Source organism: Nicotiana sylvestris, chromosome 10 (assembly GCF_000393655.2).
Source record: "Nicotiana sylvestris chromosome 10, ASM39365v2, whole genome shotgun sequence".
NCBI lineage: Eukaryota > Viridiplantae > Streptophyta > Magnoliopsida > Solanales > Solanaceae > Nicotiana > Nicotiana sylvestris.
The window spans coordinates 156923693-157067871 of NC_091066.1; the positions used below are offsets into that span (position 1 = coordinate 156923693).

The following is a 144179-nucleotide window of genomic DNA, read 5'->3' on the forward strand; positions in this document are numbered from 1 at the left end:
CCCAGTTTACAACCCAATATGCCAAGTGCCCTCCAATCATGAATCTTTAATTTAACGACACCATCACAAACTTCATACTTGGTTTACATCTTTAATCAATCAAGTGATCACATGCCACACTTATATAATCTTCCCGTGGGACATACTCCCACAACCTACCACAACAATATCTGGAGCATACCTCCAAACCATCGATCGCACTAACGCTGAAGAGCGATCAAGAGTCATTAACCAGGACGCAAAACCCTTTTTACAAAACACCGATCTTAGGTGACGCTGAAGACAATTCCAACTTACCGTAAACATCGAAACTTATCTCCTGCTCATCCGAGCTCATGACGTCTTGTCAAAAATTTTCCTTCACTCGTGCCATTCTCGGCCTAATTTCCACAACCAGAACTGATTCACCAGCATGCATCAAATCGGAACTAACATAGTACATAACCGTACAATCCACTAACCAATAGCAAGCTCCCCAACTTGGCTCGAAGCCATAGATCACAACACATATACTCTATTGCTGTCGTAATACCATAGTGAGATTAAACTCACTCCTTCATAAGCTTGTGGAAACACGAATCATCGGAAATTTTAACTCTTCTGCAATTTTTGCATTCACTCACACAACAGTTAAGCCCACTCTTTAGGCGACAAAATTTTTTACTAAGTCCCAAATTTTTCAAAAATTTCGGCAGAGTTTCCTTTATAATTGGGCCTATCCACCTGCCAGAGAATCACCAAAACCATCCTAACAACACGTCCACAACTTGACAAAGCATCACAATGTATATCAACAACATTAATCTCAATATTACATGTATTATATTATCAAAATTGATACATGGACATGCGTTGCACCTATTTGAATCATAACACATAGAAAATACCTTTCAATCCTCCATTATTGGGCTATTCAACCGAGTAAGAACATATTCTTTCTTTAATGTTTTCGACCCTCAAGGTGGTCTCCTTGACTCAACGATTTCGTCATAATACATTTACAGAAGCGATCTCAGCTCCCAGACTTATCTAACTAGTATGACAAATAGATTCCCCTCATAAGCCAATTACCCACTAGCTTTACCTTTAGTTAATATTTTTTGTATACCTTCCACTGCCATACACATTACACAATCACTTAATCTTCCTGAGTCTAAACTCATACTGTAACATGAAATTTACTTCACTCCAAATAGGAGACATAAAAAGATTCTTCACGCACCCATAACTTGGGACTACACATCCTATCACAATGGAAATCATACACTCAATAGTTCATCTATCATCCAGTAGACCTTCCTCGTCACTTCCAAGTCATATAGATACATCTCGCAGTACTATCATACTCCTCACGTAGCTATCCAGCCATGATTCCCACTAATAGGGACAATACCGAACATAAAGGTTCAAAACACTTGCTCGCACAATCAGCACCTCAGTGCTCAAGCCATAGGCAAGATCCGGCCTCAAGTCCTTCAGACTGGACCAACATCAATTTACAGAGATCGCATCTCGCCCCTCGATCAGGGAATTACAAGCCATCGAGGCACATCTGATACTGAGCGCTCATGCGCGTACAAAAATGCATGGAAGGAATTTCAAAAGTTTCTTTTCAAGATGAATCAAGGACGCACGATAAGAATTCAAGAATGTGAAGTTTTCCTAAAGGTTCTTCAGCCTCTCGAGGATAAATACAGACGTCTCCGTACCGATCCGCGAGACTCTACTAAACCGGCTCATGACTAGCGAGACCAATTAACCTAGGCTCTAATACTAACTTGTCACGACCCAATTCCCGAATCCGGTCGTGATGGCGCCTCTCTTGAAGACAAGGCCAGCCAGTCTAACCTAATTGATCTTTTAAAGCAGTTAATTAACACAAATATAGATAATAATGCGGAAGTCCAGCCCGACACAGCCCTAACCGGGGTGTCACAAGTCACGAGCATCTATAAGAATGAAATTTCCACTTTATAGTCTAGAATTACACTGAACAAGAATAATGAATAACATAGAAAGATAGTGGTGCTGCGAACGCTGGCAGTCACCTCGCTAAAACCTCTACAACTCTGCCTCCATGCAGCCAATACCCGCTACCGGGTGAACAAATACATACAACTGCACGCAAGGTGCAGGGAGTAAAGTGAGTACTCCAACTCAGTGAGTAATAAAGGTAAATAATAACTGAGCTGCAAGAAAACACGTAAAGCAACCAACATGCTATATAGAAGCAGTGTAAAACTCCTTGAGAAAAATCAGTGAAATTGTGAATTCTTTAGAAAATACCTCTGCTCAGTTTTAAACCTTTTTTAAAAATGATCTTTTCAACAGTTGTGAAATAATTTCAAAACAATTAGTGCCGCTATGCACAAAAATCCGCCCCTCGGGCACAAATACCACCATTAAACAAGTAAAAGACAAGTGAGTATGCAAAATGAACATATAAACCTCGCCCCTCGGGCAATCATATAGAATAGTACTAGCCCATCGGGCACAAATTAGTTCTTGGTCAGCCATTGTTACCTGACCTCACGGTGTTATTCCTGGTCAGTCATTGTTACCTGACCAAATTGCATCATACAGTGTCATTGTTACCACTGTCCTGGTCAGTCATTGTTACCACTGTCTCAAATCACGTGGGTACCCCCGCTCACTGTGGGTATGCAGACTCCGGAGGGGCTCCTACAGCCCAAGCGCAATAATAACATAAGGCCTGAAAGCCTTCTCACTTCACTCATAAGGCCTGAAAGTCTCCTCACATCACTCATAAGGCCTGAAAGCCTCCTCACATAACTCAAGCCACAGCATGGCATAAATAGTAACTCAGGCCCTCGGCCTCATATCACTCAGCATATCCTCACATATGGCCCTTGGCCTCACTCAGTCCAAAAATCATCACAAGCCTCTTGGGCATTTGTAAAACAGTAGTTCTGAGACCAAAATATCATTTAGAAATATCATTTGAGTTTCAAATCTGTATAAAAGTGGCTGAGTTTGTAAAACAATAATCATCAATAGGACTGAGTTTAAATATAAGTCAAAACAGTGAGGAAATAGTGATAAAAATTCATGAAGGATTCAAATAATTGGCACGAAGCCCAAATATGGCAAACAACCAAATCATGATGATAACAAATCAGTTTCAATCAAATATGCAGTAAAATCATCAATACGTGATGGACCAAGTCACAATCCTCATGAGTAAATGACCCCGCGCTCTTCATCCAGTGCGTGTCTCACCTCAATATAGCACTATGATGTGCAATCCGGGGTTTCAAACCCTCAGGACATCATTTACACTCATTACTCACCTCAAACCGGCTACTTCTTTAGCTCGCGACACCTTTGCCCCTCGAATTGGCCTCCACGTGCATCGAATCTATCCAAAATCAGAACGAATATGTCATAATATGATAAGGGAACAATGCCCAATCAAAACAATCGAAAAATACCAAAATTCTCGAAATTAGCAAAAACCCGAGCCCCGGGCCCACGTCTCGAAATTCAAAAACTTTTACATCAACGGGTTCCTTATCTCTTCACGAGTCTAACCATACCCAAATTATCAAATTCCCATAACATTTCGATCCTCAAATTCTCAATTCTATCCGAGAGGGTTTCTAACTTTTCCCGCTAAATTCACGGATTAAATGCCAAAACTTGTAATAGATTTGAGTAATCTAACCAAAATTGAGTTAAGAATACTTACCCCGTTGTTCTCTCTGAAAATCTACCGAAAAATCGCCTTATCCGAGCTCCAAATCGTTAAAAATGGAAAATCTCCCGAACTTAATATTCTGTCTGGTACTGTTCACGGGGTTACTGTTCACTGGGTACTATTTCTGCAATTTTTCTCCAAATTTTCCTAAGTCCGAAATCACTCCGAGACACCTCCGAAACACTCCTGAGCCCTCGGGGCTCCTAACCAAACATATGCACTAACTCAACAACATCCTACAAACTTAACCGTGCGATCAAATCGCCAAAATAACGTCATATACCATGAATTAAGCTTTAAAATCCAAGAATTCTTTCAAATTTCATAAAACATCAAATTTTCCATTTTGAGTCCGAAACACATCAAATGACGTCCGTTTTCAACCAAACTTTACAGAAAGTGCTTAAACCATATATAAGACCTGTACCGGGCACCGGAACTAAAATACAGGCCCGATATCATCACTTTTTAATCAAATTTCATTTCCATTTTCCTTAAATATTTTCAGAAAACAATTTTTCTCAAAAATTCATTTCTCAGGCCTGGGACCTCGGAATTTGATGATTCTTGTTCCTATGAGTCACAAATAATGTTACAAACATAGCCCTTTAGTTAAAACTCAATTCGGAGCTCATTTGCTCAGTTCAATACCCATTTCACTCGTTAAACAATTAACTCATGTTTCGTTTGAAAACCCCAATAGCGACTTGATGAAATTAGACCAAACTTTCCAGATCAGTCCTATAATTCATTATCAAAATTCCAGGAGTCTCGAAATCAAATTTCGATCTCTAGAACTAAAAATGGACTTTTGGATCATTACCTGCTTATGCTCAAAACGGCAAAATCTTCCAAAAACTCTTCCAAAACTTATCCGAGCCTCATGTGACCTCGACCAAACATGACAACACACCCCATAACATCATTCAAACTTTTTCCAATCAACATAACACCTCAAACAACATCAAAACCATCAATTCACATCGAATTCAAGCCTAAGTTTTCCAAAAACTTCCGAAACACGCATTTGATCAAAAACCTGACCAAATCACCTCCGAATGACATGAAATTTTGCACACACATCCCAAATCACATAATGAACCTACAACAACTCTCGGAATTTCATTCCGACCCTTGGATCAAAATCTCACCTATCAACCGGAAATCGCTAAAATACTACTTTCGCCAATTCAAGCCAAATTCCACACCGGACCTCCAAAACCAATTCTGTTCGCGCTCCTAAGTCATAAATCACCTAATGGAGCTAGAAAAATCATAAAAATTCCAATCCGTGATCATTTACACATAAGTCAACTCTTGGTCAAGCCTTTCAAATTTAAAGCTTTCAACTGAGACTATTCTTCCAAATTCATTCTGATTAACCTGAAACTCAACGCCAATGATTTACATAAGTCATAATACACCACACGAGGCAAGTAATGCCCAAGAACTGACGAGTGAAGTGCAAAAGCTCAAAACGATCGGTCGGGTCGTTACATTCAAACAATATAAGTTTATTTTTTAAGCTACCGTGATATTACTATTTTGGCTTAGTATTTCCTTTTGTTTTTTAAGATTTAATGAGATACATTAAGTTTTTATGAATCAATATTATTATGTTTTATTATTTGGATCAATTTTTGAATGAATGTAGTAGCTATTATCAATGGTGGTTAAACTATTGTCATTATAGCTTGTGACTTAGTGACAATTTAACAGAATATACTAGCTACAAAAATAGACGATAAAAGCGCAAATTATGATGTTTCCACGGGGGATATTGTAGCCATTATAATTGCTGTTAAAAATAATTTTAGCGGCAATTTGATTGAATTTACTAGCTATCAAAATGGATGCTAAAAAGGCGTACTAATTCATTTTCAAAAGGAATATTATAGCCATTTTAATTGCAACAAAACAATTACCGCTAAATCTATGGACCTATAGCGACAAATATTTTGAATTTAGTGGATATAAAAATGGACGTTAAAAGAGCATTAGTAGCTGTTTTTAGATTAGATTTAGCAGACATTATAATTGCCGCAAACAATTGTCGTTAAAGCAAATCATATTTAGCGGCAATAAGTCAGACTTTTACCAGCTTTTGTGAGAAACGCCGCTAAAGGCTTTGTCGACCCCAATATCAATGGCTAAACATCAATGACCGGTAAATGGTATAGCGGCAATTGTTATTGCCGCCAATGACCTTTTTTATTGCCGCTAAAGCCCTTTTTCGTTGTAGTGCATGCCACTCCATTGCTCACCTCATTTTCATTATCATAGAAATATAATTGTAGATTTTTTCCTTTTTCATTACTTGGTATCAAGTCATTTATGAAATGATACATTTGTCCCTGAACTCGAAATGTATAAATACCTTTATTCCTTTTCGCCAGCTCTTTGTCATAGCTTACTCCTAGGGATGTGAACGCAAATATATTATTGTATGTTCTTATGTAGGTTCGAAAACGCTTTGATTATTCAGTATTTCCTAAATACAGATTTCTTAACTCTTGTGGTACTTGATGTGAAATCAGCATAATAGTGCCTTTCTGACAACAGAACGCGGGTGGTTAGTATTCAAATTTTTTGGCTTCGCAAAATTTGCATTTGGGAATAGTTTTAAACATAACATAATCAGTTGATGGTTGAATTGGTATTGACTCTTCAGTATATTGTTCATGATTTGTGTTAGATGTAGATCCTGGGATACAACAATAACAAGTATAAGTATATAATTTTGATAGTTATAAATGCATATACGTATTTATAATTGCTTATGCCATCAAGAAATGACAGTCTAGCTCTCTAACCTGCTTCATATATTGAATGTCCCACAAAAGGAAGATATTGCTCGCTTGAAATATTAGCACTCATAGAGGATGATGCGGTAACAGAGCTATTAATTAGCGAGTAGGCAGGAAATTGTCGGCCACTTGTTTCATCCTTACTTGCTCGGGCTCGGGCTCGCGCTAGGAGAGCCTCCTTTTTATCGTCTTGCATCATCTTGTATAATTCCCGCCGCCTAGCCTTCTTGTCAGCATGTATTTTTTCGGAGCTTTCATTTTTATGATTTTTACTCGACATTTTCACTCATCTATTTCCTGAAGGAGAAATGTCAAGTGCGTATTTGCATTACTGAATATATTTTCAACATTGTCTAATATTTATATATGTTTATTGTAATTTGTTAAAAGAACTCAAGCAAAAACTTACAATACCTAAAAATAAATCACGAGATATTAGAAAATTTACCTTCCGGTTCGAGTGCCACTGAATAACAGAAGTAGAAAACAACCACAGCGGATCGCTATAACTGCAATAATAAAGAAGATAAATTGAAAATCTGCATGCCTCCACAAAATGGAACTAAAAATATGAGTATGACTATCTCCATACGAAATTTGATACAAAATATACAATCAACTGACGGATTCCCTTCTAGGACTCAAACAAATCTTTACATATATAATAATCAAAACACCAAAAGTGAAACGTAAAGTAACCAAAAAGCACCATTTTACTCGTTGCTATCAGATAAGCATAAAGCAAAAGTTTAAAAAATTCAACTAAACAGTAAGCATGAAGCATGATGAGAGTAGAAAACGTGAAAAATCTAAGGCAAAAAAGTTAAAATTTTGTGTGAAGACAATTATCATCACTCAATTTTTAGAGTTAGCCAGCTAATTCAGTTACCATTTATTTCTAATGCACTTAAAATTTTTGATTCTTCATGAATTTAATTTTTCCGCTAGTATTTCTAATGCTGTCACAACCCGGATTTCCCTCCGAAGGAGCCGTGATGGCACCTAATCTCTAAACTAGGTAAGCCTAACATTAACTAAAATAACATTGATATTTATGAACTTCAAATGAAATTTCTCTAAACAATTTACAATTCCTAAAACCGGTAGTACAAGTCATAAGCTTTTCTAAAAGTAGTTATACAAAATAAATACATCATTGTTCCGAACAAAAGGAACATATGGAAATAAGTACAATTGAAGGTGACTCCGAGGACCGCGAACGCTGCAGAAGGTTTACCTTGAGTCTCCACCGCAACGAACATCTACTATCGATCTAATACCTGGATCTGTATAAGAAAATGTACACAAGTGTAGTATCAGCACAACCGACCCTATGTGTTGGTAAGTGCCTAGCCTAACCTCGACGAAGTAGTGACAAGGCTAGGATTAGACTACCAAATAAACCTGTGCAATATAGCGTACAAAAATAATAGGAGGCAGATAACAATGATGGCAACACTGATCAACCAGTGATATAAAAAAAAAGCTGGCAACAAGAACACCATAAATGTTTCTCAACAAATAATAAACACAAGTGCAATAAATTAATCAAGTCCTTCAAATATAAATCTTTCGCCTATAAATCCTTCAAGTAATAATCTCTAAGACAATATGTTTTTCAATAAATATATTTCAAATATATTTCCTTCAAATAAATATTTTTCAAATAAGCATCTTTCGAATATAATTCTTTCGAGTAAAGGCCACCTTATGATGCCTCATTTCATAACCATAAATAATATAGGTCTCAACCCACTTTCATATTTTCACGGCACCTCATGCCCATATTTATATCACAACCACACGAACAACTCACGTGCCATTAAATAAAACCATAATATTTTCCCCGGCACCTTGTGCCCACATATTTTTGTCTCACATTGCACAACAATATTCTCATGTTACTCAGTTCATAGGTTTCATAAGCGAATACCATTAAGAATGTTCAAGGAGCCTCATTCACTTAACATAAAGTAGAGTACAGCTTCCAACCCAATTAGGAAATCAACAAGAAAACATGAAGTTATTTTTAGAAATCATTTGATAAAGAAAATACCATTTTCAGTTAAAGTACAAAATCGAATGAATCATTACCTTTAATACGAGAAATTAATAAATCGAAACATAGTAGAAATTCCTTTTTAAGTAAAGTGCAACCTCAAACGGTTTAAGGAAATTTTAGTTGAGAAATCAATTGAGTTAAAAATGTAACAATTGTTGAAATTTGAAGTAAACATGTAAAAAAATAAATAAGGCGAGTTATTATAAACACTATGGATTCCAACACAAAGGATCACAACAGTAAAGGGATCTAAACAGTTAATACACTTGAATTGTTAATAACAAGTAAACACAACAAACAGAAAGTGCACGGCATCACCCTTCGTGCTTTAACACTCTCTCACCAAAACAATACACGACATCACCCTTTGTGCTTTACACTCTTCCTCACCCAAGCAACAAACACAAGGCAAATAGGGTAAGGGAATCTATAACATCGAAATAAAATCAAGTAACAACAGAAAATCAGCAAATAAACGTAAAGGACAGCATAACTCAATTAGAATCAGGAAAAATCAAGGACAAGTGCACGGCATCACCCTTCGTGTTTTTACTCTCATCCTCACTATAAAATAAATATAATCGGTACGAAATTGTACATCGTGCGGCACGGCATCACCCTTTGTGCTTTACGCTCTTCCTCACAAAATCATACACGGCATCACCCTTCGTGCTTTAACACTCTTCCTCACCCAAATAACAATCACAAGAAATAAGGGCAAGGAAATAAATGAAATTACAATAAAAATCCTGGTAAGGGAACAATAGTATAACAATCAAATCCCGGCAAGGGAAACAACATCAAAATAATAACATCCTGGCAAGGGAGACAATATCATGATTCTCTCTCTCCTTTCTTCTTTCACGTTTACTTCACAACTCAATTCACAACTTGAGCTAATGCTCTACAATGTTCAACAATTCAATTCACAACTTGAGCTAATGCTCTACAATGTTCAACAATTCAATTCCCAACTTGAGTCAATCCTCTACAATGTTCAACAATTCAATTCTCAACTTGAGGCAATGCTCTATAATGTTCAACAACTCTATTCTCAACTAGAGCCAATGCTCTACAATGTTCAACAATTCAATTCTCAACTTGTGCCAATGCTCTACAATGTTCAACAATTAAATTCTCAACTTGAGTCAATGCTCTACCATGTTCAATTAACAATAATACTTCCACAAGTCATATTCCTCAATAGAAATTATCATATAGAGCATATACAATATGAAACAGAGTCACATTAATCAAAGTATAAGACTCACGGGTATGCTTGACACCAACGTATAGATACTCGTCACAATTCCTATACATCATACTCAACAAATAACACATAACAAATAGGACACAACTCCTAATCCCTCAAGCTAAGGTTAGACCAAACACTTACCTCGCTTTGCAACCAATTCAAAATTCCAGCAAGCCTTTGCCTCACGAATTCGTCTAAAGCTTCAAATCTATTCATAATAATTCAACATACTTAATATAAATCGTATGAATTAATTCCATATGAAATTACTAATATTCTGGATAAAATCCGAAATTTATTTTAAAATTCAATAGTGGGACCCATGTCATGAATCCCGGGAAAACTTACGAAATTCGAATACTTGTTCCGATACGAGTTCAACCATACAAAAATTATCGAATTCCGACATTGGATTGCCCTTCAAATCCTCAATTAAATTTTGAAGATTTCTACCATTTTAACTCAATCTTTACCTATTTGAACTCAACAATCTTCCCATAACCTTATTGTTACAAGCATGTATAACTAATACTCAAACATCCATGAATCATCTTACTAATTACCCATTTCTAGTTAGATTTCAAAACTGAAGAATTGGGAAAAATGAGATTATTACCTCTTTGATGAAGAACTTGAGGGATTTCAAGGTTTGGACAAGATTTTGATGAACCAAAATACTTATGCTTCTTTCTCTCTCTAGGAACGCTCTCCCCTCTCTCTAAAACACCAGAAAATACCCAAAAATATGAACCCTAAATGAGTTAAATGAAATAGGGGTCGGGTCAGAAAAACCCAATTTTTGTACAGCCGCGCCGCGTGGGACGCCACATGGGGCGGCGTGGTAATGAAAAATGTGTTTAGAAACGAAATTGGAGGTGCTCTGATAATTTATACAGTCGCGCCGCATGGGGCGGCACATGGGGCGGCGCGGTAGTGTAAAATTCTGCGCTACTTTTGGTAATTTGGTCATAACTTCTGGTAGGAGTGTCTGAATGACGAACAGTTTGAAGCGTTGGAAACTAGACTTAAAAATCTTTCATTTGATAGGTTTTCCATCACATAGTTCTTTATATATATGTATATATGATCATCCAAAGTAAGGTCTTGTGCGCACTCATTTGCAACTTTAGTGTATTATGAAATTTTCCAACTTGGCTTAGACTTAGTACTTTCCTTAGACCCCATATATCTTATAGTACGCCTCGTGCACTTTCTATCATATCCAATTGGTATTCATCATGGTAATAGACCTCTTCCACATATAAAATAATATAATTAGAATACGTCAACTTTCTTACTTCGCCAAAATGCGCCGAATTGTCTTATGGACTTCTGAATCCAAATTCGGACACACGTTTAAGTCCGAAATCATCATACGAACCAATTGACATCATTAAAATTCCATTTTGGGGTTGTTTGCTCAAAAGTCAACTCTTCGGTCAACTCTTTCCATTTGAGCTTCAAAAATAAGATTTGTTTTCTTTAAATTTAACTCCAAATCTTACAAAAACCAAACTCGACCACACATGCGGGTCATGATGCATATTACGAACCTTCTCGAGGTCTTAAGCTACTGAACGAAATGTTAATTCGTAGAACGAAAATTCGGGTCATTACAAATGCTTGCATAGAAAAGGATATGTTTAAGGTCTCAAGTCTTAAATCTTGATGTTTATATCAGTTTCTATTTGTTTCTAATTTGAGAAAGTAAAAAATTATTTTTCAGCTCAATAGCAAAAATACCACTTTTTTGCATTAAGGAATTTCAAACTTTGCCTCTCTAACAGATTGTAATACAAAGAACTGAACCTTCATAACCTATCAGGGGACATACTGTTATAGAGTTATGACCTTCGAACTGAAAACCGCAGGAGCAACGTACCAAAGGTTAGTAACAAAAATGTTCAAAGACTAACTCGGCAAGACGATGGAAGTCTACATAGACGATATGTTGGTCAAATCCAAAAGGAACGAAGACCACATCGATCACTTGAGAGAAACCTTCGACATACTCAAGCAATACATAATGAAACTAAACCCCGAAAAGTGTGGCTTCGGGAAAGTTCTTGGGTTTCCTAGTGTCATAGTGAGGTATTGAGGTCAACCCCGACCAAATCAAAGCCATCGAAGGGATACCAGAGCACTTGACCACCAAAAAACTAGTTCAGAGGTCGACCGGCCGTATCGCCGCCCTTTCAAGGTTCATTTCGCGATCATCTGATAGGTGCCACAAGTTCTTTAGCGTACTCAAAAAGCATAACGGCCTCCAATGGACCTCTGAGTGTGCCTAAGCCCTGAAGGAGTTGAAAGCTTACTTGTCGTCGCCACCATTGCTTTCAAAACTTGAATCGAGGGAGTGCCTCCTCGTCTACCTTGCTGTATCTGAAGTAGCCATGAGCACGGTCCTGGTCCGAGAAAATAAAGGTACGCAATCTCCCATCTATTACATTAGGAAAACACTAGTCAACACCGAGACACCTCGAAAAATTATCCTTGGCCTTTGTCATAGCTTCACGAAAGCATATACCATATTTCCACCAAATATAGCACAGGCCCTATGGGCATTCAATATTTTATTGCCCCAAATGTATTGAGCTACTCAGATTATCTACTGTCTTTCTCAAATCTCTTCAATTTGAAGGTAAGTTTCTTACTCTTTATTATCAATTTTGTTGCTTTTCAAAGCTACTCAGATTTTCTACTGTCTTTCTTAAATCTCTTTGACGTGCAGGTAAGTTTCTTACTCTTTATTATCAATTTGGACTTGAAATAGAAACCCTAAGAGTTGAGGTAAAGAAGTCTTTTAGAAGGCGTCAGTTACTTTTTTTGGTTGAAAGCGTCGGTTACTTTTATTAATTGAGAGAAGCAAAACAGCGACTCGTGGTGTGGAAAAAATTAAAGAGGGACAGTTACGTTTTTGTTAGTCAAAGCATATAAATGCCGAAAATAAAGAAAAGGGAATAAAAATGAAAAATTGTCCAAAAAAAGGAAAAAATAGATAAATACAATTGCTGGGCATAGGAAGATGTCACATCATCTTTCATATTCCCATTTATATATATATATATATATATATATATATATATATATATATATATATATATATATATATTGTCGAACAAAAGCCCTATTGTCTCCTATTTGCATATGCACACAAATCATATTGTTTGTTTTGAACTGGAAAAATAATCACATTTTTTTAGGTTTTTTTTTGGTAACAAATGTGAATTTTTTTTACCAGTCCATCACCAAATTCAACTTACAAGAGAAAGTTTCCTTCTGACAATCCATATCAACAAACATAAACACAGCTACTCTTCCTCAACCTTACTCACTATTTAGCCTATGTATGAATTGTCTCACTCTCCTAATTCTTTTGTCATTCTGTATCATTCCTATCGATCCTCTAATTACAATTTGTATTTGTTTAATTACATTTCTATTCTGTACTTTAGTTCCTCTAAATTTTACCCAATTTCTTGCCTGCCAGATGTGATATACTCCAGCTGCATATATTGCTGCTATCATGCATTTCTTTGTCTTTGTCCATATTCTATTCTGTATCCACCTCAATGCTTGCATAACACTCTGCTATTGAAGTTTGATCCCACACCAATCTGTTAAACCTTTCCATATCTGCACAGACCATTCACATTTTGAGAATAAATGATCTGCACTTTCCATTTCGTCTTCACCACATAAGCTGCATCCAGAATCACCACAGTGTATTCCCATACTCAGCAATCTTTCTTGTGTCAACAGCCTATTTTGCACAGCTAGCCACATTATAAATATGTGCTTTGGCAAACATATGTTATTCCATATTAGTTCAGCATTCTCCATTCTTGATGTCTCTCCTACTAACTGTATATACCCTTTCATTACAGAATATTTCCCATTCTTCGTCCAACCATACTTCCCATTTCTATACCAATTCACCATTCCCAGTTTTAATTTGTTCAACCTTTTCCAATACCAGCTGCTGTCTACCTGAGGCACATGATTCCCGAAATCCTCTTCTTTCATATAGAGTCCATGTATCCATTTCACCCATAATGTATCTTTTTTCTCCATTATTTGCCATATCAATTTCCCCACAGATTCCTACACCTTTTGATGTTTAGCCCCCCTTGTTTCTTTGGTTTGCAAATTTTCACCCAGGCAACTAGTGCTATCTTCTTCTTCTCCTCTGAACTTCCCCATAGGAATTCCCTGCACTTTCTATCAACCTCATTAACCACACTCTGAGGTAATATGAACACTGCCCCCCAGAAATTATGAACTAAAAACAGAACAGAGTTTATTATTTGCAATTTTCCAGCATATGACAAATGTCTCGCAGCAGTGTTTCTTATTCTTTCTGTGATCTTCACAATCAACTGGTGACATTCCATTTTACTCCACTTTTTAGGTGACAAAGGAAGTCCTAGATATCTCATAGGAAAACTTCCTTTAGCAAATATGGACAAATCCAACATCTCCACATTTTTTTAGGTTCTCATTTGCTTTTGAGAGCATATAGATTAAACATATTTTTTCAATTTTTCTGGTTGAGAAAATATAGCCTCTGTAGCAAACTATGCAATAAACCATTATAGTAATATGACCTTTGTAGAAAACTTGAATTTGAATCCCACACTCCCAAAAATAATATCAATGCTCTTCTCTTCCTTACTTTCCCACTCCACTCCCTAGTCAATAAAAGTTATGCACACAATTTGTGTCAAAATAATAACTGGGGTAAGAATGCGAATAACTGGAAAAAGAGTTTAAAAAAAAGAAGAAGATTTCTTATACAAAGTGAAGGATTGATAAGGAACAATAAACGAAAGTTATGTGATGGAAAAGATTTGCTTAAATATTTATAGTAAACCAATTCAATTTGTAACTTTCATTGAGTATAACAGGAATAAATTGTAACGTAAAATTAGGCAGAGCAATTGTAATAGAATTAGTGTTAGTGCATTAATTAGTAATAATAGGATCATAATAACTAATTGAAACGGATATAATAATTGGCCAAGATTGATCTGGTAGCTAAAAACGGACATCTTTCAGTTATGGTATTATTGTTTTCTCTCTTCCCTTATTTATTATGGAGCTCTAATTTATTTAGTTTTTTTGGGTTCAAAAATTAAATATATTGTATTAAAATGATAAGAACCCCAAAAAATTGAGAAAATAGATAAATATATTTTATGAATTAGGAGAGATGCCACATCAGTTTTTTCATTCCTACCTTTATTATATAGGTAGATTTAACGTGTAACAGTGGCTTAGCGACATAGTGTAAAGGGTATTCAATTGGACACTCTTTATCAGAAAATTATATATACTGTGCTATATAGAAAATTATACTGGTGTATATATGTAAAATTATCTTTTATATATGTATTAAACTTTGAACACCCTTCGCAAAAGTCCTAGCTTATTAGAGTTCCTCTAATATATATGTGCCTGACAATATTCAACTATATTACATGACTAAATTAAAACTTTTCGTTCTCCAAACAAACCATGATACCTTATGCATTTGTCCAATAGGTTGTCTATTATTCTTTGTGAAGCAAACATCAGTTAGAAAACATATGAACTGATCCACCTTTAGCTTGCAGGTTTTGTTGTTGTGATTGAGCTCTAAAATGTATGAACTGATCATGAAAAGGTAGCATCTTCTTCAAATGATAGAATGGAATCTAGTTCCATCTCCTGCTGAGGCAATAGTAATGACCACGCCGATGACAAGATCACGAGTGGTAGTGTTTTCTGAAGATTCCTTAAAAGATTAATCATGCGTTTTGTGGTTTCTTCTGTGGCAAGATCTTTTCTAGCACATAGAACCTAAAGAATCAAAATTTAATGACTAAATGAGAGAGAGATTAATTTGATAAAATGTAATTTTGTTCATATACGTATAAGATTTCTAATATAAGTATCAGAGTTGAGAACATTTATATTTGGCACAGAAGAACAAATTCAATCTGGCATCTATTGGTTATGATATCAAAATACCTCTGCAAAAACAGACATAACTTTCGGGAAGTGCTCATAGTTGGGACCCAAAAGTTCTCTATCTGACCTGCAGGTGAGAAAATTTGGTAAACATTAAAGACAAAAGAAATTGATATAAGAGATTACATATTAGAGTTTGCAAACTTTAGCTGGCGCTTAATTTGCTGAATGATATTGATGCACGAAAATTTTGGAGTAATGAGAAACAACTACAGAAAGCTAGTGGACCAACCAGAGACGGAGCCAGGAGTTGAAGCTTATGAGTTCGAGATTCTAGTTCTTTCAAGTTAAATATTGATTTGTTAAATATAAATCCTATGGGATTGAACAGACTTGGGAAGTTCAACAAAAAGTCTTTTGAAGAACTCGAGACAAGTGCCTCTTGGTTTTCTTCCAATTTAAGATCTGTGCATTAATACTATCCACTAATGCTCACTGCTATTAATTAGTAAGGCAACTATTTATAGATCCTCAATTCATGTTCAATCAGATACAAATTTAAAATATTTGAGAGAAGAAGTATGAGTAGATGCAATGTAGTAGCTAGTGATGCGAGGAAGCCTATAATTATTGGCGACTTACCAAATGACATGCTACATAGAGTACTAGAGCTTATGCACATCCAAGATGCTGCGCGAACTATCATCTTATCAAAGCGATGGAAACAGATATGGTCTACGCAGCCACACCTTGTGTTTGATTGCCATTTTTCAGCATGTATCTAATAAAGGAGCTTCTGCTTCGAGCATAATCCATAAAATTCTCATGCAACATATTGGACCTGTTTTGGGATTTCATCTAATCTCAAAGACAGACATTTTGGCACAGTCAGATGTGGATCAATGCATCATCTTTGTCTCGAATCATGGTATCCAGAAGTTGACTCTAGATTTGGCGAAGTCCAATGGTGGAAAATACAGATTGCCTTGTCGCATATTTATCTGTTCAACGTTGACACATTTGAAGCTTTCGAGTGTATCTTAAAGGTGCCTGATGGTACCCAATTCCCTAATCTTGTTTGTCTAGAGTTAAATCATTCTAAAGTTGACCGCTGTCGACGTTCAGAAGGCCCTCTTATCCTGCCAATGCTTGAGATTTTGAACTTAAGATGTTGCATTGGTCTGAATGATGTTAATATCTTTGCTCCAAAAATTGAGGACTTGTCAATCTTTAGCAGCTATACAGTAACATTTCAGTGTTTTAATGTGAACCCTATATTTACAAGCATTAAACACCTCTGCTTGAATGGAACATCTTTAGAGGTGAGAAAGTAACCTGCTTCATTTTTATTCTTACACTGGTTCGAGCAGTGGAAACAACCTCTCGCAGAATGCAGGGTAAAGTCGCATGCTTACCATATACCCTTGTAGTCTAGCCCTCCCTTGGACCGCATGCATAGCGGGAGCTGAGTTCACCTGACTGCTTTTTATTAGTTGTTCTATTAACTAACACCCTCTAAATTTCATTATTTTTGCAATCTGTTGTTTCAGAAACTAGGGTCGGTTGGTGTGCCAGAGAGGCTTTATCGACCACTAAACCTGCAAAGCCTGAAAATTAGTGATTTGAAGATTTCTGTTAGAAGTATTTCTTGTGTGTTTTACCTGCTTCGGAATTCTCCTAAGCTGTATGAACTTGACATAGATGAGGTTGTGAAGGTAAGGCATACCGTGACTAATAAGGATGGTTTTTGTATATACTATTCCCTCCGTTCACTTTTACTTCCTACGTTTTGACTTTTCACGCCCCTAAAAAAATAATAAATGAAGTGCATAATTTATCATAATACTCATATTAATTGATGTATATTTTATTGGATTTGAGGAAAGGATTTGAAATGAGTAATAAATTTTGTTGGTATAATAGGAAAAAATATTTGTCTCTTCTCTTAATATGTATAAAGTGACAAGTAAAAATGAAAATCTATTTTTTGTATACATGCTAAGTAAAAGTGAAGGGAGTATTTCCATTCTTTTTATGTGCACTATTTTCCAATTATTCACTTAGAAGGAGAATGAATACTTCCGATATTTATTTAGAATCAAAGAAACTTTACATCTTGACCTGAATGTCATGCTTTTATAGTCACAAAAGTTTCATGTGTAAAACCACCAGTTCCAACTTTTTTATGTTAATCTTTGTGTCTAGTTTAACTACGCCACATAAATTGAAACAAATGGATTAGTACTGTATAACTTTAGGGAACGTTGGTGGACTGGCTTGGTGCTAATTGTATGATCTTTTTCTTCAGGTTGATGAGACATTGAGTCAGTCAACGGAACTGTTATCTTACTTATCAAGGGAAGAAAACCATGTGAATGAAGCTCTGAGAATGATTCGTACAGTGAGGTTAAGGAAATTCAAAGGATCAACTACTGAAATGTACTTAATAAAAGTCCTCCTTACTCATTCTCCAAAACTTGAGATATTGATCATTCAACAGTGCGGAAAAACAAATGCCACAATTGCTGTAAAGTAATGTCGGTGTGTGCTAGCATAGGATATTATGATTGGATTAAAGTAGCGTATTAGCACTTTTTTTTTTTTTTTGATGAATGCAGTTGTGATATTTAAGAATATCGAATTTCAAATTTGTCACAACTTAATTGATGGGAATTGGGATCACATTTTGTTATTTCGTTAAAGCAAGTCGACTGACTTGATCTGTTCTACAAATTTACTTATAATTATGTGTTTGAACTTTCAATTACTGACCAACATACCCTATGAATTCCGGGCTAATTTGGCCACTTGAGTGTTCACTAAAAAAAAGATTAGTCTTAATATGAAAAAGAATATAGAAGAGGGAGGAAATAAAAAATGCAGAATAGGTAAAGACCCCCTAAACTTGACACTTTTTAATGAGTGTACACCTTAACTATACGTGATTTTAATTACCTCCTTATGCTTACTTTTTCGGATTTTATTCCCCTAAGTTAGTAAACCTCTCTATCGTGTATACACGCGCCGTATACATGTAAATGCTTGCTGATGTGGCTATACACGTTGGAATAATTCGGGTATCCAATTAAAATACCCGACCCGCCTTGAAAATTAATCCCTCAAATTTAACCCATCCCTTTTACCATCGTTCATTTGGTCGATAACATAGAAAACCTAGGGTTCACCACTTCACTCCCATCATCAATGACAGAGACGATTGTGTGTTCTTGAGCTTGATTTTGTGAGTCGATAGGATTCTCCGTTGAGATGCTGCTAAAAGCTATTGTGGAGGAGCTAAAAGCTACTGGGTATCTTTGATTATCGCCAATATTTCTACCGTTTTCACTCTGAGTTTGAAGGTATGTGTGCCTCTTTTTGTTTGGGTAAAATCAGGGGTTTTATGTTGATTGTGACTTTTGCATGCATGCCGATTAGGGTAAAATTACGGCTTTTATGTTGTTTGTTAATTTATTGGGGTCTTTACCGATTACTATTTATTTGTAATCTTCTGTATATAATTTTACAAACTTCTGTCTTGAGAGTTATTTTTTCCTTTTTCTAATTGTTGTGTAGGAACCCATGGATACTAAGTATGTGAATCTAAGATGGAAAATTGGTGGGATATTGGTGAGTGGGGTGGGACCTCTATATGTTGGGGGTAGGGTTGAACATGTGACTAATGTCGACTGTGACCACTTGTCAATACCAGAGTTAGTTGATTATGCTAAGGATTTTGGGATTACAAAGTTAGGAAAAACTTATATTATAAGTGCTAAAGGTGGCAGTTTGGTTGAATTAACAAAAGATAGGGATTTAATGGACCTTGCTATGTTATTAAACAATGGGACACAATAGACATTTTGTCTGTTCTGACTCACAATTTGAGGAGGTGGATGCTATAGAGGGTAGCCAAATAAGCCACGTGGGTGAGCCTTTTAATGCATCTTCTAGCACACAACAAGACAATAGGGAATCTTTTGTTCCCTGTGGTCCTCCTTTAAATACTACTGATGTAAATCCAGATCTAGTATTACCTACTCTTTTGAATACCACTCAAGAAGAGGATTCACCCATAGATTGGACTTCCTCTATAGACGAAGAAGAATCTGTTGCTGCTGTTGATTCTCAACAAGTAGAACCAGCTGGAGAAGAAGAAGAAATAGCATCTGGTAATGAATCTGAGAGGTCATTTGATTATGGAAATGATGTCCATGAAGAGTTGAGGGCTGTTAAAGAAGATCTAAAGAAATATATATAAAAGAATAGGAGAAAACTTAGGAAGGAAAAACCTTATGAATTTTTAGGTGAAGTTGGAGTTGATGAAGGTTATGAGAACATAGATCAGCCCAAAAAAAAATGAGAGACAAATTAGGAGGTGATGATGAGCCTTACTATGATAGTTCAGATCCAGATAATTTTGAATCTGAATTAGATCTGGAAGGGGAGGGTGATCATGTATCTGATGATGATGTAGATGATATGGGACAGTTAAGGGAAGGAAAAAAATAAATAGAGTGGTTTATGATCCTTCTGCCAAAATTCATACTTGGAAATTAGGGATGGTATTTGAGAATGTGAAGGAATTTAGAGAAGCAGTTACCAAGTATGCTATAAAGAAAGGTATTCAGCTAGTTAAGGATCCCAATGAGCCCCATAGAGTCAGAATTAATTGCAAAACTGGTTGTCCTTGGTTGTTGTATGCTAGCAGGGAAGGTAGGAGTACAAACTTCACAATCAAGACTTACAATCAAAGACACAAATTCCATAAAACCACTTACAACTATCTGTGTAATTTAAAATATGTGGCAAAACAGTTCAAAGATAGAATTACCTCACAGCCTAAAATTAAAGGTTGGTAAATTCAGGATATTGTGAGAAAAAGCTTGGTTTATATGTTGGTAAGGTTGTTTGTTTGAAGGCCAAAAAGATTGTGTTGAAAGAGATTATAGGGGATCATGTTGCTGAGTTTGGTAGGATTCTGGACTATAGGGATATGCTACTCAAAACAAATCCTGGTAGCACATGTGCAGTAAAATTGACAGACACAGATGATGGGAAGAAGCAGTTATGAAGCAGGGGTTTATGGAGGGTTGTAGGAGATGTATAGGGTTAGATGGATGTTTTTTAAAGGGTGTTTGTAAAGGGCAACTGTTGGCAACAGTAGCAAAGGATGGGAATAACCAAATGTTCCCAATAGCTTGGGCTGTTGTAGGCAATGGAAAAAAAAAAGCAAACATGGAGTTGGTTCCTCAGGCTATTGCATACTGATTTGAACTTGGGAGATGGCAGGGAACTCACCATGATAAGTGACATGCAAAAGGTATGTACTACTGTTTTCTATTTTTTTTGTTGTTTAAATACTACTATTTTTCTATTTTTTTGCTATTTAACTACTACTATTTTTCTGGTTTAAAACACTGTTGTTTTTCTGGTTTAAATATTACTGTTTTCTGGTTTAAGTATTACTGTTTCTCTGTTTTTATGCAGGGTCTATGTTCAGTTGTTGAAGAGATTTTACCTGAGTGTGAGCACAGAATGTGTGCTAGACACATTCTGGCAAACTGGGTTATAAAATGGAGAGGGATTGAAAGGAGAAAAAGATTCTGGAGTATTGCTAGATCAACATTTGAGTCTGAAATGAAAAAAAAAACTAGATGATCTTGATAAATTGGGTCATAACATTTGTGAAGACCTAGTTAAATACAACAAAGAAAGATGGTGCAAAGCATTCTTTCAAACATTCTCCAAGTATGACAGTGTTGATAATAACATGTGTGAAAGCTTCAACGCTTGGATATTGGGCCCTAGACACAAGACAATCATATCAATGCTAGAGGAAATAAGGGTCAAAGTAATGAGTAAGGTAGCAAAGATGAGAGAATTTGCTGAAACTTGGCAGGATGGTGTATCTCCAATGGTCATGATGGTGTTCAATACTAATATTGAGAGGTCAATGAGGCTTGACTTCATGTTTAATGGAGATACTGGATTTGAACTCAAAGATTGTCCATGCAAGTTCATTGTAGATTTAAGAACAGGTTACTGCAATTGCAGGTCTTTGGAACTTAAAGGCATTTCATGTCCACATGCTATAACAGCAACGTACTTCAAGAGACTTGATCCTTCAGAGCATATTGTACACTATTACAGGAAAGAGACCTACATGAAGGCATATTCACACTTCATACAACCAGTTCCCAACATGATAATGTGGCCAGAAAGTAGTAACTCCAAGGTATTACCTCCTCCAGTTCAAAATATGCCTGGAAGGCCAAGAAAAAATAGAAGAAAGGAAGTTGGAGAAATAAAAAGGCTGGAAAATTATCAAAGAAGGGAATAACTATGACATACTCCATTTGCAAAGCAAGTACTCATAATATGAGGAGTTGTCCAACAAGACTAACAAGTACTCAAGAGGTACCTTATTACCTTCTTCCTTTATTACTATCTTCTTAGTTATCTAAGAGCTAATTCCTCATTTTCTCATATAATAGACTACTAATTGCTCACAACAATCAACAACAAAAACTTCACAGAAGAGAGGCAGAAAGGAATATGACAATGTATCTACAAGTAAGGCATCTCCAAGTACTGGAGGAAAATCTGGGTGGGCAAGAAGCCACTACAAGAGGCCTAGGCTTCAAGTACATGGTGTATTTGTTGCACAATCTGGTTTTACAAATATTAATGTAATTGTATTTTTTTTTTGTCCTTACATTTTAGGCACATTTTATTGTCTAACTTACTATATGATGTTATTGTCTAACTTTAAAATGTATCTTTTGGTTTGAATGTTATCAGCATGGTTTGCTTACAACCAGAAAAGTTTATACTGGCCCTTTAATTGATTCTACCCATGTTACTGGTGATATTGGATATAAGCCTTCTAAAGGTTTGAAATGGAAATGGAAGGAAATTGTGACTCAAAGACAACTTCAAGTCCAAGCTGCAATGGCTAGAATCAAGACAAGGTCCCAATCCGGTGGAATACAAACAAGATCTAAGGTTATGGGGAAATCTCCCTCCAAGAAGACCACTTGAATTTCTTTACTGTTTGGATGTAGTATTTGATATACTAGACTTCCTTTTTTGTTGAATTCATGAGGTGGCTGTTTTAGTTGAATTCATGGGGTGTCTGTTTTTTGTGAATACTGATGGTGGTACTAAACATTATTTTGTGAACCTGTTTGTCATGTGTATGTCTTGCTGTATATGGACATCATAGTTTATCTCTATTGTTAGATGTTAAATTCCGACTTTCTTTGTCAAATTACCAGCTATGTGGACAAAATGTTGTGATTGTGATTGGTTGTTTTTGTGGATAGTAGTGTCGAACAGCATATCATATTGCTTAACTTCTATTACATACTACCAGATAACCATTATTTGTACATGAACAAAATCAAATTCAAAAGTAAACTGAAAAATAATAGAAACTTTAGCATTTTTTCCTCTTCGATAGTTTGTTAGTCTTCTTCAACAACTCAGAAATAACAATGATTGTTGCTTCGGAAATGGAGGTTCATACCATTAAAGAAATCGACAAGAATTTATCTTCTGATAAAGACTGCATCCAAAGAATCGTCGCCCAGAATTTGTAGTAGTCCACGCAACTTTTAAAGGAGCTGGCTTGTCACATCTACAAAAAACATTAATCTTCTATCTTCCAGCTGTTGAAAAAATGGCTGTTATTTGGGCAAAAAATAAGAGCCAAAATCTTAGGGGAAAATGGAATTTGATTGGACAAAGATTTTGAGAAGATTATGGCTGAAGACTTGGAAAGAAACCAATAAATAGGGGTTGTTACCGTTGGGGGAAATTATTACCGTTAGGGATGGTAAATATTCAACTGGTGTGGCAAAAAATATACTCCCCCACACGCACTCAGCCATTTGAACAAACTTCCACTGCCATGTGGCATGTTAGGGGGTAATAAAATCCGAAAAAGTAAGCATAGGGGGTAATTAAAATCACGTATAGTTAAGGTGTACACTCATTAAAAAGTGTCAAGTTTAGGGGGGGTCTTTACCTATTCTGCCAATAAAAAATAATGCTCGAAAATGAATCTCCCAGTGAAATTTTATGTTTTCCTGGCGGGTTAGTATTTCGGTTGGGTAAGTTAGAAAATAGTGTATTTTTGGGGACTTTTTAAAACAAATAGGTGGACGGAGGATAATATTTAGCCCTTGGCCAACAGTTTAGGGAAATTTTGGACTTTCTCTATTTATTTAATTGGATTTGATCAGTAATAAAATAACACGTCGAATATAAAAACTTTTTTAATTCAAGTTGATAGTTAATTATATTATAAAAATGAGCTGAATTGATAGCATTAGTAGCATGATTAGACAAGGGTATATTTAGCCTTTAGCCAATAGTTCAGGGGCAGTTTAAACTCTTTTCCGTACAAGATTAAAAAAAACAAATCTGCTAGCAGGAGATCATGCTTGAAATAAGTTTATAAGATTGTCCCTTTGGAGAAGTCTTGAATCACTTGCTTCAATAGCCTTTATGATAGGTATTTGTTTGTAATAACTATAGTTAGGGAACAATCATAGTTAGTAGTCGAGTTAGTAGTTGAGAAGTCGTTAGTGAAGGTTGTTAGAAAGCACGTGTGAGTCATGTGATTTCCAGATGTTAGTTATAACTAACTAACTGCACACCACGTGGATTCATCTATATAGCTTACAAAATCCCTTCTCTGTAATCTGCTATTGTTGTGAAGATCAATAACAATCATTTCTCTGTTCTCTTAATTCAATTGAGCTTCATTAAGCTCTTAGAATCACTGCTCAAGAGTAGTTCATCTCATTACTCTTTAGGTGTTCCTTCTTTTTTCGATTTCCAGAAATTCTGTTGCATATCTTTGGTATCCGAGATCTGATACCTTGGCTACGACAATGGGCGATCATAATACACGAATGACAGAGTTACGCAAGGATGTTAATAACCTCAAAGGTTATGTGGGTCATGTAGTTCATACAGTGGCAGAATTGACTAGTTCAGTGGAAGAAAAATTTGCACAGGCATTAGAAGAAATTAAGAAAATGATGTGTGATGACCAAAAAAGTCATCTTTTATTTTAGAGTCTGTTTTTGTGTTCTGAGGCCTTGAAAATCTCCTTTTATCCCTCCTCAATTTGCGTGCGCAGTCTGGACGCGATACATGAAATCTTTTGTGTGAAAAATTTGAGAAATATAGAATTTGGCCTTTAAAATTGATTAAAGTTGACTTCGGTCAATATTTTCGGTAAACGGACCCGGACTGGTAATTTGACGGTCCTGTAGGGTCTGTAGTAAAATATGGGACTTGGGCATGTGTCCGGAATCGAATTCCAAGGTACTTGGCCCGAGAAAAGAATTTTTTAAAAAAATTATTTGCTAGAAAATATAAAAACTTTTGGAAATGAAATGGTGTGTGACCTTGATGGTATCGGGCCCGTATTTTAGTACCGGATCCCGGTATTGGTTTAAAATAATAATTAAGTCGAATCTGCGAAATTTGTTAAAAATCAAAGTTGATTTGATATAAATCGGACCCTTAGTTGAGAAAATGAAAATTTCAATGTTCTTAAGAACTTCATGAATTTTGGTGTTAAATATGTTGTTTAAGAGGTTATTTTGGCGACTTGATCGCACGAGCAAGTACGTATGATTGTTTAGACTTGGGTGCATGTTTGGTTTGGAACCCCGAGGGCACGGGTGAGTTACGGATAGGCTTTGGGGTGTACAGACTTAGGAAAAGACATGTGCTGAATGTTACACCTTGTGTATTCGGCGTTATCATGCTGTAAATGGGATAATTCGGTAGGAAGATAATTTTTATGAGATATTTAAATGATGCGATAGTTATACATTAAGATTGGAAGTCATTTGAGTTGTGATTAAAAATTCGACAAAGATCGCGCGCAAGTTACGGGTTTAAATTTCACTGGAATTTGGATAAAATGTTGATGACCTTTTCTCTCAATATACTAGGAGTTATGGTGTGTTCTACCTACCGAATCGAAGGTCTATGAGTCTAGTTTCTAACGCAACAAACCGTTCGTTAATACGACTTCAGAGTAGAGAGATATTAATATTTTCGTACAGGGGTGCACACTGTTACGGGAACAGTGTGCCTAGTCGGGTTTAGTCAAAATTTCTTTATTTAAGTCAATTTTTAAAACAGAACCCCTGCGTTTTATCCTCTCCAAAACAGAACCAAAAACCTAGGGATTTCCTCTCAAACTTCTCCCATCCATCTAGCCAAGCATAACAACAATTTAGTCATCCTCAAGATGGAGAACACCATGGTAGCTTCGGAATCGTGAATTCTTCGGTGTTTCACTTTTCATAGCAAGACTCCGTCTTGTAATTTCGAATTTTGAGTAATTCTGGTCACATAAGGTATGATTTAACTTCCTCTTTGATCTTTGTAAACTTCTACCGTAAGAATTCTTAAGAAATAGTTGAAACCTCTATAGAAATATTCTTGATTTTTTTTAGAAACCTCTCTTAATATGGCTTGATTGTTGGGGTTGTTCTATATGATTTTATTGTGTTGTTTGGATCTGTGAAGACATGGATGGAATTCTGTTGATGAGGAGATGTAGTAAAGTAAAATTTGGTGGTGTGTTGGGGGGAAATTAATCTACAAAAGAGTCTACAAATTCATGGCCACAAGTTGTTCGCGTAAATGTCTAAATGAAGAATTATTTAAGCTATGAGCTTGAATTTGATTTTGAATGGTTTGTATTATGTAGGAAATCATTCCTAAGGCTTTTGAGGTCTTGGAAACAGTATATAACTCCATCGACAAGGTATGTAGGGCTTTCGCTATACTTTTCGGCATGACTAGAATTCGAATAAACGTTTATCGAATTGTCTCGTCGGATTCGAGTTATTTCACCTTCAACTTATAAAGATGCTTAGACCTGATCTTTTCTCATAGATTGCTTACTCTAGAGGATATCTATGAATTCTCGGATTTCCTTGTTCCTTGCTTAAAAAGAACTAGAGCCTTTTACTCGTTCTCCTTTCGACGTTCATATAAATCATGAATAAGTAACATTTACTTCAAAGGTACTCATAATACACAACTCTCATGTTCTTAGTACTTGTTGGCTCGTAGTTGAAAATTAAATATTTTTAGCCACAACCATGATAGTCGGGGAAGAATGATGATAGGCCACTTCGACTCTTCTTAGAATACGTCTTTTAAGGTTGGTTTCGCATTGCACCTATATAATTTATGATCTAGTATATGTATGTATTTACTTTCATTACCGAGCTGCATTATAGACGGTCGGGTATGACACATATTGTGTAACCACTGATCAGTTGGGATTACCGAGCTTCACGTGGCCGGGTACGATTCTACCGAGCCTTTATTATGGCCGGGTATGTTATGGATATTATAGCCCCACAGAGGGATTTATTATTATATAATGTGATATATTATAAGTAGCGATAGTGAACGACGGTGTCACGAGCATACATTTATATCCATGTTGAATTTTAGTTTCCTACCGAGGCTAGTTTCAGAATTTAAATTATCTCTATGTCTCTTCTCTTGTTAATTACATTTTTCATGTTACACTTGTCGCCCTACATATTCAGTACATATTTCGTACTGACGCATTTTTATGCGCTGTGTTCATGCCCACAGGTTCGAATAGACAGAGTGGTGTGCCTCCTCAGTAGGACCCCCAGGATCAGCGTTGGGTTTCGCACTCCACTTCTTCGGAGTTGCTGACTTTGAGTCCATAGGTACTATTACAGATGTATATGTGTGGTTTTGGGCATGTCGGGGGCTTTGTCCTGCCCTGTTGAGATTGTCTTACACTCTTAGAGGCTTGCAGACTAGCGGTCATTGTATATATATATTTTTCGTATCGCCCTATCGGCCTTCTGGATAGTTGTTATACTGTTGTTACAGCCTTGTTGTCCTAGTTTATATATATATATATATATATGTCGTGTTGGGCTCTTCTACCTGCAGGTTATTATATTTCGGATCATATCTCATGGTTGGTTCGCTCGGGCCTTCGGGCATCGGGTGCCAGCCACACCTCACAAGGTTGGGGTGTGACAAACTTGGTATCAGAGCAGGTCAGTCCTAGGGAGTCTACAAGCCGTGTCTAGTAGAGTCTTGTTTATGGTGTGTTGTGCACCACACTTATAAACATGAGGCTATTGGGCATTTAGGATTATTACTTTCTTCTTGATCTAGATCGTGCAATAGAGCCTAATCATAAGTGTTCATTCCTAATTCTCTTTTTGTTTACCTTCTCAGTGATGCCTAACACTAGGAGACGACAAGTGGCTATGAAATTTATTCAGAGGTTGGACGAGGAGGCGGGAGAGGGCACAAGTCAGGTGCCACCTGCTAATGTAGATCAACATGAGCCACAGAATGAGGCTGATTCTCAGGCTTCCGGGGCAATACCCCCACCACCCCCGGAAGGGCGTAGAGGAGCTAACATACCTCCAGTCCCTTTCCCAGTTGTTCCTGATCAGGACCTAGACTTGCGGAGTGCTGTACAATTGATGACTCGAATAGTGGCCTCCCAGGCCCAACACCAGACCTTCGGTATTGCTGATAGGTCCGTGAGTGCGAGAGTTCGAGACTTTATCAACTTGGATCCTCCAGTATTTACAGGGGTTGATCCTAATGCTGACCCACAGGATTTTCTGGATCTTATGCAACGGACCTTACAAATTATACATGCCACAGATGTTGAGTCAGTGGAGTTTACTTCTTATAGACTACGTGATGTTGTTGTGACATGGTATGAGACTTGGAAGCAAACTCGGGGGCCTAATGTGCCACCAGTGACATGGAAGGAGTTCTCTGAGGCATTTTTACAGCAATATTTGCCAATCGAGCTTCGAAGAGCCCGACGAGATAGGTTCTTACACTTAGAACAGGGTAATATGAGCGTTCGGGAATATAGCATGCAGTTCAACTCTTTGGCTAGGTATGCTCCTACGATTGTTGCTGATATGAGTGATCGGGTACACCAGTTTGTTAGTGGTTTGGGGGCACACTTGATAAATGAGTGCACTACAGCTTCTCTAAACCAAGGAATGGATATTGCCCGTATTCAAGCATATGCACAGGGTCTAGAGGATCGCAAGAGGCAACAACGAGCCAATCGAGAGCATGATAGAGGGCAATAGAAGAGGGCGCGGTTCGCAGGTAACATAGGGGAGTTTCGAGGTGGATTTAGACCACAGTTTCCCTGGCGTCAGTCTTATCCGGCAGCCAGTGCACCGCCACAGTTTCAGGGACAGCGCCAGGATCGGACCACTTATTCTGGTCCAGGTCAGAGTTCACGGACCCCAGGTCCACAGTTTAGAGGGGAGTTCAGTCAGATGAGGCCTCAGTTTCCTAGATGTGATCGATGTGGCCGAAATCATTTTGGACCATGTCACCAGGGTTCTGATGCATGTTATACATGTGGACAGCCAGGTCATATTATGAGACATTGTCCGATGACAGGTGGAGGGGGTATGGCTCAGCCGACGGCATCTGCAGGGGCTTCTTCTTCTTCGGTACGTCCTCCTAGACAGAGTATGCAGACATCAGCTGGCAGGGGTACGGGAAGATTTGGAGCTTCTGGTTCAGGAGGTCAGCAAAATCGCATATATGCTTTATCGAGTCGTCAGGATTTAGAGTCATCTCCGGACGTGGTTACAGGTATACTATCCGTCTTTTCTATCGATATGTATGCCTTGATAGATCCTGGTTCTACATTGTCGTATATCTCCCCTTCGTTGCTAGTAAATGGGATAGAGAGCCTGAATTGTTGCAACAGTCCTTTGAGGTATCTACGCCAATGGGTGAGTCTGCTGTAGTTAAACGGGTATATCGAAGTTGTGACGTGAAGATTCATGACCGCCATACGTTAGCAGATTTGCATGAGCTAGAAATGGTCGATTTTGATATCATTATGGGTATGGATTGGTTGGCTTCTTGTTATGCCAATGTAGATTGCTGGACAAAGATTGTTCGTTTTAATTTTCCAAGTGAGCCTATTATTGAATGGAAAGGTGATGCTGCAGCGCCTAAGGGAAAGTTTATTTCTTACCTTAAAGCTCGAAGGATGATTTTGAAAGGGTACATCTATCATTTGGTACGAGTGCATGATATGGAGGTGAAATCTCCAACCCTTCAATCGGTTCCCGTCGTGAATGAATTTCCTGATGTATTTCCTGATGAACTTCCTGGTCTTCCTCCAGAAAGAGAAATCGACTTTGCTATTGATATGCTTCCAGATACTCAACCAATATCTATTCCTCCATACAGAATGGCTCCTGCTGAGTTAAAAGAATTGAAAGCCCAGTTGAAGGATCTTTTGAATAAGGGCTTTATCAGGCCCAGCACATCTCCCTGGGGTGCACCAGTGTTGTTTGTTCGTAAGAAGGATGGTTCGTTAAGAATGTGTATTGACTATCGCCAGCTCAACAAAGTGACTATCAAGAACAAGTACCCTTTACCCAGAATTGATGATTTGTTTGATCAGTTGCAAGGTGCCAAATATTTCTCAAAGATTGACCTTTGATCCGACTATCACCAATTGCGAGTTAAGGAGAGAGATATTCCGAAAACGGCTTTCCGGACTAGATATGGCCATTATGAATTTCTTGTGATGTCTTTCGGTCTTACTAATGCGCCAGCAGCTTTTATGGATTTAATGAATTGGGTTTTCAAGACATTTCTAGATATATTTGTAATTGTTTTCATTGATGATATTCTGGTATATTCTCAATCAGAAGCAGAACATGAGGATCATTTGCGTGTGGTGTTGCAGACTTTGAAAAATCAGAAATTATATGCTAAATTCTCCAAATGTGAATTTTGGTTGAATTCAGTGGCTTTCCTTGGGCATATCGTTTCCGATAAAGGTATTAAGGTAGATGGTCAGAAAATTGAAGCAGTACAAAACTGGCCTAGACCTACAACTCCTACGGAAGTTCGTAGTTTCTTGGGCTTAGCTGGTTATTATCGGAGATTTGTTGAGAACTTCTCTTCTATTGCTGCTCCCATGACAAAATTGACACACAAAGCCGTTAAGTTCCAATGGTCTGATGCATGTGAAAGGAGCTTTCATGAGTTGAAGAAACGCTTAACATCAGCACCTGTTCTAGCACTTCCGGAAGGATCTGAAGGTTATGTGGTATATTGTGATGCATCCAGGGTTGGATTGGGATGTGTTCTAATGCAGCATGGAAAAGTTATTGCATATGCTTCGAGGCAGCTGCGGAAGCACGAATACAATTATCCGACTCACGATATTGAGTTAGCAGCCGTTATATTTGCCTTAAAAATATGGCGTCATTATCTTTATGGTGTTCATGTGGATATCTATACAGATCACAAAAGTTTACAATATATATTTAAGCAGAAAGACTTGAACTTGAGACAGAGAAGATGGCTTGAATTGCTGAAGGACTATGATGTGGATATTTTGTACCATCCGGGCAAAGCGAATGTGGTAGCTGATGCATTGAGTCGTAAATCCATGGGCAGCTTGAAGCATGTAGAAGCTGGGAAATTAGAAATGAATAAAGAGATATATCAATTGGCTAACCTGAGTGTACGGCTACATGATACAGGTGACCAGGGTATAGTAGTCCAAAATATTGCGGGGTCATCACTGGTAGCTGAGGTAGAAATGCGTCAATTTGAGGATCCGGAGTTAGTCAAAATTAAAGAGAGTATCCCTTTTCAGAAGAAGCAGTTGTTCGAGCAATCTGATGATGGAATTCTAAAATATAAAGGCCGATGGTGTGTACCTAATGTTGGGGAGCTTCGTAAGCAAATTATGACAGAGATGCACCAGTCTCGGTACTCAGTTCATCCTGGTTCAACCAAAATGTATCATGATCTTCGTCAGCTATACTGGTGGAACGACATGAAGAAAGATATAGCCACATTTGTGGCTCAGTGTCCCAACTGCCAGCAGGTTAAAGCTGAACACTAGAAACCTGGAGGGCTACTTCAAAATATTGAGATTCCAGCTTGGAAATGGGAATCGATTAATATGGATTTCATTATAGGATTGCCCAATTCTCACCGTAAGTTCAATTCTATTTGGGTCATTGTGGATAGGCTGACGAAATCAGCTCACTTTCTCCCAGTTAGGACCACCTATTCAGCTGAAGACTATGCGAGCCTGTATATCAAGGAAATAGTTCGGCTACATGGAGTTCCGTTTTCTATTATATCTGACAGAGGTGCCCAATTTACAGCTAATTTCTGGAGGTCTTTTCAAGAAGGTTTGGGTACTCTTGTTAACCTTAGTACAGCATTTCATCCGCAGACCGACGGACAAGCCGAACGCACTATTCAGACACTTGAAGATATGTTGCGAGCTTGTGTCTTAGACTTCAAGGGAAGTTGGGAAGATCATTTACCGCTTATTGAGTTTGCCTACAATAACAGTTATCATGCCGGTATTCAGATGGCACCTTATGAGGCACTATATGGGAGGAAATGCAGATCTCCTATTGGCTGGTTTGATGTTGGTGAGACAAAGTTTCTAGGACCTGAATTGGTACAGCAAGCTGTAGAAAAGGTAAATTTGATCCAGGAAAGGTTGCGTACAGCTCAAAGTCGACAGAAATCATATTCAGATAACCGACGTCGAGACTTGGAATTTGTTGTGGGAGACTGGGTATTCTTGAAAGTGTCGCCTATGAAGGGTGTAATGAGATTTGGTAAGAAAGGAAAACTCAGCCCTAGATATGTTGGGCCATATCAGATTGTTCAGAGAATTGGGCGAGTAGCCTACAAACTTGACCTGCCACCAGAATTAGAAGCAATCCATCCGGTATTTCACATTTCCATGCTTCGGAAATTCTTAGGTGATCCTTCTTGCATCAGCCCTATCGAGGATATTGAAGTTTCCGAGAACTTGTCATATGAAGAAATACCTATTGCCATTCTTGACCGTCAAATCCGTAAGCTACGGACTAAAGAGGTAGCCTCAGTAAAAGTACTTTGGAGGAGCAATAATGTAGAGGAAATGACATGGGAGGCCGAGGAGGACATGAAGTCCAGATACCCTCATTTATTTGAGTCTTCAGGTGATATGCCTGAGACAAACATGGCAGGTGTTGCACATATATCAACCAGTGACAGTTAAGGTAATTAAGTTATGGCTAACCTTCTTATTATCATTATTGTATAAGTAAATGGTCGGGTGAGGCCAAGTTGATGTTATTATTATGATGTGTAGCCCTGTGTGGCCTTAGATATGTATGTTTGGGCTGATGGCAGGTTTTGGATATTCATATTTATAGGGAAAACTCTGGCGAATTTTTTTTTAAAAAAAAATTCAGAAGTTAGGTTAACCGTTAACATTCGAGGACGAATGTTCTTAAGGAGGGGAGAATGTTTCACCTTGTGTATTCGGCGTTATCATGCTGTAAATGGGATAATTCGGTAGGAAGATAATTTCTATGAGATATTTAAATGATGCGATAGTTATACGTTAAGATTGGAAGTCATTTGAGTTGTGATTAAAAATTCGACAAAGATCGCGCGCAAGTTACGGGTTTAAATTTCACTGGAATTTGGATAAAATGTTGATGACCTTTTCTCTCAATATACTGGGATTTATGGTGTGTTCTACCTACCGAATCGAAGGTCTATGAGTCTAGTTTCCAACGCAACAAACCGTTCATTAATACGACTTCAGAGTAGAGAGATATTAATATTTTCGTACAGGGGTGCACACTGTTACGGGAACAGTGTGCCTAGTCGGGTTTAGTCAAAATTTCTTTATTTAAGTCAATTTTTAAAACAGAACCCCTGCGTTTTATCCTCTCCAAAACAGAACCAAAAACCTAGGGATTTCCTCTCAAACTTCTCCCATCCATCTAGCCAAGCATAACAACAATTTAGTCATCCTCAAGATGGAGAACACCATGGTAGCTTCGGAATCCTGAATTCTTCGGTGTTTCACTTTTCAAAGCAAGACTCCGTCTTGTAATTTCGAATTTTGAGTAATTCTGGTCACATAAGGTATGATTTAACTTCCTCTTTGATCTTTGTAAACTTCTACCGTAAGAATTCTTAAGAAATAGTTGAAACCTCTATAGAAATATTCTTGATTTTTTTTAGAAACCTCTCTTAATATGGCTTGATTGTTGGGGTTGTTCTATATGATTTTATTGTGTTGTTTGGATCTGTGAAGACATGGATGGAATTCTGTTGATGAGGAGATGTAGTAAAGTAAAATTTGGTGGTGTGTTGGGGGGAAATTAATCTACAAAAGAGTCTACAAATTCATGGCCACAAGTTGTTCGCGTAAATGTCTAAATGAAGAATTATTTAAGCTATGAGCTTGAATTTGATTTTGAATGGTTTGTATTATGTAGGAAATCATTCCTAAGGCTTTTGAGGTCTTGGAAACAGTATATAACTCCATCGACAAGGTATGTAGGGCTTTCGCTATACTTTTCGGCATGACTAGAATTCGAATAAACGTTTATCGAATTGTCTCGTCGGATTCGAGTTATTTCACCTTCAACTTATAAAGATGCTTAGACCTGATCTTTTCTCATAGATTGCTTACTCTAGAGGATATCTATGAATTCTCGGATTTCCTTGTTCCTTGCTTAAAAAGAACTAGAGCCTTTTACTCGTTCTCCTTTCGACGTTCATATAAATCATGAATAAGTAACATTTACTTCAAAGGTACTCATAATACACAACTCTCATGTTCTTAGTACTTGTTGGCTCGTAGTTGAAAATTAAATATTTTTAGCCACAACCATGATAGTCGGGGAAGAATGATGATAGGCCACTTCGACTCTTCTTAGAATACGTCTTTTAAGGTTGGTTTCGCATTGCACCTATATAATTTATGATCTAGTATATGTATGTATTTACTTTCATTACCGAGCCGCATTATAGACGGCCGGGTATGACACATATTGTGTAACCACTGATCAGTTGGGATTACCGAGCTTCACGTGGCCGGGTACGATTCTACCGAGCCTTTATTATGGCCGGGTATGTTATGGATATTATAGCCCCACAGAGGGATTTATTATTATATAATGTGATATATTATAAGTAGCGATAGTGAACGACGGTGTCACGAGCATACATTTATATCCATGTTGAATTTTAGTTTCCTACCGAGGCTAGTTTCAGAATTTAAATTATCTCTATGTCTCTTCTCTTGTTAATTACATTTTTCATGTTACACTTGTCGCCCTACATATTCAGTACATATTTCGTACTGACGCATTTTTATGCGCTGTGTTCATGCCCACAGGTTCGAATAGACAGAGTGGTGTGCCTCCTCAGTAGGACCCCCAGGATCAGCGTTGGGTTTCGCACTCCACTTCTTCGGAGTTGCTGACTTTGAGTCCATAGGTACTATTACAGATGTATATGTGTGGTTTTGGGCATGTCGGGGGCTTTGTCCCGCCCTGTTGAGATTGTCTTACACTCTTAGAGGCTTGCAGACTAGCGGTCATTGTATATATATATTTTTCGTATCGCCCTATCGGCCTTCTGGATAGTTGTTATACTGTTGTTACAGCCTTGTTGTCCTAGTTTATATATATATATATATATATATATATATATGTCGTGTTGGGCTCTTCTACCTGCAAGTTATTATATTTCGGATCATATCTCATGGTTGGTTCGCTCGGGCCTTCGGGCATCGGGTGCCAGCCACACCTCACAAGGTTGGGGTGTGACACTGCATAATTCCAGGAAATTGCAGGTCTCTGAAACAGGGCCTCGTGGTCCGCGGTAGAATTTTGCGGCCATGCTGGGGATTCCACTTCCGCAGTGGGATTTTGCGATCAACGGTAGGCAATGCCAGAGCTTCCGCGGCCGCGCCCATTATTTCGCTATCAGCGGTGAGGGCTATATAAGCGGGACTTTTTATCCATTTTTTATCAAAACTCTAAAGTATAAGAGGCGATTTTTCAAATACTCTTTCATCCCTAAATCATATGTAAGTAATTTTAAACTCATCTCTTTCACTCCTTAACTTCTTTTTACAAGATTTCATCCTAAAATCTAAGGTTTTCATAGTGGAATTGGGAATTTTGGGTAGAAGTTAGGAATATTGAAATTTTGGGATTTAGACCTCAAATTGAGGTCTGATTCCAAAACAAATTGTATATCCAAGCTCGGGGGTGAATGTGTAATTGGGTTTTGGTCCGAATTTCGGGTATGGACCAAGCGAGCCCGGAGTCGATTTTCGACATTTTGGGAAAAATATTGGAAAATCTATATCTATGCATTGGAGTTGAATTATTTAGCATTTATTGATGTTATTAAACTTATTATGGCTAGATACGAGTGAATTGGCGATAGAATCAAGAGCTAAAGCGGTGATTGAGTGTTAAATTACTCGTTGGCTTGAGGTAAGTGTTTGGTCACCTTGACTTGAGGGAATAGGAATCCCCAACTTATGTGCTATGTGAAATTCCAAGTGTGTGGCGTATAGGTGTGACGAGTACCTGTGCGCCACCAAATTACCATTTGTAGCTTCTTCCCTTCCTTGTTTCCTATTAAAACTATTTTATGTCTTAATTGTTACTTGTTTATAATTGTTTCCATGTCCTAACTGCTACTGGTTCATAATTGTTTCCATGACTTAATTGTTACTTGTCCATAATTGTTTCCATGTCTAATCGTTTCATGTTAATCGTTGCTCTCTTTATTGAAGTATTCAATTATTTCTTGGTTTTGTTTTATTACTTTGTTGGCCTTTATTAGTTTATTGGTGCTTTGTGGTACACCTTGGTTAGTCTCGCTGGGTAGTTTACACTAATAAAGTTTCATAATCGTAGTGATATTCTGTTGTGTGAATTGAGGAATAAGTACATTGGAGGATTTGAATTAATCTGTGAAACAATGTGTGTGTGTATATATATATATATATATCGGGTTGCACGCAGCAATAAGGAGTAATAAGGGTGGATAGGTGGGATCGGGTTGTGCGCCGCAACCGGAGGAATAAGGGTGATATGTGTTGAGGAGTAATAGGGATGAACAGGTGGGATCGGGTTGCACTCCGCAAGAAGGAGGATTAAGGGTGGATATTGATACTGTTGTTGTCTATATGATGGGATCGGGATGCGCGCCGCATCAGTTGTTGTTGCGTGTCCATATCCATTGAGGTTCATTATTGTGGTGTTGAAACACCATTAAGGACTGGTTATAGCTGAACACTAGTGGAACAGTCGAGTTTCGAAATTACCTAATGCTAGTTATTGCTTTATTTCACTTCGTATTTCTTTTTTGTTTAGTATAAAATGTTATAGGTTGTATATGTTGTATGCCCCGTCGTAGCCTCGTAACTATTTCATTGAGGTTAGGCTCGGCACTTACCAGTACATGAGGTCGGTTGTACTGATACTGCACTTTGCACTTTCTGTGCAGATTTTGGAGCTAGTGGTTGATCATGAGGTTGGTTGCTATCACTGCGCACTGGAGACCCAAGGTAGTCCTGCAGGCGTCCGCAGGCCCTGGCGTCCCCTTCTATCTCATTTAATTTTCTGTTTTATCTACTACCGAGACAGATGTAAACTTTTCATTCAGCCCCTTGTTTGTAGTAATCTTAGATAGTTTGTGAGTTGTGACACCAGTTCTGGGTGAATGTTACTATGGTTTTCGTTATTATGTAAAGTTAAGCTTTTAAAATATTTTACTCCGCAATTATTTTCACTGGTTTATATTGATTAAGTTTTAAATGTTTGAAAGATAAAAGAAAAAGGTAGAATATTCTGAAACGGTGGCTTGCCTAGCGGGTACAATGTTAGGCGCTATCACGGTCTGACGATAGAAAATTCGGGTCGTGACATGATGTTAGGCAATGAGGATAATCATGCGCAGAATGGACCAGTACCAAATAGGGGTGAGGAAGTTCTGAGAAATCGTGCAGAGGATCGAGTGGCTAGAGCTGTCGAGCATCAACCTCCCTTTAGAAATTACCAGGTGGATGTGGCCATCTCTAAGTTCGATGGAACTAGATTGAAGGTTTGGCTCTATAAGTGTGAGCAGTTCTTCGATGTGGACGAGACTCCTGAAGATTCAAAAGTGAAATTGGCTTCTTGTAAACTTAAAGGTCAAGCTTTGCATTGGCATCAAGGATTCATGAAGTCGAGGGTTACAAGGGAGTGGCCTCGCTGGGGGGAGTATGTAGGGTGTCTCTATTTCAGATTGGAGCAGAATTGTTTGACGATCCGATAGGGGATTTCAAGGACCTAAGACAGGTAACAACTGTTAAAGAATACATTGACCTATTTGATGGATTTCTTAATAGAGTAGAATTGCAAGATGAATAAGTTAGTTGCTTTATAAGGGGGTTGAAACCTGAAATTGGACTCCAAGTTAAAATGTTAAATCATAGATCCTTAGCCAAAGCCATAAGCCTAGCAAGAATGCAGGAACAAACTTTAGAAGTCCAAAACAAATTTTCCTCTCAACACCTATTTTGTCAAATCCCAGAAATAATGCTAGAAACTTCCCTATGAAATCACTTTCTTCTCACTTTGGACCAAACCAGTCTCTCACACAAACCACTGCCCAAAATTTTCTAAAACATCAACACCGTTACCCTGTTAATTCTATACCACCCTACAAAAATGCCAAACTTTTAACTCATGCTTAAATGGAGGAAAGGAGGGTAAAGGATTATGTTTTAACTGTGATGAGAAGCACACTCAAGGCCACATCTGCAATAACAGAAGGTAATTCTTTTCCATGGAAGTGGATGATTGTATTAAACCAGTAGAGTTGGAGAAAGAAGTGATGTTGGACCCTGCAGAATTATTAACCATGATAGCACATGGTTTAGAAACTGACCCGGAAGAGTCCATACTACCCCATGTATCTGTACATGCTATGATTGGTATTCATGACTTTGGAACGATGAGAGTGACAGTCTCTATTAAAGGAAAAGCAGTACATGTACTTATTGATACTGGTAGCACCCACAACTTCTTGGATCTCAACACTGGTAAGAGATTGGGATGTGCTTTGACTGCCATCTCACCATTTGTAGTTTCAGTAGCTGATGGCAATAAGGTACACAGTCACTATGTGTGCAAGAAATTGATATGAAAAATGCAGGGAGTTTCCTTTGATTTAGATATGTTAGTGCTGCCCATTGGAGGGTGTAACATGGTGCTAGGAATTCAGTGGTTAATCACTCTTGGAGATATCATGTGGAACTTCAGGAAGCTCAAGATGGAATTCACTATCATGGTCCAAAAGATACCCTTGAGGGGTATCCAACCTCCTGCTGCTAAACTAATCCAATCTGGAAAGATGGATAAGTTGTTAGCTAAACCTGTAGAACTATGCATGATATCATTAGGCATTCTAACAGAAGAAACAATAGAAGGAGATGTCAACTTGTTCCCTTTGGAATCCTAACTGAAGACTCAAAGTGAACCTGTAGAATTGCAGCTAGTACTACAGAAATATAGCGATATATTTGAAGAGCCCAGCAAACTTCCTCCTTCTAGAATGCATGATCATAGAATTATTCCGAAGGAAGATACCTCTCCAGTCACCAAGAGGTTTTATAGGTATCCAACCATTCAGAAGAATGAAATAGAGAAGACGGTGGATGAGATGTTAGCCTCTGTGTAATCAGACATAGCACCAGTCCTTATTCTTCACCAATTGTAATGGTAAAAATGAAAGATGGCACTTGGAGGATGTGTGTGGATTACGGGGAATTGAATGATTGCACAGTGATGGACAAGTTCCCGATCCCTGTCGTTGAAGAACTATTAGATGAACTACATGGAGCTAAATATTTCTCTAAGCTAGACCGTAGATCTGGATACCACCAGAGGATGTATGAGCCTGACATTCCAAAAACTTCTTTTAGAACTCACCATGCCCATTATGAGTTCATGGTCATGTCCTTTGGCATAACCAATACACCTTCAACATTCCAAATCCTAATGAATCAGATATTTCATAACTTCCTTAGAAAATCAGTCTTGATTTTCTTTGATGATATTATTATATACAGTGCTAGCTGGGCTGATCATCTAATTTATCTTGAGGAAGGTTTTCAAGTATTGGGATCCCGTGTGCTCTATGTCAAGAAGAGCAAGTGTGCCTTTGGAGTAAACCAAATAGATTACTTAGGCCATGTAATCTCTGAAGAAGGAGTTGCTATGGACCATCAGAAGGTAGAAGCAGTGGTGAACTAGCCTCAACCAACTACTCTAATGAGCTTGAGGGATTTCTTAGGCCTCACCGGGTACTACAGAAGGTTTATAAGGGGGTATGGTATTATTCCAAGGCCCTTACATGATCTGCTGAAACAAGGGAATTTCATCTGGAACTCTGCTAGCTACCACTAAAGCAGTTGAAGACTTGAAAACGGCACTCACTACAGCACCTGTTTTGGCATTACTTGATGTCAACAAGGAATTTATAGTGGAAATTGATGCTTCTGGTTCTGGAATTGGAGCAATGTTAGCTCAAGATAGCAGGCCTATAGCCTTTTTCAGCAAAGGTTTGTCAGAGAAAAACAAGGCACTATCAACCTATGAGAGGGAGCTGCTAGCATTGGTTGCTACAGTTAAAAAATGGAGACCTTACCTACTAGGAAGACACTTTGTAATCAATACTGACCATCACAGCCTCAAGTATCTACTTAAACATAAAATCACACTCCTAGCCAACAAAAATGGTTAATCAAACTATTAGGTTATGATTACACCATATCTAAAAAAAGGGTAAGGACAACATTGCAGCTGATGCTCTTTCCAGGAAGGAGGATACAATTGAGCTATTCAGCATTTTTGGTGTCTCTTCTGAACTTTTGGAAGCAGTTAAGCATATCTGGACACAAGATCCAGCACTCCAAAAGCTGATTCAAGGGCTGCAATCTGGTACCTGTTGTAAACCTCACTACTTGTTTCAAGGTGGCATACTTAGCAGGAAAGGGAGAATGCTGCTAGGTGCAGATCCTGAGCTGAGGAAAAGATTATTGTCATTCTATCATGACAGTGCTATGGGAGGACTCTTTGGTATCACAGCTACCTTCAACAGGTTAAAGCAGGATTTCTACTAGAAAAAGATGAAGCGGGATGTGTATCACTATGTAAGGAATGTGATGTATGTCAAAGGTTCAAAGGAGTTTGGCAACCCTTACCCAGGGCTATTGCAACCTTTACCTATTCCTGCAAGAGTTTGGCAAGATATATCTATGAATTTCATAGAAAGATTGCCTAAAGCTGCAGGTAAATAGGTCATTTTTGTAGTGGTAGACAGACTCAGTAAAGCTACTCATTTTATGGTCCTCAAACATCCTTACACAACCTTAGAGGTGGCTCAAATTTTCATGGAGGGAGTATTCAAACATCATGGAATGCCCAGAACTATTATGTCTAATAGGGACAAGGTATTCATAAGCAGATTTTGGCAAGAATTCTTCAAGTCACAAAAAGTCTCACTCCTGACTTCTTCTGCCTACCATCCTCAAACTGAAGTTGTCAATCGATATTTGGAATGCTACTTCAGGTGCATGACCTTTGATAAACCAAAGGAATGGCAACATTGGTTGCCCCTTGCAGAATGGTGGTACAACACCACCTTTCACTCAGCCACCAATATGACCCCATATGAAGCTGTTTATGGTCAGAAACCACCTCCTCTACTTCCTTACCAACCCTTTGATTCCTAGTTGGATGTGATAGATGGGAGCTTATAGGTAAGAGAAGCAACATTAAGGGCTTTAAAAACTCACTTAGAGAAAGCTCAACACATGATAAAAGTGCAAGCAGACAAAGGTAGAACTGATAGGAGTTATGCAGTAGGTGATTGGGTCTTCATCAAGTTACAACCCTACAGACAACTCCCCTAAAGAACCATTCCTACCAGAAATTATCTGCTAAGTTCTTTGGGCCTTTAAAAATCATTTCCAAGGTAGGACAAGTGGCATATACTCTGGCTCTACCACCACACTCAAAGATTCACCCAATGTTCCATGTTTTTCTGCTCAAGAAGAAGTTAGGGGCTCACATTGCTTCTGTGACATTACCTGTGGTCCATTCTGACTCAGGGCATGTCCTACTAGAACCTGAAGCAATATTAGATATATGGCTGGCCAAGAAGCATGGAAAGGCAATAGCACAAGTCCTTATCAAATGGATGAATGATGCACCAGAGGACAATACTTGGGAGGATCTACAGGATTTCAAGCTCAAGTTTCCACTTTTTAATCCTTGAGGACAAGGATTGTCTGAAGGGGTGGGGGGGGGGTATTGATACGTATCTGAATGTAATAACTATAATTAGGGAATAATCATAGTTAGTAGTCGAGTTAGTAGTTGAGTTAGTAGTTAAAGTCGTTAGTGAATGTTGTTAGAAAGCACGTGTGAATCATGTGATTTCCAGAAGTTAGTTATAACTAACTAACTACACATCACATGGATTCATCTATATAGCTCACAAAATCCCTTCTCTGTAATCAGCTATTGTTGTGAAGATCAATAACACTCTCTTGTCGCTATTCTCTCTATTCAACTGAGCTTCATTAAGCTCTTGGAATCACTTTTCAAGAGTAGTTCATCTCGTTACTCTTTATGTGTTCCTTCTTTTTCGATTTCCAGAAATTCTGTTGCGTATCACTTTAAAATACTAACAACAACAACAACGACAACAACCCAGTAAAATCCCACTAATGGGGTCTGGGGAGAGTAGTGCGTACGCAAACCTTTCCCCTAACCCGAAGAAGTATAAAGGATGTTTCCTAAAGACCATCGGCTAAAGAAAACAAAAAGACAAAAGGAGACAATATTAGTATCACCACAGAAATCATAGGAAAAATAGGAACAACATGCAATCCAGAAGAAAGATGCAAATTCCCCTCCTTAGATACCTGACATCTTGATAAGTACCCCCTTCGGTCCACTTTAAGTGTTTTTTTTTTTTGCTTTTTTTTTTGTGGTCTGATATTTAATTTTTTTAAATAACAAGAAAGAATTAACTTTCTTTTTCAAAGTTGTTCTTGGAGTAAAAAAGAGCATAATAGTATTTGTTGTATTTTCAATTAACAAATTAAGGTTAATATAATCAATTATATTGTTAATTAATAATAAAAGGTGAAAATAACAACAAAACAATCACTTAAAATGGACCGAAAAGTCTTAACTAATTCCGGATAGAGTTGTTTGCCGAGTTAACAAAGTAACTGCATTCTGAGAACTGAAGTGTTGATTGTCTGCATTAATTAATGTTAAGGAATAAAACTTGTTTCTACTTAATTACGTAGTGACTGGATAATGTTTTTTTCCACAATTTTAAAGCGTACAACAACAAAATAGTAAATTCATGTTGGTACTTGAAATTTAATGGATTCCATCTCATATAATCATAATCAATTTAAAGCGCACTAAGCACTTAAGGGTACAAAGCAAGGCTTAATTCAAATATTAGCAATCTCTTTAAATACAATCTAACATTCAGCATGTAAACTTAGAGGTATTCTTAGTACATACTCTCTCCGTCTCAAATTGTTGTCACGTTTCTCTTTTACACGCTCCTTATGAAAATATTAAATGGGAGTTTTTTTAAACTATTTTACCTTGATTTATGTTTTAAGATATAATCTTTCTTCATTTAATACTTACAATTAAGATATTTGTAGTCTTCACGAACAATTAATGTTAAGGGTAGAATAGAAAAAAAAAATTAATTTACTATTGAAATTTTAAAATGACAAATAATTTGAGACAACTATTTTTAGAAATCACGACAATTAATTTGAGACGGGGGATTTTTTAACAATACCAATTTCACCGTTAACGTAGTAAACGTAAATTCCCCTAATTCCAAACTACAAACACATTTCAAACTTACATATAATCCCTCACATACGTACAAGGAATATCCTCTAGATTGATATTAATTATTTTTACTATTAAAATATAGATAGAATAAACTTATTTTAACTATGCATTCATCCTAAATTTTAAAATTTTCTTTTTAAGTACCCCTTAAATTTTCATTCAAAATTCAACGTAGTTTTTCCGTATGATTCACTTCAAAAATTATATTTCTCAAAATCTTTTAATTACTTCCATATTAGTTAAACTCTTGCACTTCTCCATGCATATATACATGTACTATATATATACTCCTACGTAAAACCTTATATTTTTCAACTAAGAAAATAAATACATACTTAGCCAACATAATTTCCAAGAAAAACCTTCCAATGGCTTATTCTACTAACTCTAAAACCTTTCATTTTTCATGGAATTTCATGTGCTTTATTCTTACCCTTTCTCTTGTTCTTGGCTATGGTGCTGCAGTGAGAACAATGGCGACGGCGACGGCGAGGACGACGACGAAGAAAGAGGAAGCTTCTGGAATGTTCTCAGAGCCTGTGAAAGACTTATATGGTGAAAAGAATGAATATCTGAAAGGTAATTGGTTCAATATGCTACCAAAAGGTGTTCCTATTCCTCCTTCTGCACCATCCAAAAGGCACAATTATTATGTGAACTCTTACCCTTAAAGTTCATGAAATGCGTAAGAATTATCTTATTATATTATAATTTGATTATAATATACTTCATATGATGTAATATTGATTATTATGGATTGATTGAAAAGCATATCTGATTTATAGTTATTGAACAAATTAAGAAGCTTATCAACCTTAATTTGGCAATTGCTATTATAATTGAGTTCTTATTGTACGCATATGAACTTCAAATAAGAAAAACAATATTTTTTATTTCATTTCCCCCTTGATTTTCTTTGAAATGTGATGAATCCATTGTTGTACACTCAGCCTCGTCAGTATTTAGATTTTCCCTTAAGTTTATAAATGTATACACTTCAATAAAAACCAAATAGACTATTTAGTACTATACTCAAAGAAGAAGAATGAATCATCGTTTGACAACTTCAAAGATTTCGAAAAACTAAAAATCTTATTAAAAACATTAGACCATGATCTAAAATTTGATAAGTTATTGTAAACATTAGACAATAACAATATTTTGCATGTTAGATTAATCAATATATGAGCAAATATTAGAGCCGAGTTTAACGTTATCCAGAAGGGCGATTTCCCAATGGCTATAGTTGCACAACTTTTAAAAATAGGGATAAAATCCAAATGCTGGCCTAATTAAAGGGGACATTTGTGTGAATCGGCCTAAAATGATACAGGATCAAATCAAATTTATAGAGAACTAGTATTAATTATAAGCGACTCCTATTTTCTGTAATTACTGCTCGCTAGTACCAAAAATAGCAAAGATGATCGGTAATCAAGGGTCAAATTTCTAGCTATTGACTAGGGGTAGCAAAATGGTTAAAAAAAATAGTTAACCACTCATATTATTCATTAAAAAATTAGTTGGATAATGAACTTTTTAAAAACGGGTCAAATATGGATAAGAACCATATTATCCATTTAGAAAATGGATAACCAATGAGTATCCAATGGATAACCAATGGATCTAACTTTTATATTTGTAAAGCCTCAAATTGGGGGTTCCTCAAGTTAGGGAGACTAAGAATTTTCCCAAAAGTGATCATATACAAGAACTCATGGATAATATGGGTAACCCATATTATCCGCCGGTTAATCCATTTTTATCCGTATTAAATATGGGTCAGATCGGATAATTGATTGATTTTTTCATTACCCGTTTTCGACCCAAACCATATCCGACCTGGCCCGCCCGTTTGCCACTCCTACTATTGAAGTAGTTTATTTCCTGAAAATAAAGTTTACATGTTAAATAAAATTAATAGCCTAAGAACGCGTGAAAATCATTTACATCAAACTCATCCTCCAGCTTTGAACAATTATCATTCTTCTTCTTGTATCAAAGGTGACTTCTTAAAATGCCTATTTTACCCTCTACAATATTTATCTCTTATTTTTATTCTTTAATATAATGATATTTTTTATTTTAATTTATGTTATTGGCTTACCTATAGATAGGGGTGTTCATAAAAACCCGAAAAACCGAACCAAATCGAAAACCAAACCAAACCGACCAAAAAAAACTGATACTTTTTGGTTTGGTATGGTTTTGGTTTTGAATTTTAAAAACCGATCAAATTTGGTTTGGTTTTGGTTTTAATCAAAAAATAACCGAAAAAACCGAACCAAACCGACTATATGAGTAACTATTTCAAATTTATTATTACACCTATATATGTATATTTTATACAAAGTTTTAAAAAATTTATGGTGAATGTTAATCTTTTGCACTTTTAGTACAATGTTTTACCTTTATATTCTAGTTTGATTGGTAGTTTTCTTTTGTTAAGTGTAAGAATTCATTTCATGTTAAAAAATATATATATTTTTAATTGAGTCCTTAAATTATTCATCACTATTTCATTCAATTATCATCAATATATTTTAGTAAATAATAGATTTCTCAAAGGGCAATTGATTTGATAGTGTTACGTAGAAAATGTGGTCGCCGGAATATGTGTTTGGTAGTGTATGCCTTATATTTAAGAAAAAACCGACAAATAACCGATAAAAACCGACATAAACCGAATCGAGAAAAAACCGACTTAATTGGTTTAGTTTGGTTCTAATATTTTAAAAACCGACTTACTTGGTTTGGTTTCTTTTTAGGGAAAAACCGATCCAAACCGAACCATGAACACCCCTACCTATAGACAAATTAAAAAAGCTTTTTCGAAACAAAAAAAAGTGAGAAGCAGTAGTCAAGCATATAAGTTAATGTTGTTCAATAATGCAATAAATGAGAAAAATAAAAAATATTAATAAATAATTTACCGTAATAATTTTATTAATAGCAATTAAAACTCAATCTATTTAAAAACTTGAGAATAAAGAGAGTAAAATTTATAAATTATACAACGTAGGTAATAAAAAAATAATGGGCGAAAAATAGAGGTAAATTTTTTGATAAATTTGCAAAAATTATCTATTTAAAGATTACATGAATTTTAATTATAATTTAGAAAAAATCTACTGATAACAATCAAATATACACATAGAAAATAATAAAGATAATGAATCTTAAATCACAAGCACACATTGATATACATTATATGCATTTTAATATACGTAATATTCAAATAATAATAATAATAATAATAATAATAATAAAGTAGCAATACATTTTGTAGTAATTCATAGTATGATTATTTAATTTATAATGTTAGTGAACTTAGATTAAATTACATGATAAGATATAATATTTTTAACTTTTGAATAAATACATGCATTAAAAAATATCTAATTAATATTAAAAAAAAAAGGTATTACATACATGGGGAGTTGATATGTCCAGGGTGAAATAGAGATTGTGTAGGATGAAAGGATGAAACCGACAATTGTTCAAAATTGGAGGATTGTTTGATTTTTAGAGTAAACTAACGGGGTGTAAATGAATTTTACTCCTGAGAACAAGATGACATTAGCTTTTGGAAAAAGAAAAAAAAAGATTAACTGTATATGAGATATCGAACATTTATGAAACTTTGACGACTAATGGGTAACTAACCACCATCATAATTACATACATATTCGAATTTAAAAAAAAAATGAGTATAAATTTTAAAACTTAATTAGATGGAAGCAAAAAAGATAGGTCTAATATAACTATATAAGTAGAAGGTTAGACTAATTAATCTTTATCTCATTTGGTATTGGGCGACGAAATTTTCAATGTAAATTCAAGCATAATTCTTCATTTTTTCTAAAAACAAAATTTACGTATTCGAGAATTATATAAAAAGCACTAAGTCAACATAATTAATAATTTAAATTTTTTATGGTAACCAAAAAAAAATGATTGACTATAATAACACATTAAATAAAATGTAGAATTACTACCACTAAATTGGAACTTCAATTAAGCTCATTTGTTATTACGGTATAATCCAAATAATTTGGCCAAATCAAATCATGTGATGACCCAAAAAGTCATCACTTGCTTTTAAATTAAATTTTGTGTTTCCGAGGCTTTGAAAACCTCAGTTAGCATTACCCCGATTTGTGTGCGCAGTCCGGGCGTGTAGCCGGAAAGCTTATATGTGAAAATCTGTGAAAATGATAAATTTTGACTATAAAATGAATAAATTTGACTTCGGTCAATGTTTTGGATAAACGGACCCGGACCCGTAATTTTGACGGTCCCGGAGGGTCCGTAGGAAAATATGGGATTTGGGCGTATGTCCGGAATCGAATTCTGAGGTCCCAAGCCAAAGAAATGATTTTTTAAAGAAAATTGTTTTCTGAAATTGTTTAAAGGAATTTGAAATGAATTTCAATTTGAACATGTTGGTATCGAGCCCGTATTTTGGTTCCGGCAACCGGTACAGGTCTTATATATGATTTAAGATGATTCTGTGGAGTTTGGTAAGAAACGGAATCCGTTTGACGTGATTCGGACCGTAAATGCAAAGTTTGATGCTTTAAGAAGTTTCGAAATATTTCATTGATTTTGAGGTTTGATTCGTTGTTATTGAGGTTATTTTGGCGATTTGATCGCACAGATAAGTTCGTATGATGTTATTGAGTTAGTACGTATGTTTGGTTTTGAGCTACGAGGGCTCGGGAGTGTTTCAGACGTGTTTCGGAAGGTTTTTGGAACTCAAAAAGTTGCAGTTTTTGCTGTTCAGTGCCCAGAGATTTTACTCTTCGCGTTCGCGTGGTCCCTCTCGCGAACGCGTAAGGCAAATTTCTTAGGTGCCAGATTTCTTCTTCGCAAACGCGAAGCTTGAGATACGAACGCGAAGTTGAGGGGGAAATACCCTTCGCGAATGCGTCCATGCACTCACGAACGCGTAAGGTTAAGGCCTGGGGAGGGGTCACCATTTTATACATCACGAACGTGACCACTGGCCCGCGAACGCGTAGGCTTGAGGAGCCAAAGCTCCGCGAACGCGAGCCATCTTCCGCGAACGTGAAGGTCTATCATACCTAACTCATCGCGAATGCGTTGACCAATTTCGCCCAGTTATTTTAAGTTTCAAAAACAGAATGCCATACGGGATTTTTATTATTTTTCACAAACTTCATCTTCTTCACACCTCTTGGGCGATTTTTGAAGAAGAACTTCACCATAGCTTCATAGGTATGTAATCCTAAGCTCGTTTTCTTCCATTATCAACACCCACTAGATTTCTAGGCCTAAAACATGTGATTAAGAGTAGAATTAGGGATTTGGGTAGAGTTAGTGCTTTTTGGGAAGAATGATTAGAAAGCTATAATTAAGTATTGGAATTGGATTATTTCGCATTTATTGATGTTATTAAGTCGATTATGTCTAGATACAATTGATTTGGAGCCGAATTTGAAAGGAAAGGCGGTGTTTGAGGATTGAGTTGGCCGTAGAAGTTCGAGGTAAGTGTTTGGTCTAACCTTAGCTTGAGGAATTAGGAGTTGTGTCCTATTTGCTATTTTCTTCTTGTTAAGCACGACGTATAGGCATGGTGACGAGTATCTATACGTTGGTGTCAAGCATGACCGTTGGTCTTATATTGTGATTTTCATGACTTCGGTGTATTATTCATGCCTTGGTGAAGATTTCTATGTGTTGTATAAAGTTTGTGGAAAGAATTGTCACCTATGAACATTGAGGAGCGTTGGCTCAAGTTGTATAACGAATTGTGAAAGTATAAGTGACAATTGAACTTTTAGAGCATTGGCTCGAGTTGTGAAATGAGTTGTGAAGGAATAAGTGATAATTGAACCACTAGAGCATTGGCTCGAGTTGTGAAGTGAATCGTGAAGTAAAAAAATGAGAAAGAGGAGATCATTATGTTATCACCTTTGTCGGGCTATTATTGATTTAAATTGTTATCTCCCTTATCGGGATGTTGATGTTATTGATGTTGTTCCCTTGCCAGAATTTAATGGTTGACTTGTTGCTCTCTGGCCGGGATCCTTATTGCAATTTCCTTTATTTCCTTACCCTATTGTTTGTGATTGTTGTTTGGGTAAGGAAGAGAGTTAAAGCACGAAGGGTGATGCCGTGCATTGTTTGTTTTGTGAGGAAATAGTGTAAAGCACGAAGGGTGATGCCGTGCCGCACGATGTACCATTCTGTGCTTACTATATTGATTTCATGGTGAGGAAAGAGTGTAAAGCACGAAGAGTGATGTCGTGCCACACGATGTACCATTCTGTGCCTATTGTATTGATTCTTATGGTGAAGGGCGGGAGTAAAAGCATGAAGGGTGATGTCGTGCACTTGTCCTTGATTTCCCTGATTCTTACTGATAATCGAGTTATGTTGTCCTTTACGTTTATTTACTGATTTTCTGTTGTTGCTTGATTTTATTTCGAGATTATAGATTCCCTTACCCTATTTTCCTTGTAATAGTTGTTTGGGTAAGGAAGAGCGTAAAGCACGAACGGTGATGCCGTGTATTGTTTTGGTGAGACAATGTCAAAGCAAGAAGGGTGATGTCGTATATTGTTTTGGTGAGAGAGAGAGAGAGAGTAAAAGCACGAAGGGTGAGGACGTGCATTTGTCTTTGATTTCCTAATTTTTATTGATAACTCTGTTACGGTTTCTCTAGACTAAATTGCTGGTTTCCTGTTGATACTTGTTCTACCCCGCAACATGATTTTCCCTTCCTATTTTCAGTTGAACTATGGTGATCCTCATATTTATTTGTTGCTCTTCTGCTACTACTCGATGTTTCCACGCATCATGTTTTCCCCCTCCCATACTTGACTGTATATGACTGTTTCTTTCTGTACTTCTTTTCCGCTGTATATAGTTAAATTGCACAGGTTTATTTGGTAATCTGGTCCTAGCCTCGTCACTACTTCACCGAGGTTAGGCTAGGCACTTACCAGCATATGGGGTCGGTTGTGCTGATACTACACTCTGCACTCTTTTGTGCAGACCCCAGTGTTGTAGACTTCGGACCGCAATGGGATTGCTGATTCTTGCTCATCAGGCGACCCGAGGTAGTCTTGCAGGCGTCCGCAGGCCTTGGCATCTCCTTCTATCTACTTTCCTATTTCTACATGTATTTTCAGAGACCGTGTTGTATTTAATTCTTTCAGACCTTTATTTGCAGAATTTTTAGACCGTATGTGAAACTGTGACACCACTGTTGGGTAGTCGAGACTCAAATAGTTGTAATAGATATTCATGTTCAGATGGCTTATTGTTTTCTTCAGTTTATGTTATATTCCGTCGTTTAAATGTTATTTCTTCGTAATTGTTAAAGAGAATAAGATTGGTAAAACGGTAGATGGTTCAATAATTGGCTTGCGTAGCTCACATTAGTAGGCGCCATCACGACTCCCAAGGGTGGGAAATCCGGGTCGTGACAAGTTGGTATTAGAGCTCTAAGTTACATGGGTCTCACAGTTCACATACAAGCTTAGTAGAGTCTGAGGGATCGGTACGGAGACGTATGTATTTATCCCCAGAGGCTACAGGGTTAGGAAAAACTTTGCATCAATTCTTTCATGTCGTGCGATTTTGATCTCTTAATGCTAAATTGAAACCTCTACTCTTGTCCTTTCGCGAATGGCGAGGTCATGTACCGCTTCTTCAGCCGAGCAGCAGCATAAACCGGTGATAGATCAGCTACGTCTTCGGAGGCTTTATGGAGGTTGGATAAGTTTCACTAAGCTCTTCACTACTTTCAGCGGTGCATCTTCTAAGGATCCCCAAGATTATCTAGGCAGCTATCATGAGGTTCTCAGGAACATGGGGATCGTAAAGACCAATGGGGTCGAATTTTGCTACTTTTCGCTTGTCTGGATCCGCCAAGACCTGTTGGAGGGATTATTGATTGGCTATACCAGTTAGGTCATCAGCTTTGACTTGAGAACAGTTCTCGCAGCTATTTCTGGAGGGGTTTCTCTATATCACTCAGAGAGAGGTCTATCGGAGGCAGTTTGAGCATCTCCAGCAGGGTTCTAATACTGTTACTCAATACAAGATTAGATTCATCGATTTGGCCCATCATGCTCTTATCATACTTCCCACTGTGAGATAGAGTGAGGAGGTTTATTGGGGGACTCGTCCAGCCTGCTTAGTTAGCTGGAGGTGGAGGTAGAGGTATTAGAGGTGGAGGTAGAGATGCTAGAGGTAGAGGTAAAGGTATTAGAGGTGGAGGTGCAGGTACTGTTCTGGTTTGCAGTAGGGAAGCTTCGATTTTATTTTGCACCGTATCTGGTCATGCCTAGTAATTTATTGAGTGATCCTGTTTATGTGTCTACCCCGGTGGGTGATTCTATTGTGGTAGGTCGAGTCCATCACTCTTGTATAGTTGTGATTGGGGGTCTTGAGACTCGTGTAGATTTGTTGCTTCTAGACATGGTCGATTTTGATGTTATATTGGGGATGGACTGGTTATCACCTTACCACGCTATCTTGGACTGTCATGCCAAGACTGTGACCTTAGCTTTACCGGGTTTGCCTCGTTTAGAGTGGAGAGCGACTCTTAGTCATTCTACCTGTAGTGTTATCTCTTATGTGAAGGCTCAGCATATGGTTGAGAAGGGGTGTTTGGCCTATTTGGCATATGTTCGTGATTCTAGTGTTGAGGTTCCTTCTATTGATTCTGTACCTGTTGTTCTGAGTTCCCTGAGGTATTTTATTCAAACCTGCTGGGTATCCCACCCGATAGGGATATTGACATTTTCATTGATTTGGCCCCGGGCACCCAGCCCATTTCTATCCCGCCGTATCGTATGGCCCCGCTTGAGTTAAAAGAGTTGAAGGAGCAGTTGCAAGACTTGCTTGAGAAGGGTTTCATTAGACCCAGTGTTTCGCCTTGGGGTGTGCCGGTGTTGTTTGTTAAGAAGAAGGACGGATCGATGAGAATGTGTATTGATTACCGACAGTTGAACAAGGTTACAATCAAGAATAAGTTTCCATTGTGGAGGATTGATGATTTATTTGATCAGCTTCAGGGTGCCAAGGTATTTTTGAAGATTGACTTGAGATCTACCGACCATCAGTTGAGGATTAGGGCATCCGACGTCCCTAAGATAGCTTTCCGCACTCGGTACGGGCATTATGAGTTCTTGGTGATGTCATTCGGGTTGACAAATGCCCCAGCAGCTTTTATGGATTTGATGAACCGAGTGTTCAGGCCTTATTTGGACTCATTTGTTATAGTCTTCATTGATGATATTTTGATATATTCCCGCAACCAGGAGGAGCACGAGCAGCATCTCAGAGTGGTTCTTCAAACTCTGAGGGATAGTCAGTTATATACCAAGTTCTCAAAGTGTGAGTTCTGGTTGAGTTCAGTTGCATTCCTGGGTTATGTTGTATCAGCAGAGGGTATTCAGGTCGATCCAAAGAAGATTGAGGCAGTCAAGAACTGGCCTAGACCAGCATCAGCTACAGAGATTCGGAGTTTCTTGGGGATTGGCAGGCTACTATCGTCGGTTCGTGGAGGGGTTTTCATCCATTGCAGCCCCGATGACCAGGTTGACCCAGAAGGGTGCCCAGTTCAGATGGTCGGACGAGTGTGAGGCGAGCATTTAGAAGCTCAAGATAGCTCTAACTACGGCACCGGTGTTGATTTTGCCCATAGGTTCAGGACCTTATACAGTTTATTGTGATGCATCATGTATTGGACTTGGGGCAGTGTTGATGCAGGAGGGCAGGGTCATTGCCTATGCTTCACGGCAGTTGAAGATTCATGAGAAGAACTATCCAGTTCATGATTTGGAGTTGGTAGCCATTGTTCACGCATTGAAGATTTGGAGGCATTATCTGTATGGCGTGGCATGTGAGGTGTTCACGGATCACAAGAGTCTTCAGTATTTGTTCAAGTAGAAGGAATTGAATTTGAGACAGAGGAGGTGGTTGGAGTTGTTGAAAGATTATGATATCACTATCTTATATCATACGGGAAAGGCCAATGTGGTGGCTGATGCGTTGAGTAGGAAGTCAGCCAGTATGGGCAGTCTTGCTTATATTCCGGTCGGTGAGAGACCGTTTGCTTTGGATGTTCAGGATTTGGCCAATCGGTTCATGAGGTTGGATATTTTTGAGCCTAGTCGGGTATTAGCTTGCATAGTCGCTCGTTCTTCTTTATTAGAGCGTATTCGTGATCGGCAGTATGATGATCCCCATTTGTGTGTCCGTAGAGACATGGTGCAGTGCGGAGGTGCCAAGCAGGTTACCTTAGATGATGAAAGTTTTGAGATTGCAGGGTCGAGTGTGTGTGCCAAATGTGGATGGGCTTCGGGAGTTGATTTTAGAGGAGGCCCATAGCTCCCGGTACTCTATTCATCCAGGCGCCGCGAAGATTATCAGGATTTGTGGCAGCATTATTGGTGGCGCAGAATGAAGAAGGATATTGTTGCATATGTGGCTCGGTGTTAAATTGTCAGCAGGTTAAGTATGAGCATCAGAGGTCTGGTGGTTTATTTCAGAGGGTTGAGCTTCCCGAGTGGAAGTGGGAGCGGATCACTATAGACTTTGTTATTGGACTCCCGCAGACTCGGAGGAAGTTCGACGCAGTATGGGTCATTGTTGATAGGCTGACCAAGTCAGCACATTTTATTCCTGTGACAATCTCCTATTCATCCGAGAGGTTAGCTGAGATCTATATCCGGGAGATTATTCGTCTTCATGGTGTGCCTGTGTCTATCATTTTGGACCGAGGTACGCAGTTTACCTCGCATTTCTGGAGAGCAGTTCAGTGAGAGTTGGGCACTTAGATTGAGTTGAGTACAGCATTTCATCCTCAGACGGACGGGCAGTCCAAGCGGACTATTCAGATTATGGAGGATATGCTCCAAGCTTGTGTCATTGACTTGGGGGTTCGTGAGATCAGTTCTTGGCTTTAGCAGAGTTTGCCTACAACGACAGATACCAGTCGAGTATCCAGATGGCTCCTTATGAGGCTTTATATGGTAGGCGGTGTAGATCTCTGGTTGGATGGTTTGAACCGGGAAAAACTCGATTGTTGGGTACAGATCTAATTCAGGATGCCTTGGACAAGGTTAGAATTATTCAAGATATGCTTCATACGGCTCAGTCTAGGCAAAAAGAGTTATGCAGACCGCAAGGTTCGAGATGTGGCTTTCATGGTCGGTGAGCAGGTATTGCTCCGAGTGTCGCCTATGAAGGGCGTGATGAGATTTGGGAAGAAGGGCAAGCATAGCCCTAGGTTCATTGGCCCGTTTGAGATTCTTGATCGAGTGGGAGAGGTGGCTTATAGACTTGCATTACCGCCGAGCTTATCAGCCGTGCATCCAGTGTTTCATGTATCCATGCTTCGGAACTATCACGGCGATTCATCCCACGTATTAGATTTCAGCAGTGTCTAGTTGGACAAGGACTTGTCTTATGAGGAGGAACCGATAGCTATTCTAGACCGGCAGGTTCGTTAGTTGAGATCGAAGAGTTTTCCTTCTGTTTGTGTTCAGTGGAGAGGTCAGCCTCCAGAGGCATCGACCAGGGAGTCCGAGTCCGATATGCGGAGCTGTTATCCCATCTTTTCCCTGACTCATGTACTTCCTTCTTATATCCGTTCGAAGATGAACGGTTGTTTTAGAGGTGGAGAATGTGATGACCTTTTAGGTCATCACTTGCTTTTAAATTGAATTCTGTGTTTACGAGGCCTTGAAAACCTCATTAGTATCACCCCGATTTGTGTGCGTAGTCCGGGCGCATAGCCGGAAAGCTTATATGTGAAAATGTGAAAAATAATAAATTTTGACTATAAAATGAATAAATTTGACTTCGTCAACGTTTTGGGTAAACGGACCCGGACTCGTGATTTGACGATCCCGGAGGGTCCGTAGGAAAATATAGGACTTGGGCGTATGCCCGGAATCGAATTTCGAGGTCCCAAGCCCGAGAAATGAATTTTTAAAGAAAATTATTTTTCTGAAATTGGTTAAAGGAATTTGAAATGAATTTCGATTTGAACATGTTGGTATCGAACCAGTATTTTGGTTCCGGCACCCGGTACAGGTCTTATATATGATTTAAGATGATTCTGTGGAGTTTGGTAACAAACGGAATCCGTTTGACGTGATTTGGACTGTAAATGCAAAGTTTGATGCTTTAAAAAGTTTTGAAATATTTCATTGATTTGAGGTTTAATTTGTTGTCATTGAGGTTAGTTTAGCGATTTGATCGCACGGATAAGTTCGTATGATGTTATTGAGTTAGTACGTATGTTTGGTTTTGAGCCCGAGGGCTCGGGTGTGTTTCGGAAGGTTTTTGGAACTTAAAAAGTTGCAGGTTCTGCTGTTCAGTGCCTAGGGATTTTACTCTTCGCGTTCACGTAGTCCCTCTCGCAAACGCGTAAGGCAAATTTTCCAGGTGCCAGATTTCTTCTTCGCAAATGCGAAGCTTGAGACGCGAACGCGAAGCTAAGGGGGGAATACCCTTCACGAACGCGTCCATGCACTCGCGAGCGCGTAAAGTTAAGGCCTGGGGAGGACCCATTTTGTGCATCGCGAACGCAACCACTGGCCCGTGAACACGTATGCTTGAGGAGCCAAAGCTCCGCGAACGCGAGACATCTTCCGCGAACGCGAAGGTCTGTCAGACCTAACTCATTGCGAACACGATGAGCTTATCGAGAACGTGATGACCATTTTCGCCCAGTTATTTTAAGTTTCAAAAAACAGAATGCCATATGGGATTTTCATTATTTTTCACAAACTTCATCTTCTCCACACATCTTGGGAGAATTTTGAAGAATAACTTCACCATAGCTTCACAGGTATGTAATCCTAAGCTCGTTTTCTTCCATTTTTATCAACACCCACTAGATTTCTAGGCCTAAAACATATAATTAAGGGTAGAAAATTAGGGATTTGGGTAGAGTTAGGGCTTTTTGATTATTTGGGAATTTGACCATGTTTTGGGGTAGGATTTCAAAATAAATTATATATTTGGGCTCGTGGGTGAATGAGTGATCGGGTTTTGGTCTGAACCTCGTATTTTGACCAAGCGGGCCCGGCGCCGATTTTTGGATTTTTCGAAAGACTGATTAGAAAGCTATAATTAAGTATTGGATTGGATTGTTTAGCATTTATTGATGTTATTAAGTCGATTATGTCTAGATACAATTGATTTGGAACCGAATTCGAAAGGAAAGGCGGTGTTTGAGGATTGAGTTGGCCGTGGAAGTTCGAGGTAAGTATTTGGTCTAACCTTAGCTTGAGAGATTAGGAGTTGTGTCCTCTTTGCTATTTTCTTCTTGTGGAGTACGACGTATAAGCATGGTGACGAGTATCTATACATTGGTGTCAAGCATGACCGCTGGTCTTATATTGTGATTTTCATGACTTCGTTTTATTATTCATGCCTTGGTGAAGATTTCTATGTGTTGTATAAAATTTGTGGAAAGAATTGTGACCTATGAACATTGAGGAGCGTTGGATCAAGTTGTATAATGAATTGTGAAAGAATAAGTGACAATTGAACCTTTAGAGCATTGGCTCGAGTTGTGAAATGAGTTGTGAAGGTATAAGTGATAATTGAACCTCTAGAGCATTGGCTCGAGTTGTGAAGTGAATCGTCAAGTAAAACAAATGAGAAAGAGAAGAGATCATTATGTTGTCACCCTTGCCGGGCTATTGATGATTTAAATTGTTATCTCCCTTGCCGGTATGTTGATATTATTGATGTTTTTCCCTTGCCGGGATTTAATTATTGACTTGTTGCTCCCTTGCCAGGATCCTTATTGCAATTTCCTTTATTTCCTTACCCTATTGTTTGTGATTGTTTTTCGGGTGAGGAAGAGAGTTAAAGCACGAAGGGTGATGCCGTGCATTGTTTGTTATATGACGAAAGAGTGTAAAGCACGAAGGGTGATGTCATGCCGCACGATGTACGATTCCGTGCCTACTATATTGATTTCATGGTGAGGAAAGAGTGTAAAGCACGAAGGGTGATGCCGTGCCGCACGATGTACCATTCCGTGCCTATTGTATTGATTCTTATGGTGAGGGCGAGAGTAAAAGCACGGAGGGTGATGCCGTGCGCTTGTCCTTGATTTTCCTAATTCTTACCGATAATTAAGTTATGTTGTCCTTTACATTTATTTACTGATTTTCTGTTGTTGCTTGATTTTATTTCGAGATTATAGATTCCCTTACTCTATTTGCCTTGTGATTGTTGTTTGGGTGAGGAAGAGCGTAAAGCACGAAAGGTGATGCCATATATTATTTTGGTGAGAGAGTGTTAAAGCACGAAGGGTGATGTCGTGTATTGTTTTGGTGAGAGAGGGTAAAAGAACGAAGGGTGATGCCATGCACTTGTCTTTGATTTCCTAATTTTTATTATAACTGTGTTACGGTTTCTCTACACTAAATTGTTGGTTTCCTGTTGATACTTGTTGTACTCCGCAGCATGATTTTCCCTTCCTATTTTCAATTGAGCTGTGGTGATCCTCATATTTATTTGTTGCTCTTCTGCTACTACTCGATGTTTCCCCGCATCATGTTTTCCCCCTCCCATACTTGATTGTATATGACTGTTTCTTTCTATACTTCTTTTCCGCTATATATAGTTAAATTGCACAGGTTTATTTGATAGTCTGGTCCTAGCCTCGTCACTACTTCGCCGAGGTTAGGCTAGGCACTTACCAGCACATGGGGTCGGTTGTGCTGATACTACACTCTGCACTCTTTTGTGCAGACCCCAGTGTTGTAGACTTCGGACCGCAATGAGATTGCTGATTCTTGCTCATCAGGCGACCCAAGGTAGTCATGCAGGCGTCCACAGGCCTTGGCGTCTCCTTCTATCTACTTTCCTGTTTCTACATGTATTTTCAGAGACAGTGTCGTATTTAATTCTTTCAGACCTTTATTTGTAGAATTCTTAGACTGTCTGTGAAACTGTGACACCAGTTCTGGATAGTCGAGACTCAAACAGTTGTAATAGATATTCATGTTAAGATGACTTATTGTTTTTTCCGCTTATGTTATATTCCGTCGTTTAAATGTTATTTCTTCGTAATTGTTAAAGAGAATAAGATTGGTAAAAAGGTAGGTGGTTCAATAATTGGCTTGCGTAGCTCACATTAGTAGGCACTATCACGACTCCCGATGATGGAAAATCCGGGTCGTGACAAATCATTAATTACACTCCAATATATATATATACACGTATAGAGACAGAAAGCACAACAGCATCCCCCTCTCAAATTACAAAAGGAGGACCAAACTTACCACATCCAATTAGAGACAAATGTAATATGTTGAAGTTCAACAGTTGAACTGAACTCATCATTTTTTACACAAAATATACATGTGTTGAAAAATCACTAAATTTAAACAAACACTATGAAATTTTGGGATTCATAATTTCAAAAGCCAATGGGTTCATGAAGTAAAAACTGAATCAGTTTAAAATCTTGGAATTGCTTCTACAGACAACATATAACCCGTTTGGCTAAGTTTAAAAATGGGAAGAAATTTAAAAATAGCTAGATTTATAATTGGTCGTTCAAAAATAGCTCAATTTCAAAAGTAATTGAAATTTAGCCACTTTTCATATAAAGATAAATCTGAGCGAAAACATTGTTCAAAACTCGAAAAATACGCCAGTATATTATGCTGGAGTTCCAGCATAAGTATACTTCAGAATAAGTATGCTGAAACGCCAACATAATATGATAGAGTTCCAGCATAAGTACACTAGAACTCCATCATAATATACTAGAGTTCCAACAAGTATATCGGTCCAGCATAATATACTGGAGTTTGGCGCACAAGTGCTCTAGTCTTCAGTATATTATACTAGAGCCATCAAAGTATACCGGTCCAGCATAATATGCTGGAGTTCATACACAGGTGCACCGAACTCCAGTATATTATGCTGGACCGGTCTCTGTTGTAGCAAAATAATGGCTATTTTTCATTGACTTGCTAAACGGTGACTATTTTTGAATGACCAGTCCGAAAACTGGCTATATCGTGCTATTTTTACTTTAAAAAGCAATTTAATTTGAAAAGTGTTTTTTCTCAAAAATGCTTTTCTTAAAAGTACTTTTGATGAGAAACAATTTGTGTCTAGCAAATTAATTTGAAAAGCACTGCTGACCAGCAATTAGTATTTGGCCAAACTTTTAAAAAGTGTTTCTAGGTGTATTTCTCAAAAGTGCTTTTCAAAAAAGTTTTTTGAGAAGAAGTCATTTTTTTCTGTTTCTCCAAAAGTGCTTCTGCTTCTACTTTAACTCAAAAAGCATTTTTTTTTCTTTTAAAGCCAAACACTTCAACTTTGAAAAAAATACTTTTTAAAAAAAAGTTCTTTTGATTTTGAAAAAGCTTGGCCAAACAGGATATTAGAGGTAAAGCAACTATGTAAAGTTAGGTTTTTTTTTTTTGCGTCAGGAAAAATTAATAGCATTGAGGTCGTAAAATGCAGATTAACCGAGTTTAACAAAAAGCAAAAGACCCTTGTGGTTCTGCCCTTTTCCGGACCTCGCACATAAAAGGAGCTTAGTGTACCAGATTGTTCTTTAATTTTAACAAAAAGCAGAAGAAAAATAGAAACAAAATACACCAAATAAGTTGCAATAATTGTCTAAGAAATCCAAAGGATCCAATATCCCAAAATCAAAATAAAATGAGATAAAAAAGTTCCCAACAAAGAAATTATTTGAGAGCAATTGGTCAAACTGATCATAACCTTCTTGGTGGCAAGTAGAATAACTCTGCTTTAGACGAAGCTCTAGGATAACGCATTAACTCTCCAGTTATTTTCCTATCTTCAGTTGAAGTAAATATTCTGTCCCTTTCAATGCTCATTCTTATCAAACTTGGTGTAGCAGCAAACAGAAGCTTTATGAATAGCAATTCTGGTTTTGAACCATTAAAACTACGAATTACTACTTGCTCCAGATTGGGAATTGGACGATCTAAGTTTTTCAATTTCTCCAAGTAATTCAACACATCATCAGCATGATTGCCCGTATCAAATACCTATAGTATAGAGAAAGAAAATAGTAGTAACATATTTTAGCTTGTGATATTATCAAACATGTAAGATATTCTACTGGATTTAATTTTGTGAGTTCAACTTATGTATATAGACAATGTACGGACGTTTTTCACAACCAAATCAAATAATATCGATAGGTCACCCTCTATAAAAGCAGATGTGGGCCCAGAATTTAAAAGCAACTAGGGCACCACTGTGAAAGAAAAATTCGAACAAATGTTGAAGTTCGGATCGAATCCATGTAGCATACTAAAAGTTAAGTTGTGCCCCTAAAAAAGATCAACGCAAGTGCCGCATATTTGAATCTTAGGATGTCAATCAAAATATACATTGTATTTGTCACTTAAGATATTTATATATATATATATTTATACATATATTTTTTCGATGTTACTGGGGCCTAGACCCCCTACCCACAGAATAGGCCGACCTCTACAAAAAAATGATATTTATAATTTTAAAAATAAGATAGGTTACCTGTTACAACATGCAAAAGTGATACGATAGTGTAAAATTTCGTTACACTATATAAGTTAAACTTTGTTTATATAATTACAATGTAGAGAATTTATTTTAACTTATTATATTAGGTGACTTGTGTTACTTTTTTGTAGTTATAATAATTCGTTTATTTTGTCAGTTAAGCTATTTTCTAGAAGAGTTATGACAGAAAGTGTAAAGGATCCTTTAATTTACACTATTAGATCACCTAAAAGATAATCAGGAGTAACTGCTCGTAATAAACGTAAATTAATAACTTGAAAATTAAGACGACAATATGCTACAACATATTAAATTATAGTAATAGTGTTAAAATTCTTTATGTAAGCTAAAAGAGAGAGTATATAAACTAAATCTACTGTTAAAAAAGAGAGAGTACATACATATCTTACCCAAATCTGAAGCGTCTTGGAATTGTGAAAGCATGGGATGAAGTGAAGAGCAAAAGAAACCTGAGCCAAATTACTAAGTGCTAGACTTAGCATCATATGCCTTAAGCACTTTTGTACAACAGGGAGACTTCTTGGAAATGGATCTTCACCCAAAAACTTTGTAAAAAAAAGAAAAGAAATTCATAAATCATATAATCATTTGAATGCTATCATTAAGAAATACTTTTTTTTTATTGATCTATTAAATAAAATTGACACATTTCTATATCTCGAAATAATTTAACTTTAAACTTCATGTTTTACCTTACTGAGAAGCTTTATAGTCACACAAATATTATGACGTATTTAAAATAACGAGTATTAAAAATTATATAGTTACACAAATGTTATCACATGTTTAATATCACAATTTTCAAAAGTCTTTCCTTTATTTCTTAAACTTGAATCAAACTGCGTCACATAAATTGGAAAAGAGCGAGTATTATTTAAGTAAAAAAATAAATCAGATATCTTACCTTAAGGTAGAATGTGTCCAGATAAAGTTTCTCAAGCATAGGCAAGCCAAAAATGAACTTCAACAAAGTTGATCTTTCATATTGCCTTGGATTTTCCACCACTTTGCATAAAGAAAGGCTAACCACAGCCAAATTTGAGCACTTCATAAAACTACTTAGGTCAAGATAATGACTTTCAACAACAAACAAGTAACTCAATTTGGGTGAAACAATGTTCAAAGATTCAGTACCCCAACAATACATAATGGTCAAATTGGCTAAAAGTGGGGCTTTTAGAACAATGCTCTTAGGGGTGGCCATAAATGTAATTTGTTTAAGGTAAAGGGTTTTCAAATTTGGATAGGAAAAGATGAAATCTTGTGGCTTAAAAAGACAATTGTTTAGGGTCAAATCTGTCATGTTTTGATAATAATATATGTAGGTTGGGAGTTTATAGGGATTATTGTTTGAGAAATCAAGAGTAAGGTCCCTAACACCTTTTGTAATAACATAACGAATCCACATATCAATATTAGTTAATGGAAGTAAATCTACTTGAGAAAAATCAAGAACAAATTTGATAATGTTCCCAATGTGTTGTAAAAGGATTTGGTTGATTGTATTATCCAATACAAGTAGAGGATTTGTTGAAAATTTTCTACATGTTAACTTATCTAGCACAATATTTGGATGCATGCACCAAATATATCTCCATTTTCTGGCCAAAATACTAGTCTTGGCTGCATCTTTGATTGGCATAAGGTCAAGGATATGATCTATAATATTTCCTGGCATTTCACTGAGTCTATCTTCAACTTCCACTCCAATTGAAAGCCTTTTATTGAACTGCATCTCCATTCTGCATAAACAATATTTAAATAACACAGGCTTTTAATTTCCCAAAAAAAATAAAAAAATAAAAAACTTCAAACTAATGTATGCTAGTCATCCAAGAATTTTCCCCACTCATTCATAAGCATATATAAGAAATGAAATTCTTGGGATTTTTTTTTTGTGTTTATTGGGGGGGGGGGGGAGCGGATCCAGGTTTTACACTCTATCCATCATTTTTTTAAGTTTTTAACGTAACTCATTAAATCTTTAAAATTATGGGTTTATATATACTATTTATTGCAATTTTACTGAATTTTTAGACATAAATTTATACTCCACATCAAAAGTAGTGGATCCAGATGAACTTACAAACCTAACACAAGATCCGTCCCTAGAGAGTGGTGGGTGGGGTGGGGTGGGGTGGGGGGAGGATGCTGTCATAACAGCATTTTAAATTATATGTTTTTTTAAGGGTTTTAACATTAAATTCATTAAATCTTTAAAGTTATGAGTTCGTATCTACTATTTATTGTAATTTTAATAAATATTTTTATATAAATTTATACTCTACGTTGAAGTACTGGATCAAGATGAATTCGCGATCCTAACGCTAGATCTGCACCTTGGGGTGGGGGGAGGGCGAGAGCATGAAGTAAAATGTAATGAAAAATTAAAAATTAAATAGAAAAAAGTTAAAAATACCAACATTGAATGCTTGTGAAGGATAAACAAAATTGATTAATAAACGTACACAAAACAATCAACACTTTCATGCTCAAAAATATTAATTAACACATTCTCATTCTCACAATAGAATTTTTTTTTTAACCATAAGTCCATAACCCAAATTGCAATTCATAGAAATTAAAGTTGTACCTGCAATTCAACTTGCCCTTCAATGAAAAAATTACATAAATGACAGGTAAACTATCTTTATCCCCAAAAGTATGAAGTAGTATTTGTCACAAGTCTACAATATATATATATATATATATATATAGTCAGAGGTAAGCTGAATTATATTCTAGTAATCTGGTTCCTTTTTTTTTTTTGGTTCTGATAGAAACTAAGTAATACTCCTAGTAGTTACATTTTAATTTTACTTGCCAATAGTTAAGTGGTAAGAGTTTTATCTAATAAAGTTTTGCTATTACAAGGGGCCCCCTTTTTAGGCCTTTGGAAAGTTGATGTGGTTCTTGAATAAAGATATAACTTTTAATTAGGTGAAAATAGTTTTTTTTTATAGGAGTGAAAATAAGTGAGAAAACTAAGTTAAAATAGCACAGGCTAGCTAGTTTTCAGATTGGTCATTCAAAAATAGCTAGCGTTTGTCATGTCATTGAAAAATAACCATTATTTTGCTGCAATAGAGACCGGTCCAGCATAATATACTGGAGTTCGATGCACCTGTGTATGAACTTCCAGCATACTGGAGTTCCAACAAAGTATACTGGAACTCCAAACAATAGAATAATATATTGGTGTTTCAGTATATTTGCTGGAGCTCCAGTATAATATACTAGAGTTCCAGCAAAGTATATTGAAACTCCAGTATATTATACTGGAATTTCAGTATATTATGCTTGAGTATTTTTTGGATTTTGAACAGTATTTTTGTTCAGATTTATCTTTACATGAAAAGTGACTAAATTTCGATGAAACTGTGACTATTTTTGAATGACCACTTGTAAATCTAGTTATTTTTTAATTTCTCCCGAAAACTAAGAGTAAATTTTGAAATTTTACTTAATTTATATGTTATGAAAACAAAAATTACAAAACTAAAGTTTGACAGGAATCCTTTCAATTCTCTTGCACATTGTCTTACTTTTACACCGGATCTGTATTTTACCGTTATAACAATGTAGCGTAGACTAAAAGCTAAAGCTAACTTTAGATTTAAAGTAACAAAATCGTATTATATTTCCGTCTTAAGTCTGCATAATTAATCTTTTACTATTTGGGGAGACCATGTTGACCATACATTCAATTCAATATAGTATTTTCAATCTTATTACAAATTCTCGTCTTAATTCTATAAAATTATCCCTTTCCGTTTGTGGTGGTCCTGTTTTTCGTATTTCAAATTGATATAATATCATCTAATTATTTATTTTCATCCAAATCCACATAGTTAATACTTTTATTGTGCTGTAATGGTGTTGTCAATATCGTAAACTTAAATAAATATCAACTTCAAAGTATTTTGAGAACAAACATATAACTAGAAAAGCTTATGCATGTGGATTTGTGTCTGTATGTGTTTTAGATTAGATAATGGAAAGTCAAAGCTAAGTCACAGTGTCAAAGCCTTACTAAAAAACTCTTATTAGGGTGTGACCTTTCCCCGGATTCTGTATGAATGCGTGATGCTTTATGTACCGGACTGTCCTTTAAGCAAATGATTTATTTATTGATATGTCAATTTAGACATATTCCAAATTAACAACTTGTTTGAATGATCATTATGTATCGTTTCATAATATATTGTATCATATTGTGTAGTATTTTGCTGTATCGTTTTGATTTATACAACTCTGAATAGACTGTATTATTTGTCGTCGTTTCATGATGTCATGCACCAACAATATGAACAATAAACTTGCAATATTACAAATAAAAAGTAAGATACAAGGTAAGATTATTTTATAAAAAGGTAGGATAAATCATGAAATATAATTATTTAATAAATAAGGAAGGAGAGGAAAAAAATAAGTTAACGATACGACCACACCAAATTGATCGTTACATAAAGTGGCACTTCTGGTCGTTATATAACGATAGATTTAACGGTACAATACAATAAAATTTAAATAATAATCTAAAAAAATATTATATTTAAAATAACAATATAACAGTACAATACAATATGTAACAACTATTAAAACAAGGAGTTAAGTCTCCTAAAATTGGAGAGTAGTGTCCAGTGGAAAGGAGAGAAGATGGCCGATTTGACAATTCAAGTTGCCTATTTTAACCACCAAAATTCTCGTAGTAAACTACAGACAAAACTGCACAAATATTAGATAAAGATAAACAAATAAAAAAACTTCACATTTTGCATCCTACTTAACAAATAGTGATGAATGAGTAGTAGAAATGTAATTATCGATTTTATCCATGAAGTTTTTTCTTACTATAAAATATAGATATAAGATTGTTCTTTTCGAGACGACAGTGAATAAAGAGGATTAACTCTTGGTACAACAAAGTTAAAGTTAAAGAATTTCTTATAGTAACCAAAAATTGTTCAATAGCTCTTCCACGATGTTAAAACAAGTCTTTCTTAGATTATCGTGATTATTAAGTAATATTAAGTAATGAATGTCTTTCGATGTATTTAGTACTATATGTTTTGATATCACCAAAATGACAGGCGCACGAAGCATTTCGCTTTCACGCTGGATCCAGAAAAGGATCGCACTCTAAAGAATGTGATGTAGGCAGTTTACTCTGATGCAAACATTAACAACTGATTCTGATCCACAGTCTGAACTCATGACCTACAAATCACACGAAAATAACTCTACCGTTGCCCCAATCCGATATATCAAGAGCCCTTTTGGTCTTTTGTTTCAAGAGCTAATTTTAAGTATTATACAAGGTGGGTTGCTATGATGGTAAGCATTTCCACTTCCAACCAAGAGGTTGTGAGTTCGAGTCACCCCAAGAGCAAGGTGGAGAGTTTTTGGAGGGAAAGATGCCGGGGGTCTATTGGAAATAGCCTCTCTACCTTAGGGTAGAGATAAGGTATGCGTACACACTACCCTCAGACCCTACTTGTGAGATTATACTAGGTTATTGTTATTGTATACAAAGGGGTTAAGTTTCCTCTCTCTCCTCTACCTAAATTTTTAAAATCCAGCTAAAATTTTCCAACACAAAGAGGAAGAGCAAGTTAAGCAAGAAGGGTTGCTCTGATGGTAAGCAACCTCCACTTCCAACTAAGAGGTTGTGAGTTCGAGTCTCCCTAAGAGCAAGGTGGGAAGTTCTTGGAGGGAAGGATGTCGGGCGTCTATTTGGAAATAACCTCTCTACCCCAGGGTAGGGGTAAGGTCTGTGTACACACTACCCTCCCCAGACCCCATTAAGTGAGATTATACTGGATTGTTGTTGTTGTATAAAGAGAAAGAACGAAAATTATGACTCTAGCTAGGATCACACGCGTGGTCGAATACAAATCTTCAAGTCCGTTTGATATCCAGCTCGCACTATGGCTCAATGCATACACTGTTCACTCTTCACATTCTTAATTCTACTGGTGGTCCAATGAACCATATATAATAATAATAATAATAAATAAGTATGAGGCATAGCAGCTAAAAGCAACAAAACAGATATATGTGCATAACACGATCCTCAAAAGAAGAATAAATATGAAGTCCTCAATAATCGAATGCTGCCTCGAATGGAATACATAAAGATCAACACCAGATAAAACGTCTGTTGAGATTATTTAATAGATAGCCACTTTGTAGTTACTTTATATTTACATAGGCTATTCTTTGTATAGGCCATTTTTTAATTAGTTAGGCTATCATTGTTATAAGTAGTTAGTGGAGTTAATTGTGTATATACATAAGACATTGTACAGATATTTTGATGTAATAAGAATTTATTTTTCTCTCCTTCATCTGTTTCTAGAAGCTTCTTTCTTCTTACCCATTAGAGCTCAATCTGAGCTTGCCGCCATTGCTGAGCTTATGCATTTTGTCATGGTATCAGAGCACAGGCTCCGATTCGTTTCGTAATTACTCGATTCAGTCGATTTCTATCAAAGCTTCACTCAATTTCCTCTCATTTTCTCCTCTTTGAGAATTTTTGATTCGCTACAATTAGGGCAAAATTACAGAAGGTAAATTTCTGTTAATCTCTGATTGTTATCTGACAGTGAGACGATTTCTACATCTCTGAATCATGTCAACAGATAAGGAAGCCTTAGATTCATCTAGCCCGCTGTACATGCATCCATCAGAGAACGCCAGAACGACGCTGGTACTGGCGTCTTTCGACGACACTGGTTATAGATCCTGGAGAAGAGGAGTACTTATTGATATCCAATTTTTCCCCATATATATTTTATATATACCAAAAATACTTCCCAAATAATGTATATGTGCATATATGAGCACACCCATGAGTTTTGGTATTTTAATGATTTTTAAACCAAATTATCGCCTATTTTTATATCACAAATTATCAAAATTATTCCCAAAAATTATCTTTTGGTGAATAACTTATTTTATCTTATATTTACATTAAAATTTAATTAATATGATTTTTCATATTTTTACGAATTTATTTGGCATTTTTAAAGCTAAATTGTATATAATTGCAATTATAGCCTATTTTGCAATTAACTATGTTTTACAACTATAAAATTATTTCTGATATTTTTAGAATAATATTTATATGTTACTAATTAGTTCTATGTTTTCAATTTTGCTTTTCAGATTATTTTTAGATATTTGTTTAAAATAAATTGGAGAAATTGGCTATTTAAAAGTTGGCCAGATTATATTTAAATCTTAGCCAAAATTGTGCCCCTATTCAGCCCCATTTGAACCTAATTTTAAACCCAATCAAACAACCCATACCCATTTGATTTTACCCGACCCAGCATTGGTTCAATCTGAACCGTTGATCAAATGAGATCAACGGTCCAGATCAAATTGCCTTAATTAAATCCTAAGGCTACCCCCCTACCCCTCATTTCTCAGAGACCGGTCTCTATCTCTATCTCACTCTCTCTCTAACCAATGCTCTCCCTTCTCTCTAGAACAATTGTGGTTCCCTCCTCCTTCTCCGACGAGCTTCATCGCCTCTCCGGCCATGCTCCGTCCTCACTTCTCTCGACCTCTAGCCACCATGGATCTTGTATCGTTGCTTCTCTCCAAGGTTTGAAACCCCAGAAGCCTCCACCATGAAAATGGTCGCTGAAGCCTCGCCGGGGGTCCGATTCCGGCCTTTCTCCGATGATTTTAGTTCGATGATGCTAAAGACACCATTATCTTTGAGCTTCACTGCCAGGTTTCTCTTACCCCTCTCACTGGTTTCTTATGAAACCCTAATCTTAACCCAAACCCCTCAAATCTCTGATTTTTTTAACAATTTTAACTTGTACCTTTATGTTTTGCACTATTTTCTATTCGATCTTTACGATTACTCCAGTTTTAAACGATTTTGTTCCCTTTTTGAAACTAGGGCTTCTGACCCCTTTTCAAAATCACTTTATTTTTTGATTTTGAGTACTAATTTGTGATTCTCAGTACTATTTTCTAAACATTTTGCTCAAGTCTGATGAAACCCTAACTTTGTCTGTTTGTGTTTGCGTTATTTGTTTGTCTTGTGTTCTTCTGGGTTCTTCTCCGAGTTCTATGCTCCTTGCTTTGATTTTGTTGTCAGTGTATCATTCCCCTACCATTCTGTGTTCTTCACTTAAAGTTTCTCTTATTGCTTGCATGGTAATTTTTATACTGATTCTTCGAACCCTCTTTGAGACTGTGATACTTGCTTTCAAATGGTGATTTCGTGTATTTTCCTATAGTTTGAATTTCTTCCTTAATTTATGGGATACTTTCCTCAATTAATACTGATTTCCTAAGGTTTTTAATCTCGATCATTATTTTGAAAACTATTCTTTCAGAATTACGATGATATTTTACCTTATATATGTACACCAATTTGTTGATTGATTTGCCTGACCTATTTCCTTAATTAGATGGTCATGTATTTAGTCCTTATTGCATGCTTTATGCTACTCTGTTTCCTTATGTGATTATACCTTACTTTGTGATTTCTTTCCTTTCAAATGACTGATTATTACCGTTTGATTTGGGAAAGGGCAGTCCAACTACTGACTGGATTGTGATTGATACCAGTCCCTTAATTAAGGGACTGTTGCCTTATTTGTTTACTCATATTCAGTACTATAAGTACCCCTCCCCCATTCTCTTGGCAAGACATCAACGAACACATTGCATATCACTTACACTCAATGTTCTGAACTCTCTCTCTTTTCACACCAACATCTCTGTGCTCTTTGTTTCTATAGAATAGTCTCTCACTTTTCCTGTTGAATGCTAATCACTCAACTGGCTGCAAGCCAAAGTTGAGTAATCTTGGTCACTTTCACTTTGCTGGTTGCTATTGTGTTGTTTGCTTTGGGTCTGCCTGCTGCTCCATTCTTGTATACTGCTGCTCACTTCCTGCATACTATTGCTCTGCTCTCTACTTCTCTTTGCACACTACTGCTCTCTTCTCTGTGTCCTATTGTTCACTACTGCTCTGTGTTACATTAGCTTCAACTGGTATGTTTTCTATTTAAGTCACAACCTCCAAAACAATATGCTCCTATTAGTGTTGCACTTCCTCTTATTTCTTGTGTGCTTCTACTTATGGTTCTGCTGTTCCTATTGCCATTAGCATGTACTTATGATAATTAGTATGCCTAGCCTGACTTGACATGTTCACTACCCCCTTTCCTATCCTAATGTATGTTTTCCTTACTCTTGTGCACTATTAGCATGTGTCCGGGACCTGCTTGGCTATTCCATAGCCTTAAGACCTCTTCCTGAGGTTGACTCTGTTTGGAGTTTGGTGCAGTAAAAGCTAGGCTCTTGATTTGAAGCATGCTTGATTACTTCTCTTTGAGGTGTTATACATGTGTGAATGGTTTCCTTGCTTATAAACTATTTGTTCCCTCTCCCTTGCCCTTGTTTGTGTGACTCTGTGTTTTTTCAAAATTGGTCATCCTAAATTGATTTCAAAGGAACTCTTTCACTCTTCTATTACTGTTTTTCTCAAACTGTCTCAACTGTTTTCCAACTCAACTCCTCCTAATTCTGTCACGATCTCACCACTCTTAGAAATTAGGTTCTACCCCTTAGTGTAAGCATTGCTTTGGGAGCCTTGAGCACCCACTGAACTTTGATGCACAAGGTTGGCAATTCCACACTCACACTTATCAAGGGTGATTTGTTTTGGGTGACTGGTATTGGCCGGGGTCTCAAGAAACCCCTAGGTAACTTTGCCGCACCCAAACTCTTGGTGAAGGCTGTGAAGCTCGAAAGAAGTTAGGTTGGAGGTCTGGGCCTGGCTGAAGGCTCCCTATAGAGTAGCTTCTTGTTTTATTCTTCATTACTGTAATTTGACTGCTTAAGTTGTAATGATTTGTAAAGACTATGGGGGTTTATAGTGAAATTGGGAGGGATATGTATGTTTAGTTAAGGGTATGGGTAGAAAACATGACTATAGGATTTTACTTATCTATTTGTGCAATAGAAACCATGTATAGGACATGCATCTCACATATAGAAATCCTGCTCCTAGGTCTCTTTACTTTCAGCTTGTCATTTTAGGATCACAATCAGCTAATAATAAATTACTGCATTCAGATACCATGCTTTAGGATTCTTATATGCATTAGAAATCATGTACTTAGGGTTTTATTTGCAATTGTTGAACGCTTCGTTAGTATATTCTGCCTAATAAGGCCAGCCTAGTTAACTGTAAAACTGGAAACAAGCATGTACGTCCACCTTTCTCTTAGGGTTAAAACAACGCCTAGGCAAGCCTTAGGCCGGAAAAAATTGATTAATCGCCTTGAGTCATGCTTAATTTATCGCATCCCTTTAAACTGTCCGAATTTGTTTTGCCTCTCTGAGGTCCGCTTGATTTTTCTACGAAACTTCCGTCCTGCTTTTAATCACATCCGTGCAAATATGTTTTCTGTTAAAATTGCATTTCTAGTCCAGAACTGGACTATTATTTTCTTAAACTTATCTGAATACTATATCTTCTGTAATTTTTCAAAACTATAGTCCAAACCTAATATATTTACCGCTCTCTTTCACACTTCTACAATCTAGAAATATTTTACGTCTGTTCTCTCCTGTCCGAAAATAATTTTAATATATACTCACGAATGTGTTAACAAATGTTTTCTCCTGATTCCTAAACTGTTACGCATCTACTGCCTTTTCTCAAGTTCTAAACGTTTTCGTCCAACTCTTTTCTGCGAATTCTGTTTAAAACTTTTCATCTTTTATTTTAAATCTATTTCTGACACTCCAGCTTTTAAAATTCTCCCTTCCTTGGACTTAAGATGTGATTGAGACGTGCTAATTATGTGTTTAACCGTGGAGGGATATTTGAGCCTTTTATATGCCTTTGTGTGATCTTTTATATGAAGTCCTACTTGTTTTGTATGTCGCTTAGTATTTTGGCCTTTAAACTTAAGGGTTCAGCCTAGACCTCACCTCATAGGAATAGCGGTCCTAAATACCCTCTTGGATCTATAGGACGGGACTGGTAATAGCACGCACTAAGCACTCCTGACCAATACACACACTTAAAATAACCTTTACGGGGTGGGAAAGGTAGAATATGGAGATGATGACCGGTGCGCTAATATCTCGTGTGAGAATGATTGCTGGGTATTGCACCGAAGTGATCCATATTATAGTTAAACCTAGGACCCTTTTCTTTGCTTTTCCTTCATTTAAATTAACGTTTTCCTCAAACTAAGCTTTCCTTTTTTTCCAAAAAAAAATCACTTGTGTCTTTCTTCTTTCAAAATTGTCAACTTGTTTATATTTCTTATGTGCAAAATTTGCTTGTCTACTCCTACTCTTCTTAAAGTCACAATTAAGCATGGCCGGGAACCACACTAGTGGATCTTGAGGGGTGCCTAACACCTTCCTCTCGAGATAATCTCAAGCCCTTACCCGAACTCTGGTTTTCTTCCAAAAATCTTCTTCTTTTCTCTAAAAGTGTCCTAATGCACTATAATCATTAGGTGGCGACTCTTCAAATTCCATAACCCGATTCGTCAAAAGGGAATAAGAGTTGTTTTGCCCATAATGTCGTAAACCCGATTTCACCTTCTTTTAGGAGAGAAAAAGGGGGCGTCGACAGCATAGCGACTCTGCTGGGGAAACCTTTAAGGCTTTTACCATTACGTGCTTTTGTGACTTTATTGCTTCCTTAATTGCATTTACCTTCTGTCTTTAATTATTTCATCAAAATACTAACTTGGCTCTTCATGTTTTTCTTTCCTTTTAATTTCTTCTTTTACTGCCTTATTATTTCAATTCTGTTGTAATTTCAGAGCATTTATTGTAATCTTTACTTATGAACGTGAAAATATATGCAATTTGTCTCATTATTATTACTGCATTCCTCAACATCATATTCCACTCGTGCCAAAACAAATCCTATAGCAATGCTTATAATGAGTGGTTGCGCCCTTCCGATATTATAAACCCCCTAAATTTGGCAAAGGCATATTTGCGGTAAAACCAGTCGATCAACGGTGTAGTCGACGGTTCCACGCCTTTCCCTCTTGAGTTGTCCGCTCAAGGGTACCTTGTGTAGCACTTCAAAAAGTAGAAACCATATTCCCTTGAAACTGTTCATGCATCATGGTCAACCCTAGCCGAGTCAGTTATGTTGTCCACATAATGACTCCTTAAGATAGCCTAAACCAAAGTCCATCGGGTTTCCTGAAACCCAAACGGACACCTCCACGTTATGTGCATTTATTTGGAGAACTAAATGTCTTTTGCTAATTATTGATTCAAATAGTCGAGTCTGGTGGGGTTAAGGGCCTAACACTTTGTTTTGTAGAAAATGAGGCACGAGGTCCCCAGATTCAGTATGGTATCCAACATTCACCCAAGTTGCTAAGCTGGTGGGAAGATCTTCATGGAAACGATCAAACCCTCGTCCGCAAGTACTTAGGGAATTTGCCCTCACTTCTGGAAATCCATCCCAACAACAAGATCATTGAGGCTGTCACTTTGTTTTGGGATAGTGATCGATCAGTGTTCCGTTTCGGAGACTTGGAAATGACCTCTTTGCTAGAAGAGATAGAGGCCTAGCTGGTATCCCCTGGGAGACTCCGGGTTTGCTTATGCCGGAAAACCGCAAAAGTAGAGGCTTTCTTAAGATGATGGGACTCAAGAAAAATCCCGACCTCTCTTGCTTGAAGGACTCCTACATACCATTTGACTTCTTGTACGAGAGATATGGCCACAACAAGTCCTATCGCACCTACATGGACGAGTTTGCCCTCACTTCTTTGGGACACATACATAGAAGGGTCTTTGTGTTCATGTTTTGCTTCTTGGGCATGATAATTTTCCCTATGAAGAAGGCTAGGATCCACACCAGACTAGCCATGGTGACCAAGACCTTAATGGAAGGAATCGACGGGCAGTCTTTCAGCATAGTGCCTATGATCATCGCTGAAATCTATCGAGCCTTGGGAAAGTGTCAGCAAGGGGCTCCACATTTCAAGGGTTGTAATATGCTACTTCAACTTTGGCTCATAGAACACCTTCAGAAAGGCGACTACAGACAGGAAATCATACACAGGGATTGGGATGACCATATCGCTTTTCATCACCCAAAGCGAATGAACTTCATGCCCAACATATTTGCTCAGCCAGAGGACGCCACTGGATGGGTAGAGCTGTTCGAAAATCTAAAAGAAGAGCAAGTTCAGTGGATGTTCGAGTGGTTCCCAACAGGGGAGTTCATTGTCCGTTCTCGAGATGCACCATTCATCATACTCATTGGTCTGAGGGGCTCATCCTTATGTCCCCCTCCAGGCCATGAGTCAAGCTGGAAGAAGACAAATCATACCCAGGATAGAGAAAATGAGTCATTTCAGGGCTGACTTTCAAAATGATGATAGCCCGCACAGGTGTCACGCTCAACATATGTGGCACTGCAAGCTAGTCTTAGGGAGAGAGTCTATTGAACCATACATGTATCATGCCAGGTGTGTGCCACACTATACAGGTTGGTTGGAAGATGATCACATTGGTTTGGGTCGTCCAGGATTCGTCCACGGTCATAGGATTATTGACGAGAAAACTGAAGCGCAAGTCAAATACAATCAACTGCGCAAGAGGATGCGAGAATATGAGAATGAACTTCGGGAAATACAAGAAGCCCATCAGAAGTTGATCGAGGAATGGAAGGATATGGCTGTCAGCGCCAATAAGCGACTAGGGTATTTGGAGCGGGGTCTAGTGGAGCTAGAAGGAAAGTTCCTCAAGAGGATTGAAGATTGTCGAAACACTGAAGGGAATGCAGGCGGACATTTGGCCCAAGCTTATCTATTGCTAGGACTGCGCGAGCTAGTGAAGCTGTTCGAGGGGGATAAAGATACCGAATCTGGGGAAGGTCCGTCTGGGACCAAGTAGTTAGGAGTCTTTTATTTTGCTTCTAATGATGTAATAAGGCCGATGGCCACTAGTGACATTTTATTTTCCGTTATTTAGCGTCGCTTTGGAGTCATCTTATTTTTTATCAATAAAATGAGGCATTTAACATTATAAGTTCTCCAAGTTAATTTGTCACTAGGCCTACCTCAGGCACAACGAGGCACCCAAATTAGGACGCGATTTATATTCTTGCACAATGTGTTTATATATTGCAACATTTTCTTCTCATAACCCGCACTAACTTGTTACCTTTTTTGTTTTTCTTTATTTTTATTCCCCTCCCCAAAGGTTAGTTCGTGCATTCTTGCACCATCATCATACAGTACGATATCCAAGGGCCCTCCACCTCCTCCTTATCCAAGTCCTATCCGGAACAAGAGCAAAGGTAGAATGGGAGATTCAAGCACCATAAAGGAAATTGAAAGAATTGAGATTCCTCAGGGTACCCCGGTTGCTAAGGAAACTGCTGCCCAACTTGAGCAGAAACTATTGAAGTTCCGAGAAGAACTGGATCAAGTTCGAAACTTGGCAAATTTGTCATTCTCTCTCACCGCTCCTGATGTCAACTTTCCAAATGCTCAAAATCCCGCACCTCCACAGAACACCCCATAACCACAGATGCAACCCACTCAACACTGCAACACATGCCACACTCCAAACAAGACTCCACTGCTCATTTCTGAACCATTGAACACCACAAACAACCACCTCTACAACACTCTCATCTACGTAGATACCATACCCCACTACACTCAACCAATATCAAGTGCACCTGAGTCTTATGACAAGGACTCTCTTATCAGAAACTTGGCAGTAGAACTCAAGAAGATGACCAGCCGGGTCCAGGGCATGGAAGGAAACAAAGGCATAGAGGGGTTGAATTATGAGGACCTCTGCATTCAGCCAGATGTTGAACTTCATGAGGGATACAAACCTCCCAAGTTCGAAATGTTCGATGGAACGGGAGATCCCAAAGTCCATTTGAGGACATAATGTGATAAGCCGGTCGGAGTCAGAAGGAATGAGAAAATCCGTATGAAACTCTTCATGAGAAGCCTGAAGGGGGATGTTTTATCCTGGTACATCAGTCAGGACCCCAAGAAATGGACGAGCTGGGTAGGTATGGCATCGAATTTCATGGATAGGTTCCGATTCAATACAGAGAATGCACCGGATGTATTCTACATCCAGAATCTAAAGAAGAAGCCTACCGAGACATTCCGCGAGTATGCTACCCGTTAGAGATTAGAGGCTGCTAAGGTCAGGTCGGCCTTAGAAGACGAACAGATGAACAGATTCTTCGTCCGGGCTCAAAGACCCACAATATTATGAGAGGTTGATGCTGATCGAGGGCCGAAAATTCTCCGATATCATCAAGCTGGGAGAAAGAATTGAAGAAGGCATTAAGAATGGTATGGTTACTAATCTTGAAGCATTGCAGGCCACCAACAAGGCTTTACAGTCTGGTGGCACGTCCAAGAAGAAGGATGTCAATGTCGTGATGGTCGCACAGGGAGCCAAATCACCACTAAAATACCACACCTACCCGTCGCCTCCACCTACACCCGCACCCTCTTACCAAAATCCACCACCTATTTACCAATCATCTCCACCTCCCGCATATCAATCCACTTTACCCAGATACTCTCAACCTGCACCTATTTACCAAACCTATAATGCCCAACCCTCTCACTAACAATCACCTCCCACTCGCCAAAATTTCCCTAGACCCAGACCAAATTTTGACCGCAAACCTCCCAGACAATATACAGCCATCGCAGAGCCAATTGACCAACTGTATGAGAAACTTAAAGTTGTTGGTTACGTCTCCCCTATCCCTACCATAACTCCAGAAAATCCTTCCCAGTGGATCAACCCTAATAAGACCTGTGCGTACCATTCCGGCATGAAAGGTCACACCATTGACGAGGTCGCTCGTTGAAGGACAAGATTCAAACTCTGATCGACAATAAGGTTATCATAGCAAAGGAGTCTGCTCCTAATGTCCGAAACAACCCTCTGCCTGATCACAGAGGTGGGGATATTCACATGATCGAGATCGAAGATGACTGGGACCCTAAGGTATCGATAGGATTGATTGCTGAGGATGATGAACCAAAGAAACCGATAGTCACACTTAACCCGATTGTTGTACAGAACCAGCCCTCCAGGGGTGATGAAGTGGACATGTCTATACCTCTCGAATTTGAAGTACCTTCTTCTGCGAAGGTGGCCGGGCCAATTGAGGTTGAGTTTGGGGTTCCAAAGGAACCTGTACCCTTTGAAGTTGTTGTGTTACCACCGAGGGTACCCATGCCTGTAGCAATGTCAGACGTAACACCGTTCCACTCAAATGCCATACCATGGGATTATACAGCTGAAGCAAGGAGGAAAGGAAAGACCAAGACGGGAAAAGCAATTGCTGCGTAGGGTATGACCAGAACAGGCAGGGTTCACACTCCAGAGCACCTAGCTGAGTCCAGTAAGCAAGCCTCGGGACGGACTACTGAAACTGGTCCCGATGATCTTTGGAGGAAAATACAAGCTAAGGAGTATTCGGTCGTGGAATAGTTGAACAAAACACCAGCACAGATCTCCATCATAGCTCTCCTACAGAGCTCTGACGCACACAAAAATGCCTTGATGAAGATATTGAGCGAAGCTTATGTGCCCAGCAACATAACTGGGGGCGAAATGGCAAATATGGTAGGACAAATACTGGAAAGCCACAAAATCACCTTCCACGAAGATGAACTACTGCCGGAAGGACTGAGTCACAACATGGCCCTACACATCACTGTGCAATGCGAGGATTACTTCATCACTAGAGTCTTGATCGATGGAGGCTCCAGCCTTAACATCTGTCCATTGATAACTCTCAGAACATTGGGAAAGAGCCTGCATGAGATCAAAGATGGGGCCATCAACATCAAAGCCTTCGATGGGTCCCAAAGGTCCACTATCGGAGAGATCAGCCTATGCTTGCAAATGGGCCCAACCTGGTTCGACGTCGACTTTCAAGTGATAGATGTCCCAGCATCCTACAATTTGCTGTTGGGACGACCGTGGATCCATGCCGCTGGAGCTGTAGCATCGACCCTACATCAGGCAGTGAAGTTCGAATGGAATCACCAAGAGGTGATCATTCATGGCGATGGTAGCAACCCCATATATAGTCGCCATACCATCCCGATGATTGGAGGCAGAAGGAGAATAGGTGGAGAAACATATCATCACATCGAGCGAGTCAACGCCATAGACAAAGACAAGTGGTGGCATTCTGAATTGGAGCGGGTATGAGCCCGGAAAAGGACTTGGCAAAAATCTCCAAGGCATCACCAAGCCTATCAAGTTGAAGAAGCACAGTACCACTTTTGGCTTGGGTTATGAATATACTTGGGAAGAGTTCAACCACTGGTCGCCACCATGGCGCGGTCCCTACTACCCACTCGAGCACCCTCTACCTCAGTTAGAGCAGATCTTTCAGCCAGCTGATGCCATATATGGATCAGAGGAAGATGAGACACTGGCAGCAATGAAGAACCTGTTTCTGGGGGAGGATATGGATTGCTGTGTTATCTTCGAGGAGGAAGGCCCTTCCATTCAAGTTGTGAACCGAGGGGAACACCTCACCAATTGGTCAGTCAGGACCACCGTAGCCCGGAGAGCCTCGGGGTAGCAAGGCTAAACGACGCATATGCATCGCATTTTATTTTTTTAGTTGATTTTACTTTTCCGCATTGTCTTTACTTTCGAAAAGAGCTTCGAGGTTTCAAACAGTTATGCCTTTAATCAAAAGCATTTTCCAAGTTTATCTTTATATCTCGCTCTTATTTATTTTCTCTACCATTTATCTTATTTTACACAGCATTACTATTACGTATCTTGATGATGAACCAACGACCGTAACTTGTAATGAGGCAATGCGACAAACGGACATAGATTCAGAAGAGGATGAAATACCAGAAGAAATTGTCAGAGAGGTCGAGAATTTTGAGAACATGCCTAAGTCCAACTTGGACAAAACTGAGGTTGTTAATCTGGGAGATGCAGAGAATGTCAAGGAAACATGTATCAACGTACATTTGTCACCATCAGAAAAGAAAGAATACACAGAATTCTTAAAAGAATATGAGGATATCTTCGCCTGGTCGTATGATGATATGACCGGTCTCAGCACATCCATTGTAGCTCACAAGTTGCCGACAGATCTGGCATGCCCACCAGTAAAATAGAAACTCAGAAAATTCAAGCCAGACATGAGTTTGAAAATCAAAGAAGAGGTTACCAAGCAAGTCAAAGCCAGGGTTCTCAAAGTGGTAGAGTATCCAACATTGTGCCGGTACCAAAGAAGGATGGGAAGGTTAGAGTCTATGTCGACTACCGGGATCTCAACCGGGCCAGTCCTAAGGACGATTTCCCTTTGCCAAATATACACATATTGATTGATAACTGCGCCAAACATGAGCTGCAGTTGTTCGTCGATTGTTTTGCTGGATACCATCAGATATGGATGGATAAAGAGGATGCAGAGAAAACGGCATTCATCACGCCGTGGGGAATGTATTGTTACAGAATGATGCCGTTTGGTTTGAAGAATGCTGGTGCTACCTACGTGAGAGCCATGACCACCATCTTTCATGATATGATACATAAAGAGATCGAGGTATATGTGGACGACGTCATCATTAAATCCAAGAAAGTTGCAGATCACATGGAAGATTTGAGAAAATTCTTCAACAAACTGAGGAGATACAACTTGAAACTGAATCCTGCCAAGTGTGCATTCGGGGTTCCCGCTGGAAAATTATTAGGTTTCATTGTGAGTCACTGGGGAATAGAATTGGACCCGTCAAAGGTCAAAGTCATTCATGAGTTGCCACCGCCAAAGAACAAGAAAGATGTAATGAGTTTTCTGGGGAGACTCAACTATATCAGCCGATTCATAGCTCAGTCCACTGTCATTTGTGCACCCATCTTCAAGATGATAAAGAAGGATGTTGCCACTAAATGGACTGATGATTGTCAAAAGGCCTTCAACAGAATCAAGAATACTTGTCGACACCGCCAGTCTTGGTTCCACCCGAGCCAGAGAGACCTCTATTGCTTTATCTTGCAGTATTGAATGAGGCATTTGGTTGTGTTTTAGGACAACATGATGAAACAGGGAGAAAAGAGCAAGCCATCTACTACCTCAGCAAGAAGTTTACCCCGTACGAGGCTCGGTATTCCTTATTAGAGCGCACTTGTTGTGCTCTAACCTGGGTAGCTCAGAAACTGAGGCATTACTTCTGCGCTTACACCACTTATCTCATATCCAGGATGGATCCATTGAAATATATCTTTCAGGAGCCCATGCCTACCGGCAAGCTCGCCAAATGGCAGATACTGTTAAGTGAGTTCGACATTGTTTATGTTACCCAAAAGGCAGTCAAAGGACAAGCTCTAGCAGATCACCTCGCCGAAAACCCTGTGGAAGGAGAATACGAACCTCTAAAGACGTATTTTTCTGATGAAGAGATAGATTTCATAGGAGAAGACATTGCAGAATCCTATGATGGTTGGAGTATGTTTTTCGATGGAGCCGCAAATTTCAAAGGAGTCGGTATAGGAGCAGTCTTGGTATCAGAAACCGGTCAGCATTACCCAGTATCCGCCAAGCTCAGATTACCATGCACCAACAACATGGCCGAGTACGAAGCCTGCATCTTAGGACTCAAGTTAGAAATCGACATGAACATTCAGGAACTATTAGTGGTCGGAGACTCGGACCTACTCATACATCAGGTTCGAGAAGAATGGGCAACCAATAATTCCAAGATACTCCCCTATCTACACCATGTACAAGAGTTGAGGAAAAGATTCAGAAAGACGGAATTCCACTACGTTTCTAGAACACAGAATGAGTTCGCTGTGCCTTAGCCACTTTATCATCTATGATACAACATCCAAACACAAACTTTATTGATCCCATCCAGGTCAAGATTCATGACCAACCAGTTTATTGTGCTCATGTTAAGGAAGAAGCCGACGGGAAACCATGGTTCCACGATATCAAAGAGTATTTGACCACAAGAGAATATCCAGAGCTTGCCAATGCTACCCAGAAATGCACGCTTCGGAGACTATCCAATAATTTCTTTCACAACGGAGGAATCCTGTACATGAGGACTCCTGATTTGGGTTTACTAAGGTGTGTCGATGCAAGGGAAGCGACCAAGTTATTGGAGGAAGAACATTCAGGGACCTGCGGACCGCACATGAATGGTTTTGTTTTAGCAAAGAAGATACTCCGAGCAGGATATTTCTGGATGACTATGGAAACAGACTGCAACTAGTATGTTCGAAAGTGTCATCGCTGTCATATACATGCAGATATGATAAAAGTGCCTCCAAACGAGCTTAATGCAACAAGCTCACCATGGCCGTTCGCCGCTTGGGGAATGGATGTTATCGGTCCAATCGAGCCTACCGCGTCAAACGGGCACAGGTTCATCTTGGTAAAAATTGATTTTTTTACTAAATGGGTTGAAGCAGCATTATACAAAGCAGTTACCAAGAAGGTGGTAGCAGATTTCGTCCGCGACCGTATTATTTGTTGGTTCGAAATTCTAGAGTCAATCACCACCGACAACTGTTCCAATCTTAACAGCGACCTGATGAAAACAATGTGTGAGACTTTCAAGATCAGACACAAGAACTCTACGGCTTATAGACTGCAGATGAATGGAGCCGTAGAAGCGGCCAACAAAAACATCAAGAAGATACTAAGGAAGATGATCGAGAGGCACAAACAATGGCATGAGAAGTTGTCATTTGCCTTATTGGGTTATCGTACCACAGTATGCACATCAACCGAGGAAACTCCCTACATGTTGGTTTATGGTACAGAGGCGATCATTCCCGCTGAGGTAGAAATTCCATCATTAAGGATCATACAAGAAGCCAAGTTAGATGACGCAGAATGGGTAAAAGGTCGCTACGAGCAGTTAGCCCTCACAGATGGAAAGAGAATGAATGCAGTCTGTCATGGTCAGTTATACCAGAACAGAATGTCCAGATCCTTCAACAAGAGAGTTAAACCAAGGAAGTTTACACCAGGACAGCTGGTGTTGAAGAAGATATTTCCATATCAAGACGAAGCCAAAGGGAAATTATCTCCCAATTGGCAGGGTCCATACATGGTTCATCGAGTTCTAATCGGAGGAGCCCTTATTCTTGCAGAAATGGACGGAGAAGTCTGGCTGAAACCTATCAACTCAGACGCAGTGAAAAGATACTACATTTGATCATACGCTTTTTCTTTCGTGATGTAATTTGAACTACGCCTGACCTGATTCCCGTTTAAGAGGGGATACGTAAGCAGCCCTATGGGTTCGGTCACATTTTAATAAAAATTTCATCTTCCCCCCGCAATTGGAACTGGGGTAGAATTTTGAGGAGGACCCTCAAAATTCTGAAGTAAGTTTTTCAGTCTTTTCAGCAGCACAAACACGATAAACTAGAGCAGAATTTTGAGGAGGTCCCTCAAAATTCTGGAATCATTCCGCGTTCAGTTATCCAACACAACCGTCAGCAGCGCCAGCCTAGTAAATTGGGGCAGAATTTTGAGGAGGACCCTCAAAATTCCGGAGCAAGCAAGGTCGCCGCGTCTTGAACCACGTTGCAGTTGTTGGTTCATCAAAAAATAAAATCATTTTTATATATATATACTTGCATTTACTAAGTCATGCACAAATATCATTTGTATCACTATCGTTTAGTGACGCTACCCCCGTGATACACTATGCCAAGATCTAGAGGATACGAACTAACCTCCCCTCTACAGAACTCACGATTTTTCTTTGGATGCAGGAATTCAGGCTACGGATCAAAGCACATTCACTCTTCAGGATCGAAACCCTCAGAGGGTTACTATCCACACCCAACCTTCCCCAGCAGTCTTAATATCGCAACCGTCTATCAACTAAGAAGACTTACTACTATTCGTCCTTTTACATTCCTACATTGCATAAGGCTATTCTCTGCCTTTCGAGGTTAAGCTCTACCTCCACATTGCATAAGGCTACTTATCGGCCTTTCGAGACTAAGCTCTGTCTCCATCTACATTTTTGCATAAGGCTATTTATCTGCCTTTCGAGGTTAAGCTCTACCTCCACATTGCATAAGGCTACTTATCGGCCTTTCGAGACTAAGCTCTGTCTCCATCTGCATTTTTGCATAAGGCTATTTATCTACCTTTTAAGGTTAAGCTCTACCTTCATATTGCATAAGGCTACTTATCGGCCTTTCGAGACTAAGCTCTGTCTCCATCTGCATTTTGCATAAGGCTATTCTCTGCCTTTCGAGGTTAAGCTCTACCTCCACATTGCATAAGGCTACTTATCTGCCTTTCGAGACTAAGCTCTGTCTCCATCTGCATTTTTGCATAAGGCTATTTATCTGCCTTTCGAGGTTAAGCTCTACCTCCACATTGTATAAGGCTACCTATCTGCCTTCCGAGACTAAGCATTGTCTCCGTCCTGCATGGCTAAAATATCGCCACTTTTATTTTTCGACTGGCTGAAACATCGCCACCTGCATTTAAATTCTCGCTCTGGCTGAAAGATCTCCACCTTTTGCATTCATTTGGCTGAAAAATTGCCACTCTCTCATGGGATGAAAGATCGCCAACTTGTTCAAAGGCATCATAGTCTGGAGGCACCATCTGCATAGACTGAGAACACCATTTTATGACATGTGAATCTTTACTTTTATGCTCTTCATGGCCCAGGACATCATAGTCCGAGGACATCATCCTAACCGTCCGAAGACAGAACTCATAGTCCAACGGGAACTTGCATCACGTTTAAATTACGCAATGTATACGCACATCTCTCACTTGTAGGTACACCGGCTAGCAAACGACCATCTCAGCAGGAGCGATCCCGCTCCAGTCCTCCGCAACCTATCCAACTTCAGTACCCTTCCAAATCTAACTATCGCTTCCGCCTTTTCGACTCCCCACTGACATATTCCGTCAATGGTTACTGAACTACATATGGCCTGATTCCTGTAAAACCAGGGATATGTAGGCAGCTCAGAAACCAGAGCGCGGTCAAAATTGTTTTGCAATTGCCATTTTCGGTCAAAATTGGCCATCTTATCTTTACCCGACAACTCTTTCATCCTCCTCGGGTAAAGAGGGGTAGCTGTTGATATCCAAATTTTTCCCATATATATTTTATATATACCAAAAATACTTCCCAAATAATGTATATGTGCATATATGAGCACACCCATGAGTTTTGGTATTTTAATGATTTTTAAACCAAATTATCACCTATTTTTATATCACAAATTATCAAAATTATTCCCAAAAATTATCTTTCGGTGAATAACTTATTTTATCCTCATATTTACATTAAAATGTAATTAATATAATTTTTCCATATTTTTACGAATTTATTTGGCATTTTAAAGCTAAATTGTATATAATTGCAATTATAGCCTATTTTGCAATTAACTATGTTTTACAACTATAAAATTATTTCTTATATTTTTAGAATAATATTTATATGTTATTAATTAGTTCTATGTTTTCAAATTTGCTTTTCAGAATATTTTTAGTTATGTTTTTAAAATAAATTGGAGATATTGGCTATTTAAAAGTTGGCCAGATTTTATTTAAATCCTAGACAAAATTGTGCCCCTATTCAGCCCAATTTGAACCTAATTTTAAACCCAATCAAACAACTCATACCCATTTGATTTTACCCGACCCAGTATTGGTTCAATCTGAACTGTTGATCAAATGAGATCAACGGTCCAGATCAAATTGCCTTAATTAAATACTAAGGCTACCCCCCGACCCCTCATTTCTCAGAGACCGGTCTATATCTCTATCTTACTCTCTCTCTAACTGATGCTCTCCCTTCTCTCTAGAACCTTGTGGTTCCCTCCTCCTTCTCCGACGAGCTTCATCGCCTCTCCGGCCATGCTCCGTCCTCACTTCTCTTGACCTCTAGCCACCATGGATCCTGTATCGTTGCTTCTCTCCAAGGTTTGAAACCCCAGAAGCCTCCACCATGAATATGGTCGCTGAAGCCTCGCCGGGGGTCCGATTCCGGCCTTTCTCCGATGATTTTGGTTCGATAATGCTAAAGACACCATTATCTTTGAGCTTCACGACCAGGTTTCTCTTACCCCTCTCACTGGTTTATTATGAAACCCTAATCTTAACCCAAACCCCTCAAATCTCTTATTTTTTTAACGATTTTAACTTGTACCTTTATGTTTTGCACTATTTTCTATTCGATCTTTACGATTACTCCAGTTTTAAACGATTTTGTTCCCTTTTTGAAACTAAGGCTTCTGACCCCTTTTCAAAATCACTTTATTTTTTGATTTTGAGTACTAATTTGTGATTCTCAGTACTATTTTCTAAACATTTTGCTTAAGTCTGATGAAACCCTAACTTTGTCTGTTTGTGTTTGCGTTATTTGTTTGTCTTGTGTTCTTCTGGGTTCGTCTCCTAGTTCTATGCTCCTTGCTTTGATTTTGTTGTCAGTGTTTCATTCCCCTACCATTCTGTGTTCTTCACTTAAAATTTCTCTTATTACTTGCATGGTGATTTTTATACTGATTCTTCGAACCCTCTTTGAGACTGTGATACTTGCTTTCAAATGGTGATTCCGCGTATTTTCCTATAGTTTGAATTTCTTCCTTAATTTATGGGATACTTTCCTCAATTAATACTGGTTTCCTAAGGTTTTCAATCTCGATCATTATTTTGAAAACTACTTTCAGAATTACGATGATATTTTGCCTTATATATGTACACCAATTTGTTGATTGATTTTCCTGATCTATTTCCTTAATTAGATGGTCATGTATTTAGTCCTTATTGCATGTTTTATGCTACTCTGTTTCCTTATGTGATTATACCTTACTTTGTGATTTCTTTCCTTTCAAATGACTGATTATTACCGTTTGATTTGGGATCCCTTAATTAAAGGGCAGTCCAACTACTGACTGGATTGTGATTGATACTAGTCCCTTAATTAAGGGACTGCTGCCTTGTTTGTTTACTCATATTCAGTACTATAAGTACCCCTCCCCCATTCTCTTGGCAAGACATCAACGAACACATTTCATATCACTTACACTCAATATTCTGAACTCTCTCTCTTTTCACACCAACATCTCTGTGCTCTTTGTTTCTATACAATAGTCTCTCACTTTTCCTGTTGAATGCTAGTCACTCAACTGGCTGCAAGCCAAAGTTGAGTAATCTTGGTCACTTCCACTTTGCTGGCTGCTATTGTGTTGTTTGCTTTGGGTCTGTCTGCTGCTCCATTCTTGTATACTGCTGCTCACTTCCTGCATACTATTGCTCTGCTCTCTACTTCTCTTTGCACACTACTGCTCTTTTCTCTGTGTCATATTGTTCACTACTGCTCTGTGTTACATTAGCTTCAACTGGTATGTTTTCTATTTAAGTCACAGCCTCCAAAACAATATGCTCATATTAGTGTTGCACTTCCTCTTGTTTCTTGTGTGCTTCTACTTATGGTTCTGCTGTTCCTATTTCCATTAGCATGTACTTATGATAATTAGTATGCCTAGCCTGACTTGACATGTTCACTACCTCCTTTCCTATCTTAATGTATGTTTTCCTTACTCTTGTGCACTATTAGCATGTGTCCAGGACCTGTTTGGCTATTCCATAGCCCTAACACCTCTTCCTGAGGTTGACTCTGTTTGGAGTCTGGTGCAGTAAGAGCTAGGCTCTTGATTTGAAGCATGCTTGATTACTTCTCTTTGAGGTGTTATACGTGTGTGAATGATTTCCTTGATTATAAACTATTTGTTCCCTCTCCCTTGCCCTTGTTCGTGTGACTCTGTGTTTTTTCAAAATTGGTCATCCTAAATTGATTTCAAAGGAACTCTTTCACTCTTCTATTACTGTTTTTCTCAAACTGTCTCAACTGTTTTCCAACTCAACTCCTCCTAATTCTGTCACGATCTCACCACTCTTAGAAATTAAGTTCTGCCCCCTTAGTGTAAGCATTGCTTTGGGAGCCTTGAGCACCCACTGAACTTTGATGCACAAGCTTGGCAATTACACACTCACACTTATCAAGGGTGATTTGTTTTGGGTGCCTGGTATTGGCCGGGGTCTCAAGAAACCTCTAGGGAACTTTGCCGCACCCAAACTCTTGGTGAAGGCTGTGAAGCTCGCAAGAAGTGAGGTTGGAGGTCTGGGCCTGGATGAAGGCTCCCTATAGAGTAGCTTCTTGTTTTATTCTTCATTACTGTAATTTGACTGGTTAAGTTGTAATGATTTGTAAAGACTATGGGGGTTTATAGTGAAATTGGGAGGGATATGTATGTTTAGTTAAGGGTATGGGTAGAAAACATGACTATGGGATTTTACTTATCTATTTGTGCAATAGAAACCATGTATAGGACATGCATCTCACATATAGAAATCCTGCTCCTAGGTCTCTTTACTTTCAACTTGTCATTTTAGGATCACAATCAGCTAATAACAAATTACTGCATTCAGATACCATGCTTTAGGATTCTTATATGCATTAGAAATCATGTACTTAGGGTTTTATTTGCAATTGTTGAACGCTTCGTTAGTATATTCTGCCTAATAATGCCAGCCTAGTTAACTGTAAAACTGGAAACAAGCATGTACGTCCACCTTTCTCTTAGGGTTAAAACAACGCCTAGGCAAGCCTTAGGCCGGAAAAAATTGATTAATCGCCTTGAGTCATGCTTAATTTATCGCATCCCTTTAAACTGTCCGAATTTGTTTTGCCTCTCTGAGGTCCGCTTGATTTTTCTACGAAACTTCCGTCCTGCTTTTAGTCACATCTGTGCAAATATGTTTTCTGTTAAAATTGCCTTTCTAGTCCAGAACTGGACTATTATTTTCTTAAACTTATCTGAATACTATATCTTCTGTAATTTTCCAAGACTATAGTCCAAACCTAATATATTTACCGCTCTCTTTCACACTTCTGCAATCTAGAAATATTTTACGTCTGTTCTCTCCTGTCCGAAAACTATTTTAATATATACTCATGAATGTGTTAACAAATGTTTTTTCATGATTCCTAAACTGTTACGCATCTACTGCCTTTTCTCAAGTTCTAAACGTTTTCGTCCAACTCTTTTCTGCGAATTCTGTTTAAAACTTTTCATCTTTTATTTTAAACCTATTTCTGACACTCCAGCTTTTAAAATTCTCCCTTCCTTAGACTTAAGATGTGATTGAGACGTGCTGATTATGTGTTTAACCGTGGAGGGATATTTGAGCCTTTTATATGCCTTTGTGTGATCTTTTATATGAAGTCCTTCTTGTTTTGTATGTCGCTTAGTATTTTGGCCTTTAAACTTAAGGGTTCAACCTAGCCCTCACCTCATAGGAATAACGGTCCTAAATACCCTCTAGGACCTATAGGACGGGACGGGTAATAGCACGCACTAAGCACTCGTGACCAATACATACGCTTAAAATAACCTCTACGGGGTGGGAAGGGTAGAATATGGAGATGATGACCGGTGCGCTAATATCTCGTGTGAGAATGATTGCTGGGTATTGCACCGAAGTGATCCATATTATAGTTAAACCTAGGACCCTTTTTTTTGCTTTTCCTTCATTTAAATTAACGTCTTTCTCAAACTAAGCTTTCCTTTTTTTCCAAAAAAAAAAATCACTTGTGTCTTTCTTCTTTCAAAATTGTCAACTTGTTTATATTTCTTATGTGCAAACTTTGCTTGTCTACTCCTACTCTTCTTAAAGTCACAATTAAACATGGCCGGGAACCACACTAGTGGATCTTGAGGGGTGCCTAACACCTTCCCCTCGAGATAATCTCAAGCCCTTACCCGAACTCTGGTTTTCTTCCAAAAATCTTCTTCTTTTCTCTAAAAGTGTCCTAATGCACTATAATCATTAGGTGACGACTCTTCAAATTTCATAACTCGATTCCTCAAAAGGGAATAAGAGTTGTTTTGCCCATTATGTCGTAAACCCGATTTCGCCTTCTTTTAGGAGGGAAAAAGGGGGCGTCGACAGTACTTAGGATTGTTTATCACAAAAATTTGGTAATAACAATTAGATTTGATTTTGTGGTTCTAAAAATACACGATATGTTTTTATGCTAGTTTTTAGACAATGGGTGCTAAGTGAAAGATTCAGAAACAAGATAATAGCTTGAAAACAATGTAATAATCAAGCCGAATGGCTAAAGATCGGGGCCTCAAGCTTGCGTTTACAAGGCTTCGAGGTCGAGTCGAATACCCGGCTAAGGGCAGTCGATGGAGGATTAAATGTTATAATAGATTTGATGGCGGCCCTTTACGATCAATAATGAGCAATAAATGAAAAACAATAAGTAGAACACGATGAATGCAATCAATAAATGTAAATAATAGGGTCAAGAGAGAATGTGTTAGAGAGCAAAGAGAATGTTCTTGTATATTCAATATTGTTAGAATGTATCTTGTGTCCCAAAAAACAGTAAAGGTCCCCTTTATATAGGAGGAGGGAATCTCATCATAGTACGTATGTATTTATTATAAAGTAAAGTAGCTGGCACACTACCTAGCAATCTGGTAGAGACTGGTACTATTCTTGTAGGTGATGCCATTTTGGACCACATGCCTAGAGAACTTTCCGCTTATCCATGATAACCATCGACTCGTGCTGCATCATGGTCGGGTGTGAAGAACCCTCGAGGTTGAAACTTTGAACTGTGCCCCCGGGTCTTCAAGGCCTTTTTCAAGCTAAGGGAAAGACACATGATCGTGAAATCGGGCTTCCCGACTTCACCCGTGTACAGATAGTCCCCGCGTTTCTTAGAGTAAAACGATAAGAAATGATCTTGAATTCCTGCCCCTTCGATACTTCCATCATGACGGTAGTCTCGCCCCGCCAAATGATTGGTACGACAAAATGAGGTGCCAAAAGGTCGCGTACACACAGCCCTCAAAAGACTTCGAATTGATTACAACGGTTGGTTGTCCTTTGGCCTACTCCAATGTGCGTGTTAGGCCTCTATAAATACTTCTTCTCTTGCTCTTTATTGTTCATTGCACCACCAAGCCCCCAAAAGAGTCCTTTCTACCTTTTCTTTGTGTTCTCTTTTTGAAACGCAATTTTCTTTTCTCCTCTGAAATTTTTTGAGAATGGCGAAAACTTGCACCTATGTCCCTCAGGAATGTGTAGCCACATCTTCCTTGCTTTCATCTAAAGGCAAAGCAGCAGTGCCCCCTCGCATTAGGGAATGCATTCCAGGGTCATTTGCAATGACCTCCGATTTCAAGATCGAAAAATCATCTTTGAAGTCGAGACGATGCAAGCATGTGTCTCAATATATTAGCTCAATAACAGATGTCGAAAGGGTGAAGACTAACTGCCGCTGGGGGGACGCAATGCTTATGGAGATCCCTTCTCGGGAGGAGGATATAACAATATACAAGGCCGACTTTCTTAGTGTGTATACTTACCCATTTACTCTTGGACCGGTGGGTCCATCCTTACCTCCGATAGACCCCGTGATTCTCGAATTCTGCAAATGGTATCGAGTGACCCTCGACCAAATTCACCCTTCGTTCTGGTGCATTGTTTACATGATCAGGTATTATGTGAATATTATTGAGGAGATACCCTTCACCCTCGATCACCTGGTCAGTATGTATAGTCCCGACTCTTCCGTAGGGGCCTGATTAAGCTCCATTGTCGAGCATTAACATCCCTTTTTGCTTGTACCAATAAAGTTGGGAACGGAGGGTGGATAAGTTGTTTCGTTCGAGTTAGGACTTTGGACCTAATTCCGGTGGAGAGGATGTCGTTCCCCGATAGGTGGAACATGTAAAGTAAGTAGATACGTTATTTAACATTCTGTTGCTTCTTTTTAGATACATCTCCCTATGCGCTAACTTCATCTGCTAATGCAGCCGTTGCAGTTTACCCTAGCGCGGTTAAGGACCTCTCAGGCTAGGTCGACCAGCTAGATTCTATTTGCCCATACGCTAAGCGTGTGTGGCGTGATTTGTCCCAAGCTCAATGGGAAGCCAAGGACCACGGTGAGCCTTCACTCCTACTGTAGTTGTACCTTTTAACAGAACTGCTATTGATGGCATCCTCACTCCCTATGTTTACATTTTGCATTTGTGCAGGTCTGGGGAAGGTCCCGTTGATGAGGGAAACACCGCTTGGTGGAGCAGATACCTTGAAACCCGACGAAGGGAGGAAAAGGCAAAGGGAATCGTTGACTGAGCCTTTGGAATCCAAGAAGACCAAAGTGGAAGAACCTAAGGCTGAGCCATCAGTTTTAACTCCAGGGGTAGCAGGGAGTCCACGAGCTAAAGGCGAGGGGAAAAATGATTTTTCGATAGCATCCGAAAGAAGGGAAAACCCAATCGACCCTTATACCGCAAAAACGGTGGCTCCCAAGTCGGAACTTGGTGCCGTTGTCGTCCAACCTCGGGGATGAAGAGGACACCAAGGAGATATTGGGTAATGTCCCTGAGCTGGCTGACGACCAAAATATTCCTCGAGCTGAGGCGCATTTGGTAGGCGGTTCGTAGGGACCCAGTTCTGAAGCCCTTTAGGGACAAGAGACGACCCTGATTGATCCCGTCAGTGTTATTGACGTGAGTGATTCTCCTCTGAGAATGACCTTACCTCCAAAGGAAACGTAGGATGCCCAAAATGAAGAACCTTCCGATGTGGGGGTGCCCATCGGAGATAGAGATGCGTTTGGAAGGCCTTTAGCTGCACCCGAGAAAATCCCCAAGCTTGATGTCTCACTCATTTTCAGTGAGATGGACAGGCTTTGTGAGCAGGTAGCTTTTGTAAATTCTGCCCGTTGTCCTGGTCTTTGTCTTTCTAACTTGTCTCTTTCATGTCTTCAGGCTAGGGTGCTTTATAATCAGACATTCGCCCAGTTTCAAGCTGAGGTGACTCGCCACGAGCGCAAGAAGGCTTATTTTGTTGAACAGGTTACCTAGTTTCCGTTTGCTTTTGTCTGAATGTTTGCCAGATCTCAGTGTTTTGACACATTTGATCTGATTCATGCAGTTTGAGAAGAAAGAAGACCTACTGAGGGAGGAGCTCCGAGCCAGACACTCCGAAATTCTCAAACTCAAATAGCACGTGAGAGAGATAACATCCGAGAGGGATACCCTCCAGGGAAAGATGGCCTTAGTCGGGCATCAACTTCATGATGCGAGGGCAGATAGTGACAAGTATAGAGGTATCTATACTGATTTAGTTGATGCGCTATCCGGGATCAAAACTGAAGTCGAGGCGCTCATATCCTTGCACAAAGAGGATGTTGTTGTAATAAATGCTCAAGCCAGGAGAGTGCCCGAGGGGGCGGAACTGAAATTGACTCAAGCCATGGAACATGCTCGGTTAGAATCTCGGAGGTTGACTCTCAAGGATATACACGCGGGGGACATTAATTTATCTGTCGAGATCGAGAGGGTGAAGACCCTAGAGAAGAAGGCTACTGCCCTGTTTGCTTTTGGAGGTGTGTCGAGCAGTGGCTTAGGAGATGATGAGAATGAAGGTGGAATCCCCACAGGGAAAGAGGCCGTGAACGGAACAGTTGGGACACAACCTCTGATGGAGCCATTGAAGGCACAGACCCGACGATAGTTAGGGCTCTCTTTGACTTCTTCCTTGTACGAGTTTTTAAAGGCCTTGTAAACGTACCTTTGTGAGAAATATATATAGAAGGCTTTTCATTTTTTTATCACTTCTTTTTCCCTTTGCCTTTCAGGAATAATGTGTGATTTTTTTTGACAATCGGTCTTGGGTTAGACCCTTGAGTTTTCACTATTGCTGAGCAATTCGTAACAGTCGAAGGTCGAACATTCGGGGCCCAGTCCCCGTGTCAGGACCTCGACGCGGGTTTACCGACCTTTAGGTCTAGAAAATGGTTATGGTTCTTAGGATCTTACGTGTTGGGTCGGTGCGACCTTTGATTTTAGGCTGGCGATAGTGGCTATTACGCGTTGGGTTGGTGCGACCTTTGATTTTAGGCTGGCGACAGTGGCTCGTACGCGTTTGCCTTTAGTCTTTTTTAGTTAACTGTTTGGGCTCGGTCTCTGAGTTGGTTTCGACTCGAGCTCATTGGCCCTTAAGTTTTTGAATTTAAAGATGGCCCTTAGGCTCTTACGCATTAGGTCAGTACGACCTCTCATATGGGCTGGCAGTAGTGGTTCTTACGCATTAGGTTGGTACGACCTTTTATAGGCTTTGTTTTTCCCTCGTTAAGGACTTTTTGAAATTGTGTTTGCCCGAATCTTCGATGACTCAATAAGAACCTTAATTGTGAGTCGTTGTGTAGTGATGAATGAGCACCTTGAGAGGTTTTGCTCGATGGATGAATTGTTTCAAAGCCTTTTTTTTGGAGTTGATATGATCGAAGCTCCATTGCTTATGCCGAGGGTAACCTGATTAGCTGGTTCTTTTTGAAGTTTTTTCGAAATAATTGAAGGCCTGTGATTTTATAACGACGGTCGGGCGTCCTCGAGTCACGTTAGTTTGGCTGGTACAGCCTTGTGACCATAGTCATTGTGTTTGGCCAGAGCCTTTCATTCCTCGAGTGAAGTAGTTTCGGTGTCTATATCGAGGGTATGCCTTTTTAAGGGTCTTATAAATTCGGATATATAGCCTTAACTTTAAGATCAGGATTATGCCTTTTGTAAGGTCTTTCAAATTGTAACATGCCTTTCTTGAGGTCTTACAGATAAGTGACTTGGCACAAGTGTGGTTCATTTCTTGCTTGAGGTCTTACAGATAAGTTACTTATTGCTCGAGGGGAGGACAGTTGATGAAAGTCCCCGAGACGTTGATAGTTTTTTGGTTCTGGAGCCGCTCTTTTTGTAAACTTGGTGCTTCCTCATTGAGTGCTTACGAGTTTAAAGCTTTCAACTCGGAGGTCATGTGGCTTCGACTTTTTTGCGTCAGTCCCTGTGTGTTCGGGAAACTTCTGGCACTGGAGCCGTTTCTCGTAAAAGTAGCATACTTTTATGAATCGTAAAATGTTTTGATAGAGGGGGAAATATTCTTTGGTTACTTGGTACAAGTATATATGTTTTTTTCTGTCAAGGGCTCAGTTATTCTATACGGACACGGTTCATTCGACCGTTTGGCCCGATACATCATTTTCCTATCGAGACCCTATTTAGCACATCCTGGCTTCTCCGAGGAGGTGACCTCTCGGGGGGATTCCCCCTAGTGTTCGAGGTTTATTGAAGAGAAGCCTTGAATACTAGTCGAGTTTTCTTTAGGTAGCATATAGGTGTTGCCTCGTTAAAAACCTTGCCGGTAAAACCCTACTTGGGACAAAATCCGATCAAAGGAAAAGAATACAATGTGTGCTTTTAAGAACCCAAGGTCCTCGAGCCCGGGGGTGTTTTGAGTCTTCCATCGGACACCTTAGCAGTAGTAATGTTTGAGAATTGATATGTTCCAATTGCTTGGAAGCTGTTCGCCTTCCATGGTACCGAGCTTGTAGAACCCTTTGCCGATCACTCCGAGGATGTGATACGGTCCTTCCCAGTTTTGGCCTAGCTTTCCTTCATTAGGGTTTCGGGTGTTGAGAGTGACTTTCCTTAGGACTAAGTCCCTTACCCCGAGATGTCAAGTCCCTTACCCCGAGATGTCGGAGAGTTGTTCTCCTGTTATAATACCTTTCGATCCTTTATTTTTGGGCGGCCATTCGGACCAGTGAAACTTCTCGCTTTTCATCCAATAGTTTGAGGGCCGCAGTCATGGCCTTATTGTTCAAGCTCTCGGTGGTGTGTCGGAATCTGGCGCTTGGCTCTCCAACCTCCACTAGTATCAAAGCCTCGACACCATATACTAGAGAGAAAATCCCCTATTTCATGAACGACCATGGCGATAAGACCGAATGTAGTTGTTCACCGGGTTGGTGAATCATAGGGGAAAATCTCTGGCATTTGTTGCACTTTCGGACGAATTCCTTGGTGTCTTTTTCCATGTTGTCCCAGTAGTAGCCTGCCCTGATTACCTTTCGGACTAAGGAATCGGCGCCAGAAAGGTTTTTGCAGGTGCCCTTATGGATTTCTCGGAGTATATAATATGTGTCTCCTGGCCCTAGACATACTACTAGAGGGCCATCGAAGGTTCTTCTGTACAGAGTCCCATTTTCATCGAGCGAGAATCGGGCTGCTTTGGTTTGTAGGGCCCTCAATTCTTTTGGGTCCGTGGGTGGTTTCCCATCTTTCAAATAGTCAATGTATTTATTTCTCCAATGCCGTTTCAGGCTAGTGGAGTTGATCTCAGCATGACCTTCCTTGACCACTAATTTGGATAGCTGAACAACAGCCCCGGGGAGTAGGTCTTCTTCTTCGACAGACGGTCCTAAGTTTGCGAGAGCATCGGCCTCGCTATTCTGCTCTCGAGGTATGTGGACCAAAGTCCATTCTTTGAAATGGTGAAATGTGGCTTGAATTTTGTTCAAGTATCTTTGCATCCTGTCTTATCGGACCTCGAAGCTCCCATTTTCCTGATTTACTACCAGGAGGGAATCACATCTTGCTTCGATGATTTCAGCTCCTAGGCCTTTGGCCAATTCTAGACCTGCAATCATAGCCTCATATTCAGCTTCGTTGTTAGTCAATCTTGCAGTTATTATAGATTGCCTGATTATGCCGCCCGTAGGCGGCTTTAGAACTATACCAAGCCCGGATCCTCTCACGTTCGAGGTGCCATTAGTAAACAGGGTCCACACGAAGTCCGCCAGAATTTGGGACTTGATAGCCGTTCGGGGTTGATATTCGATATCATACCCCCGAGTTCAATGGCCCATTTGGCCAATTGGCCCGATAGTTCGGGCTTATGCAATATCCTTCGAAGAGGATATGTTGTTAAAACACAAATACAATGGCATTGAAAATAAGGTTTCAATTTTTGTGATGCGCTTATTAATGCAAGAGCTAATTTTTTTAGGTGTAGATACCTGGTTTCGGCATCTCCTAGGGTCCGACTTACATAATAAACAGGGAATTGTGTACCTTGCTTTTCTTGAACTAGCACACTGCTTACCATTATCTTGGATACGGCCAGGTATAAATACAGCGTTTCATCTTCCTTTGTTATGTGGAGTAAAAGCGGGTGAGTTAGATATCGCTTCAACTCCTCCAAGGCGCATTGGCATTCTAGAGTCCATTCAAAGTTGTTTTTCTTCTTGAGTAAATGATGACTCATGTTTGATGACCTTGATATGAATCGGTCTAAAGCTGCTATTCGCCCTGTCAGCCGTTGCACGACCTTCACATTATTTATCACCGTGATATATTTGATGGCCTTGATTTTGTTAGGGTTGATCTCGATTCCCTTGTTTGACACCATGAAGCCTAAGAATTTGCCTAAACCCACTCTGAAGGCACATTTCTCAGGATTAAGCTTCATATTGTAGCTTCTGAGGATATCGAATGTCTCCTGCAAATGAGTCAAATGGTCCTCTGCGCGTAGGGACTTAACTAGCATGTCATCAATATAAACTTCCATGGATTTGCCTATTTGATGCTTGAACATTTTATTAACTAGGCTTTGGTTCGTAGCTCCTGCATTTTTCAGCCCGAAGGTCATTACATTGTAACAATATGTACTGTACATTGTGATGAACGAAGTCTTTTCCCTATCCCCGAGGTTCATCTGAATTTGATTATATCTCATGTAGGCGTCGAGAAAAGTGAAGGTCTCATGGCCGACCGTGGCATCGATCAAACAATCGATGTTAGGCAATGGGAACGAATCCTTGGGGCATTCCTTATTTAAATCTTTATAATCTACGCATGTTCTTAACTTATTTCCCTTTTTAGGAACTACCACCATATTGGCCAGCCATTCGAGATACTTTACCTCTCTAGCCACTGGAATCATTCTAAATACTTAATTTCTGCCTTTGGCGATGCCCGAGAATAGCTTATCAGTTCCTTCAAAACTTCATTACAGCTTGTCGCATTTCTTTTCTGGATTTGTTCGACGATCAACCTCTCAAGTTTTGGAGTATTGGAGAGGATAACTTCTATTAAGCACATTTCAGTCCTTGTCCCCTTGAATTTACTTAACCTCACTGTTCGAATCATGCTCAGAGCTTCACTCACTTGGTTTTGTGCCTCCAACAAATAAGAAAAAAATTCCGTTGTGTGACTCACTGTCTCATCAACCTAAAGAAAAATCATATAGCACATGATCTAAATACTTGTACAAATAGTAATATATTTGACATATTACTCAGTATAAATTTCCGACAAAAGAGTGTTAAACTAACCATGTTTAACCAAAAATATGAGTTTTTGGTCAAATCTAAAAAGAAATTCGGGTTACTGATAATCAGGAGACGAAAATAAAATATTTTTGAGAATGATGGTAAAGCAGTAAATAGTTTTGTATTTCAGTAAGATCTCAATAGTATTTTTCGTGTCTCTACAGATGTTGAGTCCTTCTCCTTTTATAGTTGATTCTAGGAGAAGATGTAATGCCTTTGTCTTAATGAGGCAATTATGAGCAATAAATGACATTAAAAGAAACGTTACACAATCATTTCTATTTAATTCAAATATTCTAACGTATTTGATATTTAATGTTATATTTAGACTCTTTTACATCATCAGATTCATATCTTCAACTTCTTCCGATCTTCGGTCTTTAAATGACTCGAATAGGTATGAGACTCGTACCTATTTTAGTAACGGTCCACACCTATGTTGCTTTCCTTTTCCCGTATCTGTTGTCACTCGTGCCTCTTAACTGATCATCATGTTTTGACCATTTGACCAGTCCTCGTGTCATGCCACGTCACCTTCAATGTAAATTCAGTTTTTTTTCCCAATACAGATAGTCCCCCCCACTTTCCATTTATTTATCAATTAAATAATTGGAAAGTGGATCTTCATAAAAAGGGAATTTTTGCCGTAATTAATATTATGACAATACTGACGCTTCAATTGTCCCTTCTATTTAATGCTTTACATATGTGTCACTTTCTGATTGGTTCTGCAATTCTACACCCTTTTTTCGAGACTTCTTCATTTACACTATTCACGAAATGATAGTTGCCTTTATTATAGGCTTTCCATCATTACACTTCTAAGTTTGACGGTTGTCATTATAAGCATTTTTAACCCTCTTTCGTTTACCTTGTTCTTCATGATCTTCAACAAGCAATTTCTTACTTACTTGTATTTTCTCTCCCCTTTAGTACATCCTTCTTCAACAATGTCATCTCCAAACCCTAACCCTAGAAAAGTTCCAATTCTCGATCACTTCCCCAATGCCCCCGTAAGACATTGGAGAGGCAGAAGAGGTAGGCTTCAGAGCTTGGGCCTAGGGTCCGCTCGTGATGGTTTATCTGGTCCTGCTTCTTCTTCTTCTAGTATCGGGGGTTCTATTCCGAAGACCCCTTCTTCTAAATATAAAGAAATCCTAGATTCTTCTCAAGAACCTTTAGTCGATGAAATTGTTCCCAGTGATTTGTCTTTTGGGAGTGATCTTCAGAAGCAAATTGTAAATTTAGAAAAAGCTGACACTTATCCTTCATTAGTGACCGAGCTTACAATTCCTACCATCAGAAAGGATTGTAACTGGAGCAATAGTCTTCGAATGTCAATTCTTTCCCCAAATCAAAGAATCTCTTCCTTTAGAAGTGGTTACTTTTTTGTTTATACTTACTCCTTTACTTTGGGTTTTAATCCTCCGGTTGACCCAGTCATTATTGACTTTTGCCGTTTCTTTAAAATCTGTTTTGCCCAAGTTGGTCCCCTAGTGTGGAGAGCAGTGGCTTGTCTGAGATACTTATCTGCCAAAGCCAATGTCAACTTCACCTTTTCTCACCTTATTCATTTATACCATCCCAATTTAATGCACCATGGGGTTTTTACCTTAACTGCAAGAAGCAAAAAGGTTTTGGTAAGCCCTGAAGATGACAGAGATCGTGGATGGTATACCCGTTACGTTGTTGTATGTACGATGGACTTTCTTGGTGAAACAAATATTCCCTTCCCTGAGAAGTGGAATTTTGCACGTAAATTTCCTTTTATTTACCGCACCTATTTTTGAGAATTCCGATTCTTTTTCTAACTTCGTCTCTTTTTGGTTTTTTGTAGCAACCATGGGAGATGTGGAACTTATTCATGACTTCCGTGGTTGGGTAGATTCAATTTTGAAAATTGCTCCTAAGGATCAAAGAACTTGGAAATCAATTTCTTCTTTACATGGCTGGAAGGTGAAAACACATGGTATGTCCCTTTTTACACGTTTTTTTCTTTTTACATGTTAAGCACCTTTTTCTCAATGTTGATTATGTATCCTTCTTTTAATCAGGATTTGGTGTTAGAGGAATGGCAGCTGATATAGCTATGGTCATTCGCATGTCTGCTAATGTTGCACTTGATTTGAACAAGGCTCGAGCTTCGCTTCCCAAAAGGAAAGCTATAGGAGAAAGTTCTGAGAATGAGGAAGAGGAAGATACCTCTTTAATTGCCAGGACAAGAGTTAGGAGACGAGTTATTAATAGTGATGAAATTGAAGATACCCCTGCTCAAACCTCATCCACCGAGCCTGTTTTGATTCATTCTGACGAGGGCACCGTGCCAAGAGATACTAATGAATCAACTCAGCGTCTTTTTGATAGTGGTTTTGAGAGTGGCGAGCTCGGCTCTATTTTTGATGAAGCTCCTCTCTCCTCATTCGTTCCTATTTCCTCCATTCCTTTGCCAACCGATAGTATTTCTTTACCAGCTTTGAGGGCTTCCGTTCCTTTGCCAGTTTCAACTGCACCTGCTTCCGTTACTGTGTTGGTTTCTACATCTTCTCCTTCCATCCCTACTTTGACTCCTATGACTCTTGCTGCTGTGTTTACCTTTTGTTCTACTCCTCCTTCCATTGTTCAGCATACAGAGGCGGGTTTTAGCAGTGGAACCATGGCTATGAGAAGTGTTACTCTTGAAGTTCCTGCCAGCCATAGCCTTTTGAGAAAGACTGGTAGAGCTGATGTTTAGCTCGAGCCTCTAATCGGAGATATTGAGAAGAAGAAGATGGAGAGCCACAATTGCCTGACTCTGATGAATGACATAGTTCATTCTACTTTGAAGGTATTTTTTCTTTACCAACAAGTTTTTTGTTTTTAATCTACAAATCCTCATTTCTATGAGTTGTCTCTGTAGGCTAACCTCATTGGTACAGAATTGATGGGAAGAATTTCCCTTCCTGGAAAGAAAAACCCGTGAGTCTGAAAAATCTATCCATGAGGCCGAGGAAATAGCCAGGGGAGCCCAGCTTGAAGCAGCTAATTGGAAAGAACAGTTTGAGAATGCTCAGGGGACCATAGAGGAGTTGCAAGAAAGTAGAAATCTCCTGGAGCAACAAAAGCGTGGTTTGACTTCTGAACTAGCAACTGCCAAGGCTTCTTCAAGCCAATTTAAAAGAGATAAAGAGCTTTTGGAGTGCTCTTTGTCAGAACAATTATCAAAGGCTAGTGAAGAAGTCAGGGAGCTTAAGGCACTTTTAGCCAAGAAAGAAGAGTATTCAGGAGAATTAGTGCAAAGCTTGACTCAAGATCAAGCTAACTTACAGACCTCCTCTGACGAGATTCGAGCTTTGAAGAGTTCTCATGCCTCCCTTGAAGCTTCCCTTGATTCCCATTTAGCTGAACACCAAATATTGAAGAACGATCTTGCTATGTGGGAAAGAGAGTATGGACTTCTAGAGGAGAACTTCAACATAGAGGTAAGTTGGGCTTTCCTGAAATCTCGCCGTGATGCTTTGATAGAAGCTGCTCAGGAAAGCTTTGATTTGCAATCTGAATTAGCCAAAGTCTTAGACACTATCGAGAAAAGTCAACAACCTGTTGATACTCCTTCTCCTGCACTTGACGCTCCTGGAATGGAAGAGCTTTTAAATGAAGAAGTGGCTACTGCGGCAATTGGAGTTGCAATTCCGGCTCCCGAGGGTGAAACTTCTATGACACAGTCCATGGAAGATGAAGCTCCCGTGACTCTTGCTTCCCTCGGTGATTTTAACATTCCAAGCCTAATTGAAATTGCTCCTATTACTGCTCCCTCAGAAGTTGTTATCGTGCCTGTGATTGCCCCTGAAAATGAAATTGCAACTTCTGATGTTCCAACCCCTTCAGTGACTAGTTGAATGTATTTCAAACTTTACTGCTGTTTTTGTTTTTGTTTTTATTAATTGGTGGTGTTATCCCTTGGCAACTTTAAGGGATCTTTTGATGAAGTCCCCAGTTATCATAATGGGGCATTTGTAAAAAACAAATATTTTGCTGACTATGTTTGTACTTAGTTTTTTATATTAAGAAGTTTTATCGGTACTTCTGTATATTTTATTCTCGCCTATTTATCTAGGACTTATTGAATAGCTTAGCATTTTTATCCTTTTAAAATGCTTTATGATTCTTCTCATGGATTATCAACATGAGGCTTATAAAAGAGGGCCCTTTCATTTTATCGACACTTAATGAAGAAGACGTCTCAACTTCATAATGGTATTATAATACGATGAAAGAAATAGGAATACACATGTTTTGTATGAAACAACTTTGGCAAGTTGTTATTCATGAACTTTAACAAGTGTTTGACTATTACATGTATTACAATACATATACAACTTTCTCGTAACTATTTTTCTTGTAACAGATTCGTACATAACATAGAATAAACAAGGTTTTTCTTCATAACCTGTTTCAGTACATAGTCATGACCCTATCTTTATATATTAAGAAGGGTTTAAGAGGTGACTTTGTTTATGAGTTTGAGAGATGACTCTGTTGTTCTCATGAATGCTGAAGACTTCGTAACTTTTTCTCAACACTTGTTTCTTTGTGGCCGACTTTTGTTCGATATTCATATCTGTTTTTCTACACATATCTGTGTATAATATGTAGTCCCCCAAGTGTTTGAGCGATGAAGTATGAAGCCTCGAGCACTTGTTTATTTCTTTTACTTTGGCCCTTTTCCTGAAACAGAAAAATATACGGGACTCGGAGGTGCAATTATAGATGAAGACTGCCTAACTCGTGTGTATTTCCATCAGATTAATTGTAACCCTGGGCTGGGAAATTAAGAATACTCCATTTTGCCTTGCAGGTTGTGACTCATCATTTGGCACGAGTTAGGGTTTTTGCCTAGCATCTAAAAATCGTTAGTAAAACATTAATAATTCAAGAGAGAAATTTTAACATGGTGATACCTGATCGTGGGTACTTTCTCAAAAGTAATATCTCTTTAAATGGACGGCATTCCAATGTGAGGGTAAAACTTTGCCGTCCATTGTCTCCAACTCGTATGCTCATTTTCCCGCAATGTCACGAACTTTGTATGGTCCTTCCCACGTTGGACTTAGCTTTCCTGAATTAGCAGCCTTTGCAGATTGGAACACCTTTTTAAGCACGAAGTCCCCAATTTTGAAAAATCTGAGGCGTGCTTTCCTATTGTAATATCGTTCAATTACTTGCTTTTGTGCTGTCATTCTTATCAATGCAGCTTCTCTTCTTCCTTCAAGCAAATCAAGGTTGACCCGCATCTCTTCATCATTAGATTCCTCCGTTGCTCGATCGTACTGTGTGCTTGGTTCACCTATTTCAACTGGAATTAAGGCTTCCGCACCATAAACCATTGAAAATGGTGTTTCTCCAGTGCTTGTTTTTGTCGTTGTACGATAAGCCCATAATACTCCAGGTAACACCTCAGGCCAATTACCTTTTGAATCCTGTAACCTCTTCTTCAAGTTGTTGATAATGACTTTGTTAGTGGATTCTGCTTGTCCATTACCCACTGGATGGTATGGCATAGACGTTATCCTTTTAATCTGCCAACTTCGAAGAAATTCTGTGATTTGAGCTCCTATGAATTGTGGTCCATTGTCACACACGATCTCCTTTGGTGCTCCAAAGCGGCATATTATATTTCGCCATATGAAGTCTTTAACTTCCTTCTCTCGTACCTGTTTAAATGCTCCTGCTTCTACCCATTTAGTGAAATAATCTGTGAGTACAAGTAGAAACTTTACCTGACCTTTTGCTTGTGGAAGTGGACCTACGATATCCATTCCCCATTTCATAAAGGGCCACGGGGCTATAACAGGGTGTAGTAACTCAGCTGGTCTGTGCATATTATTGCCGTATCTTTGACATTTATCACATTTGGACACGAAACTGTTTGCCTCTTCTTCCATCTTAGGCCAATAATATCCTGCGCGAATTAATGTTCTTACCAGTGACCTCCCCCCTGCGTGATTTCCACAATGTCCTTCGTGTACTTCTCTCATCACATATTCTATTTGAGAGGGTCCGAGACACCTTGCTAGTGGTCCACCGAACATCTTTCGATAAAGATTTCCTTGATATAAATAATATCGAGCAGCTTTTTTGCGAAGCGTGTGAGCCTTTCCTTTATCATTAGGCACGGTACCGTGCTGTAAAAAGGCAACAATTTAGTTTCTCCAATCCCATGTTAAATGATTAAAATTTATCTTGTTTTTATCAGGTTCGAGAACGGAATGAAATAAATGTATGACTGAAGCATTTGTATCGTTTTCTACGTCTGCTGCAGATGCGAGATTAGACAAAGCATCTGCCTCTACATTCTCATCTCTTGGGATCTGCACTACTTTCCAATTTTTGAATTGCTTTATTAACTCTCGTACCTTTGCGAGGTATTCTTGCATTCGCGTCTCCCTGGCTGTATAAGTCCCCAGCATTTGATTGACCACGAGTTGAGAATCACTCTTGATTATAATCTGTGTTATGCCGAGTTCTCGTGCCAATTCTAGACCTGCAATTACAGCCTCATACTCTGCTTCATTGTTAGTTATAGAGTGACATTTTATAGCCTGTCTAATAGTCTCACCCGTAGGTGGTACGAGGACTATCCCTAGGCCTGCCCCTTTTACATTAGATGAACCATCAGTGAATAAAACCCAAGTCCCCGGGTTTGTACCATTAAAAACTTGTAATTCTTTTTCTGCTTCTAAATGCATCCCCTAACTAAAATCAGCCACGAAATCAGCTAGTACTTGAGATTTTATAGCGGTCCTGGGTTGATAAATGATTTCGTATTCACTTGGTTTTATAGCCCATTTTGCTAATCTTCCTGAAAGTTCGTGTTTATGCAAAATATTTCGAAGCGGAAAAGCAGTAACTACAATAATGGGATGACATTGAAAATAAGGCCTTAATTTTCTAGATGCCATGATCAAAGCTAATGCTAACTTTTCTAGTTGTGGGTATCGTGTCTCAGCATCTAATAAGGACTTACTTACATAATAAATAGGAGATTGTTTACCTTGGTCCTCTTGGACTAAAACAGCACTTACCGCAACTTCAGATACAGCCAGATAGATGAGAAGCTTTTCCCCCACCTTTGGTTTTGCCAATAACGGTGGTTTTGACAAATAAGCTTTCAAATTTCTAAGGGCTTGTTGACAATCTTCATTCCATTCAAAATGATCTTGCTTTTTGAGTGCAGAGAAAAACTTAAAACACTTTTCTGAGGATTTGGAAATAAATCTCCCCAAAGCTGCAATTCTTCCCGTTAATCTTTGAACTTCCTTTTTATTAGTAAGGATATCAGGGATTTCTTCTATTGCTTTGATCTGAGAAGGATTTACCTCAATACCACGGTTAGAAACAAGAAAACCCAAAAACTTACCTGATGCAACTCCAAATGCACATTTTTCTGGGTTGAGTTTCATATTAAATTTTCGCAAAATATCAAATGTAACAGATAGATGAGAAATATGATCATGAGACTGCTGGGTTTTGACGAAGCATATCGTCTATATATACCTCCATTGTCTTCCCTAAATGTTCTTGGAACATTTTGGTGACCAACCTTTGATAGGTTGCCCCAGCATTTTTGAGACCAAAGGGCATTACTTTATAACAGTAAGTCTCCCTGTCTGTGATGAAAGAAGTTTTTTCTTCATCACTAGGATCCATTTTAATTTGATTATATCCCGAATATGCATCTAAAAAGCTTAAAAGTTCATGACCTGCGGTTGCATCAATTAGTTGGTCTATATGCGGCAAAGGAAAAGAATCTTTTGGACAGGCTTTGTTTAGATCGGTATAATCCACACAAACGCGCCACTTACCATTTTTCTTGGGTACGACCACCGTGTTAGCTAACCAATTAGGATACTTTACCTCGCGGATCGACCCGATTTTTAATAAATTCTGGACCTCATCCTGGATCACCTGGTTCTTGAAAGCACCTTGCTTTCTTTTCTTTTGCTTTATTGGTGTGAAAGAGGGGTCCTCATTGAGTTTGTGAGTCATCACATCCGGTGGTATCCCTGTCATATCAGCGTGGGACCAAGCAAAGCAGTCTACGTTAGCTTTTAAAAATTCAATTATCATACCTCGCATGTCTGAGCTTAAATTGGCTCCGACATAAACCTTCCGTTCAGGCCATTGCTCAAATAGTATCACTGCCTCGAGTTCTTCAATTGTTTTTTTGATGCTTTTATTTTCTTCAGGTTCCTGAATTGTATCAAGCCTCGAGTCCAAATATGTCTTTCCTTGTTCAGCTGAAGTTTGATCTTTTACACCTTCAACTGCTTCCTGTAATTGCTATTTTTCTTTATTTACGGTGCTCGTTCCTATTACAGCGTTGATACTTCTAGCTGTCTGCTGATCCCCACGAAATTGGCAAATTCCCTATGGTGATGGGAATTTAATAACTTGATATAGAGTTGATAGGACAACATCCATATCATGTATCCATGGTCTCCCCATGATCATATTGTAGGCCATTTCCGTATCAACTACCTGAAATTTAATTTCTTTAACAACACCTGTAGCAAAAGTTGTTAGAATTACCTCTCCTTTTGTTACCACACTTGAATTGTCGAAGCCTGACAAGGTGTGCGCCTTGGGTATCACTTTGTCTTCAGCTTGCATTTCACGTAATACCCTTAGTAGTATAATATTTACGGAACTCCCTGGATCAATCAAAACTCGTCTTGCATTAGTATCATGTACAAGTAAAGATATTACCAGAGCGTCATTATGTGGAGTTATTGCTCTTTCTGTATCTGCATCATCGAACGAAATACTTTCATTTTCTAAAACCTGCCGCACCCGTTTCCCGTGTGTAATTGTTACCTTAGAAACCTTGTTGGAGGCTGTGTAGGTTATGCCGTGAATATCTTCTCCCCCACTTATCACATTCACTGTTCTCTTGGGTGAAGGAGGCTTTGGTGGCTCTTGCCTATTTTTTATATAGGCTTGTTTTCCTTTTTCACTAAATAACTCAGTGAGGTACCCTTGCTTCAATAGATGATCCACTTCACTCTGTAAGAATCTACATTCTGAAGTTTTGTGCCCGTGATCATTGTGAAATTCGCACCAATGATCTGGATTGCGTCTATTTGGATTTGATTGCATCTCTTTTGGCCACCGTACCTTATCTCCCATGCTTCTCAAAATAGCCACGAGCTCGGAGGTAGAGACATTAAAATTATATCCGCCGAATCGTGCCTTTAAACTTCTGTCATTATCTAGTGACTCTTGTCTGTTCCGATCATTCCTGAATTTCGAAGAAGAACCAGAGTCCCTGTTCCTCGATTTTTGATCATATTGCTGGCTATCTTGTTTTGACCGTGGGTCTTTTCCTGCAGGTCCCATATATGGATCGTACCTGTTTTTACCTGATCTTTTTTCGGTTTCTGATCTTCTGGAACCACTCCTTTCTTCATGATGAAATTTAGGTACGGTATCTTCTTCAATTCGCAGCTTCGTACTATACCGGTTGTAAACATCATTCCACGTGGTTGCAGGAAATTCTCGAAGGCTTTCTTTGAGTCGTCTTGTGGCTTCAGAACTTTTGTCATTTAAATTACTCGCAAATGATATTGCAGCCCAGTTGTCAGGCATACGGGGTAGAGTCATTCTTTCATGCTGGAATCTATCAACAAAATCTCTAAGCAACTCCGAATCCCCTTGTTTGATTTTGAAAATATCTTCCATTTTTTTCTCAACCTTTTGTGCTCCCGAATGTGCTTTAATAAAAGAATCTGCAAGCTCAGCAAAAGAATTTATAGAATTTTCAGATAAAAGAGAATACCAGGTTAATGCACCCTTGGTGAGTGTTTCTCCAAATTTCTTGACCAGTACTGATTCAATTTCTTGTTTGGTCAAGTCGTTGCCTTTCACGCCTGTTGTAAATGCAGTCACGTGGTCACGTGGGTCTGTAGTACCATCATATTTCGGGATGTCAGGCATTTTGAACTTTTTCGGAATTGGAAGGGGAGCAGCACTTGGCTTCCAAGGTTGTTGTGAGTATTTGTCCATGTCTACTCCTTTTATTACAGGCGGAACTCCAGGGATTTGCTCAATACGCTCATTTTGTTCCTTAATCTGTTTCTGCAAGATTAGTACTAAATTTTGCAAATAGGAATTATTTGAATTACCTGGTCCCCCTTCCTGTGGTTCACTGGTGGTTCCTCCATTTCCAGAATTAACAAGACCAGAACGGGGATTGTCCAATGTATTATTATTAGGAGTTGGTGTGGGTGGTGAAGCAGGCAATCGACTAACTAGAGCCTGAAGAGCTTTGCCGACCTGTGCATCAATTAGCTTTTGTAAAGCTTCATTTGTACCTCCTTCAAAGTGTTCAGATTGTTCTTGTTGATCAGCACGGGATTCAGTAACGAGAGTGCCTTCACGAGATTGACGTGGTGAATTTGGAGGGGAGGGAACCACGTCACCTTGATTTTGATGGATTTGATTTTCATGGTTTCCCAATGTGTTATTACTGTTATTGTCGGTGTTGTTGTTTGACATGGTGATAACAATGGACAAGATATAGCTTAAAAGAAAAGATTATCAGATTCCCGGTAACGGAACCAATTTGTTTAACTAAAAATCTGAGTCTTTGGTCAAAGCTAAAAAGAAATTCGGGTTACTGATAATCAGGAAACGAAAATAAAATATTTTTGAGAATGATGGTAAAGCAGTAAATAGTTTTGTATTTCAGTAAGATCTCAATAGTATTTTTCGTGTCTCTACAGATGTTGAGTCCTTCTCCTTTTATAGTTGATTCTAGGAGAAGATGTAATGTCTTTGTCTTAATGAGACAATTATGAGCAATAATGACATTAAAATAAACGTTACACAATCATTTCTATTTAATTCAAATATTCTAACGTATTTGATACTTAATGCTGTATTTAGACTCTTTTACGTCATCAGATTCGTATCTTCAACTTCTTCCGATCTTCGGTCTTTAAATGACTCGAATAGGTACGAGACTCGTACCTATTTTAGTAACGGTCCACACCTATGTTGCTTTCCTTTCCCCGTATCTGTTGTCACTCGTGCTTCTTAACTGACCATCATATTTTTGACCATTTGACCAGTTCTCGTGTCATGTCACGTCACCTTCAATGTAAATTCAGATTTTTTCCCAATACAAACCATTCTACACTTTTTAGTTGTAGTGTATGTCTTACCTTCACAACTTCATCTATGCCAAGTTTATAAATGTTGGGAGAATTCCGCAGTAAGCAAAGCGCACAAGAAATATGTTTAACAGAAATCTTCAAATCACTAATTTTCAAGCTTTGCAGCTTTAGTGGTAGAGCAAGTCTATCTGGCACAGGAACTGACCCTAAGTTCTGTAAAAAATAAGAAAAACACCTGAGATTTAGTTACTCTATTACAAATTAAAATACTGCAACTAAAAAACAAAGCAAGGCATTAATAGTCTTACCTTTAGGGATGACCCATCCAACCAAAGGTGCGTAATGCGTTTAAGTATTGGGTTCAAACTAAAACACTGAAATGTTACTGTATAGCTTCTCAGGATAGACAAGTTCACAAGCTTTGGAGAAGATATATAAACACGATCAACATCAACACAAAATCTTGACTCCAAGGTCTCAAGCAATGGCAGAAGAAGAATGTTTCTGTTCGATCCTACATGACCATCAAGAGCAGAATGTTCCAACTGAAGGCTAACAAGATTAGGGAATTGGGTATTCTGAGGCAGCTTAAAGATATGCCTTGAGAGCTTCAAATGTGTCAACGTTGAACAAGTGAATATGGTATAAGGCAATGCATACTTCTCATGGTTGGCCAAATCTAGAGTCAACTTCTGGATACCATGATTCGAGACAAAGATGATGCATTGATCCACATCTGACTGTGACAGTTCGTGTAACTTCGAGATTAGATGGAACCCTAGAATAGGTCCAATATGTTGCATTAGAATTTTATGGATTATGCTTGCAGGAGAAGCCCCAACAATATTAGATACATACCCGAAAAAGAGGGGACCAAACAAAAGGTGTGGCTGTGTAGACCATAACTTTCTCCATTGCTTCGATAAGATGCTAGTTCTAGCAACATATTTAATGGGCATAAGCTCAAGTATTCTGTGTAGTATGTTAGTTGGTAAGTCACTAATAATGGTAGATTTCCTCACATTTCTCGCTAAATCGCATTGACTCATACTTCTTCTCTGAAATATTTTACAATTCTATTTTATTGAACATCAAGTGAGGATCTACAAATAGTTGTTCTATTACAAGCAGAGCAATTAATGGACATTTTTCTTGGGTAACTCAAAGGGCTTTTTCTTGAACTTCCCAAGTCTGTTCATTCCAATTGAATTAATTTAAAAAATAAAAGCTGGAATTAATACTTGAAACATAGTGTGCAAATAAAGTAGGGTAAGAATGGAATCTGGACATCTATATATATATATATATATATATATATATATATATATATATATATATATGATGTGGCATCCCTATTTGCCCAGGAAACCTAATTATCTATTTTGTCAATTTTTTTATTTTTATCCTATTTTTTACTACTTTCTACTATTTCTAAAAAATTCCAAAAGTTACCACCTCAGGCGATTATTAAGAGAGCAATTATGGTACTCTTACAAGTTACAATTCCAAACAAAAGTAACGCCCCTAAACAAGCAATTAAGTCCTACAAAAAGCAATCACTTCTGTACCGAAATTGAAGAAATCCTCAATTAATGTCTCTGAGAAATCAATCAGTTTCTCAAAAATTCTCAAAAAACCGCCATTGATTGTGTTTGTACCAAGACAATAAAGAATTCCTCAAATTTATTTGTTCTACTTTGTATGATTCTGTCTATGAAATAACTCTCTCTCTCTCTCTCTCTCTCTCTCTCTCATCTATGTTACTAATTCTTATATTTGATTTTTCAGGAGAACGATAGACTTTTTCTTCTAAGGGTTTTTGTACCTTCTGTGCTTCTCGATCGGTTCTTGCTGAAGATCAAATATGCTATATATGGTGACTGGCGGCTCAACAATTTCTAATACATCTGATCTTCTTTCTTCATTTTTTTTTCTCTTTTATCCAAGTCTTATTAATAACAAATTAGATTTTAAAATATAAAAATCGTGATTCACGTTCCTGGTATCATAGAAGTCCAATAAAGCAGAAAAGAATATCTTATTATAGGGTTCAAATAGATATTCTAACAATTAAATTCCTCACAGGGTAAGTACACAGTTTTTCAGTTCAGATTTCCTTCTTCGTCAGCCGTTGTTGGTTGAGCCGTGTCCACGAAAATGTCAATGTGACCGACAAAGTAAATGTAGTATCGATAAGAGTTTTCAATATTAATTCTATATTTTTTCCCAATTCTGAAATTACACAGATTGGGTTGCACACAAATAGACTCTTAGGTATACTGCCTTTTTTAATTTTCTTTTTCCTTTTTCACATTTCTTTCTTTGATTTCAATTTTTTTTAGACGTGTACATGAAAATATTGATCTCTGATTTAAGGGAGCATTTCACTAATTAAATAGTTTTCAAAATAAATTAATTCCTTTTAATATATAAGATAACAACCTTATTATCTTTTTCCATACTTTCTTATCGTTCTTCACTTGATAGCTTCGGGCTATTTGTACACCATGTCTTTTTATAATTTTGAATTTAAGAAAATGACATTTTTAGATCTCTTATGTGTAAAAGAGAGATCTCTTACGTGTAAAATAAAATCTCCCATGTACAAAAAAGAGATAGTCAAAAAACTAAAACAAGTTTGTAAAGATCCAAAAAATCAATTGACCCTGATAGCTTCTTACATAATTTGATTGAGATATACTGTAAGTTTGTATTTATATAGATGTTATGTCTGAAAGTACAATTAGTAAATTGATCTTTCCATAGTTACTAATTTACTTAGTTAATTACTTCTTGATGGTATGGTTTGTTCTTCTGTTAGTTCAGTGCAAGAATGTCCAAGAATTATAAGGCTGATGTGTCTTTATAAATGAGAAGTATAATTGCATTCCTTTTTTGGTTCAATGTGAATGTCCAATAATTGCATTCACATATACTCTCTCTCATGCAAATTTCCATATTCTTGCTATGAGATTTTTATAAGTTAATGTTTTTTATTTAAAAATATGTAATTTCTTATTCTCTTTTTCTATAGGACAAGAAGCTCTTTGAAAAATACGAAATAGGAGATATTTCCAGCAATACACAAACTTTTGCAATACTTTATATGGGAGCTTTTAATTGGACCATGTCATTTCGTGCTATTTGTACATCATGGTTCTTTACATTAAAAGTAAATTTCTCATGTGTAAAAAAAAGATAGGGTCATAAAATTAAAAACAAATTTGTAAAAATCCAAAAAATCAATTGACCGAAGCTAAAGGATTGCAAACCATACTTGTGGCTTTTTATAAATTGTCAACCCAATGATCTTTTTATAAATTGTCAAGTGTGCACTAATACGATTACTATCACAAACTCCCGCTTGATTTGGATGCTTTTGCGTTGGATAAAAAATATTTTACATTCTTAACATCTCTTTATTGATGATCAATTTTCATAGGATGTTCTGGAAAGGTCTCATTGTGCTAGAATCTTAAGTGACAATTTTTAAACTAAGGGGACAAGAAATATTTAAAAAATGGCATCTTGAAAACAAGACAACAATGGGTAAGTTGAACAAGAAATTTTCACTTAAAATTCTCATGGAACTGAAGTGGGGTATTAATTTTTGTTGGAAATAAACCCCCATAGAAATAATATTCACGGTAATAAAAGCGGAATAATAAGGTAACACCGAGATATGGTAATTAACAAAATAAAAGAGTAAAATCGATATCAATATTTTTACGTGGAAAAACCCTTTTAATAAGGGAAAAAACCACGGCCCCAAGAGGAGCAACTGATATCACCATAGTAAGGAATTTTACACTTTGTAGGTCCGAGTAAAATACTCCAAAGACCACTACAACACTCAAAAGAAATAACCCTCATTTGATATTCCCACCTCACTACAATATCACTCACTCTCTATTTTTTCTCACAGACTATTTTCTTATACCCTGTCTGTGAAACCTCACTCTTTCTTTCTCTCTTTGTTGGTGTAATTCAAATGGCTCAGAAGCTCTCTATTTATAGAGATTCTGTACCCCTACAAATGTCATCAGTGATATCAAAAGAAAGGAAAAAAATTTCAAAGGATGACTTTTAAACAATTCAAAAACAACGGTGGCTGTCATTTTAGAAAAAGAAGACAACGGAAGAAAGTTGCCTTCCTTAATTTATGGGTTGGACCCCATAAATCTCCCCCTCCAGTTTCATTCACCTGAAGGAGGTAACACCGGAGGTTCTAGTTTGAGTGTATGCCAACAAGTTCTTTGCATAGCTCAAACTTGTCTCTTGGTACCACTTTGGTCAGCATATCCGAAGGATTCTCACTTGTATGGATCTTCTTTACCTGCATAGACGCATCCTCTATCCGTTCTCGAATCCAATGATATCACACGTCGATATATTTCGTCCTTGCATGATACATGGTGTTTTTGCTCAGGTCTATTGCACTTTGACTGTCACAATAGACGACATACTCCTTCTGATGCAATCCAAGCTCTTGAAGGAACCATTCGAGCCATACTATCTCTTTGCCAGCTTCAGTAGTGGCAATATACTCCGCTTTAGTTGTAGAGAGTGCGACACACTTCTGCAACCTCGACTGCCATGATATAGCTCCCCCTAAAAATGTAAACAAATATCCAGTAGTGGATTTTCTGTTATCAATGTCACCCGTCATATCAGCATCTGTATAACCCTTCAAGATTGGATTCGATACTCCAAAGTACAAACAATCTCCTATGGTACCTCTTAGGTACCAGAGTATCCACTTGACTGCTTCCCAATGTTCTTTTCCAGGATTTTCAAGAAACCTGCTTACAACACCAACTGTGTGAGCAATATCAGGTCTAGTACATACCATTGCATACATCAAGCTTCCGAGTGCTGAAGAATAAGGAACTCTATCCATGTTCCCTTTCTCCTCCTCTGTTGTAGGACACATCTTTTTGCTCAACTTTAGATGACTTGCAAGAGGTGTGCTGACTGGCTTAGCATTCTTCATGTTGAAGCGTTCTAGTACACGTTTAATGTACTTCTCCTAAGATAGCCACAACTTTCTACTTGTTCTCTCTCGAACTATCTTTATCCCTAGAATTTATTGTGTTGGGCCCAAGTCCTTCTATCAAATGACTTGGACAAATCTCTCTTCAACTTTGCGATCAGCCCCTTGTCTTTTCCTACAATTAACATGTCATCCACATACAATAATAATATGATAAAGTTATTCTCAGAAAATCTTTTGAAGTATACACATGGATCAGAATAGGTCTTTAAGTATGTTTGACTTTTCATTAATGAGTCAAACTTCACGTACCACTGCCTTAGTGCCTGATTCAATCCATAAAGACTCTTATTCAATTTGCACACCATGTGTTTCTTTCCACCTACTTCAAATCCTTCTGGCTGCTCCATATAAATCTCATCTTCCAAATTTCCATGAAGAAATGCAATTTTCACATCCAACTGCTCCACTCCAAGATCTAGGCTAGCTGCTAAGCTCAAAATTGTTCGAATAAAAGTCATTTTGACAACAGGTGAGAAAATTTCGTCAAAATCAATACCTTTTTTATATTCAAAGCCTTTAACCACCAATCGAGCTTTGTATCTGACCAGCTTGCCATTTCCATCTTTCTTGAGTTTAAAGACCCATTTGCATTTGAGTGGTCTTTTACCCTTTGGAAGTTCAAACAGCTTGTACGTGCCCTTTTTTGTAGAGATTCCATCTCTTCTTGCATGGCTTTCATCCACTGGTACTTTTCTGGATGGGACAACACCTCCTTAAGACTTTCTGGCTCCCCCTCATCACTGATGAGGACATACTCTATGGAAGGGTACCTGCATGACTCTACCCTTGGCCTATGTGATCTCCTCAGAGGTTGAGGTTGTTCTTCTTCCTAAGTGAGGTGCTCCACTTCCTCGACACCTTCATCAAGTTGCTCCCCCTGCTCAATAACCTCACCAGGTTGCTCCCCCTGCTTGGCAACCTCGTTGATCGTACTTTCTGCACTTGTGGGATTGTTAGAAGTAGAAAGAATAGTAACAAGGTTAGGAATTATACCATTCATCGCCTTTTCTGACATATCAGCAGCAGTTCCAACTTCACTTTATCGGAAGACTACATCTCTACTTCAGATGACCTTCTTTTTTACAGGATCCCACAATCTGTACCTGAACTCTTCATCTCCATATCCGATAAATATGTAGGGAACAAATTAATCATCCAGCTTTGTTCTCTGCTCTTTTGGTACATGTGCAAAAGCTCTGCAACTGAACACCTTCAGATGCGAGTAGGACACCTCCTTGTTGGTCCAAACTCTCTCTGGGATGTCACACGCCAACAGAACTGATGGACTCCTATTGATCAGGTAACAGGCTGTCTGATGGTGCGGTTCATTCTCTCGGCTACGCCATTGTGTTGTGGGGTTCCAAGAACTGTCTTTTCATGTCTTGTCCCATGACTTGAAAAGTACTCTTCAAATTCCCTTGAAGTGTACTCACCTCCATTGTAACTTCGGAAACGCTTTAGCTTTCGACTCGTCTCCCTTTCTACTAGAGCATGAAACTTCTGGAAAATTTGAAACATCTGATCTTTGGTTTTCAAAATATAAATCCATAATTTTCATGAAGCATCATCAATAAAAGTAACAAAATGTTTGTTATCGCCCATTGATTCAATTTCCATTGGGCCACAAACATCAGAATATATTAAATCAAGTATATTCAATTTTCTTTCAGACGATGTCTGAAATGAGACTCTATGTTGCTTACCAAATAAACAGTAGTCACAAGGTTTTACCGTTGTACCTTTGGCATAAGAAATGAGTGATTTCTTGGCAAGAATCTGCAATCCCTTCTCACTCATATGACCCATTCTTTTGTGCCACAAATCTACAGAAATCTCATCTTGTGCCGCGTTCAATTCACCTTGGCATATTTCTGCATTTGTCCTGTACAACATGCCACGAGCAACTCCCTTTGAAATCACCAATGATCCCTTAGTGAGTCTCCACTTTTGATTTGTAAAATAGTTCTTGTATCCATCTCAGTCTAAAGCAATTCCCGAGATCAAGTTCATCCGCAAATCAGGTACATGCCGCACATCCTTTAGAACCAATGTGCATCCGACATTTGTCTTGATACAAATATCACCAATCCCCACAATCTTTGAGTAACTTGTGTTACCCATTCTCACTGTGCCGAAATCACCTGCTATATATCTGCAAAAAAGATCTCCTACCGGGGTGACATGGTAAGATGTCGTTGTGTTAACCACTCATTCCGACTCTGGACCTGACAGGTGCATGCATTCATTTTCCTCATTTATAAACAGGATAACATTATCATTGTTTTGCATCATGGCGGCTGTGTTGTCGTCATTCTTCTGGCCACTTGTTTCACCTTTGCCCTTCCTTGGATTTGGGCAATCTCTTTTGAATGACCTGGTTGATCATAGTTGTATCAATTTCTAGCTCTTGATTTGGATCGGTTCTTCGAGCTCCGGTTCTGCCATAGTTGCTCGAACTCCTTTGATAACTCCTGCCTTTACCTTCTGTGATGAGAGCATGCCCTTGATTTTCAGGCTTCTTTCTCATCTTCTCATTGAGTAGAAGAACCGATGTGACATCTTTCAACTCAATAGTAGTCTTACCGTGTAGGATGGTTGTTGCCAAATTATCGTACGAAGATGGCAACGAGTTCAATAGCAAGATGACTTTATCTTCTTCCTCGATTTTCACTCTGAGGTTGGCAAGCTGTGTGATTAGTCCGTTAAACACATTTAAATGTGACAAAAAATTCGTACCTTCACCCATGTGTAGGGTGTATAACTACTTCTTCAGGTACAATTTATTTGTCAATGTTTTGGACATGTATAGGCTTTCCAACCTTGTCCAAATTCCACGTGCAGTGTCTTCGTCAATGATGTTATTTACTATATCATCTGATAAGTGCAACCTGATTGCACTAACAGCTCTTTCATTCAAGTCAACCCAATCCTCAGCTTTCATGGTATGAGGCTTTTTGGCATCAGCATCTAGTACCTTGTGTAATCCTTGTTGGATGAGCAGATCCCTCATCCTTCTTTGCCATGTTGAGAAACAGTTATCTCCATTGAATTTTGCTACCTCGTACTTTACTCCAGACATTTTTATTTTTTACCGAGTATAGTACTACCGACAGTGAATAGTATTCTAGTGAACGAGCAGAACTTGTGCTTTGATACCAAATGTTGGGAATAAACCCCCACAGAAATAATATTCACGGTAATAAAAGCGGAATAATAATGTAGCACTGAGATACGGTAATTAACAAGAATAAAAGAGTAAAATCGATACCACCCTTTTAATGAGGGAAAAAACCATGGCCCCGAGAGGAGCAACTGATATCACTATAGTAAGGAATTTTACACTTTGTAGGTCCGAGTAAAATATTCCAAAGACCACTACAACACTCAAAAGAAATAACCCTCTTTTGCTATTCCCACCTCAACTACAATATCACTCGCTCTCTATTTTTCTCACAGATTATTTTCTTATACTCTGTCTGTGAAACCTCACTCTTTCTTTCTCTCTTTGTTGGTGTAATTCAAATGGCTCGGAAGCTCTCTATTTATAGAGATTCTATACCCCTACAAATGTCATCAGTCACATCAAAAGAAAGGAAAAAAAAAATTCAAAGGATGACTTTGAAGCAATTCAAAAACAACGGTGGATGCCATTTTAGAAAAAGAAGACAAAGGAAGAAAGCTGTCTTCCTTAATTTATGGGCTGGACCCCACAATTTTTTCTCTTTATACTTTAACATTCTTCTCTTTTCTCGCCCAAGTGAATTTTCAGACATTGTTGTCTCTTCGTTTTCTACCCTTTTGCTTTTGTTGGTCATATATGAAAGAAAATGATAAACATTTTAATTGACAGAAATGATCTTATGAAACGACATAATACTTTTAGGACGTTATTTTGATTTTGAAGGAAAAAGGTTTTTTCATGTATTTAGAGAAGTGATTTTAATTTTTTCTTAATAAATGACGGGTACTAACAGGTAAGAAGAAAGGATATCAAAATGAAAAGACAAAGGAAAAAAAAGGTGAAGAAAATGAGAACCAAAATATATACTGTAGTATTAATTAGAATAAGGAGCAAGTAACTATTTAGAACAAACACATGATAATATCTATTTTGTTTTCTCAATCACCGTCTGGACAGAAGTGTTGTTCTATTAGCGTTGGAGAACTTTTTGAAAATGTTTTTTCGAAGAAATTATAAAGAACAAGGAGGAAAAACAATTTGAAAACACGCGCTATTGCCCGTTTACCGTTTCCACATATAAGTATTTCTTTTATTATTTGGACAGATTTTTGAAAATATTTTGTTGGAAAAATTTCTAGAACAACAACAACAACAATAAACCCAGTGGGAATTTTCCCACAAGTAGGATCTAGAGAGGATAAGATGTAAAAGAAGCGATTTCCGATAGACCCTCGACTAAAGAAAGAAGGAAAAATTTCAACAAATTTTTGAAAATAATGTGTTTGAATAGTTTAGTTTCTACCCAAACACAATAGACTTTCTTTCTTTTGAGATTTTTTTATTTAGGTATGAAAAACACTTTGGTTTCTTGGCCAACAACAAGCAATTGTTCTTTTGGGAACAAATATTGATTGCTACTGATTTTCTGTTGCTATTGATGAATGTTCTAATAAAGCATTAATCTAATCCCAAAGGTTAAAACCTCAAAACTAAGAGATGCAATGAGAACTAAATTTTCTTAAAATAAATTTCTACTGAATATCATATAGTCATATGAATTAGAACCATCTTTGATAGAGGTGGGGAAAAAAAGGAAGGATAAAATTTGAAACCTGGGAAAACGACCTTTTTTTGTTGAGAAGCTAAACACAAGAAAAATTGAAGAGAAGTTCCTTTATTTACTACTTTCAAACTTTATCTTACTTCTAAATTAGACTCATATGAGAAACCCGCTCTTTTATTTTTTTCCCACTATACCAAACAACCAACACAATAAATTTTGAATTTCTCATACGAAACAAATAAATAAATGGATTTCTCTTTTATTTATGTTTCTCCTTTACTTTGTTAAACCAAATATGATATGAAAGAACTAGGGCATAAATAAAATAGCTCCTCACAACCTATTATTTTATACTTTTAACCATCTAAATGTTGGAAACAATTCATTTCTAAATATAAGAGTTCTTTTTTTGCGCGATAGATTCACTAGTTCATTATAAATTGGTGCAGATCCATTTTCCTATAAAAATTAATATTAAAGGACAGTCAGGTGCACAACGTATTTTGCATACACAGTTTAGTCCGGGGAAGGGTCATACCTCAAGGGGTATGATATAGACAACTTAATGACTGTTTCTCCGGCTCGAACGCGTGACCTACAAAAATTAATATTGATCCACTTATTTGTTGACAAAGTAAATACTTAATGACTCTTACTTTAATTGATAAAAGTAAAGTAAACGATATGACTTTGAAGACATTATAAATAAATATATTAAAATCAGTCCAGTGGAACCAAATATACATAATGCCATGAAAAACAGAACAAACTCCATCAGATAAATGAATATTAAGTAAACAAAATATTAAATACCATGCTGGAAAATACTAAAGGAAAGATTTCATATCACTGCTACTAGCTAGGGGACAGTTAATAGTATTAAATCGGCGTGGCTCCACCTTATACATAAAATTCTTGAGAAAAGGCTTCAGGTTTGCCATTGGTAAAGTGACCAAGTTGACGATTAATACAGAGCAAATCTTTGAAATAACTGCGAGGTAAACAACCACATACTAATTCATGTTGTAGATCTTATTGAATAGATTAGTCAAGAACGGGCGTTAAATGTAAAATCCCTTACAATTGTAATAACAAATTCATTAATGACACAGACTAGTCATCATAACAATCATAGACAACTTCTACGAGTTTAGCAGAGTGGATATTTTGAGTGCTTCATCAGCATCATAGCATAATGTGTATGATTTAATTAGCATTCTCGCCAGCACGGGGGACTTGGCTAACAGAAGCTTGATAAGCTGCATCTCAGGCTCTGAGCCTATACTACCTGTTAGCTTAACTTCCCTGAGGTGATTAAATGTGACATCTGAGAACGCTTCCACTTCAAGAGATTTTAGAGCTGGAGTAGTATAATCTACATCATGAACCTAAGAAAGATTATCAGCCCCAACTCTCTAACTTATTGAGGATAAAAGTATGAAAACAAGAAAGAGAAAGGAAAGAGGCAAATGAGTAAGAACCTGGATTTCCAAATATTGTAAATATGGGAAGCTTCTTATCAAGCAAAGAGCACAAGAGACCATATCCGATTAGTCAAAATAAAAACCACCTAGGCAAAGACTTTTGACAGAGTTAAGATCAAAAGGAAGCCTTGTTGGCAATTCCTCGCCTCCTGCAGCCAAGAACTAGGAAGAAAATACAGAATGAATAAAGGCCCAAAAGAGATTACATCTATGAAAATGCATAAGAATTAAGTGTTGAAAGCAGATTTACCCTCAAACTATCTATATCCAACTTGAGATGCTCGAGAGCAGTAAAAGACTCGAAATACTTGGCAATATCACATTTTTGTTTCCCCCCATTCCATTCCAAATCCACAACTGAAAGTTCTGCTAGAAGAGGGATATACTTTAAGTGGATGGAACTTATGTTGCCCACGAAGTCAGAAGGATATCAGCATAGGCGCATTAATTTCAACGCGTGTTAAACGTGAGATATGCAATACCAACTGCTCGAGCAACAGGCAATGAGAGATTAAACTTTCAAGAGATTTGGATGAAATTGTGACGTCACGTAATTCCAGGCTAATTAACTTTTCAAATCCTTTGAAGGATGGGGGAGGAAGCATTAAACAATTTTGGAGAGTGAGATGCTTCAATCGAAAACATGTGAAAAGTGAAGAAGGTAATGTGTAAGGGCCACCGCTGCTCGGAAGTTTAAGAACAAGATGCTGGATGCCATTTCTAGAGAGAAAATATATCAAGTTATCAATGCTAGGACAAGGTATCAGATTAGAACTAAAGGAGAGGCAAAACTTAGTAACTGGTCCAGTATGAAGTGTCAAAACGTGGTAGATAATGTTGGCAAATTCAAATTTAGGGGGTATCAAGTCCTCTGTTGTACTCAAATTTGTTAGATCAAGCGTCAATTCTGGAAGGTTGCGCCAGTTATACCTCCATTTCTTTGATAAGATGCTCGTCCTCACAACATCTCGTAAAGGCAAATGCATAAGAATATCATCTATTAGGTTCTCAGGAAGGCTGCAAAGTATATCCAAAGGTGCAGTTTGACAACCACGCTTTACGCCCTTAGGAGACATCTTGAAACAATAATCTCCAAAAAAATCTGCAGAAAAGTAAACAAGAAAATAAAGAAGAAAGGTAACCTCAACATGCAACAACTGAAAGAAAAAAAGGAAAAGGCTGCTAGCAATAATACATTACGTAAAAGAAAGGACATCTCGGTGCACTAAGCTTCCGTTATGTACATGGTCCGGAAAAGAGTAGGACTATAAGAGTCTATTGTACGCAGCCTTACACTATATTTCTGCAAGAGACTGTTTCCACGGCTCGAACCCGTAACCTCCTGGTCACATGGCAGCAACTTTACCAGGTCACATGGCAGCAACTTTACCAGATATGTCAAGGCTCCCCTTCCAATAATACATTACATAAATACTTCATTAATCTAGGGTATTATTAAGATCTATAATTTAAAAGCTGGTAAACAAAAACAATAAAAAATTTCTTTTGCCCGTTATAAGCTTTAGAAACTCACAAAACAAAAATAGGAGAAAAAATAATACCCAATATTTTGGCATATTTCAAACACAAGATCAGCTTAGTAGATTTTCCACAGCTTTGGCAACATTGGGCATCAAACCTTATAGTTTTACTACTAAATGAATCAATAAATAAGCTTATTAGCTTTATTCCCACAATTATAATTATTTTTTGATAATTGTGGTTTCCGGACCAGCTTGCCAACACCTCGACTAATTCCACAGTGTATCTGCTATCTCCTACCAGAAAAAATTAATAGGTTACTCTACTCACCAAAGTTGGGGTAGATGAGAATAAATCACCTAGTGTTTTTTTGTCTTCGTAGGAAGAAATCACCTAATGTCTTTTTCTCACAATTATCATAGTCTTGAAATAAGCTTATTAGCTTTATTCCCACAATTAGCATAGTCTTGAGCTATGGAAAAATCACAATTGAAAAAAAAAAAGAAAAGGAGAGTGACCTGTAGTTTTTATCAGAAAATAAGTAATCACTGCAGAGATATAATTCGATCTGGTTTTAGGTGGTTTTATCTACTAACATTGGAAAATATGAAGGATGAAATCTTAGTATAATATATATTGCTCAAACACTCTCAATTCATTCAATAACTGAAAAATAAATACCTAAAAAGAAAGAGAAGGTCTCAAATTCAAATTCCAGGTGAAGCAAAATATACTAGGTGATTCCTTCCTATCTGTCACCTAGTACTATGGGAGGTAGCAGGCAGTGGCGGAAGCACGATTTTCACCCGGAGGATTCAAAAATCTTAAAAAGTAAATAACAGCTTGTTTGGATAGTTGTTAGCTGGATACGTCTCTGTACATGTAATATTTGTTGCGCGAATGAATACACTTGACACAGGCTATAATCATTGCGTGTTTGAATACAATTGATACAAGTTTGTAACAATTGAACAGCAGCTACAAGTGGTAATTAGGCAAATTATAATTATTATGCTCTAAACTACCGTGGTTTACGAAAAATCTTCTTGTTTTTAAGACGAAAGAAATTTAACTCACACTTCGTGAAATGCCTATTGACCTTAATATTGTCTAACTGCAATATATGCGTTAATGGATTATTCCCTAAATTGAATGCTTTGACATGCAGCCTAATTTATCCAAAGCCATTAAATAAAAATGAACAGTAATAGTAGAAAGCCAAATTTGCATTATCAGTTAACTGGAACAACACATTATGTCATGAAAGAGAAAATAAACTCAATAAAGAAAATTAGATTGAATAACTAACATATCAAATATCAAGGTTAATAATAACAAAAAAATTCCATTTTAGTGCTGCTAGAGTTAGGGGACAACATAACACAGAAATAAATAGTCATATATCAGCCATGTTGTGCGGACTCTCCAAACATATCGACCGGTGCATGTCGGATCCTCCAAAAAATGCAATATTTTTGAGGACACGCACCCGTCGATATTTTTGGAGAATCCGAACAACATAGCATATTAGTACATGTCATAAGCCTCATTACAAGAGATAATCCAAACGGTGATCATACTCAACGTTGCAGACAACTTTTGCATAAGGTGATGCACGTGGAAATTTGCTAGCACAACGTCCAATCCGTATGTTTTGCCAAGAGACTGAATTAGTTGCTCGGCAGTATCATCATTTATCCAGGTCTCGATTAGCATTCTCTCCAGCACGGGTGACTTGGCCAACAGAAGCTTAACGAGCTGAATCCCAGGCTCTGTGGCCAGATCACCTATTAGCTTAACTTCCCTGAGGCGACTAAACGTCACACCTGAGAAACCTTCCACTTCAAGACATTCCAGAGCAGGAATATAGTCCTCAAAACAATCACCAACCTATGAAAGATCACCAAAAATCCGACTCTAAGAAACTATAGACGATAAACAGTATGAAAAAAATATTGCCACTACATAAGAAAGAGAAAGAAAAGAGTCAAATGATTAAGAGCCTCAATTTTCATATATTGTAAATATGGGAAACTTCTGATCAGGCAAAGAGCACACGAAACCACATCCAACGCATCAAGAAAAATATCAGAAAGGTGAAGACTTTCGACAGAGATGAGATCAAAAGGAAGCCTTCTTGGTACTCCACCGGCTCCTGCAGCAAATAACTAGGAAGAAAATGCAAAAAATCAGGATGACTACAAAAACAACAACAATCCCAGTGTAATCCCACAAAAGTGGGGTCTGGGGAGGGTAGTGTATACGTAGACCTTACTTCCACCTTGTGAAGGTAGAGAGGTTGTTTCCAAGAGACCCTCGACTCAGAGCCTAAAAAATGTGACATATATTAAAAATGCATTACAATGTAGCGGTGAAGCACATTTACCTTGAGACTACCATCATCCAATTTGAGATGCTGGACAACTGAAAAAAACTTGAAAAATTTAGTAATATCACAGTTTCCTGGCTCCACAGGGAAACGATTATGCATAACCGAAACTTTTTCCAGAAGAGGGATATGCTTTAACTGTTGCGGAAGCCAAATGTATATAGTGTGAATAAGTCACAACTACTATACCAAAAATTATGACAGCCACCAAATAATAAATAAGACAATAAAACAACAATAAAGTGAACACCAGAATTTACGAGGTTCGGCTAATTTTGCCTACTCCTCGGACACAACCAAATATTTTATTCCACTCCAAAAATACAAGTGAAATAATACTAAAGAGAGAAGATACAAATGCCTTAAACAGATGAGAAGGCAAATGAGAGGTGTGTTTCAATCCTAAACATTAGGCCTTCTTTTATAGGGGAAAAATCCCCCCCAAACTTAACTCCCAACCAATGTGGGACTTTGGCATTTTGCCAAACTTCAACAAATCTCCACCTTGGCAAAATTCCACATTTTCAATTCTCTCTCAATAACAAATTTTGGTTGTGTCTTCATCTTCAATCTTCAGTGTTCAACAATGTTGATCAAATCCAAACAATGTTGAAACTTGACCGCAGTCACCACCTTTGTCAGCATATCAGCAGGATTCTCTGTAGTATGAATTTTCTTCACCGTGACTCCACCTTCTTCTATGATTTCTCGTACGAAATGATACCGAACATCAATGTGTTTCGTCCTTGCATGATAAACTTGGTTCTTCGCTAATTGAATAGCACTTTGACTATCACAAAAAATTGTGATACCTTTTTGTTCAACACCAAGCTCCTTTAGCAATCCTTGAAGCCAAATTGCCTCTTTCACAGCATCTGTAATAGCCATGTACTCTGCCTCTGTTGTAGACAAAGCAACTGTTGACTGCAAAGTAGACTTCCAACTAACTGGTGCCTTTGCAAAAGTAAACACATAACCAGTAGTTGATCTTCGTTTGTCCATATCACCCGCAAAATCTGAGTCACAATATCCAACTACAAACTGATTGTCTTCCTGCTCAAAAACTAACCCGACATCTACAGTATTATGAATATACCGTAGAATCCACTTCACAGCTTGCCAATGCTCCTTCCCTGGATTGTGCATATATCTGCTAATAACTCCAACAGCTTGTGAAATGTCAGGCCTTGTGCAAACCATTGCATACATCAAGCTACCAACAGCATTTGCGTATGGTACCTTTGACATATACTCTCGTTCAGCTTCATCCATTGGCGACATAGTAGTACTTAGCTTAAAATGGGAAGCAAGTGGAGTACTAACTGGCTTAGTCTTGTCATCTATGCCAAAACGTTGAAGTACTCTCTTCAAATATTCCTTTTGAGATAAACAGAGTTTCTTTGAACGTCTATCTCTAATTATCTCCATGCCAAGAATTTTCTTTGCCTCACCCAAATCCTTCATCTCGAACTCCTTCTTCAGTTGAATCTTCAACTTATCAATTTCTTCCGAATTCTTGGAAGCTATCAACATATCATCAACATATAGGAGAAGATATACAAAGGAACCATCTTTAAGCTTGTGCAAATACACACAATGATCGTATTTGCTTCTCTTGTACCCTTGCCGCAACATAAACTCGTCAAATCGCTTGTACCATTGTCTAGAAGATTGTTTCAATCCGTACAACGATTTTTCAAGTTTGCACACCATATTTTCTTTTCCAGCAACTTTGAATCCTTCTGGCTGAGTCATGTAGATTTCCTCCTCCAAGTTTCCATGTAAAAACGCAGTTTTTACATCCATCTGAACTAGTTCCAAATCCAATTGTGCTACCAAAGCCAACATAATTCTAATGGAGGAATGTTTTACAACTGGAGAAAACACTTCATTGTAATCAATTCCCTCCTTTTGAGCATATCCTTTGGCCACCAATCTTGCTTTGTAGCGAACATCTACTTGGTTAGGAAATCCTTCTTTCTTTGCAAATACCCATTTGCACCCAATTGCTTTCTTTCCCTTCGGGAGATTGGCCAATCTCCATGTATGATTCTGATGAAGGGACTGTATTTCATCATTCATGGAAATCCTCCACTTATCTTCTTCTGAACTTTGGACAACGTCTTTATAAGTAGTAGGAACATCATCAGCTACAATTGAGGTTGCACAAGCAACCGTCTCTATGAGACGAACAGGTTTCGTTATTGTTCTTTTTGGCCTGCTGGTTGCTATTGATTCAAGTTGTTGTTGAGATTCCTGAGTTGGAATCTCCTCTACTGGCTCTCCTTCCAGAGGGTAATCTTCATTTGTTTCCTCCTCTGCTTCTTGTGTAGGAAAAATAAATTTTCCCTCAAACTCCACCTGCTTAGAAGCACCTTCATTTTGTTTGGTATCTTCTGTTACCTTATTTACCATAGCAAATTCATCAAAGGTAACATCTCTGCTGAATATTACTTTCTTTGTCATAGGACACCATAAGCGATATCCTTTGACTCCAGAAGTAATTCCCATAAAAATAGCCTTCTTTGCCCTTGGATCCAATTTTGACTCCGTCACATGATAATATGCAGTTGAGCCAAACACGTGCAAAGAGTTATAATCTACAGCAGGTTTTCCGTACCATTTTTCAAATGGTGTTTTGCCATCAATAGCAGCAGATGGTAGACGATTAATGAGGTGGCATGCATATGTAATTGCCTCAGCCCAAAATTCTTTGCCCAAGCCAGCATTGGACAACATACACCGTACCTTCTCCAGCAAGGTCCGGTTCATACGTTCTGCCACTCCATTCTGTTGTGGTGTATGTCTAACAGTGAAGTGTCGGATGATGCCATCATTTTCACAGACCTTATTGAAATGATCATTTTTGTATTCACCTCCATTGTCTGTGCGAATACACTTGATTCTCCTGCCTGTCTGATTTTCCACCATCGTCTTCCATTTGAGAAAAATTCCCAACACTTCATCTTTGCTCTTCATTGTATACACCCATACTCTTCGGGAAAAATCATCAACAAAGGTTACAAAATAGTGCTTCCCACCCAATGAAGGTGTTTTGGAAGGACCCCAAACATCAGAGTGTACATAATCCAAAATGCCTTTAGTATTATGGATCGCTGTACCAAATTTAACCCTTGTCTGTTTCCCTTTAACACAATGCTCACAAAACTCCAAGTTGCAAGCCTTTACTCCTTTTAACAATCCTTGATCTGATAGAGTTTTCAAGGATTTTCCTCCAGCATGTCCCAAGCGCATGTGCCATAGCTTGGTTGCTTCTGCCTCTTTGTCGTCACTGGATGTTACTGTCGCTGTCCCAATAACTGTACTGCCACGATAGCGGTACATATTATTATTCTTCCGATTAGCCTTCATTACCACTAGTGCACCGGAGCATACTCTCATCACTCCATTTTCTGCAATGATTTTGAACCCTTTTGATTCTAGGGCTCCCACAGAGATGAGATTCTTCTTCAAATCCGGTACATATCGAACATCTATCAATGTTCTGATCATTCCATCATGGTTCCTTAATCGTATTGAACCAATGCCATATGAGGTAAGAGGGCTGTTATCCGCTGTGTGGATGACTCCATATTCTCCTTCTTGAAATTCCATGAACCAGTCCCTGTTGGGACACATATGATAGCTACAAGCCGAGTCCATCAACCATATGTCTGATGATGTTGATGACTCTGTTGTAACTAATGAGAAGTCTGAATCATCACAATCAGCTACATTTGAATCCATAATGGCCTTTCCATTGTTATGTTTGGCCTTATTCTTCAACTTCGGACAGTCTTTCTTCCAGTGCCCTTTTTCTCGACAAAAGGCACATTCATCTTTGCTGGGTCTGGATCTTGACTTGGATCTTCCCTTCTTTGTCCTCGTTTGATTTTGAGGACGACCCCTCACAAATAGTGCTTCTCCTTCTCCGCCCTTCTGTTTTTCTCGCTTTCTTTGTTCATAGCTGTACAAAGCCGAACAAACTTCTCTGAGAGAAACTTCGTCATTTCCATGGAGTAGAGTAGTTTCAAGGTGCTCGTACTCATCAGGAAGTGACGCCAACAACATCAAGGCCAAGTCACCATCATCATAAGTTGTATCCATATTTTGCAAATCTGTAACCAACTTATTGAAACTGGTGATATGTTCATTCATCGTGGTACCAGGAACATAGGTGAAGTGAAACAGTCTCTTCTTCATGTACAATTTATTTTGACTGTTTTTCTTCAAAAATTTATCCTCCAGTGCTTTCCATAATTTACTTGCAGAAGTTTCCTTTGTGTATGGATATTTCTGCTCTCTAGCAAGGTAGGATCGAATGGTACCGCAAGCAACACGGTTGATAATTCTCCAATCTTCTTCTCCAATAACATCTGGTTTCTTTTCTTCAATGGCCAGATCTAGCCCTTGTTGAAAAAGGACATCTAGAACCTCGCCTTGCCACATCCCAAAATGTCCGGACCCGTCAAATATTTCGACCGCAAATTTCGCATTTGACACAATTCTTGTCATAAGCGAAGATGCCAATGATGACGTATTGTTGACACTTGATGTAGATTCTTCTTGTTTATTGTCTCCCATCTTTGACACAAATATTATTTAATAGCTGACGACACAAATCAAGATTATTTCCTTTCTGGTGTGGAAGATCAGACTAAGCTGCAACCACAGAGCATACTCAGACAGAACCTTGACTCAGTTACCAAGATAAATCTTTTCTGATGTGGAAGATCAGACTATGCTGCAACCACAGAGCATACTTAGACAGTACCTTGGCTCTGATACCAATTGTTGCGGAAGCCAAATGTATATAGTGTGAATAAGTCACAACTACTATACCAAAAATTATGACAGCCACCAAATAATAAATAAGACAATAAAACAACAATAAAGGGAACACCAGAATTTACGAGGTTCGGCTAATTTTGCCTACTCCTCGGACACAACCAAATATTTTATTCCACTCCAAAAATACAAGTGAAATAATACTAAAGAGAGAAGATACAAATGCCTTAAACAGATGAGAAGGCAAATGAGAGGTGTGTTTCAATCCTAAACATTAGGCCTTCTTTTATAGGGGAAAAATCCCCCCAAACTTAACTCCCAACCAATGTGGGACTTTGGCATTTTGCCAAACTTCAACATTAACCAGATACATCTTATACTGCCTCTGAAATCAAAGGATTTTCAGCATTGGAGCATTAGTTTCGATAACATTTGAAATTTCTGAGATTTGCAGCACCAATTGCTCAAGCAATGAGCAACTAGAGATTAAACTTTCAAGCAACTTGGAAGAAATTGCAATGCAGTTTAGTTCAAGGCTAATTAACCTATGAAATCCTTTGAAGGCCGGTGGTAAAAGCTCTATTAAGCAATTTTGAAGAGTCAGATGCCTCAATTGCAAACATGTGAAAAATGAAGAAGGCAACTTGTACGGTTCAATACCCCATGGAAGTCTAAGAACAAGATGTTGAATGCCATTCCTCGAAAGGAAATATATCAAGTTGTCAAATGTAGGACAGGGTATTAGTTAAGGATCAAAGTCAAGGGTGAACTTAGTAATTGTTCCTGAATGAAGGGTCAAAAGGTGGTTGACAATGTTTGTAAATGTAGTTGCAAGATATATTGGCTTCTCCGAAGTTGTCAAAGCTTGTAGATTAAGGGTTAACTCTGGAAGCCTGCACCAATTATATCTCCATTTCTTCGATAAGATGCTTGTCCTCACAGCATCTTGTAAAGGTAAACGAATTAGAATCTCATCAATTAAATTCCCTGGTAGGTTGCTAAGTATATCCAGAGATACACGTTGACTACTAAGCTTTTTGTCCTTAAGAGACATCATATAAAAGTAAACACCAACAAAACCCTGAAGAAAATAAACAGCAATACTATCAGGATTCACATTGTAAAATCGACATGCTACAACTGAAAGAGGAGAAGACAGTTTGCTTTCTAATTGAAAACTCTAATATGTCTCGTCTTAACACCTACGAACTATTTGTATTTATTATTCAAAAGGGAAAACCAAAAGAGCAAAAACAAGAAACACATGTTCTTTCGAGGATAATAGGCTCTATAAACTGCTGAATATCTACAACAAGAAGATTTTAGAAGAAAAAATAATACTCCAAACTAATTTTTGGCATCTTTCAAACACAAAAATAAGCTTAGTAGATGCTTCACAGCTTTGGCTAGATTAGGCATCAAATGGATCCAGAAAACGCTGCACATACCCAACATCTAAAACAGTATTTAAAGAAGAAGATGAATTCATAGACTAAAATTCATCCAAAAGGGACAAGAAATGATTAGAAAGAAAAACATGGAAGCACTTGAAGCATACCCAGACGCCAGAACTATGATTATTGATTTTGATTGGTTGAGTTCCAGAGAAGATGCTTGTAGGAGGTTTGGGGAGACGTTGCTGGAGATATTGTTAAAGAATTTAAAAAGTTGATGCCAAAGGGCCCCGTAGAGGAATACCTAGAGAAGTTTGAATAACTGAGATTGCAAATGTTGATCCAGAATCCTTTCTTCAGTGATGCCCATTTCCAATCTAGTTTCATAGGATGATTGAAAAAGGAAATCGAACTATATTAAGGTGTTTAGACCAGAAACTCCACAGCAAGAAATTGAGCAAGCTACGAGCAGGAGAGAGCTATAGAAGCTACGCTGAAGAGATCCAAGTTCACATCTACACCAACACGCACGACAGAAGCTCATACAGTCTAAGGACGGTAAGGTGCTTCAGCCAATCCTAAGGTGATTCATTTCAAGGTAATACTTTTTCTCAAGAAGCTTAAGCTTATAAGGCCCATTTTTTTTATTATTATTCAACTAGTGCCAAACTCGTACAGAAAACAAAGTACAAGGCATCAGTATAACTTCTTCATCAACATAGTTACATATTTACTCCTAGTAAGTACAAAAAATCCAGATATTGATCCATCCTATCTAGGGTATTACTATAACACCACAAATACAAGTTCTTAATACATTTGTTTTTTTACTCTAGATGTTAGCAATCTCTTCCCTTCGAAGCATGCCTTGATTCTCTCTAGCCATAAAGTCCATAGAATGCAACTAGGAATGGTTTTCCAGATTTGCTGTAAATACCTTTTGACTCTTTGAGACTGCCACATTGTCAACATGTCACTGATCTGATATAAGGCCCATCTCTCGTTCACTTGTATTATAAATGTGGAAATAGTATACTTTAAGGCACCTGTGCACAAATAAGCAGATGAGATGAATTACTCAACAGAAAGTAAGAGCTTTAGTTTTCAGCTCATCAGTATAGGGCAAAGGACGAAGAGAGATTTTCATTGTTTGGGTCACTCGGATAAACGCAGAGAGTCTGTATTACAACTGAGAAAGAACTGCAGGAAGGAGATGTGAAAAGATTGAGGAGAAACAAGGGGATCAGCATCAGGAGGAACAGCCTTCAAGTGAGGATATATCTAAATGTCACCAAGAAGGTGATATTGCATGGAATTATGAAGAAGAAAGCTTACGCATGATAAGCAGCAAATCTATGTACACGATTTTGAAGAAAGGACAAACCTGATAGCCTACTTGTTCATGATCAGTGTCATTACTGATCAAACTGAAGAAAAGTTAGATCTTAACATAGCTGGATTCCTGAAAGCTTAAGCGAATATCTTTTGAGAACGAAAAACGCTCTCACTTACATGGTTGTATGATCACAAAATTCCTTTGGAACTACGAGTTGAACCTGCTAGCTTGAGACCATACACTACAACCACTTTCAGAAGGAAGAGATATGCTTCAGGATCGCATTATACAGCATAGTCATTCATCTTTTTCTTGACCAGCACTACTAGTTTAGGAAAAAGAATGGAATATGAAGATTCTGTGTGGATTATAAAGGCCTTAAGGATATTACTATGAAGGACAAGTACCCCATTCGTTTAGTTGATGACCTGCTAGATGAGCTACATGATTCTACGATCTATTCCAAGGTTGATTTGAGAGTTAGATATCACCATAACAAGATGAGACCTGAAGACATCCACAAAAAGCATTTGGCACTAATGCTGGACAATATGAGCTTAAGGTCGTGTTTTTGGGCTTAACCAATGTGTCACCTACATTTCAAGCGATGAAACATATCTTTCAGTCCTTCCTAACGAGATATGCTGGTTTTCCTTGATGACGTACTCATCTGTAGTTGGAACCAGTGGTTTAGAATGAATTCATTGTTAGCAAAGACGTCTAACTTTCTCTTTTGGAGTATTTACTTGGGGCACATGATCACAGCTGAAGGAGTATTTATTGATCCTAGCAAGATTCAAGCAACGCTAGATTGGCCAAGTCTTAAGTACATAAAAGCTCTAAGTGGATTCAAAGTTATTTCTTCATGGCTTCAACCCCTGTATTAGACTTGCCTGATTATAACCAAGAATCCAGAGTAGAAACAGATGCTTGTAAGTCTGGCATCGGTCCTGGTGCAAAACAATAGGCCTATAGCCTTCCTCATGACACCAACATTGGAATGAATCTTTATCTGCAAAAGAGTTCCTGGTACTACTACGTGCAGTGGATGAGTGGAGGTATGTTGAAGTTTGGCAAAATGCCAAAGTCCCACATTGGTTGGGAGTTAAGTTTGGGGGGATTTTTCCCCTATAAAAGAAGGCCTAATGTTTAGGATTGAAACACACACCTCTCATTTGCCTTCTCATCTGTTTAAGACATTTGTATCTTCTCTCTTTAGTATTATTTCACTTGTATTTTTGGAGTGAAATAAAATATTGGTTGTGTCCGAGGAGTAGGCAAAATTAGCCGAACCTCGTAAATTCTGGTGTTCCCTTTATTGTTGCTTTATTGTCTTATTTATTATTTGGTGGCTGTCATAATTTTGGTATAGTAGTTGTGACTTATTCACACTATATACATTTGGCTTCCGCAACAATTGGTATCAGAGCCAAGGTACTGTCTAAGTATGCTCTGTGGTTGCAGCATAGTCTGATCTTCCACATCAGAAAAGATTTATCTTGGTAACTGAGTCAAGGTTCTGTCTGAGTATGCTCTGTAGTTGCAGCTTAGTCTGATCTTCTACATCAGAAAGGAAATAATCTTGATTTGTGTCGTCAGCTATTAAATAATATTTGTGTCAAATATGGGGGACAATAAACAAGAAGAATCTACATCAAGTGTCAACAATACGTCATCATTGGCATCTTCGCTTATGACAAGAATTGTGTCAAATGCGAAATTTGCGGTAGAAATATTTGACGGGTCCGGACATTTTGGGATGTGGCAAGGCGAGGTTCTAGATGTCCTTTTTCAACAAGGGCTAGATCTGGCCATTGAAGAAAAGAAACCAGATGTTATTGGAGAAGAAGATTGGAGAATTATCAACCGTGTTGCTTGCGGTACCATTCGATCCTACCTTGCTAGAGAGCAGAAATATCCATACACAAAGGAAACTTCTGCAAGTAAATTATGGAAAGCACTGGAGGATAAATTTTTGAAGAAAAACAGTCAAAATAAATTGTACATGAAGAAGAGACTGTTTCACTTCACCTATGTTCCTGGTACCACGATGAATGAACATATCACCAGTTTCAATAAGTTGGTTACAGATTTGCAAAATATGGATACAACTTATGATGATGGTGACTTGGCCTTGATGTTGTTGGCGTCACTTCCTGATGAGTACGAGCACCTTGAAACTACTCTACTCCATGGAAATGACGAAGTTTCTCTCAGAGAAGTTTGTTCGGCTTTGTACAGCTATGAACAAAGAAAGCGAGAAAAACAGAAGGGCGGAGAAGGAGAAGCACTATTTGTGAGGGGTCGTCCTCAAAATCAAACGAGGACAAAGAAGGGAAGATCCAAGTCAAGATCCAGACCCAGCAAAGATGAATGTGCCTTTTGTCGAGAAAAAGGGCACTGGAAGAAAGACTGTCCGAAGTTGAAGAATAAGGCCAAACATAACAATGGAAAGGCCATTATGGATTCAAATGTAGCTGATTGTGATGATTCAGACTTCTCATTAGTTACAACAGAGTCATCAACATCATCAGACATATGGTTGATGGACTCGGCTTGTAGCTATCATATGTGTCCCAACAGGGACTGGTTCATGGAATTTCAAGAAGGAGAATATGGAGTCATCCACACAGCGGATAACAGCCCTCTTACCTCATATGGCATTGGTTCAATACGATTAAGGAACCATGATGGAATGATCAGAACATTGATAGATGTTCGATATGTACCGGATTTGAAGAAGAATCTCATCTCTGTGGGAGCCCTAGAATCAAAAGGGTTCAAAATCATTGCAGAAAATGGAGTGATGAGAGTATGCTCCGGTGCACTAGTGGTAATGAAGGCTAATCGGAAGAATAATAATATGTACCGCTATCGTGGCAGTACAGTTATTGGGACAGCGACAGTAACATCCAGTGACGACAAAGAGGCAGAAGCAACCAAGCTATGGCACATGCGCTTGGGACATGCTGGAGGAAAATCCTTGAAAACTCTATCAGATCAAGGATTGTTAAAAGGAGTAAAGGCTTGCAACTTGGAGTTTTGTGAGCATTGTGTCAAAGGGAAACAGACAAGGGTTAAATTTGGTACAGCGATCCATAATACTAAAGGCATTTTGGATTATGTACACTCTGATGTTTGGGGTCCTTCCAAAACACCTTCATTGGGTGGGAAGCACTATTTTGTAACCTTTGTTGATGATTTTTCTCGAAGAGTGTGGGTGTATACAATGAAAAACAAAGATGAAGTGCTGGGAATTTTTCTCAAATGGAAGACGATGGTGGAGAATCAAACAGGCAGGAGGATCAAGTGTATTCGCACAGACAATGGAGGTGAATACAAAAATGATCATTTCAATAAGGTCTGTGAAAATGATGGCATCGTCCGACACTTCACTGTTAGACATACACCACAACAGAATGGAGTGGCAGAACGTATGAACCGGACCTTGCTGGAGAAGGTACGGTGTATGTTGTCCAATGCTGGCTTGGGCAAAGAATTTTGGGCTGAGGCAATTACATATGCATGTCACCTCATTAATCGTCTACCATCTGCTGCTATTGATGGCAAAACACCATTTGAAAAATGGTACGGAAAACCTGCTGTAGATTATAACTCTTTGCACGTGTTTGGCTCAACTGCATATTATCATGTGACGGAGTCAAAATTGGATCCAAGGGCAAAGAAGGCTATTTTTATGGGAATTACTTCTGGAGTCAAAGGATATCGCTTATGGTGCCCTATGACAAAGAAAGTAATATTCAGCAGAGATGTTACCTTTGATGAATTTGCTATGGTAAATAAGGTAACAGAAGATACCAAACAAAATGAAGGTGCTTCTAAGCAGGTGGAGTTTGAGGGAAAATTTATTTTTCCTACACAAGAAGCAGAGGAGGAAACAAATGAAGATTACCCTCTGGAAGGAGAGCCAGTAGAGGAGATTCCAACTCAGGAATCTCAACAACAACTTGAATCAATAGCAACCAGCAGGCCAAAAAGAACAATAACGAAACCTGTTCGTCTCATAGAGACGGTTGCTTGTGCAACCTCAATTGTAGCTGATGATGTTCCTACTACTTATAAAGACGCTGTTCAAAGTTCAGAAGAAGATAAGTGGAGGATTGCCATGAATGATGAGATACAGTCCCTTCATCAGAATCATACATGGAGATTGGCCAATCTCCCGAAGGGAAAGAAAGCAATTGGGTGCAAATGGGTATTTGCAAAGAAGGAAGGATTTCCTAACCAAGTAGATGTTCGCTACAAAGCAAGATTGGTGGCCAAAGGATATGCTCAAAAGGAGGGAATTGATTACAATGAAGTGTTTTCTCCAGTTGTAAAACATTCCTCCATTAGAATTATGTTGGCTTTGGTAGCACAATTGGATTTGGAACTAGTTCAGATGGATGTAAAAACTGCGTTTTTACATGGAAACTTGGAGGAGGAAATCTACATGACTCAGCCAGAAGGATTCAAAGTTGCTGGAAAAGAAAATATGGTGTGCAAACTTGAAAAATCGTTGTACGGATTGAAACAATCTTCTAGACAATGGTACAAGCGATTTGACAAGTTTATGTTGCGGCAAGGGTACAAGAGAAGCAAATACGATCATTGTGTGTATTTGCACAAGCTTAAAGATGGTTCATTTGTATATCTTCTCCTATATGTTGATGATATGTTGATAGCTTCCAAGAATTCGGAAGAAATTGATAAGTTGAAGATTCAACTGAAGAAGGAGTTCGAGATGAAAGATTTGGGTGAGGCAAAGAAAATTCTTGGCATGGAGATAATTAGAGATAGACGTTCAAAGAAACTCTGTTTATCTCAAAAGGAATATTTGAAGAGAGTACTTCAACGTTTTGGCATAGATGACAAGACTAAGCCAGTTAGTACTCCACTTGCTTCCCATTTTAAGCTAAGTACTACTATGTCGCCAATGGATGAAGCTGAACGAGAGTATATGTCAAAGGTACCATACGCAAATGCTGTTGGTAGCTTGATGTATGCAATGGTTTGCACAAGGCCTGACATTTCACAAGCTGTTGGAGTTATTAGCAGATATATGCACAATCCAGGGAAGGAGCATTGGCAAGCTGTGAAGTGGATTCTACGGTATATTCATAATACTGTAGATGTCGGGTTAGTTTTTGAGCAGGAAGACAATCAGTTTGTAGTTGGATATTGTGACTCAGATTTTGCGGGTGATATGGACAAACGAAGATCAACTACTGGTTATGTGTTTACTTTTGCAAAGGCACCAGTTAGTTGGAAGTCTACTTTGCAGTCAACAGTTGCTTTGTCTACAACAGAGGCAGAGTACATGGCTATTACAGATGCTGTGAAAGAGGCAATTTGGCTTCAAGGATTGCTAAAGGAGCTTGGTGTTGAACAAAAAGGTATCACAATTTTTTGTGATAGTCAAAGTGCTATTCAATTAGCGAAGAACCAAGTTTATCATGCAAGGACGAAGCACATTGATGTTCGGTATCATTTCGTACGAGAAATCATAGAAGAAGGTGGAGTCACGGTGAAGAAAATTCATACTACAGAGAATCCTGCTGATATGCTGACAAAGGTGGTGACTGCGGTCAAGTTTCAACATTGTTTGGATTTGATCAACATTGTTGAACACTGAAGATTGAAGATGAAGACACAACCAAAATTTGTTATTGAGAGAGAATTGAAAATGTGGAATTTTGCCAAGGTGGAGATTTGTTGAAGTTTGGCAAAATGCCAAAGTCCCACATTGGTTGGGAGTTAAGTTTGGGGGGGATTTTTCCCCTATAAAAGAAGGCCTAATGTTTAGGATTGAAATACACACCTCTCATTTGCCTTCTCATCTGTTTAAGGCATTTGTATCTTCTCTCTTTAGTATTATTTCACTTGTATTTTTGGAGTGAAATAAAATATTGATTGTGTCCGAGGAGTAGGCAAAATTAGCCGAACCTCGTAAATTCTGGTGTTCCCTTTATTGTTGCTTTATTGTCTTATTTATTATTTGGTGGCTGTCATAATTTTGGTATAATAGTTGTGACTTATTCACACTATATACATTTGGCTTCCGCAACAAGGTATACTGAAAATTATGAGGAATTATCTTCTGAAACTATTCAAGAGCTTCCCAAAAAGTACAAGGGTGTATTTGGTATGGGGAAAATATTTTTTCAGTTTTCCATATTTGTGGCTTAAATGTTTATTTTCTTTAAAAACACATATTTTGTTCTAACTAATTTCTAGGAAACTTCCCATGTCATGCCCCCTCGCCCCCATTCTCCTCCCACACCTCCCCCATCCCCAACCCTTCCACACCATCACCACCCACCTGCCCCGCCCCCAAAAGTTAGTTAATTTGTCACGTTATATTTTTTAGAAAATAAAGTTACTTTCCTCCAGTTTTTTTCTACATTCAGTAAGTACAAATTAAGTGCTTAAGATATAAGAATAAGAGGTCGTTTGGCTTAGCTGATTTAGAGTAGCTGAAAAGCACTTTTAAGTGCTGAAACTGATTTAAAAATAAGCAGTTACGTGTTTGGATAAAAATGCCGAAATTAATAATAAGCAACTGAAGAACTGTGTATACGAAGAGTTTTGTTTTAAAAATAAGTATTTTAGGGATAGAATAGTAAATATTTTGGTATGAACCGGACCTTGCTGGAGAAGGTACGGTGTATGTTGTCCAATGCTGGCTTGGGCAAAGAATTTTGGGCTGAGGCAATTACATATGCATGTCACCTCATTAATCGTCTACCATCTGCTGCTATTGATGGCAAAACACCATTTGAAAAATGGTACGGAAAACCTGCTGTAGATTATAACTCTTTGCACGTGTTTGGCTCAACTGCATATTATCATGTGACGGAGTCAAAATTGGATCCAAGGGCAAAGAAGGCTATTTTTATGGGAATTACTTCTGGAGTCAAAGGATATCGCTTATGGTGTCCTATGACAAAGAAAGTAATATTCAGCAGAGATGTTACCTTTGATGAATTTGCTATGGTAAATAAGGTAACAGAAGATACCAAACAAAATGAAGGTGCTTCTAAGCAGGTGGAGTTTGAGGGAAAATTTATTTTTCCTACACAAGAAGCAGAGGAGGAAACAAATGAAGATTACCCTCTGGAAGGAGAGCCAGTAGAGGAGATTCCAACTCAGGAATCTCAACAACAACTTGAATCAATAGCAACCAGCAGGCCAAAAAGAACAATAACGAAACCTGTTCGTCTCATAGAGACGGTTGCTTGTGCAACCTCAATTGTAGCTGATGATGTTCCTACTACTTATAAAGACGCTGTCCAAAGTTCAGAAGAAGATAAGTGGAGGATTGCCATGAATGATGAAATACAGTCCCTTCATCAGAATCATACATGGAGATTGGCCAATCTCCCGAAGGGAAAGAAAGCAATTGGGTGCAAATGGGTATTTGCAAAGAAGGAAGGATTTCCTAACCAAGTAGATGTTCGCTACAAAGCAAGATTGGTGGCCAAAGGATATGCTCAAAAGGAGGGAATTGATTACAATGAAGTGTTTTCTCCAGTTGTAAAACATTCCTCCATTAGAATTATGTTGGCTTTGGTAGCACAATTGGATTTGGAACTAGTTCAGATGGATGTAAAAACTGTGTTTTTACATGGAAACTTGGAGGAGGAAATCTACATGACTCAGCCAGAAGGATTCAAAGTTGCTGGAAAAGAAAATATGGTGTGCAAACTTGAAAAATCGTTGTACGGATTGAAACAATCTTCTAGACAATGGTACAAGCGATTTGACGAGTTTATGTTGCGGCAAGGGTACAAGAGAAGCAAATACGATCATTGTGTGTATTTGCGCAAGCTTAAAGATGGTTCCTTTGTATATCTTCTCCTATATGTTGATGATATGTTGATAGCTTCCAAGAATTCGGAAGAAATTGATAAGTTGAAGATTCAACTGAAGAAGGAGTTCGAGATGAAGGATCTGGGTGAGGCAAAGAAAATTCTTGGCATGGAGATAATAAGAGATAGACATTCAAAGAATCTCTGTTTATCTCAGAAAAAATATTTGAAAAGAATACTACAACGTTTTGGCATAGATGAAAAGACTAAGCCAGTTAGTACTCCACTTGCTCCCCATTTTAAGCTTAGTACTACTATGTCGCCAAAAGATGAAGCTGAACGAGAGTATATGTCAAAGGTACCATACGCAAATGTTGTTGGTAGCTTGATGTATGCAATGGTCTGTACGAGACCTGACATTTCACAAGTTGTTGGAGTTATTAGCAGATATATGCATAATCCAAGAAAGGAGCATTGGCAAGCTGTGAAGTGGATTCTACGGTATATTCATAATACTGTAGATGTTGGGTTAGTTTTTGAGCAGGAATGCAATCAGTCTGTAGTTGGATACTGTGACTCAGATTTTGCGGGTGATCTGGACAAACGAAGATCAACTACTGGTTATGTGTTTACTTTTGCAAAGGCACCAGTTAGTTGGAAGTCTACTTTGCAGTATCAAGACTTACCCATAAGTCTTACAACGCTCTTTCTTATAAACGGGTCGCATCAAGACGGATTGGGTGTATGGATGGACTTTTATACTTTGTTTGTGTGTTAATTATTTTATATGTTCCAAAAGTACATGTGAACTGCCAAGTCAACATTTTCTACTAAAAAAATTGATAAATAATGCAACTTGTGCAATAGTTGGCATTGGCTCAGTTCGGGTTCGCTGCCATGATGGAGTCGTGAGGACTATTACACAAGTCCGTCATGTTCCTGATCTGAAGAAGAATTTGATCTCCCTGAGTACTCTGGATGAACAAGGCTACAGGTACATGAGCGAAGCAGGAACTATAAAGGTGACTAAAGGTTCTTTAGTCATGCTGAAAGGCAAGCTGGAGAACGGCCTTTACACATTGGCCGGAAGCACCATTGTTGGCTCTGCAAATGCATCTACAGTGCAGTTATCTAATGATGACAAGGCAAGACTATGGCACATGAGACTGGGTCATATGAGCGCACGTGGACTGGAGATGTTGAGCAATCGTAACCTTTTGGAAGGTGAGAAGATCAGCACACTTGACTTCTGTGAGCACTGCGTTCTAGGGAAGCAAAAGAAGGTCAGCTTCAGCACTGGCAAACACAAGACAAGAGGAGTGCTAGACTACATCCATTCAGATTTATGGGGTCCCTCTAAACTTCCATCAAAGGGCAAAAAGAGGTATCTTCTCACTTTTATTGATGATTTCTCACGAAAGGTTTGGGTGCATTTTTTGAAGGCAAAAAGTGATGCTTTTGAAGCATTTAAAGAGTGGAAGATTTTGGTTGAAAATCAAATGGAGCGGAAAATCAAGTATCTTCGCACAGACAATGGCTTGGAGTTTTGCAATGAAGAGTTTAATGAATTCTGCAAGGTTCATGGGATCTCAAGACATAGGACTGTCAGGCATACCCCACAGCAGAATGGAGTTGCCGAGAGAATGAACAGAACTCTTCTTGAAAAGGCTCGTTGTATGCTCCTACAAGCCAAAATGTCCAAAGTATTTTGGGCTGAAGCAGTTCACACTGCTGCTCATATTGTCAATCGATCTCCAGCATCGGCAATTGACTTTAAGACTCCGAATGAGGTATGGTCAGGTGAACCCTCTAACTATTCATACTTACGAGTATTTGGGTGTCCAGCTTATTATCACGTTAATGAAGGAAAGCTTGAACCAAGGGCTAAGAAGGCCATATTCGTAGGGTATGTGGATGGAGTAAAAGGGTACAAACTTTGGTGTTTGTCTTTACTCAAATTTATAGTTAGTAGAGATGTCACCTTTGATGAATCCTCTATACTTGATCCCCGTAAAGTTTCCGTGGAGTTTTCAGGAAACAAGAACGACGAGCAGGTGGAGCTTCCGGTGGAGCTTGCCAAGGAAAAGGATCAAGAGACTCAGGTTAAAGATGAGTCAGAAGATGTAGACCTTGAAGAACTTGTTGTCAATGAACCATACACAATTGCAAAGGGGAGGGAGAAGAGGCAAACACGAGAACCGGAACGCCTTATAGATCAAGCAAATTTGATTGCATATGCGTTTGTAGCTGCACAAGAAGAGATTAAGGATCTGGAGACCTCCTCGTATATTGAAGCAACTTCTTGCAAGGATGTTGTACAATGGCGGTTAGCCATGAATGAAAAAATGGAGTCTCTTCACAAGAATCAGACATGAGTCTTAGTGAAAAGACAAAAGGGGAAGAGGACAGTTGGATGCAAGTGGGTCTACCGAAAGAAAGAGGGAATTCCTGAAGTGGAAGATGCTAGGTTCAAGGCGAGATTGGTTGCAAAAGGATTCAGTCAGAAGGAGGGAATTGACTACAATGAGATTTTCTCTCCAGTCGTGAAGCATAGCTCAATTCGCGTGCTACTAGCATTGGTTGCCCAATTTGACTTGGAGCTTCAACAGCTTGATGTCAAAACTGCTTTCTTACACGGTGATCTAGAAGAGACAATCTATATGGATCAGCCTGAAGGTTTCCTAGCTGAGGGAAAAGAAGATCACGTATGCCAACTAAAGAAGTCTTTGTATGGTTTGAAGCAATCCCCTATACAGTGGTACAAGAGGTTTGATGCATTCATGACTACATATGTATTCTCAAGGAGTGTATTTGATAGCTATGTGTATCACAGGAAGATGTCTGGTGTCGCACCTCCTTTTTCCGCCCCCGCGGGGGTGCAAGGAGTTTTCTCCAATTAAAGGACAGTCGAAATGGGATTTGTTTGTTTGTTTTAGAGTCGCCACCTGGGAATTTTAAGGCGTCCCAAGTCACCGGTTTTAATCCCTGAATCGAGGAGAATATGACTCTGTCTATTTAACAGTCTGCGCACCAGAAATCCGGATAAGGAATTCTGTTAACCCGGGAGAAGGTGTTAGGCATTCCCGAGTTCCGTGGTTCTAGCACGGTCGCTCAACTGTTATATTCGGCTTGATTATTTTGATTTGTTAAATACATTTTTATTGCATGATTTTATTGTTACCGCTTCTATTTAGATTGTTTATAATTAAAGACCCTTCTTCGAATCGAATCACGCGTACGTGTATTCGTTTTATATATTATATATTTTTTAACGTGAAAAATCGTGTCACGCGTACGTATACACAATGATATTGATAATATAATAATTATTTTTTTCGAATTTTTTTTTATTATAAAAATAGACTTAAGTTCGAAATTGTGCTTAAAATAAAATTAAGAACGTTCGTCGCTCTTGTATGATTAAATAGTGAACTGCACATCTCGGGTTATATGAAATTAATTTAACATCCTCGGAGAAGTCCCTTTTATTAAATATTTGCTCGAAGTTGCGCGAACACATAATCCGAATTGCTTTTAGAAATATAATCAGGTTACGCGAACGTATCCCTAATCACAAATATATTCTTGATGGTAATATAAATTTGTTTACAAATTATTTATTACATCCATATTATTTTTATGTGAAAGTCATGGTAAACCACTATTTGAGACGCCTCTAAATTACTCGAAAAGGATTCACAAATTATTGAGTGTTGACCACAAATTATATTTTTTCGCGTATAAATTATATTCCTCCAAGCCATTCGAATTTAAGGAGTAAAAATGAACAACGTGTGATTAATACTACCATTTGTAGTGAATACATTATTTGCCTACCCAAATAAACAACGTGCAAATTACATATAAAATTGGGAAAGAATGGATGTAAGAAAGGAAGTGATATTTTTGAAGAATTTCCATTGTTCTATTTGAAGCGAATGCTAAAAAAAATGTTATAATCTATAAACCTAATCACCTTCTACATTACTTGTTTTTAATCCAAAGTTATAATCGTTTGGTTAATTTATTTATGATGGTAGATAGGCATCAAGTTGATAAGAAAAGGAATTATTATACAAATCGATTGAATAAAATTGCCTTACATGCAACACAATTGTACGTCTGAAACATTCATAACACTCTAACATCGTAACGAGCTATATCAAATCACCTTCCACTTATAGTTCTATATATACCTGTTATCATGCCATATATGAACATACAACTTACATCGTTCAATCCACAACTAAATCAGATATTAGAATAAACTATCAATATGGTTTTTGATATTTTCATACTATTCTTTATTCAACTAACAATGCCACAAGGCTTAGTTAATGGCCAATCTTTATGCCATATTTTCTATCTTGGCAATCCAATCATAACTATGCTTTTAATGAGATTCCGAAATAGGCAACATTATTACTACGCTCATACGAATTTCAACAGAGAAATGATCAACTAATAGTTATTCTATCAAGCATATTACTATGTTAATCAGTATGAAGCAAAACTGAAATTTAAAATAATGAACTTAGACGAATGAAAAACAGAATTGTATTTCCCAAACTTCATTTATTTGTCATGTTGAAGCTCTTCACAACATGAGTTTAAAAGATATGTACCTGATATTGGAAGCAAAAGAAAATGAAGATGAAAATCAACAACAGTAATAACAGTGCAACAGCAACAACTGCCCAGCAACAGTAACAACCCAGTAACAGACCGGTGGAGTAGTAATCCCAAAAACAAAAGCTTTAAGCTTTGAATGAAACAACAATCATTAATACTAATTTCAAACAAAGAAAGAAAGCAGAAGATTTTTTAGTTTTTATTCTTATTTTGAAAGCTTAAATATTTTTCGGAATTTTTCTCTCTTAAATATTCAGCCCTTTTTTTTCTTCTATTTTTCTTCTCAGATTCGTTTCTCTTATCTGTGTATTTTTCTCTCGTATCTGTCTGTGTATTTTTCTTTATCTCTCTCTATTTTTTCTCTCTGTATTGTCTATTTTGTCTTGTGTTCAAGACTTCATCTTATAACTCATCCCATAAACCTTTC

At 38.2% G+C, this 144179-nt stretch overlaps 5 protein-coding genes across 5 annotated transcripts; 2 read left to right on the top strand and 3 right to left on the bottom strand.

Moving 5' to 3' along the window:
* The first annotated feature begins 38525 nt into the window (after positions 1-38525).
* LOC138880158 (uncharacterized) lies at positions 38526-39419 on the top strand. Its single transcript, XM_070159824.1, has 3 exons — positions 38526-38849; positions 38895-39116; positions 39207-39419. Exons 1-3 carry the CDS (start codon positions 38526-38528, stop codon positions 39417-39419), a joined length of 759 nt encoding a protein of 252 aa, XP_070015925.1.
* Positions 39420-60393: 20974 nt separating this feature from the next.
* LOC104226002 (F-box/FBD/LRR-repeat protein At1g13570-like) lies at positions 60394-62957 on the bottom strand. The gene is made up of 3 exons (XM_009777889.2): positions 62121-62957; positions 61606-61761; positions 60394-60693 (listed from the first exon to the last, which is right to left on the bottom strand). Exons 1-3 carry the CDS (start codon positions 62955-62957, stop codon positions 60394-60396), a joined length of 1293 nt encoding a protein of 430 aa, XP_009776191.1.
* Positions 62958-80491: 17534 nt separating this feature from the next.
* Positions 80492-84202, top strand: LOC138880159 (uncharacterized). Its single transcript, XM_070159825.1, has 3 exons — positions 80492-80735; positions 81707-82201; positions 84057-84202. Exons 1-3 carry the CDS (start codon positions 80492-80494, stop codon positions 84200-84202), a joined length of 885 nt encoding a protein of 294 aa, XP_070015926.1.
* A 24401-nt stretch (positions 84203-108603) lies between these two features.
* Positions 108604-109684, bottom strand: LOC104226001 (F-box/FBD/LRR-repeat protein At1g13570-like). Its single transcript, XM_070159826.1, has 3 exons — positions 108944-109684; positions 108684-108848; positions 108604-108612 (listed from the first exon to the last, which is right to left on the bottom strand). The coding sequence occupies exons 1-3, from the start codon at positions 109682-109684 to the stop codon at positions 108604-108606; spliced, it is 915 nt and encodes a 304-aa protein (XP_070015927.1).
* Positions 109685-119578: 9894 nt separating this feature from the next.
* Positions 119579-123893, bottom strand: LOC104226000 (F-box/FBD/LRR-repeat protein At1g13570-like). The gene is made up of 8 exons (XM_070159827.1): positions 123789-123893; positions 123466-123570; positions 122937-123292; positions 122480-122571; positions 120403-121022; positions 120171-120305; positions 120007-120082; positions 119579-119811 (listed from the first exon to the last, which is right to left on the bottom strand). The coding sequence occupies exons 1-8, from the start codon at positions 123891-123893 to the stop codon at positions 119579-119581; spliced, it is 1722 nt and encodes a 573-aa protein (XP_070015928.1).
* Positions 123894-144179: the final 20286 nt, after the last annotated feature.

Bases quoted from the DNA above. Each gene is read 5' to 3' on its own strand.
- LOC138880158 (XM_070159824.1), top strand. From the start codon at position 38,526: ATGGAAGTGGATGATTGTATTAAACCAGTAGAGTTGGAGAAAGAAGTG. The intron at 38,850-38,894 runs GTACACAGTCAC...TGAAAAATGCAG, and splicing joins CAGTAGCTGATGGCAATAAG to GGAGTTTCCTTTGATTTAGA. The intron at 39,117-39,206 runs GTAGAACTATGC...TCCTAACTGAAG, and splicing joins ATAAGTTGTTAGCTAAACCT to ACTCAAAGTGAACCTGTAGA.
- LOC104226002 (XM_009777889.2), bottom strand. From the start codon at position 62,957: ATGGAGATGCAGTTCAATAAAAGGCTTTCAATTGGAGTGGAAGTTGAA. The intron at 61,762-62,120 runs GTAAGATATCTG...TTTTTTACAAAG, and splicing joins TGGACACATTCTACCTTAAG to TTTTTGGGTGAAGATCCATT. The intron at 60,694-61,605 runs GTAAGATATGTA...TCTATACTATAG, and splicing joins CCAAGACGCTTCAGATTTGG to GTATTTGATACGGGCAATCA.
- LOC138880159 (XM_070159825.1), top strand. From the start codon at position 80,492: ATGGATCCATTGAAATATATCTTTCAGGAGCCCATGCCTACCGGCAAG. The intron at 80,736-81,706 runs GTATGTTTTTCG...GGGTTGAAGCAG, and splicing joins AGAATCCTATGATGGTTGGA to CATTATACAAAGCAGTTACC. The intron at 82,202-84,056 runs GTCAGTTATACC...TCTCACTTGTAG, and splicing joins AATGAATGCAGTCTGTCATG to GTACACCGGCTAGCAAACGA.
- LOC104226001 (XM_070159826.1), bottom strand. From the start codon at position 109,684: ATGAGTCAATGCGATTTAGCGAGAAATGTGAGGAAATCTACCATTATT. The intron at 108,849-108,943 runs GTAAGACTATTA...TATTTTTTACAG, and splicing joins TGGATGGGTCATCCCTAAAG to AACTTAGGGTCAGTTCCTGT.
- LOC104226000 (XM_070159827.1), bottom strand. From the start codon at position 123,893: ATGCATAATCGTTTCCCTGTGGAGCCAGGAAACTGTGATATTACTAAA. The intron at 123,293-123,465 runs GTTTCGTGTGCT...GATCTTTCATAG, and splicing joins TTCTTGATGCGTTGGATGTG to GTTGGTGATTGTTTTGAGGA. The intron at 122,572-122,936 runs GTACTAATATGC...TGGATAAATTAG, and splicing joins TGTAATGAGGCTTATGACAT to GCTGCATGTCAAAGCATTCA.